The sequence below is a fragment of the Pelobates fuscus genome, chromosome 4, assembly GCF_036172605.1.
Source record: "Pelobates fuscus isolate aPelFus1 chromosome 4, aPelFus1.pri, whole genome shotgun sequence".
Taxonomy (NCBI): Eukaryota; Metazoa; Chordata; class Amphibia; order Anura; family Pelobatidae; genus Pelobates; species Pelobates fuscus.
In genome coordinates this window covers 386,653,104-386,756,374 of record NC_086320.1, presented here as the reverse complement: position 1 = coordinate 386,756,374, position 103,271 = coordinate 386,653,104, and the positions used below count along the sequence as shown (strand labels likewise).

The 103,271-nt window shown below is 44.4% G+C and overlaps 2 protein-coding genes across 2 annotated transcripts; one reads left to right on the top strand and one right to left on the bottom strand.

Moving 5' to 3' along the window:
- Nucleotides 1–24,148: 24,148 nt before the first annotated feature.
- LOC134609260 (oocyte zinc finger protein XlCOF6-like) lies at nucleotides 24,149–61,654 on the top strand. Its single transcript, XM_063452901.1, has 5 exons — nucleotides 24,149–24,349; nucleotides 50,339–50,497; nucleotides 53,878–53,968; nucleotides 57,464–57,574; nucleotides 58,353–61,654. The coding sequence occupies exons 2-5, from the start codon at nucleotides 50,354–50,356 to the stop codon at nucleotides 60,059–60,061; spliced, it is 2,055 nt and encodes a 684-aa protein (XP_063308971.1). The 5' UTR covers nucleotides 24,149–24,349; nucleotides 50,339–50,353; the 3' UTR covers nucleotides 60,062–61,654.
- A 5,195-nt stretch (nucleotides 61,655–66,849) lies between these two features.
- On the bottom strand, nucleotides 66,850–91,035 carry LOC134608202 (thiosulfate sulfurtransferase-like). Its single transcript, XM_063450864.1, has 2 exons — nucleotides 90,315–91,035; nucleotides 66,850–67,379 (listed from the first exon to the last, which is right to left on the bottom strand). The coding sequence occupies exons 1-2, from the start codon at nucleotides 90,904–90,906 to the stop codon at nucleotides 67,081–67,083; spliced, it is 891 nt and encodes a 296-aa protein (XP_063306934.1). The 5' UTR covers nucleotides 90,907–91,035; the 3' UTR covers nucleotides 66,850–67,080.
- Nucleotides 91,036–103,271: the final 12,236 nt, after the last annotated feature.

Below are 103,271 nucleotides of genomic sequence, written 5' to 3'. Positions count from 1 at the left end.
GAACTAGCAGTCTGTCAGAGGAGGAGTTACAGGGGGGGGGCTGGTCTGAGGAGCTGACACTCTATGAGGAGAACTAGCAGTCTGTCAGAGGGGGAGTTACACGGGGGGGGGGGGCTGGTCTGAGGAGCTGACACTCTATGAGGACGACTAGCAGTCTGTCAGAGGAGGAGTAACACAGGGGGGGGCTGGTCTGAGGAGCTGACACTCTATGAGGAGAACTAGCAGTCTGTCAGAGGGGGAGTTACACGGGGGGGGGCTGGTCTGAGGAGCTGACACTCTATGAGGAGGACTAGCAGTCTGTCAGAGGGGGAGTTACACGGGGGGGGGGCTGGTCTGAGGAGCTGACACTCTATGAGGAGGACTAGCAGTCTGTCAGAGGGGGAGTTACACGGGGGGGGGCTGGTCTGAGGAGCTGACACTCTATGAGGACGACTAGCAGTCTGTCAGAGGAGGAGTAACACAGGGGGGGGCTGGTCTGAGGAGCTGACACTCTATGAGGAGAACTAGCAGTCTGTCAGAGGGGGAGTTACACGGGGGGGCTGGTCTGAGGAGCTGACACTCTATGAGGAGGACTAGCAGTCTGTCAGAGGGGGAGTTACGGGGGGGGCTGGTCTGAGGAGCTGACACTCTATGAGGAGAACTAGCAGTCTGTCAGAGGGGGAGTTACACGGGGGGGGCGGGTCTGAGGAGCTGACACTCTATGAGGAGAACTAGCAGTCTGTCAGAGGGGGAGTTACACGGGGGGGGCTGGTCTGAGGAGCTGACACTCTATGAGGAGAACTAGCAGTCTGTCAGAGGGGGAGTTACACGGGGGGGCTGGTCTGAGGAGCTGACACTCTATGAGGAGAACTAGCAGTCTGTCAGAGGGGGAGTTACACGGGGGGGGCTGGTTTGAGGAGCTGACACTCTATGAGGAGGACTAGCAGTCTGTCAGAGGGGGAGTTACACAGGGGGGGGCTGGTCTGAGGAGCTGACACTCTATGAGGAGAACTAGCAGTCTGTCAGAGGGGGAGTAACACGGGGGGGGGCTGGTCTGAGGAGCTGACACTCTATGAGGAGAACTAGCAGTCTGTCAGAGGGGGAGTAACACGGGGGGTGGCTGGTCTGAGGAGCTGACACTCTATGAGGAGAACTAGCAGTCTGTCAGAGGGGGAGTAACACGGGGGGGCTGGTCTGAGGAGCTGACACTCTATGAGGAGATCTAGCAGTCTGTCAGAGGGGGAGTTACAGGGGGGGGCTGGTCTGAGGAGCTGACACTCTTTGAGGAGAACTAGCAGTCTGTCAGAGGGGGAGTTACAGGGGGGGGCTGGTCTGAGGAGCTGACACTCTATGAGGAGAACTAGCAGTCTGTCAGAGGGGGAGTTACAGGGGGGGGCTGGTCTGAGGAGCTGACACTCTATGAGGAGAACTAGCAGTCTGTCAGAGGGGGAGTTACGGGGGGGGCTGGTCTGAGGAGCTGACACTCTATGAGGAGAACTAGCAGTCTGTCAGAGGGGGAGTTACACGGGGGGGGGCTGGTCTGAGGAGCTGACACTCTGAGGAGGACTAGCAGTCTGTCAGAGGGGGAGTTACACGGTGGGGAGGCTGGTCTGAGGAGCTGACACTCTATGAGGTGGTAGCAGTCTGTCAGAGGGGGAGTTACATGGGGGGGCTGGTCTGAGGAGCTGACACTCTATGAGGAGGACTAGCAGTCTGTCAGAGGGGGAGTTACACGGGGGGGGCTGGTCTGAGGAGCTGACACTATGAGGAGAACTAGCAGTCTGTCAGAGGGGGAGTTACACGGGGGGGGGGGGCTGGTCTGAGGAGCTGACAGTCTATGAGGAGAACTAGCAGTCTGTCAGAGGGGGAGTTACACAGGGGGAGGGCTGGTCTGAGGAGCTGACACTCTATGATGAGGACTAGCAGTCTGTCAGAGGGGGAGTTACACGGGGGGGCTGGTCTGAGGAGCTGACACTCTATGAGGAGAACTATCAGTCTGTCAGAGGGGGAGTTACACAGGGGGGGGGGCTGGTCTGAGGAGCTGACACTCTATGAGGAGAACTAGCATACTGTCAGAGGGGGAGTTACACGGGGGGGCTGGTCTGAGGAGCTGACACTCTATGAGGAGAACTGGCAGTCTGTCAGGGGGGGCTGGTCTGAGGAGCGACACTCTATGAGGAGAACTAGCAGTCTGTCAGAGGGGGAGTTACACGGGGGGGGGCTGGTCTGAGGAGCTGACACTCTATGAGGAGAACTAGCTGTCTGTCAGAGGGGGAGTTACACGGGGGGCTGGTCTGAGGAGCTGACACTCTATGAGGAGGACTAGCAGTCTGTCAGAGGGGGATTTACACAGGGGGGGGGCTGGCATGAGGAGCTGACACTCTATGAGGAGAACTAGCAGTCTGTCAGAGGGGGAGTTACACGGGGGGGGGGGCTTGCCTGAGGAGCTGACACTCTATGAGGAGAACTAGCAGTCTTTCAGAGGGGGAGTTACACGGGGGGGGCTGGTCTGAGGAGCTGACACTCTATGATGAGGACTAGCAGTTTGTCAGAGGGGGAGTTACACGGGGGGGCTGGTCTGAGGAGCTGACACTCTATATGGAGAACTGGCAGTCTGTCAGAGGGGGAGTTACACAGGGGGGGCTGGTCTGAGGAGCTGACACTCTATGAGGAGAACTAGCAGTCTGTCAGAGGGGGAGTTACACGGGGGGGGCTGGTCTGAGGAGCTGACACTCTATGAGGATAACTAGCAGTCTGTCAGAGGAGGAGTTACACGGGGGGGGCTGGTCTGAGGAGCTGACACTATGAGGAGAACTAGCAGTCTGTCAGAGGGGGAGTTACACGGGGGGGGCTGGTCTGAGGAGCTGACACTCTATGAGGAGAACTAGCAGTCTGTCAGAGGGGGAGTTACACAGGGGGGGCTGTTCTGAGGAGCTGACACTCTATGAGGAGGACTAGCAGTCTGTCAGGGGGAGTTACACAGGGGGGGCTGGTCTGAGGAGCTGACACTCTATGAGGAGAACTGGCAGTCTGTCACGGGGAGTTACACGGGGGGGCTGGTCTGAGGAGCTGACACTCTATGAGGAGGACTAGCAGTCTGTCAGAGGGGGAGTTACACGGGGGGGCTGGTCTGAAGAGCTGACACTCTATGAGGAGAACTAGCAGTCTGTCAGAGGGGGAGTTACACAGGGGCTGGTCTGAGGAGCTGACACTCTATGAGGAGAACTAGCTGTCTGTCAGAGGGGGACTTGTATCATAAATATATACATAGGTAGTTATTTAACCCCTTAAGGACCAAACTTCTGGAATAAAAGGGAATCATGACATGTCAGGCACGTCATGTGTCCTTAAGGGGTTAATTAAAAAAAATCAAATAATCACATCTTTATTTTAAATATATTAAAAGAAAGGGGGGAAATAAACAACACACATGAAAAAGGCGAAAATGAACCTAGGTCAAATAGTAATGTTGGAGAGGGAAAATATATATATGATAATGGACGTAACAACGTACATACACTGGGTAAGAATTGACTCCAGAGATAAAAATACCATTGAGAGGGGGCGAAAGGCGCGTCAGGGCTCACTCCATCACACTGACCCTTCTTACCAACCTTGACAAACGGAGGTATCATCTCCCTGAGTTTCCAGGACTTAGTACCTGCTGCACCTCGCTTGACAAACATGAAAGTGGTGATCACGGTCATCCCTCGGACCGTTGGTTCTCTTTTGGAGGTAGATAGCTAGTTAGTAATCGATTTACAGATAGGTGCCCTCGGAGGCAGTCAGCCTTAATACCCTCACCGGATACTACAGGGGTTCCTGATTAAGGCAGGCAGCTAGACTTCTTACGCCAGATAGGTGCCCTCGAAGGCATAGTCAGCCTTAATACCCTCACCTGATACCATAGTGGTTCCTGATTAAGGCAGGCAGCTAGACTTCTTACGCCAGATAGGTGCCCTCGAAGGCACAGTCAGCCTTAATACCCTCACCTGATACCATAGTGGTTCCTGATTAAGGCAGGCAGCTAGACTTCTTACGCCAGATAGGTGCCCTCGAAGGCATAGTCAGCCTTAATACCCTCACCTGATACCATAGTGGTTCCTGATTAAGGCAGGCAGCTAGACTTCTTACGCCAGATAGGTGCCCTCGAAGGCATAGTCAGCCTTAATACCCTCACCTGATACCATAGTGGTTCCTGATTAAGGCAGGCAGCTAGACTTCTTACGCCAGATAGGTGCCCTCGAAGGCACAGTTAGACTATTCTCCTCCTCAGAACCTCTTTACATCCGAAATGCCATATCACTAGGCAGTTTATTAGTAAACACCATATCACTATGTTTGTTTACTTAGGATATTTTCCGCTTATCCCTTATATTCCTGTATAATTGATTCTGCCGTTATAATTAACTTCTGGCTTTAATATCTGGCTAAAATGTTACTGGTCCGTAATAGTATTTGATACTAAGCCAAGTTTATATTTTGTTGAGACACATCACAACCAAGTTGTTACTCACCACCTGTGTTCAGGGGCGTATTAGCCGCGAGGCAAACCAGGCATTTGCCTTGGGCGGCATTTTCCAGGGGGCGGCAAAAAAATGCCCAGGGCAAATGTCTTGTTAGCCTAGGGCAGCACAGAACCAGGATACACCACTGCCTGTTGTATCGGTCTGTTCTTATTGTATTGTCTTTTTCCCAATTGTACAGCGCTGCGGAATTTGTTTGTCGCTTTATAAATGCCAGTAATAAATACAGGAAGTTAAATAATGCATATTTAAATAATCTAAATTATGCCAACAGTGATTAAATGATCCGCCACCATATTGAATTTGGGATACATTTAGCGACAATGAGGGAGGAACGTTGGGTGGGCTCTGAGTTAACACTAGAACAAACCATAGATGCTGCTAGATGTCAGCAATTGGCTCAGACACAAAGCCCTTTTCAAACAGCGCAAGCACTCCCAGTGAGAATGCATTGCACCCATTCCCCTGCCATACAGCTACCAAACGTGCACAGAAATACAGTAACCATGCACCCTCCAGTAAGGCAGCTATTGAAAGAATGCATATCGTGGAAACAAGTCTCCTACCGCTCAACGTCTCTGTCCTGCAAAAGGAAGGGAGTGCAGAGTATGTGGCAAGTCAAATCACTGCGTATCAGCCGTGAGTAGAGGGTCCATGCAATGAGTAAGGAAAGCACTTATTGGGGCTTCTCCGCTTGTGCTGCAGCCTGTCCCTATTCCGACGAGGTCCAACTCAGACTGACACGAAGTAAGCTGAATAAGTACTTCGATTTATTAAGCAAAGCTTTATATAAGCTTGCTAACAGAAAGTTCGAGACTTTAAGGGGTGTGCATAATTAATCAATAAGGGGGGTGTACATCATTCAGAAACAGGTTGAGACAGAACACAAAATAATCAGAGAAGAAACACTAGCATAACACCAGACCTTAACCCATTCGCAACGACCCTGGAAGCCTAAACGTCAACTCAAAATGATCAATTAGCAACCGTGCTAACGAACAGTGTGAACACCTTTCCCTTAACGTGTGAATTTCTGTAAGGCGGTCTTGGCAAACATTAAGAAAAACCCATTCATTTTAAGAAACCGACTATTTTCTAAACCTAAATATAATCTGAGTGTGCTGGCTTATCGGTATTGTGAAAGCCATCTTGGCTATTGGTCTGGCACAAGCACAACAAACATAATCACAACCATAGTAAAAATGTAAAAATAAATGAAATGATCCCCAAAATTCAGTTAGTTTTTATTTCAGTGAAGCCCAAAGCCAGTGGAAAAGGTTTTCCATAGAGTCTGGTTTACTGAAATCTCCTGGTTTTTCTTATTTCCAATCTTTTAAAGTGAGGAAGGGTCCAGTGAATAGAAACCTCCTCCTGGATAAAGACAGTCACCTGTCTGTAGGTAAGTAGGGTTGGCCGACCAATTTCCAATGGTAACCAATAATGGTAACACGTGGATCCTTGAAGTTCGTTCTGTACATTTTACAGCTGTGTAAGGGTAGCAGAACAAATACAGCTTAAAGGGACACTACAGTCACCAAAACAACTACAGCTTATTGGGACACTATAGGCACCAGAACAACTACAGCTTAAAGGGTCACTATAGGCACCAGAACTACAGCTTAAAGGGACACTATAGTCACCAGAACTACAGCTTAAAGGGACACTATAGTCACCAGAACAACTACAGCTTAAAGGGACACTATAGTCACCAGAACAACTACAGCTTAAAGGGACACTATAGTCACCAGAACTACAGCTTAAAGGGACACTATAGTCACCAGAACAACTACAGCTTAAATGGACACTACAGTCACCAGAACTACAGCTTAAAGGGACACTACAGTCACCAGAACTACAGCTTAAAGGGACTCTATAGTCACCAAAACAACTACAGCTTATTGGGACACTACAGTCACCAGAACAACTACAGCTTAAAGGGACACTACAGTCACCAGAACAACTACAGCTTAAAGGGACACTATAGTCACCAGAACAACTACAGCTTAATGGGACACTACAGTCACCAGAACTTCAGCTTAAAGGGACACTATAGTCACCAGAACTACAGCTTAAAGGGACACTATAGTCACCAGAACAACTACAGCTTAAATGGACACTACAGTCACCAGAACTACAGCTTAAAGGGACTCTATAGTCACCAAAACAACTACAGCTTATTGGGACACTACAGTCACCAGAACAACTACAGCTTAAAGGGACACTACAGTCACCAGAACAACTACAGCTTAAAGGGACACTATAGTCACCAGAACAACTACAGCTTAAAGGGACACTACAGTCACCAGAACTACAGCTTAAAGGGACACTATAGTCACCAGAACAACTACAGCTTAAAGGGACACTACAGTCACCAGAACTACAACTTAAAGGGACACTATAGTCACCAGAACTACAACTTAAAGGGACACTATAGTCACCAGAACTACAGCTTAAAGGGACACTATAGTCACCAGAACAACTACAGCTTAAATGGACACTACAGTCACCAGAACTACAGCTTAAAGGGACTCTATAGTCACCAAAACAACTACAGCTTATTGGGACACTACAGTCACCAGAACAACTACAGCTTAAAGGGACACTACAGTCACCAGAACAACTACAGCTTAAAGGGACACTATAGTCACCAGAACAACTACAGCTTAATGGGACACTACAGTCACCAGAACTACAACTTAAAGGGACACTATAGTCACCAGAACTTCAGCTTAAAGGGACACTATAGTCACCAGAACTACAGCTTAAAGGGACACTATAGTCACCAGAACAACTACAGCTTAAATGGACACTACAGTCACCAGAACTACAGCTTAAAGGGACTCTATAGTCACCAAAACAACTACAGCTTATTGGGACACTACAGTCACCAGAACAACTACAGCTTAAAGGGACACTACAGTCACCAGAACAACTACAGCTTAAAGGGACACTATAGTCACCAGAACAACTACAGCTTAAAGGGACACTACAGTCACCAGAACTACAGCTTAAAGGGACACTATAGTCACCAGAACAACTACAGCTTAAAGGGACACTATAGTCACCAGAACAACTACAGCTTAAAGGGACACTACAGTCACCAGAACTACAACTTAAAGGGACACTATAGTCACCAGAACTACAGCTTAAAGGGACACTATAGTCACCAGAACTACAGCTTAAAGGGACACTATAGTCACCAGAACAACTACAGCTTAAATGGACACTACAGTCACCAGAACTACAGCTTAAAGGGACTCTATAGTCACCAAAACAACTACAGCTTATTGGGACACTACAGTCACCAGAACAACTACAGCTTAAAGGGACACTACAGTCACCAGAACAACTACAGCTTAAAGGGTCACTCTAGTCACCAAAACAACTACAGCTTAAAGGGACACTATAGTCACCAGAACAACTACAGCTTAAAGGGTCACTCTAGTCACCAGAACAACTACAGCTTAAAGCGACACTACAGTCACCAGAACTACAGCTTAATGGGACACTATAGTCACCAGAACAACTACAGCTTAAAGGGTCACTCTAGTCACCAGAACAACTACAGCTTAAAGGGTCACTCTAGTCACCAGAACAACTACAGCTTAAAGCGACACTACAGTCACCAGAACTACAGCTTAAAGGGACACTATAGTCACCAGAACAACTACAGCTTAAAGGGTCACTCTAGTCACCAGAACAACTACAGCTTAAAGCGACACTACAGTCACCAGAACTACAGCTTAAAGGGACACTCTAGTCACCAGAACAACTACAGCTTAAAGGGTCACTCTAGTCACCAGAACAACTACAGCTTAAAGCGACACTACAGTCACCAGAACTACAGCTTAAAGGGACACTATAGTCACCAGAACTACAGCTTAAAGGGACATTATAGTCACCAGAACAACTACAGCTTAAAGGGACACTATAGTCACCAGAACAACTACAGCTTAAAGGGTCACTCTAGTCACCAGAACAACTACAGCTTAAAGGGTCACTCTAGTCACCAGAACTACAGCTTAAAGCGACACTACAGTCACCAGAACTACAGCTTAATGGGTCACTCTAGTCACCAGAACAACTACAGCTTAAAGGGTCACTCTAGTCACCAGAACAACTACAGCTTAAAGCGACACTACAGTCACCAGAACTACAGCTTAATGGGACACTATAGTCACCAGAACTACAGCTTAAAGGGACACTACAGTCACCAGAACTACAGCTTATTGGAACACTACAGTCACCAAAACAACTACAGCTTAAAGGGACACTACAGTCACCAGAACTACAGCTTATTGGGACACTACAGTCACCAGAACTACAGCTTAAAGGGACACTACAATCACCAGAACTACAGCTTAATGGGACTCTATAGTCACCAGAACTACAGCTTAAAGGGACACTACAGTCACCAGAACAACTACAGCTTATTGGGACACTACAGTCACCAGAACTACAGCTTATTGGGACACTACAGTCACCAGAACTACAGCTTATTGGGACACTACAGTCACCAGAACTACAGCTTAAAGGGACACTACAGTCACCAGAACTACAGCTTAAAGGGACACTACAGTCACCAGAACTACAGCTTAAAGGGACACTATAGTCACCAGAACTACAGCTTAAAGGGACACTACAGTCACCAGAACAACTACAGCTTAAAGGGACACTACAGTCACCAGAACTACAGCTTATTGGGACACTACAGTCACCAGAACTACAGCTTATTGGGACACTACAGTCACCAGAACTACAGCTTATTGGGACACTACAGTCACCAGAACTACAGCTTAAAGGGACACTACAGTCACCAGAACTACAGCTTAATGGGACACTATAGTCACCAGAACAACTACAGCTTAATGGGACACTATAGTCACCAGAACAACTACAGCTTAAAGGGACACTACAGTCACCAGAACAACTACAGCTTAAAGGTACACTACAGTCACCAGAACTACAGCTTATTGGGACACTACAGTCACCAGAACAACTACAGCTTAAAGGGACACTATAGTCACCAGAACAACTACAGCTTAAAGGGACACTACAGTCACCAGAACAACTACAGCTTATTGGGACACTATAGTCACCAGAACAACTACAGCTTATTGGGACACTATTGTCACCAGAACAACTACAGCTTATTGGGACACTATAGTCACCAGAACAACTACAGCTTAAAGGGACACTACAGTCACCAGAACTACAGCTTATTGGGACACTACAGTCACCAGAACTACAGCTTATTGGGACACTACAGTCACCAGAACTACAGCTTAAAGGGACACTACAGTCACCAGAACTACAGCTTAATGGGACACTATAGTCACCAGAACAACTACAGCTTAATGGGACACTATAGTCACCAGAACAACTACAGCTTAATGGGACACTATAGTCACCAGAACAACTACAGCTTAAAGGGACACTACAGTCACCAGAACAACTACAGCTTAAAGGTACACTACAGTCACCAGAACTACAGCTTATTGGGACACTACAGTCACCAGAACAACTACAGCTTAAAGGGACACTATAGTCACCAGAACAACTACAGCTTAAAGGGACACTACAGTCACCAGAACAACTACAGCTTATTGGGACACTATAGTCACCAGAACAACTACAGCTTATTGGGACACTATTGTCACCAGAACAACTACAGCTTATTGGGACACTATAGTCACCAGAACAACTACAGCTTAAAGGGACACTACAGTCACCAGAACAACTACAGCTTAAAGGGAAAAGTGTATTTTTCCTGCCTGTGATAAATTCCATTAACCCATTGTGTTCAGTAATTATATCACAGGCAGAGGGGAGGGATTGTATGTTGGTGCTGGGTGTGTTTTACGGTTCTCCTGTAAATGATTGGTTGTACTGTGTCCCACCCTGTGGGATGTCCCCTTGCATGGGGACTTGCATAAAAGCCAGTGTGTGGCCATTACAGTGGAGTTCCTGCTTAACCCTCAAAGTGAAGTGTTGTCTCATTATTGGGGGAGGATTTATTGTATGCTGTTCCAGTTTGACTGCTAGGAGTGTAAACCTATTCGTATGGTTTGTCCTATTCGGCTGTATAGAGCATTCATATGCTTGAGAGAATTTATAGGTTTCTCCAGTTCGGTAGTTGTGGTGTCTGCTGCAGTGCTTGGAGTCCTCAGGAAGCGCTAGGCGCATCCTTCAAAGGAGGTACCCAGTCGGGGCGCCCATCGATCCGTTACACATAAAAACACAGATATATACCAGCGCATACACACAGATACACACTGACCGATACACACATTGGTACACAGATACACACTGTGTGTCAAGGTGTGTGTATCTGTGTGCCTGTGTGTATCTGCCAGTGTGTGGCACAGTGTATTTATGTGTCAAGTTGTGTATATATGTGCCGGTGTGTATCTGTGTTTGTATGTGCTTGTGTGTGTCTGTATGTCAAGGTGTGTGCCAGTGTTTATTTATCTGTGTGTCAGTGTGTATCTGTGTGTGTTTATGTATGTGACACACACACACACTGGCACACACATACACATACTGACAGATACACCGACACACAGATAAACACAAGCACATACACAGTGATACATACACACAGATACACAAACTGGCACACGCACAGACAGATGCACACACATTGGCAGATACACACACTGTGACAAACACTCCTTCCATTGTACATTTGCCATGGACTCCTGGAGGGATGTAGAAGCCAGCCTCCTGCCCACCGACTATGGTCTAGGTCTGCAACACCGTTTAGGAGTTACTCTGCCCAGCCGCCATTAACAGCTTTTCCTGGGTACATTGGTTGGGCACTTTCCCTTCACGCGAATGGAACGAACGCTGTTTCTCTGGCGGCCATTTGCATGAAGGGAAAGTGCTCCCAAACGATGTCCCAGACCATAGTTGGTGGGCAGGAGGTCGGCTTCTACACCCCTCCAGGAGTCCGTGGCAAACGTACGTGGGAAGGAGCGTTTGTCACTGACACAGGTACACACACACAAACATAAACACATACACATGTTTATATTTGCTGTTCACTTAACTTCTTTCTTTAGTGCTGCTGGCCTAGGATGGTGTGCCAGCTGCTCCCTCTCTCCCCTCTGCCAGCTTTTTCTGTCACTTCCTCCCAGCATCCCATACAACAGGGGTCCGGACCGGAGCGGACCTCTGTTTAGCGATACACATTGGGTGGCCCTAAATGCTCAGGCCACCCGATGGGCAAATTGCCGCGGAACTCCAATTTTGTTCTCTCCGAACACCAATTGGGAAACGCTGGTATAATGCAATACTGTATCAAAATGCTAGCACTGTGAGGCTGGCCAGAGTCAGGGATATGCAACAGTTTAATGCAGGGCTGTCCAACATGCGGCCCCCCAGATGTTGCTGAACTACAACTCCCACGATTCCCTGTGTCTTTTTAATTGAAAGAATCATGGGAGTTGTAGTTCAGCAACATCTGGGGGGCCGCAGGTTGGACAGCCCTGGTTTAATGTATGGACAAAAAAATCTTCCAGTTTAGAAGGGAAAAGAAAAAAACTGATTAAAGCCAGGAGCCTCAATCTTGTTCCTTAAGCATTAGACAGTGCTAAAGGTAACCTTTAGGATGGTGGAAATCATAGAGTTCAAAATATTATAAGAAAAGAACCCCCTTACAAAATAAAGAGGACTACAGGTCAGTGTGATAATTCTCAATGACGAAACTGCTAGTAGTAAAAGGAACACTATTGTCACCAAAACATCTTTACCTTAGTGAAGTAGTTTTGGTGTATAGATTATGCCCTTGCAATCTGACCATTTAGGCGTTAAATCACTTTTGTTTCTGTTTATGCAGCCATAGCCGCACCTCCCCTGGCTGTGACTGACTGACCCAGTCAGCATGAAAACAAAATGGTTTCATTTTCAAACAGGTGTAACTTACTTTAAACATTATTATCTCCTGCTGTGTAAATTGAACTTTAATAACACGTAAGAGGTCCCTGCAGGGTCTAGCAAGCTATAAACAGTGCAGGAGATAAGAAATATTAAATTAACCCCTTAACGCCGTTACGGCGTTCTATGCCGTCTCGGCTTTTTGAAGGGCTTTAAAGCCGTTGCGGTGGCATAGAACGTCGTAACGGCTTTCTGCCCCAGGAGGAGAGATGTACTCACCTCCGCCGCGATCCTCTTCTGGAGGGCTGCCCTCCCCCGGCAAATCAGGCCCCCGGGGGCCATGTGATCGCTCTCAAAGAGCGATCACATGTCCCCCTATAGCTGGCTGTGGATCTGCCAGCAGGGGGACTGTCTCAAATATTATAATATTAGACAGTCCCCCTGCTGGTGGGATCTGTAAAAAAAAAAAAAAAGAAATTAGACAAGTGTAAAATTAAATTAAAAGTATTTTTAGATATATAATATATGTATATTTATTGTATATATACATATTATATATATATGTAATGTCATACAAAGTGTATTTTAATATTAGTATATATATTAATATTAAAATACACTTAGAATGACGTTACATATATATAATATATATATATAATAGATATATACACATATATTATATATATACGTATATTTACAATAATAAAAAAATAAAATATTGAAACAAAATGTAATATAAATTATATATTCATATGTACCGTATATACTCGAGTATAAGCCGAGTTTTTCAGCAATTTTTTTGTGCTGAAAAACCCCAACTCGGCTTATACTCGAGTCAAAGTCTGTATTATGACAATTTACATTGTCATAATACAGACTGGGGGCTGTTGGGGCTGCAGAGAGCGTTACTTACCTCTCCTCCGCGCCGGTCCGTTCAGCACCTCTGTCAGCTCCCAGTGTAAGTCTCGCGAGAGCCGCGGGGTCATAGTGCGGCTCTCACGAGACTTAGTGTAAGCTGACAGAGGAGCTGCACGGACCGGCGCGGTGGAGAAGGCAGCTGACAGGAGCTGCAGGAGAGGTAAGTAAGAGCTCTGCCAGCCCCCTCCTACACAGTGCCCATCCACTGGACCACCAGGGAGTGAGAGCCCCCCTCCCTGCCATTTATCAAGCAGGGAGGGGGGACGAAAAAATTAATAAATAATACAATATTAATAATAAAATATAGTAATAATAACAAAATAAAATTAAAATAATAAAAAAAATTAATAATAATAAAAATGCCCACCCCCCCACCAAGGCTCTGCAACACACACACACACTGCATCACACACACTGCACACATACACACACACTGCACACATACACACACACTGCACACATACACACACACTGCACTCATACACACACACTGCACTCATTATATACACACACTGTAAATAAACAATGAATATAATTTTTTTAGGATCTAATTTTATTTAGAAATTTACTAGTAGCTGCTGCATTTCCCACCCTAGTCTTATACTCGAGTCAATACGTTTTCCCAGTTTTTTGGGGTAAAATTAGGGGCCTCGGCTTATACTCGAGTATATACGGTAATTCCATTCTAACTGTATTTTGTTATTAATATATATATATATTGGTAACAAAATACACTTAGAATGGCATTCTATATATATCTATCTATATATAAAATACAAATAACCGCAAATATATATATATATAGATAAATACATATAATTACATAAAAGATTACATTAGTATACACGTAGAATTTAAATACCTATAAATGCATATATATTAAAATTCTACATGTATATTTAAGTAATCTTTTAACATAATTATGTGATTTGATGAATTAAAATTTGATTGACATGCCTGACAACACAGGGAGAAAGTGCAGAGAATTTAATTTGCAAGCACTATATTTGACCCTGTAACTCTCAAAACACCATAAAACCTGTACATAGGGGGTACTGTTTTACTCGGGAGACTTCGCTGAACTCAAATATTAGTGTTTCAAACTGGTAAATTGTATTACAACGATGATATTTTAAGTAAAAGTGACGTTTATTGAATTTTTTTACAAACGAACAGCACTTTTATGGACTATATTATTGTTGTAATATGTTTTACTGTAATATGTTTTACTGTTTAAAACACTAATATTTGTGTTTAGCGAAGTCTCCCGAGAGTAACAGTACCCCCCATGTACAGGTTTTAAGGTGTTTTGGAAAGTTAGAGAGTCACATATAAGGCTTGCATTTCATTTTTTGGACATTGAAATTTAGCAGATTGGTTATGTCACAAACACTGGCCAAATATTCGTTTTTTGCTTTTTTCACACAAAAACAAATATGAACGCTAACTTTGGCCAGTGTTTGTGACTAAGTGGCTACTAAAAAGACTAAACATACCCCACTTTCAATACCTTGGCTTGTCTACTTTTTCAAATGGTATGCCATTATGGGGGTAATTCTCATTCCTGGGCTACCATACCGTCTCAAAGGTAACATTACTAATGTGGCAAATTTCAATTTGAAAATGGAACGTTCTATATTTGACCCTGTAACTTTCCAAAACACCGTAAAACCTGTTAATGGGGGGTACTGTTGTACTCGTGATACATCGCTGATTACAAATATGTGCATTTTTTTGCAGTAAAAGCTAACAGTATTATGACATTAACAGCTAAAATGTGAGGCGGAACTACACATTTTTAAAAAAAAATGTAAATTTCTCCGTTTTTTTATTTTATTTTATTCATAATAAATTATGTTTCATATATAAATATTTGATATGAAATGAAAGCCCTGTTTCTCCTGAACAAAATGATATGTAATAAGTGTGGGTGCATACAATATGAAAGAGGGGAACTACAGGTGAATAGACATATAGCGCAAATTCCAGTTTTTGTTTACGTTTTGTTTTGATCAGAACGTGCACTATTGACTCCGTCCTGAAGGGGTTAAACAGGCTGTGCAGTAAAAGAAACGTAAACATTAGATGACTTTTTACAGGAAGTGTTTATGGAAGGCTGTGCAAGTCACATGCAGGGAGGTGTGACTAGGGTTCATAAACAAAGGGATTTAACTCCTAAATGGCAGAGAATTAAGTAGTGAGACTGCAGGGACATTATCTATACACCAAAACTGCTTCATTAAGCTACAGTTGTTTTGGTGATTACAGTGTCCCTTTAGGTTTAGGTCATAATGCTTAATTAGAGAATTCAGAAAGATCCTGGTTCTACTGGTAAAAGAAGAAACCAGAATAAGGTGAATCTCTAATTTAACAAAGTGTATCAATATTGTTGCAGGTATATATCTCACATACAAGTAAAAGCAACAGGGAAGCGTCTTGGTGCAACACCCAATGGATACAACCACCAGCGTTCTAATTATATGCTAACGCTAGAAGTTTTATTAATTGTTTCACAGTCTCCTTAAACTCAGTCACACATGCTGCCATGCACATTAGGGAAAGATAGTCTATAAACCGTCTAAGAATCCCAGTGAGGGCATTTATTGACACAGAGGAGGGAGAATATATCTCCCTATTTAGTAAACCTCCACCTTACTGCTTGCTTCAAGGCACTCCCCGAGAAGAATATGTAACTATGCTGCTAAGGCTTCTATCTGGATATCAGTAATAGGTCAAGCTGACCGCTCAATGTGTGTTTCGGTGCTGCAAGACCCTTTCTCAAGAGCCAAGGCCAGCATTGATACTGCATGGATGTTTGATTCTATCCCTCTGACGTTGTGCGGCCAATAAACTGCTGCAACGTCATAGGGTACCTTCAGATGGCGTCGATGTGTGGCACATAACATTAAGCGTGATTCTAAATCAATACAGGATAAACAGTTGTATAAGATAAAAATAATGTAACTGCTGTATGGCTGGGCCACATGCGAGTGTGGTCTCAAAGACGTAGATAACATCCTGTCCCTTCAAGGAATGCATTTATGAGCATGTAAGATCCACCAAAGTACAGTTGAGACACCAATATCTAGGCACCTGATTTCTTACCATTCTGGAAACCCCAAAAATGGGCTGGAACTGGTAAAGAGGTGGGGACTATGATAAATTCCTTGGGCACCGTGAATGCTTTTGGATTTACAAGTTGAAAACACCTTACCCAAGGGGACTAAATGAAGAATTTTCATATTCCCCATTTATTTAGTTATTACTTTGGACACTGGATAACTGGGTTTGATTTTAGTTACATAGGCGGAAAAGAGACTTTCTCACATTTGGTTTTTATTGCTATTGATCCAAAAGAAGGGGAAAAAATCCAGTTTGAAGGGCTTCCAATTTTGCAACAAACTAGGAAAAACAATCCTCCTCGACCCCCAGAATGGCAGTCTGATATCTCCTCGCATCAATAGTCAATGTTTATTTGTTTCTTGTTGTTATTTTTCACTTCCTCCCCCCTGTACCTTGGTAGGTTTATTTTCAGCAACAAGGCATTAATAAGGCTACTTAACGGGACCGTTATGACTTTAGTACTCATCTATTTATACAATAAATAACTTCTTCCTCTTGGATCTGGGCATATAACATATATTTCTGCTGTGTTGTTAGTTTAGGGAGCATTTTTCCGCTAGCCTGTACCCAGAGTAGAGGTAATAAGCATCTTTCCCCCTTTTTAAAACTTTTTTTCTATTTTTTTTTAAAACCTTTTAAAAAAACTTTTTTTACTTTAAAAACTTTTTAACTTTTAACAACTTTTTTTACTATGTTAAAACTTTGTTTTAACTTTTCAAAAGTTTTTTTTTTATTGTTAACCCTTAACTAGCCTAACACTAAATCACCCAATTCTCTCACTAACTTCTACCCAAAGTAGCTAATGTGGCAAACCTAGCCACTTCTGGACTATAATGTAGAAAGGTTGTCTGTAGGCTGTACTGTGTGCTATGTATATTTTGCTGTGGGTACTGTGCTATGGTAATTCGCATGCTGGCAGCCGTAAGCTACCAGCATGCAAGTACTTAGTTCGACGAACAGCGGCTATCCGGGCTGTTCGTCAAACGAATATGGGCTCCCCTGATAGACCACACACTTAGAGTCGTGTGGCGCTTGTTAACCGATTGCAACAATGTTGCAATCGGTAATTAGAGGCTCTCCTAGGTGGCCGTCGTTCGACTACCGACCATGCGGCGATCGGCCATCTTGGATCCTCTATTCTTCAGCGGTGTTTGGTCGTCGAGCGCCTGGAACTGAAAACGGCTACTCGACGACACGAACACCGCTGTACTTCCAGACCGTTCGGGAGCCCGGTGTTCGGTAGGATCGTTCCCCTAAGTACGATCGACAGATTGAGGGGAACTTCAATGTATAACCTTATTTGTTGCGGCGTTCGGTCATTTCAGCTGGGAGCTGAGCGGTATTCTCTCAAAAGATGCACTCAGACCCCAGCTATCTACCGAACGTTCGGTTATGTCAATATACCGAATAAAACTCAAAAACTGTATTTTAATGTGAATTGTCAGTTTTGCTGCACGAGGGGATAATCCACTTAACCGTCCATTTTAGTGGGAGTATCCCTCTCGTGCAGCAATGCCTGTTGGGATAATTATATTGCATGATGGGATAAATCCCCTGAAATCTCTGTAAGGAAACCCCTTGCATGGGGAACTGTATAAATATGCAAGCTTGTGAATAAAGCGAGTTAGTTGACTCCCAAACTGTGTTTTGTCCGGTTATTGGGAGGATTGGGATATTGCCTTACTTTTCAGCGCTGACTGTGGATTTACCTGTTATACCAGCGGATATCGTGGATTTTAATACTGTACTCCACTACAGCTAAATATATAAATATTTTACAAATAGTTAAGTAACTAAATTATCCTATGAGGGTTAAAATAAAAGTTAACCCTCAGGGGTTAAAAAAAAAAATCAGATCATAGTGAAATACTGTGATCTGTATTTTGATCACTGCAGACAGTGAGCAAAGGGCAGGGAAGAAGGGGTTAAATTTTATTATAAAGGGGTGAGGGTGGGTGGGATTTCCTAACACGTTTTTTTTTCACACAGAGAATCAGATCAGCACTGATTTGTCTTCCCTGCACTTCACAACTTACACAAAGGTATGTTGCAATCGGCTAATGGGAGCCACACGACCCTCTGTGTGTGGGCTCCTGTTCGGTACTTTATTCGTTTCACGAACAGGATGTAAAGTCACTGTTCGTGAAACGACCATATGAATGCTAGCGGCTATCAGCCGCTAGCATACAAATGCTCTATAGTACAAAATTACAGGCATACATTTACACACAGAATTCCGGCGGCTTTTACAGACAACCTTTAAATGTACAGCAGTATGATCTACAGTGGCTAGGTTTGCCACAATGCTCCCCCAGAACCAAGCCGGCATACACAGTCTGATCCGAACGGATCGGCTTGGGGATGTCCGGAGGAGTACTCACAGATCACTTTTCAAGTTCAGTTTGTCTGGATAACCCGTCGGCGTTACCATTTTGCTTCCCTGGGCGGTAATGAATGGTAAAGTCAAAAGGCTAGAGCGCCAAACTCCAGCGCAGAAGCCTGGCATTGTCTCCAGCCACACGGTTCAGCCACACCAACGGGTTGTGATCTGTGAGTAAGGAAAATGGTTGTCCATATAAATAAGGCTGTAACTTTTTGAGGGCCCACACCACGGCTAGGCATTCTTTCTCAATGGCGGCGTAGCTTACTTCGCGGGGCAATAACTTTCGGCTTAAATAAGCTACGGGATGTTTTCCGCCATCTGCTCCAACTTGGCTCAGCACTGCTCCCAATCCAAACATTGAAGCGTCTGTGTGGACAATAAATCTTTTAGTTGGATCAGGAGCAGCAAGTACAGGTGCATTGGTTAAATCAGTCTTGAGTTGTTGGAATGCCTGATCACACTCTGGGGCCTAGATGACCTGTCGAGGAAGGTTTTTGCGGGTCAAGTTTGTCAGGGGTTTGGCCAGGGCACTGTAATTGGGTACGAACTTCCGGTAGTACCCTGCGGTACCCAGGAAGGCCAAACTTGGGTTTTTGTCCGGGGGGTAGGCCACTTAGCTACTGCCTCTATTTTAGCTGGTTCTGGTTTTTGCTGTCCACTCCCTACCCGGTGCCCAAGGTACTGCACCTCTGCCATCCCTATGTGACACTTGCTGGGTTTTAGCGTCAACCCTGCCTCTCCAATACGGTCAATGACTGCTCCAATGTGGCGCAGGTGGTCTGACCATGTCTGGCTGTATATGGCGATATCGTCCAGGTATGCACATGCATACTCCTGGAACCCGTCCAGTAGCCGATCTACCATCCGTTGAAAGGTAGCCGGAGCGTTTTTCATCCCGAATGGCATGACTCTAAACTGGTACAAGCCAAACGGGGTGACAAACGCCGACTTGGGGATGGCATTTTCGGCTAGTGGAATCTGCCAGTACCCTTTGCATAAATCTATTGTAGTGAGGTACTGGCCTCGTGCCATCTTATCTAGCAGCTCGTCTATCCGGGGCATCGGGTAGGCATCAGACACTGTTTTGTCATTTAGCCTCCGGTAGTCTACACAGAATCGTGTTGTGCCATCCTTCTTGGGTACCAGCACTACCGGCGATGCCCAGGGGCTATTTGAATGTTCAATAACCCCTAGCTGGATCATCTCCTCAATTTCCTTCCGCATATGTTCCCTGACTGCTTCAGGGATACGGTATGGGGTCTGCCGCATAGTTAGCTGTCCTTGGGTCTCGACTTGGTGAGTGGCTAGCGGAGTGTACCAGGGTAAATTGGAGAAAGTGGCTCCCTTAGCCGCAATTAACTCCTGTACCTGGTCAAGCTCCTGGGGGCTTAGCTGCTCCCCCAGCTGAACACCTGTGGAGGGCTCGGCCTGACCTTCTCGCTCTAATAAATCAGGTAGCGGAAGATTCTCCTGATCCTGAGAGGCTGATGCGCATATCACGGCCACGTCCTCTATCCTCTCATGGTAGGGTTTGAGCATATTTACGTGGAGCATGCGTCTCTTCCCTGTCCCTGAGCAGGGGCCAATTACGTAGGTGGTGTCGCATCTCTGCTCCACCACCTGGTATGGGCCTTGCCAGACGGCCTGCAGCTTGTCATTGCGAACAGGTTATAAAATCAAAACTTTCTGTCCCACTTGAAAGCTGCGGTCCCTGGCTCCCCTATCATACCATCTGCGCTGGCGTTGTTGAGCCGCCTGGAGGTTTACCCGTACGGTCTGGGTTAGTGCCTCCAAGCGGTCCCTAAACTCCAGCACATATGGTACAATGGGTATCCCATCTGCACTGCTCTCTCCTTCCCAATGCTCCCTAATTAAATCTAAGGGCCCTCGCACCCTTTTCCCAAACAGTAGTTCAAAGGGGGAAAACCAGGTAGACTCTTGGGGTACCTCTCTGTAGGCGAACAGCACATGGGGTAGAAGTCCTTATGGGCCTCTCCAAATGTACGGAGCATCTGCTTTAAAGTCCCATTAAACCTTTCACATAACCCATTAGACTGAGGGTGGTACGCCGAATTCAAGATCGGCTTAATGCCACATAGTTTCCATAGTTGGTGGGTTACTTCGGCCGTGAATTGCGTACCCCTATCTGATATGCTCTCCTGTGGGAACCCTACCCGGGAGAAGACTTTCATTAATGCTTCGACCACTGTCTCGGCGTGGATATAGGAGAGGGCTACTGCTTCGGGGTACCGGGTGGCGTAGTCTACCATGGTCAAGATATATCTCTTGCCGGAGGGACTGGGTTTGGGTAAGGGTCCTACTATGTCTACGGCCACTCTAATAAACGGTTCTTCTATGATGGGCAGTGGGCATAATTTGGCCTTGCGGCGGTCACCCCTCTTGCCTAATCGCTGACAGATGTCGCATGTCTGGCAGTACTGTCGCACATCTTTGGATATCCCTGGCCAGAAGAAAGCATGGGTTAGGCGGTATCGGGTTCGAATCATACACAGATGCTCCGACAAGGGAATGTCGTGAGCGATCCTAAGGAGTTCCTGGCGATATTTCTAGGGTACTACTAGCTGTCTAGTAGTCACATTTACAGATCCCCCCCCCCACCACCCGTTCAGCAATATGGTACAATAACCCCTTTTCCCAAGCATACCGCTCCCCCTCTAATCCGGGTCTGAGGTTACCCTATCCCTGTACACTTTCAACGTAGGGTCTATCTTAACCTCTGCCTCAAATTCAGTCGGGGTACCCCAGGGAACACGTGTCGTAGGGGTTACATGGTCTCTTACCTGAGCCTTAGAGTGCGTGGATGGAGCCGTGGTGCGAGCCTGTTGCCTTGTGGTTACTGGGTGTGCCTCTTGGGGTATAAAAGCGGAAGTCATTCTGCCCAGATCGCTCCCCAATACTACATCTGCCGGCAGCTTTTGCATCAGGCCCACCTCAACATACCCTTCACCCACACCACAATTCAAATGTACTTTTGCGGTTGGTAATCTGTATACCGCTCCCCCTGCTACTCGCACGGCTACGGATCCGCCGGTGTGTGCCGAGCCCGGAACCAAATGAGGTGCTACCAGGGTCAGGTCTTGTTCAGTAGTTTCAATTACCCGAACACCGCTTTTCGGCTGTAAGGTTGGATCCCGTCGCTTGCCACCAATTGTAGCGGAGCCGCAAGGTAAAATCCCAAATTCTCCGCTGGTCTTGAAAGTAATCCAAATAAAGTGCTGGAAAGGAAGGCAATATCCCAAATCCCCCAGTAACCGAACGAAACACAGTTCTGGGAGTCAACTGAGGTTTTAATTCACAAGCTCCAGTATTTATGTGGTTCCCCGTGCAAAGGGTTTCCTTAATCACATTACAGGAGTATTACAGTAGAGGACTACATGGGGAACTGAATATACAGAGCATTTCTCCCACCATGCACTGCTGTACGAGAGGGACACTCCCACTAGAATATCCTATTAAGTGGATTATCCCTCCGTACAGCAGAACCGGGTTTTAACATAAAAATCCATAACTTTAGCATTATTCGTGTGATTATAATAAATGACCGTTCGGTAGATAGCTGGGGTCTGAGCGCATACTTCGTGCGAGTACCGCTCAGATCCCAGCATAAATAACCGAACGGCGCACAAAACATAGTTTTATATCACATTCTCCTAAAAGTACCGAACACCGATTGGGGAACACAATACTGAACGACCGGAGCTCCCGAACGGCCTGGAAGTCCAGCGGTGTTCGCGCCGTCGAGTAGCCGATTTTAGTTCCAGGCTCTCGACGACCAAACACCGCTGGGCTTACAAAGGATCCAAGATGGCCGACCACCGCGTGGTCGGTAGCCGAACAACGGCCACCCAGGAAAGCAATTAACCGCCGATTGCTACAATGTTGCAATCGGCTAATGGGAGCCACACGACCCTCTGTGTGTGGGCTCAGGTTCGGTACTTTATTCGTTTCACAAACAGGATGTAAAGTCACTGTTCATGAAACGACCATATGAACGCTCTATAGTACAAAATTACAGGCATACATTTACACACAGAATTCCAGCGGCTTTTACAGACAACCTTTAAATGTACAGCAGTATGATCTACAGTGGCTAGGTTTGCCACAGTCGGGCATATTGTAATTGGGCTTTTTTGTGGCATTGGCGCAGTAAATGCTTCTTTCTTGGAACTCGACCATGCAGCTAACGTTTGTTCAAGTATCGTCGTATTGTGCTTCTTGAAACAACCACAGCGTCTTTTTCCAGAGCTGCCTGTATTTCTCCTGAGGTTACCTGTGGATTTTTCTTTGTATCCTGCACAATTCTTCTGGCAGTTGAGGCTGAAATCTTTCTTGGCCTACCTGACCTTGGCTTGGTATCAATAGATCCCTGCATTTTTCACTTCTTAATAAGTGATTGAACAGTACTGACTGTCATCTTCAAGACTTTAGATATATTTTTATATCATTTTCCATCTTTATAAAGTTCCATTACCTTGTTACACAGGTCTTTTGATAGTTATTTTCTGCTCCCCATGGCTCAGTATCTAGCCTGCTCAGTGCATCCACGTGAGAGCTAACAATCGCATTGACTATTTATACACACACTAATTGCAATTTAAAAAGCCACAGATGTGGGAAATTAACCTTTAATTGCCATTTTAACCTGTATTTGTATCTGTAACAAGGCCAAACATTCAAGGGTATCTAAACTTGTGATCAGGGCCATTTGGGTGATTTTTGTTATCATTATTATATTATTATTATTATTATTATTATTATTGGTATTTAAATAGCTCCAACTAATTCCGCAGCACCTTACAATGTTATTAAAGGGGGGGAATTTACAATACATGAGATTATAAATTTAAAAAGGAGCCAACCAACTATGTGATAATAAATGGCTTCATATGTTCACTATCCTTCAATAAAATTTTTTTTCTTTTTTTTTTTTTTTTTGCACAATCAGTCCTATTTTTAAAATCAATGACAAAATGTCGCTATTTCTCCCAGGGTATGCAGATTTTTGAGCACAACTGTAGAACAATTTATAGATCGCAGTATTTTATATTCATTTGTCTTTTAATCGTCATAAATGGTTTGTTTCTTGTTGAGACCCACATTTCATCCTTAGATAATGTCTTTGCTCATTCCTTGGCCGCGGCAGCTAATCGGTGCGCATAATGTATTGTTTCAGATATTTTTAGCACCAACCTCTGATCTGAGCCAGTCCATGTAGTGGTGTGCGGGGCAGAGATTTCATTGAGTAACGACTGGTAACGATGATATGTATTTATCATGTGAGATCATCTCATGTCGTTTTCTTGGTCTGTTACAGATTTATTGTATTCCGTCGGAAGATGACAGACGATGATAATGATTTGTTAGCAAAAATCCAACAGTAGAGAAATGTTAATATATTATTAAAGAACAAGACCAAGCTCTGCAGACATCTCAACAGAAGCAGCCGGACGTTGTGTCAGTCTGAGCCAATCAGAATCCAGGGTGTCCCGTGGCACGGTGTGAGCGTTCTGACTTTCGTTCAGTAAGTATAAGCATCGCTATTCCTGGTCGGAATAGTATGTGGAATGCATTGTATAAATAAATAGTCAACCGGACACAGAGACAACTTCAACATTTAATAGCTTTTATTCTTGATTACGGACTATCTGCGTTCTGAATAGTTCTTACAATAAATTCATGCCGAATGAAGGATTTAAAGCATTCTGCATATTAACCCTGAGCCCTTTCCCCCCATTCTGGTTCCAACAACATACAGTGCTGACAGAAACCGCATGAAACCACAAGAGGGCACCAGTAATGCAAGACACATACAGACATTTATGTCAGTCTTATCCTCCCACACTGTGCGAATTAAAGGGACACTATAGGCACCCAGATCACTTGAGTGAAGTAATCTGTCTGCAGTGTCTCAGGTCCCTTAACCCAAAGCTAATTATTGCAGCATTTAATAATAATGTGGGTTAACACCCCCTCTAACATAGAAACATAGAATGTGACGGCAGATAAGAACCATTCGGCCCATCTAGTCTGCCCAGTTTTCTAAATACTTTCATTAGTCCCTGGCCTTATCTTATAGTTAGGATAGCCTTATGCCTATCCCACGCATGCTTTAACTCCTTTACTGTGTTAACCTCTACCACTTCAGCTGGGAGGCTATTCCATGCATCCACTACCCTCTCAGTAAAGTAATACTTCCTGATGTTATTTTTAAACCTTTGTCCCTCTAATTTAAGACTATGTCCTCTTGTTGTGGTAGTTTTTCTTCTTTTAAATATAGTCTCCTCCTTTACTGTGTTGATTCCCTTTATGTATTTAAATGTTTCTATCATATCCCCCCTGTCTCGTCTTTCCTCCAAGCTATACATGTTAAGATCCTTTAACCTTTCCTGGTAAGTTTTATCCTGCAATCCATGAACCAGTTTAGTAGCCCTTCTTTGAACTCTCTCTAAGGTATTAATATCCTTCTGAAGATACGGTCTCCAGTACTGCGTACAATACTCCAAGTGAGGTCTCACCAGTGTTCTGTACAATGGCATGAGCACTTCCCTCTTTCTACTGCTAATACCTCTCCCTATAAAACCAAGCATTCTGCTAGCATTTCCTGCAGCTCTATTACATTGTCTGCCTACCTTTAAGTCATCAGAAATAATCACCCCTAAATCCCTTTCCTCAGATGTTGAGGTTAGTAGATTATCACATATCCTATACTCTGCCCTTGGGTTTTTACGTCCAAGATGCATTATCTTTCACTTATCCACATTAAATGTCAGTTGCCACATCTCTGACCATTTTTCTAGTTTACCTAAATCATTAGCCATTTGGCTTATCCCTCCTGGAACATCAACCCTGTTACATAGCTTAGTATCATCAGCAATAAGACATACCTTACCATCAAGACCTTCTGCAATATCACTAATAAAAATATTAAAGAGAATGGGTCCAAGTACAGATCCCTGAGGTACCCCACTGGTGACAAGCCCAAGCTTCGAATATACTCCATTGACTACAACCCTCTGTTGCCTGTCACTCAGCCACTGCCTTACCCATTCAACAATATTGGAATCCAAACTCAAACATTGCAGTTTATTGATAAGCCTTCTATGTGCAACAGTGTCAAAAGCCTTACTGAAATCTAGGTAAGCAATGTCTACTGCACCACCCTGATCTATAATTTTAGTTACCCAATCAAAAAATCAATAAGATTAGTTTGGCATGATCTCCCTGAAGTAAACCCATGTTGTCTCTGATCTTGAAATCCATGTGATTTTAGATGTTCAACAATCCTATCCCTTAACATGGTTTCCATCACTTTCCCCACTACTGAAGTAAGGCTTACTGGCCTATAGTTGCCCGACTCCTCCCTATTACCTTTCTTGTGAATGGGCACAACATTCGCTAACTTCCAATCTTCTGGGACTACTCCTGTTAACAATGATTGGTTAAATAAATCTGTTAATGGTTTTGCTAGTACACCACTAAGCTCTTTTAATAACCTTTTGGGTGTATCCATTAGGCGCTACCAACCGACCACTTTTGTATTTTTGTTGATGGTAATATTTCCTTACCGCCCACCAGTGCCACCGTAACTAATTTTATAGCGCAAGTGTGATTTTTTTTTTTTTTTTTTTTTTTTTTTTTTTTTGAAAGGGGGTTTTTAAAAAAAAAAAAAGTGTTTTTCCTTTTTTTTTCTATTTTACCTTTTTTTTCTGTGTGTGTGTGTGGGGGGAGGGAGGGGAGTGTGTGTGAAGGGTGCTGTGTGTTTGGGGAGAGGAGGGGGGGCAGTGTGTGTGTGTGAGGGTGGCAGTGTGTGAGGTGTGCACTGTGTGTGTGGAGGTGCGGTGTGTGTGTGTGAAGGGTGCAGGGTGTGTGAGGGTTCAGTATAGGGTAGTGTGTGTAAGAGAGTGGTGTGTGTGTGTGTGTGTGAGGGGGGCAGTCTGTGTGTGTGGGGTGTAGTATGTGTTTGTGTGTGAAGGGTACATAGGATCCTTGCTGTGTGAAGATGGGTGAGATTTGAAAAATGTATCTCAATGTCTCCCCCTGCCTTCTTCTAACCTTTTACCAGGGAGGGGGGACATAATGTTGCAAGCCCTGCTGGTCCAGTGGTGGCATGTTCACTTTAGCCTGCACCTCCTCTGGCTGCAGCCTGACTCTTGCGAGCACAGCACTGTATCGGAGCGCTGCCATGGTAATGTTCGGCAATGCTCCAACCAGCCTGCTCACGGGAGAAACACAGAGCCTCCCAGGCCCTTCCCTCCCTCTGTTGGAACTCCGTGCCAATGGCCCGGTGAGGGAGATCTTTGATCTCCTCACCAGCCCGAGAGGGCTTACAGCAAGGCTGGCTCTGCATGTGCCAGCAGGGGAGATGAAAGGATCTCCCCTGCTGGCCTAAACCCCTAAACTTGGGGTATTTAGACTCTTTTCATGCAACCATTTTACCACCAATCTAGGCCAAATTAAAAAAATAAAATAATTGGTGTTTTTTTTTTTACACACATAGTAATTTAAGGATACATGTAATGAGAACTTTAAGGGTTACTGCCAAAGAACACCCCAATATGTGTTCAGCGACATCTCCTGAGTACAGCGATACCCCCCCATGTACAGGTGTGTTGGGTTCTCTGGGGGCTAAAATACCTTATTTGGAGGGAGCGCATTCCAGTTTTCCAACTTGGAATTTTCACATCTGGTCATCATGCACCCATGTCCTATTTTGGCCATTTTTTAAGCCAGCCAATGTAATTTATTTTATTTATGATTTCATTATTTTATTTAAGTCTTCACTGAGTGCCTTGACCCCTCGAGGCACACAGGCACAGCATCGGAAGCCTGCCCGATGGCCTCCGGTGCTCTGGTACTGCCCTTTTTGATTACTTTACTTTTTGTTAGCCCTATTTATTATTGTTTGCATTTAGGACTTATCTGTAACTACTTTCCAAACCCACACATTGGTGTATTTTTGTTTTTTAGATCATACTTATTAAAGGTTATTTTTTAATCATTTGTTTATGGGTTGCTCCATCATATAGGGCAGGCTAGTGAGGTTTGATCTAGTCTCTACCTTCAACCCTCCCTTTGTTCTTGTTTTCATATCTATTACTAGGTGTTACCTCCCAGTTCCATTAGGGAGCTATAGTGCCAGTTCCATTAGGGAGCTATAGTGCCCGTTCCATTAGGGAGCTATAGTGCCCGTTCCATTAGGGAGCTATAGTGCCCGTTCCATTAGGGAGCTATAGTGCCAGTTCCATTAGGGAGCTATAGTGCCAGTTCCATTAGGGAGCTATAGTGCCAGTTCCATTAGGCAGCTATAGTGCCAGTTCCATTAGGCAGCTATAGTGCCAGTTCCATTAGGCAGCTATAGTGCCAGTTCCATTAGGGAGCTATAGTGCCAGTTCCATTAGGGAGCTATAGTGCCAGTTCCATTAGGGAGCTATAGTGCCCGTTCCATTAGGCAGCTATAGTGCCAGTTCCATTAGGCAGCTATAGTGCCAGTTCCATTAGGGAGCTATAGTGCCAGTTCCATTAGGCAGCTATAGTGCCAGTTCCATTAGGGAGCTATAGTGCCCGTTCCATTAGGGAGCTATAGTGCCCGTTCCATTAGGGAGCTATAGTGCCAGTTCCATTAGGGAGCTATAGTGCCAGTTCCATTAGGCAGCTATAGTGCCAGTTCCATTAGGCAGCTATAGTGCCAGTTCCATTAGGCAGCTATAGTGCCCGTTCCATTAGGGAGCTATAGTGCCCGTTCCATTAGGGAGCTATAGTGCCAGTTCCATTAGGGAGCTATAGTGCCAGTTCCATTAGGCAGCTATAGTGCCAGTTCCATTAGGCAGCTATAGTGCCAGTTCCATTAGGGAGCTATAGTGCCCGTTCCATTAGGGAGCTATAGTGCCAGTTCCATTAGGGAGCTATAGTGCCAGTTCCATTAGGCAGCTATAGTGCCAGTTCCATTAGGCAGCTATAGTGCCAGTTCCATTAGGCAGCTATAGTGCCAGTTCCATTAGGCAGCTATAGTGCCAGTTCCATTAGGCAGCTATAGTGCCAGTTCCATTAGGGAGCTATAGTGCCAGTTCCATTAGGGAGCTATAGTGCCAGTTCCATTAGGGAGCTATAGTGCCAGTTCCATTAGGCAGCTATAGTGCCAGTTCCATTAGGCAGCTATAGTGCCAGTTCCATTAGGCAGCTATAGTGCCAGTTCCATTAGGCAGCTATAGTGCCAGTTCCATTAGGGAGCTATAGTGCCAGTTCCATTAGGCAGCTATAGTGCCAGTTCCATTAGGGAGCTATAGTGCCAGTTCCATTAGGGAGCTATAGTGCCAGTTCCATTAGGGAGCTATAGTGCCAGTTCCATTAGGGAGCTATAGTGCCAGTTCCATTAGGCAGCTATAGTGCCAGTTCCATTAGGGAGCTATAGTGCCAGTTCCATTAGGCAGCTATAGTGCCAGTTCCATTAGGCAGCTATAGTGCCAGTTCCATTAGGCAGCTATAGTGCCAGTTCCATTAGGCAGCTATAGTGCCAGTTCCATTAGGCAGCTATAGTGCCAGTTCCATTAGGCAGCTATAGTGCCAGTTCCATTAGGCAGCTATAGTGCCAGTTCCATTAGGCAGCTATAGTGCCAGTTCCATTAGGGAGCTATAGTGCCAGTTCCATTAGGCAGCTATAGTGCCAGTTCCATTAGGGAGCTATAGTGCCAGTTCCATTAGGCAGCTATAGTGCCAGTTCCATTAGGCAGCTATAGTGCCAGTTCCATTAGGGAGCTATAGTGCCAGTTCCATTAGGGAGCTATAGTGCCAGTTCCATTAGGGAGCTATAGTGCCAGTTCCATTAGGGAGCTATAGTGCCAGTTCCATTAGGCAGCTATAGTGCCAGTTCCATTAGGCAGCTATAGTGCCAGTTCCATTAGGCAGCTATAGTGCCAGTTCCATTAGGCAGCTATAGTGCCAGTTCCATTAGGCAGCTATAGTGCCAGTTCCATTAGGCAGCTATAGTGCCAGTTCCATTAGGCAGCTATAGTGCCAGTTCCATTAGGCAGCTATAGTGCCAGTTCCATTAGGGAGCTATAGTGCCAGTTCCATTAGGCAGCTATAGTGCCAGTTCCATTAGGCAGCTATAGTGCCAGTTCCATTAGGCAGCTATAGTGCCAGTTCCATTAGGCAGCTATAGTGCCAGTTCCATTAGGCAGCTATAGTGCCAGTTCCATTAGGCAGCTATAGTGCCAGTTCCATTAGGGAGCTATAGTGCCAGTTCCATTAGGGAGCTATAGTGCCAGTTCCATTAGGGAGCTATAGTGCCAGTTCCATTAGGGAGCTATAGTGCCAGTTCCATTAGGCAGCTATAGTGCCAGTTCCATTAGGGAGCTATAGTGCCAGTTCCATTAGGGAGCTATAGTGCCAGTTCCATTAGGGAGCTATAGTGCCAGTTCCATTAGGGAGCTATAGTGCCAGTTCCATTAGGGAGCTATAGTGCCATGAAACAACTAAATTGCACTGCTCTCACCTATCCTCCTGGTCTGAGGTTTTCTGACGCCTCCGACATTCAGAAGAAGTGTAGGGAAGAGCGATAGGAGAGACGTGTTATACACTTTGGGGTTAAAGTTTGGCTTTGTGATTAAGTTGTTATGGTGCCTAGAGTGGTCTTTAAAAGTGCTATATTATGTTAAGTAAAGTCACAAGTAAAATGCATATACATACATATGGTAACAAGATATTTTCGTAATGTAGTACCAGGTATCTCAAAAAGAGAAGAAAAATACACAATAATAGTGTAACATGTAAAAAAATAAATGATATGTGATGGTATGATAGAAGGATAGAATATTTACATTGCTGCCTATTAACACCTGTAGTGGCAGTCACTCATAAGGCCTCAAGAGGAGTTTCCTGGGTAAGTGCTGCACAATGTGCAGCACCTACATTCAGTGCCTCCATGCTTTGCATTACGGCCCCAGGCGGCGCAGCACTGCTGTATGGAGGGCTGCCGGATTTGAGTGACCGGCAGGAGGGAGGCGCAGAGCGCTTCCTCCTGCCGGTCTCTCAATGTAGCGTGGCCGGGCGGCGCGGAACGCGGGACAGGAACCTCTGTTTCCTGTACCCGGCCGCCGGTGGACTGACAGGAAGTGCTGAGAGAGCGATTTCCTTCAGTCCGCCAGCGGCCGGGTACAGGGAACAGAGGAACAGGGAACAGAGGTTCCTGTTTCCCACGTTCCGCGCCGCTACATAGGCAGGAGGGAAGAGTAGGGTAAGGACCACTGGCGGAGGGGAGGGTGGGAGGGAGTAAGGACCACTGAGAGGGAGGGTGGGGGGGGGAGTAAGGACCACTGAGGGAGGGGAGGAGTAAGGAACACTGGGGGAGGAGGGGTAAGGAACACTGGGGGAGGAGGGGTAAGGAACACTGGGGGAGGAGGGGTAAGGAACACTGGGGGAGGAGGGGTAAGGAACACTGGGGGAGGAGGGGTAAGGAACACTGGGGGAGGAGGGGTAAGGAACACTGGGGGAGGAGGGGTAAGGAACACTGGGGGAGGAGGGGTAAGGAACACTGGGGGAGGAGGGGTAAGGAACACTGGGGGAGGAGGGGTAAGGAACACTGGGGGAGGAGGGGTAAGGAACACTGAGGGAGGTGGGGGGGAAGGTCCACTAAGGGGTTTGGCAGAGGGAGGACCACTAAGGGTGGGGAAGAGGGGGAAGGACCACTAAGGGGGGGAAGGAGGGAGGGCCTATAAATGGATACTATAGTCGCCAGAAGCACTACAGCTTAATGTACACAATGCATCTGGTGTCTATAGCCTGTGCCTGTAGGCTTTTTAATGTAAACACAGTCTTTTCAGATAAAAGACACTTTGTGAAGACTGGCGTTGGCCCATATGGCAGAGCATATGGGGGTGGCATTGTGATGTCACATGGTGGGCAGGGCATATGGGGGTGCAAAAATCCTTGCACCGGCCCTGTTTGGAGATTAAATAGAATAACGACAATGATTTTGTGTAGGGATATCATATTCCCAGATTACCGTATATACTCGAGTATAAGCCGAGTTTTTCAGCCCATTTTTTGGGCTGAAAAACCCCAACTCGGCTTATACTCGAGTCAAGGTCTGTATTATGGCAATTTACATTGCCATAATACAGACTGGGGGGAGAGGGGGGCTGGCAGAGCTGTACTTACCTGTTCTGCAGCTCCTGTCAGCTCTCTCCTCCTCTGCGCCGTCCGGTCAGCACCTCGGTCAGCTCCCAGTGTAAATCTCGCGAGAGCCGCGGCTCTCGCGAGACTTGCAGTGTAAGCTGACAGAAGAGCTGCACGGACGGCGCGGAGGAGGAGAGAGCTGACAGGAGCTGCAGGAAAGGTAAGTAACAGCTCTGCCAGCCCCCTTCTCCCCCCCACTGAACTGCCAATGCTGGATCACCAGGGAAGGAAAGCCCCCCTCCCTGCCATGTATCAAGCAGGGAGGGGGGACGAAAATAAAATAAGAAATAATAATAAAAAAATAATAAGAATAAAAAAAAAAATTAATAATAACAAAAAAAAAGGGGTATAAGGACCACTGTGGGAGGGGGGGGTATAAGGACCACTATGGGAGGGGGGGGGGGGTATAAGGACCACTATGGGAGGGTGGGGGTGGGTTAAGGACCACTATGGGAGGGAGGGGGGTATAAGGACCACTATGGGAGGGAGGGGGGGATAAGGACCACTATGGGAGGGGGGGATAAGGACCACTATGGGAGGGAGGGAGGGAGGGGGGGATAAGGACCACTATGGGAGGGAGGGAGGGGGGGGATAAGGACCACTATGGGAGGGAGGGGGGGGATAAGGACCACTATGGGAGGGAGGGGGGTATAAGGACCACTATGGGAGGGAGGGGGGTATAAGGACCACTATTGGAGGGAGGGGGGGTATAAGGACCACTATGGGAGGGAGGGGGGGTATAAGGACCACTATGGGAGGGAGGGGGGTATATGGACCACTATGGGAGGGATGGGGGGGGGATAAGGACCACTATGAGAGGGAGGGGGTGGGATAAGGACCACTATGGGAGGGGAGGGGGAAGTAAGGACCACTAGGGGAGGGGAGGGTAAGGACCACTAGGGGAGGGGAGGGTAAGGACCACTAGGGGAGGGGAGGGTAAGGACCACTAGGGGAGGGGAGGGTAAGGACCACTAGGGGAGGGGTGAGTCAGGACCACTGGGGGGGGGTGAAGGAACACGGGGGTGGGGAGGTAAGGACCACTGAGGGAGGAGGAGGGGAAGTCAGGACATATGGGGGGGGGAGGGGGCGGCAAAATTTTTTTTGCCTACGGCGGCAAATATCCTTGCACCGGCCCTGCACACACTGCATTCACACACTGCATTCACACACTGCATTCATGCACACACACACTGCATTCATGCACACACACACTGCATTCATGCACACACACACACTGCACTCATACACACACTGCACTCATACACACACTGCACTCATACACACACGCTGCACTCATACACACACACATACGCACACACTGCATTCATTATACACACACTGTAAATAAATATTCAATTAATATATTTTTTTTAGGATCTAATTTTATTTAGAAATTTACCAGTAGCTGCTGCATTTCCCACCCTAGTCTTATACTCGAGTCAATAAGTTTTCCCAGTTTTTTGGGATAAAATTAGGGGCCTCGGCTTATATTCGGGTCGGCTTATACTCGAGTATATACGGTAATTCCAACACACACAGTGCCCATCCCAGCTGATTGGTTTTACAGTCCCTGGCTCTTAAGGGGACTTGATAAGTACCTGTTGTGATTTTTATACACTACAGATTGTGCTGAACCATTCATTAATCTGGTCACAATTTATGTTCTGCGTCACTCCTATATGTATGTGATGATGGATAACGCCTCTAATGGATGACCGCCCTCTGTCCCATTTAATGGTAAGACTGGTTCCATAAAGCGGCCCTCCTTTGGACAGCTCTATATATGTTCCCAGTATGTGTGCCTGGCTCATTGCTTACTTTCAATTGTTTCTCTGGGTTTACAGTGTCACAGTGACCAAGTGCATCATCAAAGGATGTGCGAACACCACCAGCAAGAACAGCGGATTCAAGCTGCATGGTTTCCCCAACTCCCTGACGGCAATAAAATGTTGGCTTCAGCAAATCGGAAACGAGATCGGCGACATTGACGCCCTCGCACAGCGCATTCTGGATTCAAGAAAACGTTGGATTTTTCGCATTTGTTCTGCTCACTTTTCACCCCTGTGTTACATTTGGGATAATAAAAAATTAATTCTGAGAGGAGATGCTGTCCCCACTATATTCCCTGGGAAAAAAATCCAGAGGAGCCGTTCCGGCAACAGGTGACATTAATGCCAGTCATTTACCAGCCAAGAAAATCAAAGTGGATTTTCTTCCAAAACTTCTTTCACCTGCACAGGGACCGGCCAGCATGGACACCGAAAGGGGACAGTGCAGGAAATGCTGCCATCCAGTACACATCATGAAAGATGCATACACGTCAACACACGAGAAAATGGTCGATGCGTCCACGTCTACAGATCCTCCATGTAATCGATGTGACAGAGTGCAGTGGCAGAGTTCGAGTTTAACTTTGATGGTGAGTCGTGGAAGGTGCAACTTGACCACTTCTACCCTAGCACAAGCTCGATCCAAGCAAAGGCCATAAAGAAATGCAAAACATCTGCCCAAAGTCATGAGCATCCTTCTGCATCTGGCACCATAACGTCTGCAAACCACATATATAACCCCCAGCCGTGGTCCGTACTGAGTACTCTCTCCACGGTGCCGTCCAACAAGGCCACCAGGTTTAACTCCAAGAGCCAGCAGTACGGGTCGATGGCTACCTGCACAAATGACTCAGTGGAAAATATTTCAGAAAGCGATCTAGCCAGAGAGGACATTTCTGGTGTTTGAGTCCTGCATGGATGATTTACTTAATACAATGACTTGTCATTATGCTGAGGGTTGTAGGGTTGTACAGCACGCATTAGGAAATTAGAAAAACACGTGAGTGGAACTTTTCTGTCCGTTATAGGCCACTGTCTTAGTGTTCACCGCACCCAACTGTGGCACAGTCAGCCTACAGTGGGAAACATTGCTGACAATGTTCTTTACTGTTCAGTGGCTCCAGCTTCCATAAGTTGAGGGAGATGAGTGAGTTATTGGGTCTCCAGCAGATACATTTATTCACGTACCAACAATATCAACAGAGGTTTATTTTCCCATCGATTAGTCTGCATTGGCAGCAGGAGCGCTCAAGGCTTAGACGCATTAAAAAACTCCCAGTTAACTCTTTGTGGGGACAGACAGAGTAACATTCCGGGGTTCAGTTCAAAGTACTATCTGTATACATTTCTTGAAGTAGCCACTAGCAGAATATTAGATTTTCAGATAGAGCAGAAATCTGAAAGTGTCTCACCAGCTGCTGTGGAGAAGTGTGCTTTCAAAAACTGTCTCAGTAGATTGCTTGAAGAGTTTGAGATAAAAACGATTATTACAGACTGTCACCAGGGCATCAGGAAAACAATGGCCAAAAATTACAGCCACCTCCTCCATGAGTATGATGTGTGGTTCTATGTCAGGGGAGTGAGAAAACGCCTGATGAGAACTAGCAAGAAGAAAGCCTACTTGGAGCTTCGCCAATGGATACCTGCTATTAATGATCACCTCTGGTGGTGTGCCAGTACAAGCGCAGGGAATGAGGAAATGCTGCTGGAATGGTGGCAGTCACTACTTCTCCACGTAACAGGCCAACATGAATAGGATGGTGCAACCTTATACCATGCCTGTGCTCATAAACCACTGACACCAGAGCAGTGCAGTGTCCGACCCTGGTTAAAAAACAGGACTCAGAGTCTGAATGTTCTAAAGGATATTGTGTTAAACCAACAGATCACTAACGACTTGTCCCAACTGTCAGTTTTGTCACACTGGGGAAGTCGCGATTTATCACCGCTTCATGTTGAAATACGGCAGTATGAAGAAACATTTAAAGTTGGATGCCATGGAAGCCAGGACAAAGCTTGCTGTCCTGGCACACAATGCCAACGCGCACAAACGCCTTGCAAAAATAAAATATAGGTGGAAAAGGACAGGTCTGGGTGTAAAAAGAGGGAAAGTTCTGTATCGCAAAAAACGCTGGAATGACAACTGGAATTTAAATGAACACATTTCACCCTTGATGGTCGACGTTTTAAAACTATGTTCAGGACAATGGAGTCAAAGTTGGCAGTCTAGGCCAGATGTGACACTAGAAAACCTCAAAACAAAACCCCAACCTAGCTAACCCATGGACTATGTGCCCTCACCGCAGCAATCTGCTAGCTCAGGTTATACATTACTCATGATGTCAGGGAAGCAGTGGCTTGGAAACCTTAATTCTTTATTTTATAGGGAACATTCACACTGGGAGTCAATTCCTGTGGAAAATAAATAAAATTTCTACGTACTTATTCATTTTATTGAGATTTCCTCGAGGTGTGTTATTACTCAAGTAGGAGGACGGGTGTTGTCACTTGGATGTAGGTTTATAAAACCTGAAGACTTACAGTGTGTGCAGCTACAGAGAATTTCATGGGCTGCTCTGCCCTTCACATTCCTCCATCCATCTTGCCCATCTCTCTCCCCCATCCATCCTGCCCATCTCTCTCCCCCATCCATCCTGCCCATCTCTCTCCCTCCATCCATCCTGCCCATCTCTCTCCCTCCATCCATCCTGCCCATCTCTCCCTCCATCCAACCTGCCCGTTTCTCTCCTCCATCCAACCTGCCCGTCTCTCTCCTCCATCCAACCTGCCCGTCTCTCTCCTCCATCCAACCTGCCCGTCTCTCTCCTCCATCCAACCTGCCCGTCTCTCTCCTCCATCCAACCTTGCCCGTCTCTCTCCTCCATCCAACCTTGCCCGTCTCTCTCCTCCATCCAACCTGCCCGTCTCTCTCCTCCATCCAACCTGCCCGTCTCTCTCCTCCATCCAACCTGCCCGTCTCTCTCCTCCATCCAACCTGCCCGTCTCTCTCCTCCATCCAACCTGCCCGTCTCTCTCCTCCATCCAACCTGCCCGTCTCTCTCCTCCATCCAACCTGCCCGTCTCTCTCCTCCATCCAACCTGCCCGTCTCTCTCCTCCATCCAACCTGCCCGTCTCTCTCCTCCATCCAACCTGCCCGTCTCTCTCCTCCATCCAACCTGCCCGTCTCTCTCCTCCATCCAACCTGCCCGTCTCTCTCCTCCATCCAACCTGCCCGTCTCTCTCCTCCATCCAACCTGCCCGTCTCTCTCCTCCATCCAACCTGCCCGTCTCTCTCCTCCATCCAACCTGCCCGTCTCTCTCCTCCATCCAACCTGCCCGTCTCTCTCCTCCATCCAACCTGGCCGTCTCTCTCCTCCATCCAACCTGGCCGTCTCTCTCCTCCATCCAACCTGGCCGTCTCTCTCCTCCATCCAACCTGGCCGTCTCTCTCCTCCATCCAACCTGGCCGTCTCTCTCCTCCATCCAACCTGGCCGTCTCTCTCCTCCATCCAACCTGGCCGTCTCTCTCCTCCATCCAACCTGGCCGTCTCTCTCCTCCATCCAACCTGGCCGTCTCTCTCCTCCATCCAACCTGGCCGTCTCTCTCCATGTCCTTTTCTCCTTCCAGGGCTAGACAGGAGACGAAGACCAGTCCTTTCCCTGCCCAGCTTTGCAGAGTGCTGGTAGGTTTTATGTCTGGGGCAGGTGTTAGCAGGGGGTCCATTGTGTCTTACCCTAGACCTGCTTTACGTTGTTCCACTGATCCTACTGTGGACAATATACAATAAACAGCGATATTCAATAAAACAAGTGTGAGGATTTACTAATAGAGAGAGGGAGTGGGGTAAATAATAAAAGGATGAGGGGCACAATGAGTTGTGGAGACATCTTATACACAGACATGGTTTGACTAGATTTTAATGAGGACCACCCATTCTTCCACCATTGATGGAGAACTGGGAGTGCTGTGTGCACTTGTTGCACAAATGAATAGATCTCACCTATTCATGCTCGGTATTGATGTCAGAGTTATGTCACATCCTGGCATAAAATACAATTGTCACATCAAAACTATTTTTTTAAATAGTTTTTATATTTCATCAATTCTTGAAAGGAAATACAATTTTTTAAAGGGACACTGTAGTGCCAGGAAAACAAAGCTGCATTCCTGACACTATTGCTCCCCCTGCCTACCCCCTCCCTCGCACCCCCCTACCCTGGTAAATAAAGGGTTCAAAACCCTTTATTTACTTACCTGATCCCAGCAGATCTGCCTCCTTCTACGTCCCGCGACAGGCGGGGGCTAATGCGCATGTGCGGCAAATGCTGCGTGCGCATTAGACCTCCCCGTAAGAAAGCATTGAATCAATGCTTTCCTATGGGGGAAAAACCTGGTGCTGTAAGTCCTCATGCAGAGCGCGAGGATGTCCAGCATCAGACACAGGACCACCCTGAGCCATAAACATACACCCTCAGCCATATGCATACAATCTCAGCCATATACAAACACCCTCAGCCATATACAAACACCCTCAGCCACATACAAACACCCTCAGCCACATACAAACACCCTCAGCCACATACAAACACCCTCAGCCACATACAAACACCCTCAGCCACATACAAACACCCTCAGCCACATACAAACACCCTCAGCCACATACAAACACCCTCAGCCACATACATACACCCTCAGCCACATACATACACCGTCAGCCACATACATACACCGTCAGCCACATACATACACCGTCAGCCACATACATACACCGTCAGCCACATACATACACCGTCAGGCACATACATACACCGTCAGGCACATACATACACCGTCAGCCACATACATACACCCTCAGCCACATACATACACCCTCAGCCACATACATACACCCTCAGCCATATCGATACACCTTCAGTTTGCCACAAGCTCCTCGAGGAGCCTGCTTGCCAGTCTCCTGCCCACAGACTATGGGCCCTGCAGGGAAACCTGTAAAAGACTATTTGACTGGCTTGGTTCGTGTGATTCTCCTCTGCTGTTCAGGAACTGAACAGCTGCACGAACTATGGACCACCCGGGAGCTTGTTAAGCCTTATGGATACATTGTAGCGATCCTAACTGCAGTGTTCTAAGTGTTCGTCTTATTGGCCACATTTCCTATGGACGACCACGAGGTGGCGGCCATCTTGTTCGCACGAACGCAGGCAGTGATGTTTGGTCGTCGAATTCATGGAACTACAATCGGACACTGAAACTCCCAAACACTGCTAGACTTCCATGATCGCCTGCATTTGTTTTTTATATAACTTAGAAGAACACTGTTTGGTGGGATCGTTCGTCTGGATGAAGGGAACAAGCTCCATGGTAGGTCAATGGATTCTGTACAGTAGTTTGTTCGGTTTTGATCTTATGGAACTATTTTGGGCATATGACCATGCATGTGGTCAGTCGAAACTATGACTTCCAGGAAAATCCTGAACCCCTGAACTGATCTGGGTGATTTTGGGATATGTTGGTCACCCAGATTGGGGATAGCAGGAGATGTAACTTTTGTTGGGCTTTTTACATGTTTTAAAGGTATTTTGGAGGTTTTGTGATATTGTATGTTTTTCTGTACCTGAAGATAATTCAGTTTAGTACAGTTCCTGACTCAATTATCTCTCAGACACAGTGGAGGGATTATCTTGTTTTTGTACGGGAGTGTCCTGGACCTGAGAGCCAATGTAATCGTGTGTATATTTTTACTGTGGTCTACTCTCGGGTCCAGTGGGGAGTGGCCCTTGCATGAGGACCTGCATATAAGGCTAGTTGTGGCTGCCAATAAAGGTATTCCAGCTTGTACTCCCAGAACTATGTTTCCTCTGGTTACTGGGAGGGGAAAGGGCTATTCTTTAATCACTGTTCCAGTGTGGAGGATTCAACAGGGAAAGTCATTGTAAGGACTAGAGCTCCCAGGACTGAGTGTCGTCCAGTGCCTGGGGGTGTCTAGAGCAAATTCCCCAATCGGCTCCAGGGGGTAATGGTTCCAGGACCCTAGACAAGCCACGGCGACTGTGGGCAGAAGTGCTGCGGTTTGTCCCCTGTTCCAGCTTGCCACGTGTGCAAACAAACGTCGGCCATCTTGTCTCTCGAATGTGGTCAGCGGTATATAGTTGTCACCGGCCTGGAACTAATTTTCGGTTACTGGACTCCGCGAACACCCAGTAAACTATTACCGCTGCCCATTCAACTTCCCGAACCAATAGGAGAATGGCGTTCAGGAGACCTAAACTACAGACCAAGGGGGAACGTTCGTATGCTAGCAGCCAGGAAGAGCCTTTGTCGGCCTTTGTGCGAGAACAACCCGAGAGAAGACCGGTCAATGCCTAAAATCCTCTGGAACTATTTTGGGGCTTCACCTTGTGGTCGACCGGTCTAAACTTCACTCGAATGGCGTTCCTAATCTACCGAACGGATCTGAGTGATATTTTGACAAAGTGGGTGCTCAGATCCCTGCTATTCGGTGAACTATCACTAACTTTCATGGAGATCTGAGATATTAAAATATGTTTTATGTAGTTTTTACAATATTGTATATTTTCTGTACCTGGGAGATAATGTAATTTTTTTAACATTTTTTTCATGTTTAAATCTTTATTTCACTTTTTCAAATTACAGAAAAAAAACAGACAAAAAAAAGTAAATAAATTAAATAAATAATATACGGAAAGAGAAAAATACCATTCACAATGCAAGATATTCTATTACCATCTTTTACTTTTATACATCTTACAATCTTTTTTATATCTTTACATCACTGAGTTCTTTTTTACATTGGGCATTTCTTTTTTTATCCCTTCTGTGATACTTTCTACATATCCTGATTCTTGTATTAAATTAGGTTTTTATCCCTCCTTCTCTATAAAGAATAACAAAAAAAGATAAAATAAAAATGTACATTTAATTATAGTTATTCTTTCTTTTATGAATCTGCATTTCCAATTTTATTTACGTAATTTATAGAATTTCATATCAAACGTCTATATCAATCTGTTCCTGCTGCTTGAATCTCAAACGCTTTTTTTTCTGTTCTCGTTCACTTTCCCTCGTCTCCCCTCCCTTCCCTCTTCCTTCGTTTGTTTTGTACCACCTACATTTTATTAGCCGTCTGTATTAATGAAGCTATTTTGCTTATTTCTTTCCCCTTATTTTCTCTTAATTTCCTCTCATTTCATTTCCACCTCGCCCAAATGTTATCATAAATATCTTGTTTGCCTTTTAGCCTGTATGCCATTTCCTCGTAGATTTTGGTAGTAGAGATCTCTTCCCTTATTAGAGTAAAAAATGGTTCGCAAGAAAATACTGAGAACGGGCAGCAGCTGAAATAGCCTGCCCTTCGGTTGGTCCCCGCTCAGTTCTTAAGCTGTTTTTTGATATGTTTCAGAGAAGTTCTCTCTGTAATGGCACAAGATGAGCAAAAAACAGCTTGAGAACTGAGCGGGGACCGACCGAAGGGCAGGCTATTTCAGCTGCTGCCCGTTCTCAGTATTCTCTTGCGACCCATTTTTTACTCTCTTTTCCCTTATTATACTTAATGATGGCACCTGTTTGGTTTTCCATAAATTGGCTATAACATTATTTATAGCCATCAAAATATGTATAATGAGCACTTTTTCTTGTGGCAATATTCTCTCTGGCATAATGTGTAGTAGGAATATTTCTGGTTGCAGGGGTATCAATGTGTTTGTAACTTTAAAAATGAATTGTTGAATGTGTTTCCATAGATCAATCATTTTTTTTACACTGCCAAAATATACAGGTCATAGATCCTTCCATTTCCCCACATCTCCAGCATGTCCCCACGTTCTCTGGATATATTTGCGCCAGTTTTCGTGGTGTCATGTACCACCGTAGCCACATTTTGTATGTTGCTTCTATGTGTTGTATATTATGTGTGGCAGCCTTAGTTGATCTCATAGCCCTATACCATTGAAAGGGCTCCCACTCGTTCTCCTAATTTAACATAAAAGGCAGTTTCTCTGGTTTTGCTAGATTTAATATCCCTCTGTAGCTTATTGATAGAGGCTTATCTTGGGGTCGTCTCCCCAAACATAGCCTCCCGAAATCATTCACCCTGGAATGCTCCACCTCCTTCACTTGAAGTTTCATTAAAATATGTTTCACTCTGAGATATGTATAGAGTTCCCTGTTATGAAGATCGTATTTAATTTGTATATCTGGGAATTGATGTATAGCTGAGCCTGCTATTAGATGTCGCGTTTTTGTTAATCCTTTCTTTCTCCATGTTGTTATGTTTAAATATTTTGTATAATAAGTTAAACTTTGCAGAGTTCCATAGTAAAAATAATTGCCTTTCCCCAGAAGTTTCGGGGCCCAGTAACTCCACAACCTCAGAGCTATTTGTGTTGTGGATAGGAAATTAAAGTTTCTAAGATGAGCGCGATGTGTTGTCCAAGTGAGATCCACTATCTCATGTTGTGGGACAATGGATTGTTCTGATATATGCCATAGGGGTATACTAGATGTATCTATTAGTGCTGCTGTTTGTGCCAGTATGGAAGCTAGATAATATTTTTGAATATGCGGTACTCCCATTCCACCCTCTGTCATTTTGCAGCTCATTGTATTCAGTGATATTCTTGGGGGTTTGCGTTTCCAAATCTGAGCATTTATTGTTTTCTGAAAATTAGTTATAATTGATTTGGGGATCATTATTGGTATGGATCTAAAAGAAATAAAATCTGTGGTACTATGCACATTTTAACAGAATTGATCCGTCCCGCCCATGATCTGGTGCTCGTCCCAGTGTTGGTGTATCTTGTACTTCTCTTAGTAATTTGCTATGGTTACTTTTTATAATTTCCGGTTTTGAAACTGAAAGATGAATCCCAAGATATTTTATAGCTTTATTTCTCCATTCGAATGGGTATTCAGCTTTCGAATAATTGGCATATTAATAGGTAAGGCTTGGGTTTTAATAATATTATTTTTATAATACGACACTGTGCCGTATTCCTTCAATAATTCCATCAGCGGCATTATTGTTTTGTCTGGATTTGTTAGTATTATCAGGACATCGTCCGCAAGTAAGGCCACTTTTTGAGGTCCCATGTGAGTATTTAGCGTTATTTGAACTTCTTTATTTATCTTATATACTAGGGGTTCAAGGGTCATAATAAAAATCAATGGAGAGAGGGGACAGCCCTAATAATGTAATTAAAGAGTTGTTGTTGCTCAATTATCTCCCAGACACAGACGAGGAGTCTGTGAAATGTTGATTTGTCCCCATCAAGGTCCACAAGGGGAAAACCCCTGGAATGTAATTTAAGAAACCCCTGTAAGGAAACCTGGTATATCCTATACCCATTCAGTAGCTCCCTCCCGAACGGCCAGAGTAGGAGTGATTATAACTCGCCTTTCGTTAAATAAAGTAAGCGAATTCCCATACGAATTATCAGCTTCCCAAGAAGATTCTCCCAGTAAAGCAGACAGGTACCCAAACATCAGCCGAAGTCTGGATAAAGGGTGTAACAGAACTGAAGTTTAATGATGCCACACTGGCTTTTATGCAAGTCCCCGTGCAAGGGGACCTCCCACAGGAACATAAATTATACAGCCAATCATAAACCGGGAAATTCTTAAAAAACACTCCCAGTACAAACATATAATTCCCTCCTCTCGGCCTGGAGATAATTAAGGCTGATAAAGTAATAACTTAATTATCTCCAGGCAGAAAAATCACAATTTACCCCAAACTTTAAAACGTACCCTAAAACATAAGATATCCCCACAAAAGTCATATCCCCTGATAGCCCTGATCTGGGTGACCAACCTATCCAAAAATCACCCAGATCAGTTCAGGGGTTTTCGAATTCCATGAAAGTCTTAGGTGACCGGCTAACCACGAGGCTCCTGCCCAAAACAGTTCCACAAGTTTTGGTGGTTTTGCCGGTCCATTTAAAAAAAACTCTCAAAAAGCGAATAAATCCACGAACGGTTCCCCCGGCTCCTAGCAGCGATTGTTCCCCTCATACGAATGAACAAAAGTACCGAACAGCGCTCTCCTAGTTGTTCGGGAAATGAAGAAGCAAGCGTTCATACGTTGGGACCGGTGTTCGGGAAGTCGAGTGTCCGATTTTAGTTCCAGACACTTGACGACCAAGTCCCGCTGCCTTTGTTCGCGCAAACAAGATGGCCACACAGGGAGAGGGCTTAAATGATGGTTCGCTTTGAAGTTAATGAGCCAGAGGGGGTGGTCTCTGTTCGGTAGTTTCAGCTACCGAATGAAATAAAGTAAAATACCGTATATACTCAAGTATAAGCCGACCCGAATATAAGCCGAGGCCCCTAAATTTACCCCAAAAAACTGGGAAAATGTATTGACTCGAGTATAAGGCTAGGGTGGGAAATGCAGCAGCTACTGGTAAATTTCTAAATAAAATTAGATCCTAAAAAAATTATATTAATTGAATATTTATTTACAGTGTGTGTATATAATGAATGCAGTGTGTGTGTGTGTGTGTATGAGAGTGCAGTGTGCTTGTGTGATGCAGTGTGTGTTTGTGTATGTGTTGCAGAGCCTTGGTGGGGGGTGGGCATTTTTATTATTATTTTTATTTTATTATTATTATTATTTTTTATATTTTATTTTATTATTATTTTTTATTTTTGCTTGATACATGGCAGGGAGGGGGGCTCTCACTCCCTGGTGGTCCAGTGGCATTGGCAGTTCAGTGGAGGGGGCTGGCAGGAAGCTCTTACCTCTCCTGCAGCTCCTGTCAGCTCCCTTCTCCTCCGCGCTAGTCCGGTCAGCTCCCCTGTCAGCTCCCAGTGTAAGTCTCGCGAGAGCAGCGGGGTCATAGCGCGGCCGTGAGATTTACACTGGGAGCTGACCGGACTGGCAGGAGAAGGGAGCTGACAGGAGCTGCAGGAGAGGTAAGTAAGAGCTTCCTGCCAGCCCCCCCTACACAGCCCCTGTCTGTATTATGGCAATGTAAATGTAAATTGCCATAATACAGACATTGACTCGAGTATAAGTCGAGTTGTGGTTTTTCAGCACAACAAATTTGCTAAAAAAAACTCGACTTATACTCGAGTATATAAGGTAGATTAAGTCACTTTGTGATTTCTTCACAACCCTTGCATGGGGAGTTGCATAAAAGCCAGCTGTGGCTGAATAAAAATCAGTTGACTCCCAGAACTGTGTGTCGTCCAGTTACTGGAGGGATTGTGCCTTGGATATCGTATTGCTTCCTCCGCTACAAGGAGTCTACAGTGAGATATTGATGCTGAAGTGGTCTTTGACTGAGGTACCCAGCCAGGGATACATGGAGCTCCATTACATTGGTTGGCAGCGGTGGGATGGCTTCCTAGCTGTGGGAAAACCAGCACTACTTCAGAGGAAGGATTGGCAAGGAACTCGGGAGAATGGGGCGAGCTAGCCCCTGGGCAGCGCTTACATCCAAGGTGGAGAGTGACCCAGAATGGAGGGATGTACCCCGGAAAGAACTATTGTACGATGCCCTGGAAGAAGCTCCGTTTTAGTGGAAGAAGAGCCTTCCTGGTGTAGTGCACCGCTTGCAGGAACAAGTGGCCTGGCGGATGGTGCTTCTGGGGGAACAACCCGTGACGGAGCGCGTAAGGCACCTTGAGTCCCTAGTAGAGGGGAAACTGATCCTGGATGACTCATACCGGGCACTGTGGTGGTGCACAGTCCCACCAGAGACTTGGATGGCAGAGGGCGTTCAGCCGGAGGGGGAGAACTACAGTGGCCCTGGCCTGTTGTGGAAGGCCTTTCAGGAGGACGACGACTTAGGCAGTCTGGCAGAGTCGCGGTTCTGGGCTATCTATTATTACCGGGAAGCGATGCTACAGGGCCCAGGAGCTATTATGCTGGGACAAGACCTCATCCATCTAGTTGCCATGGAGCGGGAACTGGAAACAGACTATGTAGAAATGCTAGACTCTGTTCAGCCACAGGACGTTTACGCAGAGCAGGGAAGCTGGGTGGCTGTCCCAAACCTGCCACACTCCAGGTGGGGAGACCTGGCTACTGCACCCCCTATTTCACTACCAGCTCCAGAAACAGGGGACCTTACAGACTGGTCCTGGGAAGATCCCCAGTTGGCAGGTGGAGATAGGACCGAGGTCTCTCCACCGGCCCTGCAGGGATGCTGGAAAGCCTGTCTAGATCCCCACATGCAGTGTACGCTACAGAGGGAAGAGACAACTGGTCTCTCTCCGCAGCCCCAGCTGGAGACGGTCGGTTCCACTCTGCTGTGCTGGTCAACCGGGGACCTCCTACCCTGGTCCTGGGAGGACATCCAATTGGCCGGGCAGATGGTACCGACGTCTCTGCCCCAGGTCTACAGGGATGCTGGGAAGCCTGCCCAGATCCCCAACCACAGATGGAGATGTTGGAAGAAGAGATGGTCGGCCTCTTTCCCCAGCGGCAGACAGAGAGAAGTGGGAGGGGAAAGGGCTATTCTTTAAGCACTGTTCCAGTGTGGAGGATTTAGCTGGGAAAGTCCTTGTAATGACTAGAGCTCCCAGGACTGAGCGTTGTCCAGTGCCAATTTCCCATTCGGCTCCAGGACCCCAGTCAAGCCACTGTGGGCAAAAGTGCTGCGGTTTGTCCCCTGTTCCAGCTTGGTAGAGGTACCCAGCCAGGGGAACAGGTAGCTCCGTTACACATACACCTTGGATAAGACTGTTAGTCTCTATGGTCTTCCCTGATTCTGTGCAGAGAGTGAAGCTGGGAAGACCATAGAGACGGACTGTCTGTTTACAAACCATGTCTGACACAAGGCGCATGTATATGGCTAAGAATCTACAGTTTTTCTAATTTATTAACACATACGTGATTAAATATAATCGATTTGCTTTCAATACTTGATGAAAGGATTATTATACATAATATAGTTTAGAGATGACCTATCTATAACATGTTCAGAGCCCTCAACAAGAGGACATAGTCTTAAATTAGAGGGACAAAGGTTTAAAAATAATATAGGTTTAAAAATAATAAGGCTATCCTAACTATAAGATAAGGCCAGGGACTAATGAAAGTATTTAGAAAATTGGGCAGACTAGATGGGCCGAATGGTTCTTATCTGCCATCACATTCTATGTTTCTATGTTTCTCAACCTGCTAACGCTGCGCCCAGCGTGCGTCCGGTAAAGAGAGGTAACCAAACACATGTTGATTCCTGTAACAAGTATGTATTCATACTCCCCCCTTAACAATAATCACACAAACTAAATTTAGAGTATTGTATACAGACACTCACATTTATTGGAGCCAATAACCCAGTCTGTCCCAGTAACAAGGCTCCCATTAACCCATTCAATACTGGTAACGAGGCTCCCGATTAACCCATTCCATACCAGTAACGAGGGTCCCATTAACCCATTCCATACAGGTAACGAGGCTCCCAATGACCCATTCCATACCAGTAACCAGGCCCCTATTAACCCATTCCATACCGGTAACGAGGCTCCCATTAACCCATTCCATACCGGTAATGAGGCCCCTATTAACCCATTCCATACCAGTAACGAGGGTCCCATTAACCCATTCCATACCGGTAACCAGGCCCCTATTAACCCATTCCATACCGGTAACGAGGCTCCCATTAACCCATTCCATACCAGTAACGAGGCTCCCATTAACCCATTCCATACCGGTAACGAGGCTCCCAATTACCCATTCCATACCAGTAACCAGGCCCCCATTAACCCATTCCATACCAGTAACGAGGCTCCCATTAACCCATTCCATACCGGTAACGAGGCTCCCAATTACCCATTCCATACCAGTAACCAGGCCCCTATTAACCCATTCCATACCGGTAACGAGGCTCCCATTAACCCATTCCATACCAGTAACCAGGCCCCTATTAACCCATTCCATACCAGTAACGAGGGTCCCATTAACCCATTCCATACCGGTAACCAGGCCCCTATTAACCCATTCCATACCGGTAACGAGGTTCCCATTAACTCATTCCATACCGGTAACGAGGCTCCCATTAACCCATTCCATACGGGTAACGAGGCTCCCATTAACCCATTCCATACCGGTAACGAGGCTCCCATTAACCCATTCCATACCGGTAACGAGGCTCCCATTAACCCATTCCATACCGGTAACGAGGCTCCCATTAACCCATTCCATACCAGTAACGAGGCTCCCATTAACCCATTCCATACCGGTAACGAGGCTCCCATTAACCCATTCCATACCGGTAGCGAGGCTCCCATTAACCCATTCCATACCGGTAACCAGGCCCCTATTAACCCATTCCATACCGGTAGCGAGGCTCCCATTAACCCATTCCAAACCGGTAACGAGGCTCCCATTAACCCATTCCATACCGGTAACGAGGCTCCCATTAACCCATTCCATACCGGTAACGAGGCTCCCATTAACCCATTCCATACCGGTAACGAGGCTCCCATTAACCCATTCCATACCGGTAACGAGGCTCCCAATTACCCATTCCATACCGGTAACGAGGGTCCCATTAACCCATTCCATACCGGTAACGAGGCTCCCATTAACCCATTCCATACCAGTAACGAGGGTCCCATTAACCCATTGTATGCCAGGTTTTTAGACTGTGGCTGCTAGACAGGGTGTGAGGGTCATGTGTCCCCAGTGACAGTTGATGATTATTTATATTATTCTCCAATTCCAATCTGAATGACATCTGCCGGCCGGCTCTGGTATTACATTCATTATAACACAGCGCCATCTGCCGGCTGGCTCTGGTATTACATTCATTATAACACAGCGCCATCTGCCGGCCGGGTCTGGTATTACATTCATTATAACACAGCGCCATCTGCCGGCTGGCTCTGGTATTACATTCATTATAACACAGCGCCATCTGCCGGCCGGGTCTGGTATTACATTCATTATAACACAGCGCCATCTGCCGGCCGGGTCTGGTATTACATTCATTATAACACAGCGCCATCTGCCGGCTGGCTCTGGTATTACATTCATTATAACACAGCGCCATCTGCCGGCCGGGTCTGGTATTACATTCATTATAACACAGCGCCATCTGCCGGCTGGCTCTGGTATTACATTCATTATAACACAGCGCCATCTGCCGGCCGGGTCTGGTATTACATTCATTATAACACAGCGCCATCTGCCGGCTGGCTCTGGTATTACATTCATTATAACACAGCGCCATCTGCCGGCCGGGTCCGGTATTACATTCATTATAACACAGCGCCATCTGCCGGCCGGCTCTGGTATTGCATTCATTATAACACAGCGCCATCTGCCGGCCGGCTCTGGTATTGCATTCATTATAACACAGAGCAATCGGGCTGGTGGGCGGAGAGTGGCTCCATGTTGGGCCCCAGGAGGTGACTTAAACCCGGGTAAGGGGCCCCCAGGAGCCTCTATATTAGCTATAATACACTACATGTATCACACTCACACACACACTCTGTATCACACACACACACTGTATCACACACACACTGTGTATCACACACACACTGTGTATCACACACACACTGTGTATCACACACACACTGTGTATCACACACACACTGTGTATCACACACACACTCTGTATCACACACACACTGTGTATCACACACACTGTATCACACACACACTCTGTATCACACACACACACTCTGTATCACACACACTCTGTATCACACACACTCTGTATCACACACACACACTGTATCACACACACTCTGTATCACACACACTCTGTATCACACACACACACACTGTATCACACACACACACACACACACACTCTGTATCACACACACACACTCTGTATCACACACACACTGTGTATCACACACACACTGTGTATCACACACACACTGTGTATCACACACACACTGTGTATCACACACACACTGTGTATCACACACACTGTATCACACACACACACACTGTATCACACACACACTCTGTATCACACACACACACTCTGTATCACACACACTCTGTATCACACACACTCTGTATCACACACACACACTCTATCACACACACTCTGTATCGCTCACACACTCTGTATCGCGCACACTCTGTATCGCATTGTTCATTATTACACGCTGCTCTCTGTATTGCGCACTCAGCTCGGTATTACACGCTGCTCTCTGTATTGCGCACTCAGCTCGGTATTACACGCTGCTCTCTGTATTGCGCACTCAGCTCGGTATTACACGCTGCTCTCTGTATTGCGCACTCAGCTCGGTATTACACGCTGCTCTCTGTACTGCGCACTCAGCTCGGTATTACACGCTGCTCTCTGTACTGCGCACTCAGCTCGGTATTACACGCTGCTCTCTGTATTGCGCACTCAGCTCGGTATTACACGCTGCTCTCTGTATTGCGCACTCAGCTCGATATTACACGCTGCTCTCTGTATTGCGCACTCAGCTCGGTATTACACGCTGTGGCACTTGCTGGGTTTGGGGTTATTTATTGTGATATATATTAATCACTTTTCTCCCCAGGAGTGAGCAGTGCCAATGAGCAGAGAAATCCAGAAATACGTGAAATGCCAGAAGCTCTTGGTGAAACAGAATGTGATCTTTATTGCGGAATCGGACGCTCGGCTTCGGGCGGAGCGCGTTCACTGTGAGCGTCATGCCCTAGAACCAGCACCGGAGCAGGTACGTCTAATTCACGTACTTTTATATAGCGCCACCATATTCTGCAGCGCTGTACAATATTAATGTTAAATTGTAACGGCGAATATGAGACAAAATCCTGGAAATGTTACCGGGAGCGAGACTGATGCCGGCACTGCTCAAACAAGCTTACAATCTTATTTCTCAATAAATAAAGATTGCTGGAAGGGCATGGAGCACAGCACAGCCATTCTATGTGGAATTCCCTTCCTCTATCTGTATGGCGCTCGGTGTATGGAGCCTGCTCCTTGTCTGTATGGCGCTCGGTGTATGGAACCTGCTTTCTGTCTGTATGGCGCTCGGTGTATGGAGCCTGCTCTCTGTCTGTATGGCGCTTGGTGTATGGAGCCTGCTCTCTGTCTGTATGGCGCTCGGTGTATGGAACCTGCTCTCTGTCTGTATGGCGCTCGGTGTATGGAGCCTGCTCTCTGTCTGTATGGCGCTCGGTGTATGGAGTCTGCTCCCTGTCTGTATGGTGCTCGGTGTATGGAGCCTTCTCCCTGTCTGTATGGCGCTCGGTGTATGGAGCCTGCTCCCTGTCTGTATGGCGCTCGGTGTATGGAGCCTGCTCCCTGTCTGTATGGCGCTCGGTGTATGGAGCCTGCTCCCTGTCTGTATGGCGCTCGGTGTATGGAGCCTGCTCCCTGTCTGTATGGCGCTCGGTGTATGGAGCCTGCTCCCTGTCTGTATGGCGCTCGGTGTATGGAGCCTGCTTTCTGTCTGTATGGTGCTCGGTGTATGGAGCCTGCTCTCTGTCTGTATGGTGCTCGGTGTATGGAGCCTGCTCTCTGTCTGTATGGCGCTTGGTGTATGGAGCCTGCTCTCTGTCTGTATGGCGCTTAGTGTATGGAGCCTGCTCTCTGGCTGTATGGAGCCTGCTCTCTGTCTGTATGGCACTCGGTGTATGGAGCCTGCTCTCTGTCTGTATGGCGCTCGGTGTATGGAACCTGCTCTCTGTATGTATGGCGCTCGGTGTATGGAGCCTGCTCTCTGGCTGTATGGCGCTCGGTGTATGGAGCCTGCTCTCTGGCTGTATGGCGCTCGGTGTATGGAGCCTGATCTCTGGCTGTATGGCGCTCGGTGTATGGAGCCTGCTCTCTGGCTGTATGGCGCTTGGTGTATGGAGCCTGCTCTCTGTCTGTATGGCGCTTGGTGTATGGAGCCTGCTCTCTGTCTGTATGGCACTTAGTGTATGGAGCCTGCTCTCTGTCTGTATGGAGCCTGCTCTCTGTCTGTATGGCGCTCGGTGTATGGAGCCTGCTCTCTGTCTGTATGGCACTTGGTGTATGAAGCCTGCTCCCTGTCTGTATGGCGCTCGGTGTATGAAGCCTGCTCTCTGTCTCTATGGCGCTCGGTGTATGGAGCCTGCTCTCTGTCTGTATGGTGCTCGGTGTATGGAGCCTGCTCTCTGTCTGTATGGCGCTCGGTGTATGGAGCCTGCTCCCTGTCTGTATGGCGCTTAGTGTATGGAGCCTGCTCTCTGGCTGTATGGAGCCTGCTCTCTGGCTGTATGGCGCTTGGTGTATGGAGCCTGCTCTCTGTCTGTATGGCACTTGGTGTATGGAGCCTGCTCTCTGTCTGTATGGCACTTGGTGTATGGAGCCTGCTCTCTGTCTGTATGGCGCTCGGTGTATGGAGCCTGCTCCCTGTCTGTATGGCTCTCTGTCTGTATGGTGCTCGGTGTATGGAGCCTGCTCTCTGTCTGTATGGCGCTTAGTGTATGGAGCCTGCTCTCTGGCTGTATGGAGCCTGCTCTCTGTCTGTATGGCACTCGGTGTATGGAGCCTGCTCTCTGTCTGTATGGCGCTCGGTGTATGGAACCTGCTCTCTGTATGTATGGCGCTCGGTGTATGGAGCCTGCTCTCTGTATGTATGGCGCTCGGTGTATGGAGCCTGCTCTCTGGCTGTATGGCGCTCGGTGTATGGAGCCTGCTCTCTGTCTGTATGGCGCTCGGTGTATGGAGCCTGATCTTTCTGTATGGTGCTCGGTGTATGGAGCCTGCTCTCTGGCTGTATGGCGCTTAGTGTATGGAGCCTGCTCTCTGGCTGTATGGAGCCGGCTCTCTGTCTGTATGGCGCTCGGTGTATGGAGCCTGCTCTCTGGCTGTATGGCGCTCGGTGAATGGAGCCTGCTCTCTGGCTGTATGGCGCTTGGTGTATGGAGCCTGCTCTCTGGCTGTATGGCGCTCGGTGTATGGAGCCTGCTCTCTGGCTGTATGGCGCTCGGTGTATGGAGCCTGCACCCTGTCTGTATGGCTCTCTGTCTGTATGGCGCTCGGTGTATGGAGCCTGCTCTCTGACTGTATGGAGCCTGCTCTCTGACTGTATGGAGCCTGCTCTCTGGCTGTATGGAGCCTGCTTTCTGGCTGTATGGAGCCTGCTCTCTGTCTGTATGGCGCTCGGTGTATGGAACCTGCTCTCTGTCTGTATGGCGCTCGGTGTATGGAGCCTGCTCCCTGTCTGTATGGCGCTCGGTGTATGGAGCCTGCTCTGTCTGTATGGCGCTCGGTGTATGGAGCCTGCTCTCTGTCTGTATGGCGCTCGGTGTATGAAGCCTGCTCTCTGTCTGTATGGCGCTCGGTGTATGGAGCCTGCTCTCTCTCTGTATGGCGCTCAGTGTATGGAGCCTGCTCTCTGTCTGTATGGCGCTCGGTGTATGAAGCCTGCTCTCTGTCTGTATGGCGCTCGGTGTATGGAGCCTGCTCTCTGTCTGTATGGTGCTCGGTGTATGGAGCCTGCTCTCTGTATGGCGCTCGGTGTATGAAGCCTGCTCTCTGTCTGTATGGCGCTCGGTGTATGGAGCCTGCTCTCTGTCTGTATGGTGCTCGGTGTATGGAGCCTGCTCTCTGTCTGTATGGCGCTCGGTGTATGGAGCCTGCTCTCTGGCTGTATGGTGCTCAGTGTATGGAGCCTGCTCTCTGGCTGTATGGCGCTCGGTTTATGGAGCCTGCTCTCTGTCTGTATGGCGCTCGGTGTATGGAGCCTGCTCTCTGTCTGTATGGTGCTCGGTGTATGGAGCCTGCTCTCTGTCTGTATGGCGCTTAGTGTATGGAGCCTGCTCTCTGGCTGTATGGAGCCTGCTCTCTGGCTGTATGGAGCCTGCTCTCTGGCTGTATGGCGTTCGGTGTATGGAGCCTGCTCTCTGTCTGTATGGCGCTCGGTGTATGGAGCCTGCTCTCTGTCTGTATGGCGCTCGGTGTATGGAGCCTGCTCTCTGTCTGTATGCAGTCTGCTCTCTGTCTGTATGGGGCCTGCTCTGTGTGTGTGTGTGTGTGTATGTGTGTGTATGGCGCTTGCTGTATACCATTGGTATTTGTTCTCAATGCTCAGTCTCTCCCCTATTTTTGTTCCATATTGTGAAGAAGGCACTGGACACGGAGTCTGACCCCATCTTAGATCGAGGTATTGTACAAGGTGCGTCAGAGCAGAAGATCCAGGATCCACGCTTGCTCAGTGAGTAACTGAATGAATGTGTCGTCAGATCTCGTCTTAACAAACGAGACAATCGTCAGTGAGACTTTGAAATCTAAATTAGAGCTTTAGATATTATAGACAAACTGTAAACTTGGAACTTATCTCCTTAAGGGCCGAGTCAAATGTTCTGATCAAAACAAAACCTAGAATTTGCGCTAGAAGTCTGTAGAAGCATAATTCACTCTTTCATATTAAGTGCACCCCACCACTTATTAGATTACATTTTGTTCATGAGAAACAGGGCTTTCCTTTCACATCAAGTATTTGTATATCAAATATAATTAATATGAACTCTATTAAGGTGTGAGAAATTAAGAAATGTCTTTTTCAAGTTCTATGTGACATTTTAGCTGTGACTTCCATCATCGCCGTGAAATCATTCGTCTGGATGAGGGGAACAAGCTCCAGGATAAGACTACTGACTCTGTCCGGTAGTTTGTTCATTTTTAAACTACCGAACCAGACAGTCCACAAGCCCTGATTGTCTGGAACTGTTTTAGGCATAGGACCATGCCTGCGGTCGGTCAAATAAATGACTTCCATAGAATTTCGGAACCCCTGAACTGATCTGGGTGATTTTTGGATATGTTGGTCACCCAGATCAGGGCTATCAGGTGATATGACGTGTTTTCGGGTATTTTGGGGACTTTTTGGAAATGTGTGTTTTTTTCTGCCTGGAGATAATTGGGTTAATGCAGTATCTGATCCAATTATCTCCCAGGCAGAGGGGAAGGATTGTTTGCCTTGTGTGGGAGACCCTTACATTGTAAATGTGTTGTTATTGGTTTGGAAGTTTGTGTCCCTGTCCCCAACAAGGTCCATGTGGGCCTACCCCTTGCTTGGGGACTTGCATAAAAAGTGTGGCACCATTAAAATCTATTCCACCTTACACTCCAAAACTGTGTGCCGTCCTGTTATTGGAGGGAAAGAAGATTTACTTTGGTGTCTGCTGTTTGAGCTTGCAGAGGATTTAACGGGGAAAGTCCTTGTAAGGACCAGGGAGTAGCGATTCCAGGGCCCCAGTCAAGCCACGGCGACTGAGGGCAAGAGTGCTGAGGTTTATCCCCTATTCGAGCTAGGAAGCGGTCCTTGGCAGAGGTAAGCCTGTTTGCCTTAATTCCCAGGATTTCCTGTCCGTATGCCCCTGTTCGTGTTTCTCCAAATACCGATTGAAACTACTGAACGGACGGCCACCCAGGAGAGGAGTGTGCTGCTGGTTAACCTATTGGCCCCAATTAGAACGTTGCGGTTAACCGCAGACACCTCTCCATTCCATCCGTACGGGTGGTCGTCGTTCGTATGACGACCACGAGGCGGCGGCCATTTTTGGACACAAGGAGAATCAGCGGTGTTCGGTGCAAATCCTATGGAACTAAAAACGGACACTTTATCTGCCGAACACCGCTGGAAGTCGCCGCTCGCCTTCTATTTTGTCGAGGCGTACGAACACCGGTCAGTTCAGGAGTTTCTAACATTCGTATGGACTTTACCCAGATAGCCGTCCCATGGAGTCATTCGTATACCGAAGGACTTGTGAAAGACTGACTCCATGGCGATTGAACTAGGTACATCGGATCTGAGCGCTATTCGGTAGAAATATGCACTCAGATCCAGGCTATCTGGGGATACGTTACACTAACCATATGCATTCGGTATTTCTTAAGTTATGTATTTTATTATATTTTTCCTATTGTATTTTATAATGGCGATTGTCTCTATCCTGGGAGATAATTAGGTTTCTTCCAAATTATCTCCGGGATAGAGAAGAAGGATTTATGGGTAAGATGGGAAGGGCTTATATTGAAGCCACTGCGATTGGCTACTGTCCAATATGTTTTACAGTCTTCCACAAGGTCCCCTAGGGGAGTGTCCACCTTGTGGAGAGCCGCATAAATACCGGGCAGGTAGCCCCCATTAAACTCATTCCTGTTTGACCCTCAAGACGGAGCTTGGTCTCGTTTGTGGAGGGATTTATTATTGGGACAGTACTTTCGTTATTTCTAGCTGATCGGGAGTTGCCGCGTTCGTATGCTCCGTTCGGGAGTTTGACGATCGGCTGGATTAAAACTGCATTTCTGGAGAAACGGGATTATTCACTAAACGGCGATTTTATCTACCTGGCGGTGAGTGTCGTAACACTCACGTATATGCTAGTGTAGATATGTTTGTGCTAACGCTTACCTCCTGGACCGACTTTTTTCTAATTATCATTGTTTTATTCTTTATATAGCGCCCTCAGATTCCGTAGTGCTGTAAAATGGGTGGACTAACAGACATGTAATTGTAACCAGACAACTGGACGTACAGGACCAGAGAGAGATATCAGCCCGTCCTTATGAGCTTGTTGTCTTGGTGTTACCTTTGAAGCATCGAGAAGCATTACACAAGATGCTACTAAAGAGCTTGTCCATGCGCTAGTAATCTCTCGCATGGACTATTGTAACTCTCTCCTAATTGGTCTTCCCAATAGCCGTATTGCCCCGCTACAGTCTGTAATGGCGGATTGAATGAATCTCAAATGATGAGAGAGAGAGGGAAGGGGGTGTGGGTAGAGGTTGGAAGGAGCAGTGAGGTGAGAGCAGAAACCCTACGCCACCACCTTTATATTCAGAGTTTCTTGGGTAGTGGGAAAATTGAAGACCACCAAAGGATAAAGAGGCAGGGGTAGCAGTGTCAGAGGGAGAGAGCCATGTTTCAGTTAATGCTAGTAATTGTAGGGAACGAGAGATGAAAGTATCATGCACACCTGTGGATTTAGTAACACTGCAAACAGAGCGTGCCTTCCAGAGGGCAGTGTGGAAGGAGGATAATACCTGAAATACAGTTTCTGTTCAGTGTAGACCGGTTAACCTAACTGGTTTAACTTTATCTTTACTTCTATTCTGTAACTCACAAAAATGAGTTATCTTTATCCAATGTATATTTCTGCCTCATTGAATTAATTCACTGTACTCTTGCATTTACCACAATAAAAAACAGATTGAAAAAAACCCACAATTCCTTTTAAAAACATTTTTTTACATAGTAAGTCAGTGATCTCTTTGCCTCTCCATCATATCAAGGTAAGGGGCAGAGAGAATGTGTCAGATCATGTTACAAATCATTGGCTGACACGTTGGAATAGTGATCGCACTGATATCACATGCTGCAGGTGGCCGCAGGGAGACTGCCTGAGTTGCCAGGCAGGTCCCCCCACCAAGATCTGCAGCAGGTGAATGGCGGCAAACCCTGGCGTTTAGGACTAGCTCTTTAAAGATGTCATAGCATGCCCACTGTCCTTAAGGGGTTAAAGGAAGATAAATAAAATATTGCAATTGTGCACACACATGTCTTTTTTTATTTTTTTAGGTATCCCTGAAATTCAGAGAGTTTAATAAGTAATAGGATGTGGGGATATGGTGGAGTATTTACCATGATGCTGTGGGTTTGATAAAACGAGGCACTCCTCGAGCGATTAAATACTTTGTTTTGCAGGTCGTCCAGTGGTTATACTGCAGAGGTTAAAGATCAGTCCAAGGGATCACAATCACAAGACGTCACCCAGCGAGAAGATCAAAAAATCCCAAATTATCCGGCTTCAGATCAGTGAGTGCTTGATCATTTATCAGAGGATGTTTGCAGGCTTTATTTATTAGCGTTATGTAAAGGGACTTTATCTCATTGAAGTGGTTATAGTGTCTGGTGTTCCTTGTTAAATCATTTCTGGTTTAACGCTAAATTAATGTCTCCTGTAACCTCATCCCTATAAGCAGTGTCATTTATCCATTCCTCGAATGTTTATAATGCTATGTTTAATATTTTGAATATTGGCGCAGTCCATATCACCAGTGGTCTGTGCTGTGCGTATCGTAATTGGGATTGACTAGTATATCAACGAGAGACTTACACTTAAACCAGCAACAGGGGCAGCGAGTCTAGAACGAACCACACACGCCCAATCCTACTTAATCTTTCATTGAAAGTAATTCACATTTCTGTCTACCAGGAAAAAATATAAATATTAAATGTGGAGTTTAACCCCTAATCCCTTGGCAGCATTACAGTATCAACAATTAGCCATATGCGCTTCTAATCTGTGATATTCAGAGAGAAACCTTTATTTTAGGAGCGGTTCTTGTTAAATTGTGGATGAAAAAAGCACCGTGGGAATCCAAAGCCGTCATCTTTGCAAGGTGACTAGTTCAGGCCCAGTTCTCCGAGAACACATGAAATCTGAGTTAAATTGTGTTGTTTTTCTATATATTGGGATCTTGTGGGTATGTCTCTAGTAGGTTTCTGCATTTTACTTACATTGTTTGGAAACAAATTGTCTGTCCAGCTTCGTGGAATTAATGTCTAATTTTTTTTACTTTTGTTTTTTTAGACACGGGATCTGAGAGCTTTGTCTGCACGGGATATAGTCTAGTTCCTTATGGATCGGCTATAAAGACAAGAAATAAAACCATAAAAGGTGTTTTTAATCCAAGTTGTGAGGGGGAATGTGGACGGAGATTATACCAGGAAGCCCAGCTTGGATCTCACTGGAAATCTGATTTGGACAAACGAACTTCAGCTCTCCCTGATCTCCGTAAAAGCCCCACCCCAAAGGGGACATTAAACGCCAGTTCAAGAACACAACGGATACCCAGACTGCTTGAATGTGCTGAATGCGGAAGAAAGTTTGTTTTCAGATACAATTTAAAGTATCATATGAGATCTCATACTGGGGAAACAAACCATGTAACGTATACAAAATCCACTCAGCCCAGGAAATGTGTAAAGAGTACGACAAGGAAAACCCTCCACAGAACTGTTAAACCATTTGTATGTACAAAGTGCGAGAGACGATTCCACCGCATGGTGACCCTTCGAACGCACCAGCGAATCCACGCAGGGAGAATCTTTACCTGTACTAAATGTGCAAAATGTTTCTCACACAGGGCGATTCTTTTGGCTCATCAATGGCTTCACACCGGTAAAAAGCCTTTTTACTGCACTCGGTGCAATAAAAGCTTCTTACACAGGAGTTTTCTCCAGAAACATCAAAAAGTCCACGCAAGGAAGAAGCCTTTCATCTGCTCAGAATGTGGGAAACAGTTTAGTAGGAAAACTCGATACACTGAACACATGTCGTGTCACACTGGGAAGAAGACTTATTCCTGTACAGAGTGTGGGAAGTCCTTCAACAATGAGAAAGCACTTTTCATCCACCTACGGTTTCACTCTAAGGGGACACCATATCTCTGTACTATGTGTGGGAAACACTTTACCCAGTTTGGAAATTACATTTTACACTGCTCACAGCACTCCACACAGAAACCATTCTCCTGCTCGAAGTGTGAGGAGGAATTTGCCACCAAACTTGAACTTACAAGACACTGTTCTGTCCACACCAGGGAGAAACCATTTGTGTGCACTGAGTGTGGCCAACAGTTTGCACTCCACGAGAATCTTTTATCTCATGAGCTACTTCACACAAAAGAGAAATCCTTTACCTGCACAGATTGTGGGAAATGCTTCCGAAAGAAAGTCGATCTTCAATCCCACCAGCTGAATCACACCGAGATTAAGTATTTTGAGTGCACTGAGTGTGGGAGAAGGTTTAATTCGACAAACAGCCTTCTTCGACACCAGTTAATTCACACCGGTGAAAGGCCCTATATCTGTACCGAATGTGGGGAACGTTTCATACGGAAGAGGAGTCTGGATGCTCACATTCAGATTCACACGGAACTTCCCCGAAAGAAAAATGTTCTTCTCAACCTTCAGCAGGTCAACGCTGACCTTAGCACTACCTTTCAGACAAACAAAGTTGAGTCCTTTACTTGTACTCAGTGTGGGAGAAGCTTCAGTCGCAGACCCCTCCTCCGTCTCCACCAGTTAATACACACCAGGACGAGGCGCTATGTTTGTAAGGAATGTGGTAAGAGGTACAGACAGAAGAAGAGCCTTGATGCTCACATACAGATTCACACAAGAAAAGCACAGTTTTCACGTGGAAAGTGTGATAAAAAGATCTTGCCAATCAGGGATCTACACAGCCTACAAAATGTTCAAACATGGGTAAAGCCTTTGGCCTGGAACAATTGTTAAATAGGCATCTTGCAGAATCAAAATCTCAAACCATCATGGGACTCTTTCTGGGAAAAACCATGTGGATACGAAGGGTGCCAGGAAAGGGACTTATTGACGAGTTTCATCTTCAGCTTAATTTAATGTTGGAACTTCTGTTTAATGTCAGGGATTCTTGCCGACTTGGAATGACTAGGAAGATATTAAAATGAATCTGATACTGTCTATGTGATAAGAATTCCTTATGGAATCCGAGAAAGTTACCCGTCAGATCAGTGCCACCCTTTTGCTGAGCCATCTTCTATTAATGCTCTATATGTAAAGCACCCTGTGCCCGGGTCTGGATGCTGAAATCCGATTTATTCTGCGTTTAGTGATATTTATAACTCGGACTTCCAGTGATCTAATTCCCCTCTGTGCGCACTTTGCGGAGCCTCCCGTGTGAGCTGGGACATGTCCTAGACTGCCGTATTTTGAGTCCCCAAGCAATGTCCTGGCACATTGTGTAAACCCCTCCCCCCCCCCCTTCTGCCATTCCCATAATGCCCTCCGGACTCCCAATAATGTGTGAACTAAATGCATGTTGTTATTATTATTATTATTATTAATATTATTTCTATTTGTTCATCTTGTTTTTTGGTACAGACATTTTGGATTCTCAGGTGGCTGTTTTTTTCTGTCCGATGACCATTATTGCTATGTATGCAGATACCCAAGCAGTAATAGGCCGTGCAGTCATTATTGCTATGTATGCAGATACCCAAGCAGTAATAGGCCGTGCAGTCATTATTGCTATGTATGCAGATATCCAAGCAGTAATAGGCCGTGCAGTCATTATTGCTATGTATACAGATACCCAAGCAGTAATAGGCCGTGCAGTCATTATTGCTATGTATACAGATACCCAAGCAGTAATAGGCCGTGCAGTCATTATTGCTATGTATGCAGATACCCAAGCAGTAATAGGCCGTGCAGTCATTATTGCTATGTATGCAGATATCCAAGCAGTAATAGGCCGTGCAGTCATTATTGCTATGTATACAGATACCCAAGCAGTAATAGGCCGTGCAGTCATTATTGCTATGTATGCAGATACCCAAGCAGTAATAGGCCGTGCAGTCATTATTGCTATGTATACAGATACCCAAGCAGTAATAGGCCGTGCAGTCATTATTGCTATGTATGCAGATACCCAAGCAGTAATAGGCTGTGCAGTAATAGCCCGTGTGGTCATTATTAATCTTTATTTGCCAACTGACCGGTTTTAGTCCTGTGTTTGCACTCCTCATCCTCACTCTGATACTGTTTTATTCTCCCTCTGGTTTGGCAGAATAGCGATACTTCTAACTAAGCCTATGCAATTCTCTTTTAATTCTAATGAAATAAATGGAATTATTTCTGATATTGTGTAATGCGGGCTCCTTTATATTTTCCTAGGTTCGTGGACTGGCATGTGAGATATTTATTGTTTGCAAACCAAAGTGATTTTCTAGGTCCCAATTGGAGACAAGTTCGATTTAACAATCCTGCTCAGCTGTTGGCAATCGTGCCTTTTTCTAGATAATGTGATATTCAGCGTGTATTGAGCTCATGTAATAAAGATTTATTCTGATATCGCACGTGTCTCTCTAAAGCTCTGTAAGAACCTTCTTACGTCTAGAAAGCTGCTTTTGCCATTTTGTGAAATTTGAAGCCAGAGATAGAGTAATGTTGGTGGATCCTATTCCAGGAATATCCCCGGGGAGCAGGTCACAATCCAGTCACCGTATATTTATATCTACACTCACCCCAAAACCGGAATCTGGTACCCAGAAATAACTCCAGTTCTGACAGCTGCCTCCCCCAAAACCCACGGCCCCATGGCTACCAACACGAGGGATTAATTCTCCTATATTATGTATGTTGGATATTCATACTGGGTGAATTGTTAGGAATTCGAAACCAATTTAAGGGACACTATAGTCACCAGAACAACTACAGCTTAATGTATTTGTTCTGGTGAGTAGAATCATTACCTTCAGGTTTTTGTGATGTAAACACTGTTAGTTTCAGAGAAAATGCAGTGTTTACATTACGGCCTAGGGATAACTCCACTGGCCACTCCTCAAATGGCTGCTAGAGGTGCTTCTTGGGGCAGTGCTGCACAGTGTGACTGACATTCAGTGTCTCCAGCCTCTGCATGGAGACACCGAACTTTCCTCATAGAGAGACATTGATTCCATTAATCTCTAAGAGGAGATGCAGATTGTCCAGGGCTGTGTTTTAATTGTGTTGGCTCTGCCTCCGATCTGCCTTCTTGACAGTCTCAGCCAATACTATGGGGAAACATTGTGATTGGATCTTGCCACCACTTCTGATGATGTCAACAGACATAGGCAAGTCAGGGTCAGAGCCAGCAGCTGCAGACTTGAATACAAGTAAGATTTTACTATATTTAGGGAGGCAAGAGAGGGCCAGGAAGCTAAATGGTGGTTTTAACACAATAGGGTCAGGAATACAAGTTTGTGTTAGATTTAAGTGAACAAGTAGTATAGTTACAAACATATACCAGTGAGGGTGCCAGTCACAAACGTGCATGTATAGTTACCATACAAATTGTAGGATTAAACTTGTAATAGAAACAAAATAGAACATATACATAGTGCAGTATTTAATAAAAGAAAAAACAAGGAATAAAAACAATAGATACACTCATAAAAAAGAGAATTACTAATAATTGTGCTAGAGAGCGTGTCAGTCACTGCAGGGTTAAGTCCCCATATGGTGAATATCAGCCTTGGTACCTCAGGATGGTAATCACTCGTTCGTTCAAACAATCTTCAGATGAAGTGTAAATATGATAATGATGGTCAGATAGATCCAGCAGGTATGGGCTGTACACTTTAAGTCTTTGGGTATACCTCAAGCTGTTTCGTCTAGTGACTTTTTTGAGAGTTTTTATGAGTGTATCTATTGTTTTTATTCCTTGTTTTTTCTGTTATTAAATACTGCACTATGTATATATTATTTTTTTGTTTCTATTACAAATTTAATCCTACAATTCGTATGGTAACTATACATGCACATTTATGACTGTGGCGCCCTCACTGGTATATGCTTGTAACTATACTACTTGTTCACTTGTGTCTGTTGGGATTTGGAAGTGATCCCTTAGTTGAGTGGCTAGCCTGCACTATTTGTATCGCACTTTTTCACACTTACCGCCCCTTTGCTTTTGTGTTTGATTTAACCCCTTAAGGACAGAGCTTCAGAAGCTTGTCTTTCACTTAATGACGGCATTTTTTGCTATTTGCGTTCAACTGCAATTTGCATTTTACTAATTTATTGCACCGACACATATTATATACCGTTTTTTAAAGGACAGAAAGGGCTTTAATTTGATGTAACACATATATATAGAAATGCTTATTTATTATAAAAAAATACAGAAATATGCAAAAAAATGAATTTTTGTGTGTTTTTTTTTTTTTACAGTTTTTGCAATAATAATGTGTACATAATTAGTGCAGGTTAAGGAAAGTAATTAAAATAAATTCATTTAGTTGTTCTGATTTACAGAATATATAATGTGTCTGGGATTTTCAGTTTTTTTTGGTAGTTACAGGTCACAAAGCACAAGGAGTAAAATAAACTTTTTATGTGGAGCGATTTTAGAATTTGGTATGTTTGTCTTGTAAGCCTAATAGCCATAAAATAAAACAAAATTGCCACACAAAAGTATATATTTATATAAAGTAGACACCACAGGCTATTTACCTAAGGTTGTTTTGACACTTTCTACGTAGCCATTTTACCGCCAACCTCTGCTAAATATTGTGTTTTTTGGGGGGTTTTCGCACACAAACTTATAACAAAGAACTTCTCATGTGTATTTTGTAAAGTTGGTGTGTGCTATTCCTGTACAAAATTTTATTATGTGTTCAGTTACTTCTGCTGAGTACAACGGTACCCCCATTGTATGTCTTTGGCACTATTTCGTGAAGCTACAGTGCCATATAGGAGACCTGTCCTTTTCAGTATTCACAGTAGAATTTTGAGAGACGGATTTAATGAGCCTATGCTTCCATTTGGGGTATTATAGTAGTTTGACTGTTCAAAAAAACCCCACATGGGCCTACCATTTGTAAAAGTAGACACTCCAGGGTATCTCATAAGGTGCATATTGTGCCTTAACATGCCCCCATTTTTTTACCATTACATGCCAAAGTATGTGGTAAAAAATAATTTTGTGCATATTTTACATACGGATTGCATTTTTGCTGGGCATTTTGTATATTTCATGTGTGCCACTAAGTTCAAACCCCCCAAATTATGCTCAGCTAAGTCTTCTGAGTAAAAGGACACCCCCATTGTATGTCTATGGCACTATTTCGTGAAGCTACAGTGCCATACAGGAGACCTGTCCTTTTCAGTAATCACAGTAGAATTTTGAGAGACGGATTTAATGAGCCTATGCTTCCATTTGGGGTATTATAACAGTTTGACTGTTCAAAAACAGGCCTACCATTTGTAAAAGAAGACACTCCAGGGTATCTCATAAGGTGCATATTGTGCCTTAACATGCCCCCATTTTTTTACCATTACATGCCAAAGTATGTGGTAAAAAATAATTGTGTGCATTTTTTACATACGGATTGCATTTTTGCTGGGCATTTTGTATATTTCAAGGGTGCCACTAAGTTCAACCCCCCCAAATTATGCTCAGCTAAGTCATCTGAGTAAAAGGACACCCCCATTGTATGTCTATGGCACTATTTTGTGAAGCTACAGTGCCATATAGGAGACCAAGCCATATCAGTTTTGACCGAACTTTGAATTTTGACGCCGGGCCTATGTGCAATTTCCAAGCATCTTTGCAGGTTTTAAATTCAAACTACCCCACAAAGGCCTACCATTTATTAAAGTAGACACCCCAGGGTATTTCAAAAGGCATATTTTGAACCTTAGCGTGGGATCATTTTTCCGCTAGCGTGTACCAGGTGTAGTGGTAATAAGCGTTTTTTCTGCCTTTTTGACACACAAAGTGAGTTTGCACAGTATATTTTGCAAACCATATGTGTACTACCACTGTATAATACTTCATATTTTGCTCAGCTATGTCTGCTGAGTACAAAAATACCCCCGTATGTACCTTTGCCAGGTATATGTGGACATCGGAGGGGCACATTTGGGACACAGCCATTCCATTTTTTTTCAAATTTTGAATTTTTACGCTGTGCCCATGTCCCATTTTAGAGTATTTTACCAGGCTATATAATCCAAATACCCCATAAAGCCATACCATTTCTTAAAAAAGACATCCCAGGGAGTTTCAAAAGGCATATTTTGAACCTTAGCGTGGGATCATTTTTCCGCTAGCTTGTACCAGGTGTAGTGGTAATGAGCGTTATTAAATGTATTTTTTTACTTTTTAAAACTTTTTTTACTTTTTTGATTATTCATTTTTTTAAAGTTTCCTAAACTTTCGTAAAACTTTTTTTTACAGATTTAACATTTTTCTAAGCTTTTTTTTTTTTACGTTAACCCCTAACTAGCAGTAAGCAGCACTAACAGTAAATTCACCATTTTCCCATAACTCCCACCCACCCCAGCTAGCAAAATATTTAATTATACAATATTTAAATTAGTTAATTAAATAAATTTAACCCCTGAGGGTTAAAAAATAAATAAAAGTTAATCGTCAGGGGTTAAAAAAAAAAAATTAGAACAGTATAATACTGTGATCTGTATTTTGATCACTGTAGGCAGTGATCGACTGGCAGGGAAGGGGTTAATTTTTATTTGGACTGGGTAAAGGGTTTATTTTTTTAATTTTTTACTTAAATGTTATTAAAACTTTTTTTTTAACTTAATTTTTTAACTTTTTAAAGCTTATTTTTAAACTTTTTTAACGTTAACCCCTAGTTAGCGTAATACTAAATCCCCCAATTCCCCACTAACTTCCACCCTCCCCAGCTAGCTAAATTTATAATTTTTAAAATATTTAAATTAATTAATAAAATAAATTGAACCCCTGAGGGTTAAAAAAAAAAAAAAGAATTAACCCTCAGGGGTTAAAAAAAAAAAATCAGATCTTAGTAAAATGTAATCCCTGCCAATTGATCACTGTAGTCAGTGATCAATTGGCAGGGAATGGGGTTAATTTTTTATTAAAATGGGTAAAGGGGGGTGGGATTTTAATTTTACTATTTTTTTTTTCCACCAGGGGGCAGGATCACTGAAGATCAGTCTCCCTGCACTTCACACAGAACCAGGAAGTGCAGGGAGGCGGAGGTGAGTATAGAGAGCACATGTGCCCGCTCAGACATGCTGTCAGAGCGGGCACATGTACTGGGGCAGCCGGATCCGGTGCTCCCGGTCTGCCTCTAATGCAGAGGCAGACCGGAGCACCATTAACCCCACGATTGCCGCGATTGCGGCGATCTGGGGTTAATTTTAACGGGTGACGGACGAGGTCCGTCACTCGTCATTAACGCATTCCCCTGAGTGACGGACCTCGTCCGTCACTAGTCGTTAAGGGGTTAAAGTTTGTGTTCCTTTAAATTAAAATTTTATGTCCGAGTATCCACGATCTCAGTTTGGCTGCAGTTTGAGTTCTGTTATTGTGGCCTATCGTTTGCAATTCACTTTGAATTCCTGACTCCTTGGTGAATAGCCCTGAATTAACCCTGCGTGAGCTACAGTTGCTGAAAACACAGCTTATCTATATATAAAGTGATAAAGACTCCGGCTCTGCCATATTTCTAAAACATTACTTCTTATTTGTTTAATTCAGCACAACTCCGACTCTAGTAAAGAAACCAGTTAGGTTCTAGGACAGAAAATTTATTGCCAGAAATGTAATCACTTCCTCATCTAGAAGAAAACCCCAAATATTCCCCTTGAAAGCAGAGTCTATATGTAAATATGAGCTACTATTGGTTAATTTGCTTTGCAATCCTGGGTGCAGTTTGATGCCTCCCTTAATCAGGTGACCTAGGCCTCCATGGTTTCGTGTGCCTCTGCAGCCATTTTGTCTAGTTTCCATTGTCTAATGTTTGCTATGCTTTTGTGCCTTTTTTCTCATAAACTTTGTGCTCTGGACCGGCTCGGTGAAACCATTCGGACCACGAACCATCGTAAACAGCCACATCCTGTTTCCCAGTAACGAAGGCGGCCAGTGCCAGGTGACAAGCAGTGACTCCGCGGTGGCACGTGGCTGTCAGCGGCTTGGTCAGGTCCACCCCCTTCTCCTGGAACAGCTTGCGGATCTCATCGACTGGTTTCTCACATCCGTCCTTTGTCAATAAGCTGGAAAAGGGAAGGTTGAGGGAGCCAGGTATATGCCCAGGTCCAATCCCTGAAACATGAGAAACAGAGAGAAATAAATATTAAAAGATAATGGTGTGTTCGAAAGGATGGCTACATTTGTTCTAGTTGTGGGCACCAGTGAACATGTTGGGATCAGGAGAAGATGTGACGGCCCACACCATGAAGGGTTTGGAGCAAACTGCCACAAATTAATAGAATGAATTACTCCGGATCCCTAACAATCTCCATATTTATCAAGTTTTCTCATAGGAAAGAATTGTAGTTTTCTTTGGGCCTTTTGTAATGGACAGGTTTTACTCGGTATGACCGCCACTAGTGTAGTATTTCAGTCTGTAATGTAAACCTTGCTGTTCTAAAAGAAAAGACCCAGCTCCAATTTTTTCAGGGTTAACATGACCGGACCACCACTCCCAGACCACTTGAGATAATCTGGGTTGCTTTAGTGTCCCTTTAGTGTCTGGGTACAGAGTCCCTATTGCACTTAGTGCTGCAAAGTGAAACATTGTAGTTCCAGAGAAAATGCAATGTCTACATCGCAGCTCTAAGTCTGCCCCTAGTGCCTGCTTTCCTGGATCCTAATGGACCTTTGCTCCGGTAACGACATCCAGCGTCAGATTTTTCTTCATAGGAAAACATTGATTCAGTGCTTTCCTATGGGGAGGTCTAATGCGTGTGCTGCATTTGCCGCGTACACGCATTAGCTCCCGCACATCACGAGACATCAGAGTAGGCGGAGCCACAACCAGCCGCAAATATGTTTTTTTGTTTTTTTTTACTCTTTATTCACGTTGGTGGGGGGCACGAGGGAGGGGGAACAATAGTGCCAGGAATACAGCTTTTTATTCCTGGCATTTATAGTATCCCTTTTAAAGTGGTAGAATTATTTTTAATGACCTGTTTTTGCTATAAACTAAATTTGATAATACATGTGTTTATACCCCCCAAGAAAACAAGAGTTTTTAAGACAAAATTCAGGCAGATTTGGAGAGATTATCTGGGTCCTGCTAATCTTAACTTGGCTCCTATAGCCTGAATGTTTTAATACAGTTTTCACTTTCTAATTTAGTGCATTTACCCCATAGCCTTCCCAACACAATAACTCGTGAATGTACCCCACAAACAACAATCCAATAACTAGTGAATGTACCCGATAAACAACAATCCAATAACTAGTGAATGTACCCCGCAAACAACAACACAATAACTAGTGAATGTACCCCATAAACAACAACACACTAACTAGTGAATGTACCTGATAAACAACAACACAATAACTAGTGAATGTATCCCACAAACAACAACACAATAATTAGTGAGTGTACCCCATAAACAACAACACAATAACTAGTGAATGTACCCCATAAACAACAACACAATAACTAGTGAATGTACCCGATAAACAACAATCCAATAACTAGTGAATGTACCCCGCAAACAACAACACAATAACTAGTGAATGTACCCCACAAACAACAACACACTAACTAGTGAATGTACCTGATAAACAACAACACAATAACTAGTGAATGTACCCCATAAACAACAACACAATAACTAGTGAATGTACCCCATAAACAACAACACAATAACTAGTGAATGTATCCCACAAACAACAACACAATAATTAGTGAGTGTACCCCATAAACAACAACACAATAACTAGTGAATGTACCCGATAAACAACAACCCAATAACTAGTGAATGTACCCCATAAACAACAACACAATAACTAGTGAACGTACCCGATAAACAACAACACAATAACTAGTGAGTGGACCCCACGAACAACAACACAATAACTAGTGAATGTACCCCATAAACAACAACACAATAACTAGTGAATGTACCCCATAAACAACACAATAACTAGTGAATGTACCCGATAAACAACAACCCAATAACTAGTGAATGTACCCCACAAACAACAACACAATAACTAGTGAGTGTACCCCATAAACAACAACACAATAACTAGTGAATGTACCCCATAAACAACAACACAATAACTAGTGAATGTACCCGATAAACAACAACACAATAACTAGTGAGTGGACCCCACGAACAACAACACAATAACTAGTGAATGTACCCCATAAACAACAACACAATAACTAGTGAATGTACCCCATAAACAACACAATAACTAGTGAATGTACCCCATAAACAACAACACAATAACTAGTGAGTGTACCCCATAAACAACAACACAATAACTAGTGAATGTACCCCATAAACAACAACACAATAACTAGTGAATGTACCCCATAAACAACAATCCAATAACTAGTGAATGTACCCGATAAACAACAACACAATAACTAGTGAATGTACCCGATAAACAACAACACAATAACTAGTGAATGTACCCCATAAACAACAACCCAATAACTAGTGAGTGTACCCCATAAACAACAACCCAATAACTAGTGAATGTACCCCACAAACAACAACACAATAACTAGTGAGTGTACCCCATAAACAACAACACAATAACTAGTGAATGTACCCCATAAACAACAACACAATAACTAGTGAATGTACCCGATAAACAACAACACAATAACTAGTGAGTGGACCCCACGAACAACAACACAATAACTAGTGAATGTACCCCATAAACAACAACACAATAACTAATGAATGTACCCCATAAACAACACAATAACTAGTGAATGTACCCCATAAACAACAACACAATAACTAGTGAGTGTACCCGATAAACAACAACACAATAACTAGTGAATGTACCCCATAAACAACAACACAATAACTAGTGAATGTACCCCATAAACAACAACCCAATAACTAGTGAATGTACCCGATAAACAACAACACAATAACTAGTGAATTTACCCGATAAACAACAACACAATAACTAGTGAATGTACCCCATAAACAACAACCCAATAACTAGTGAGTGTACCCCATAAACAACAACACAATAACTAGTGAATGTACCCGATAAACAACAACACAATAACTAGTGAATGTACCCCATAAACAACAACACAATAACTAGTGAATGTACCCGATAAACAACAACACAATAACTAGTGAATGTACCCCATAAACAACAACACAATAACTAGTGAATGTACCCCATAAACAACAACACAATAACTAGTGAATGTACCCCACAAACAACAACACAATAACTCGTGAATGTACCCGATAAACAACAACACAATAACTAGTGAGTGTACCCCATAAACGACAACACAATAACTAGTGAATGTACGCGATAAACAACACAATGACTAGTGAATGTACCTGATATGCAACAACACAATGACTAGTGAGTGTAGCCAATAAAGAACAACACAATAACTAGTGAATGTACCCCATAAACAACAACCGAATAACTAGTGAGTGTACCCGATAAACAACAACACAATAACTAGTGAATGTACCCCACAAACAACAACACAATAACTAGTGAATTTACCCGATAAACAACAACACAATAACTAGTGAGTGTACCCCATAAACGACAACACAATAACTAGTGAGTGTACCCCATAAACGACAACACAATAACTAGTGAATGTACGCGATAAACAACACAATGACTAGTGAATGTACCCCACAAAACAACAACACAATAACACACAATAGTGAATGTACCCGATAAACAACAATACAATAACTAGTGAATGTACCCCATAAACAACAACACAATTACTAGTGAATGTACCCTATAAACAATACAATAACTAGTAAATTTATCCCATAAACAACAATACAACACAATTACTAGTGAATGTACCTGATATGCAACAACACAATGACTAGTGAGTGTAGCCGATAAAGAACAATACAATAACTCGTGAATGTACCCCACAAACAACAACACAATAACTAGTGAATGTACCCCATAAACGACAACACAATAACTAGTGAATGTACCCCATAAACAACAACACAATAACTAGTGAGTGTACCCGATAAACAACAACACAATAACTAGTGAATGTACCCCATAAACAACAACACAATAACTAGTGAATGTACCCCATAAACAACAACCCAATAACTAGTGAATGTACCCGATAAACAACAACACAATAACTAGTGAATTTACCCGATAAACAACAACACAATAACTAGTGAATGTACCCCATAAACAACAACCCAATAACTAGTGAGTGTACCCCATAAACAACAACACAATAACTAGTGAATGTACCCGATAAACAACAACACAATAACTAGTGAATGTACCCCATAAACAACAACACAATAACTAGTGAATGTACCCGATAAACAACAACACAATAACTAGTGAATGTACCCCATAAACAACAACACAATAACTAGTGAATGTACCCCATAAACAACAACACAATAACTAGTGAATGTACCCCACAAACAACAACACAATAACTCGTGAATGTACCCGATAAACAACAACACAATAACTAGTGAGTGTACCCCATAAACGACAACACAATAACTAGTGAATGTACGCGATAAACAACACAATGACTAGTGAATGTACCTGATATGCAACAACACAATGACTAGTGAGTGTAGCCAATAAAGAACAACACAATAACTAGTGAATGTACCCCATAAACAACAACCGAATAACTAGTGAGTGTACCCGATAAACAACAACACAATAACTAGTGAATGTACCCCACAAACAACAACACAATAACTAGTGAATTTACCCGATAAACAACAACACAATAACTAGTGAGTGTACCCCATAAACGACAACACAATAACTAGTGAGTGTACCCCATAAACGACAACACAATAACTAGTGAATGTACGCGATAAACAACACAATGACTAGTGAATGTACCCCACAAAACAACAACACAATAACACACAATAGTGAATGTACCCGATAAACAACAATACAATAACTAGTGAATGTACCCCATAAACAACAACACAATTACTAGTGAATGTACCCTATAAACAATACAATAACTAGTAAATTTATCCCATAAACAACAATACAACACAATTACTAGTGAATGTACCTGATATGCAACAACACAATGACTAGTGAGTGTAGCCGATAAAGAACAATACAATAACTCGTGAATGTACCCCACAAACAACAACACAATAACTAGTGAATGTACCCCATAAACGACAACACAATAACTAGTGAATGTACCCCATAAACAACAACACAATAACTAGTGAATGTACCCGATAAACAACAACACAATAACTAGTGAGTGTACCCGATAAACAATACAATAACTAGTGAATTTATCCCATAAACAACAATACAACACAATAACTAGTGAGTTTACCCCATGTAGCGGACCCCTGGTAACCCGACTGGTTAACTCCGCTAATTCCCTTCCTTCAGCCAGCCCATTTTCATCCCTCCCAGTAATTGGACGACACACAGTCCTGGGGGTACAACACAATTTTATTGGCCACACACGGCTTTTATGCATAACCCCGTGCAAGGGGTTGACCACACAAACATACAATAACTTATCCCAAGATCCTCCCCCTTCTTGGGGTCCCAGCACATGAAGGGTCTCCATCCCATTTGTTCCCAAAGCCTGCCACTAAATCCTCAGGGATCTCCACACCAATCAGGGGTCTTCTTCCCAGCAGTCTCTGTGCCTGGGAGTCTAGGGAAATAGGCACAGAAAAGCCCGCCAGCGGGAAAAGAGCTGGTCACTTTGTCCCTCAGGCTCATGAGCGCCTGCCAAACTCGCCAGTGCCATAAAAGTGCCCACACCAATCTCAGGGACCCTCGCCTTGATCCCTCGGTACACTAGTCTCCGTTTGCGAGGTCCTAGTGTGAAACCCAGACAAGTGAAGCGTCTCCTTTCGGGGTACAAATGCTCTCCCTGGATGGCAATCTTCTATATGAATGGCGGCCACCCAGGGAAGCACTGATTAATTACACCTATGTTGCGAGTGCAAATTATTTGATTAATTGGTGTGAACGTTTTAATGGGGCACCGGGTAGGTCCTCGTTTGGGAAATGACCGAGTCGGTGGCGTTCGCCCGGACGAATGGCGGCCACCCAGGGAAGCACTCATTAATGGTTTCCCTTGCGGTTTTGATATGATAAGATAAGACGCACCAAACTCTATTAGCTATTACTATACAAAGACTGATCGCTACAGCCAGTCATTGAACCCTGAAACTACATGGTCTCAATGGACTGAATACTGAACCCTGCAGCCCTCCATAGACCGAGCACTGAACCCTGCAGCCCTCCACAGACTGAGCACTGAACCCTGCAGCTCCCTACAGACTGAATACTGAATCCTGCAGGTCTCCATAGACTGAGCACTGAACCCTGCAGCCCTCCATAGACTGAGCACTGAACCCTGCAGCTCTCCATAGACTGAGCACTGAACCCTGCAGCTCCCTACAGACTGAATACTGAATCCTGCAGGTCTCCATAGACTGAGCACTGAACCCTGCAGCCCTCCATAGACTGAGCACTGAACCCTGCAGCTCTCTACAGACTGAATACTGAATCCTGCAGCTCTCCACAGAATGAATACTGAACCCTGCGGCTCTCCATAGACTGAATACTGAACACTGCAGCTCTCCATAGACTGAGCACTGAACCCTGCAGCTCTTCATAGACTGAGCACTGAACCCTGCAGCTCTCCATAGACTGAGATCTGAACCCTGCAGCTCTCCATAGACTGAATACTGAATCCTGCAGGTCTCCATAGACTGAATACTGAATCCTGCAGGTCTCCATAGACTGAGCACTGAACCCTGCAGCTCTCCATTGACTGAATACTGAACCCTGCAGCTCTCCATAGACTGAGCACTGAACCCTGCAGCTCTCCATAGACTGAGCACTGAACCCTGCAGCTCTCCATAGACTGAGCACTGAACCCTGCAGCTCTCCATAGACTGAGCACTGAACCCTGCAGCTCTCCATAGACTGAATACTGAACCCTGCAGCTCTCCATAGACTGAATACTGAACCCTGCAGCTCTCCATAGACTGATCCCTGCAGCTCTCCATAGACTGAGCACGGAACCCTGCAGCTCTCCATAGACTGAATACTGAGCCCTGCAGCTCTCCATAGACTGAGCACTGAACCCAGCAGCTCTCCATAGACTGAATACTGAACCCTGCAGCTCTCCATAGACTGAGCACTGAACCCTGCAGCTCTCCATAAACTGAACGCTAAACTCTGCAGCTCTCCATAGACTGAACACTGAACCCCGCAGCTCTCCATAGACTGAGCACTGAACCCTGCAGCTCTCCATAGACTGAGCACTGAACCCTGCAGCTCTCCACAGACTGTATACTGAACCCTGCAGCTCTCCACGGACTGGATACTGAACACTGCAGCTCTCCATGGACTGAGCACTGAACCCTGCAGCTCTCCACAGACTGTATACGGAACCCTGCAGCTCTCCACGGACTGGATACTGAACACTGCAGCTCTCCATGGACTGAGCACTGAACCCTGCAGCTCTCCACAGACTGTATACGGAACCCTGCAGCTCTCCACGGACTGGATACTGAACACTGCAGCTCTCCATGGACTGAGCACTGAACCCTGCAGCTCTCCATAGACTGAGCACTGAACCCTGCAGCTATCCATAGACTGAATACTGAACCCTGCAGCTCTCCATAGACTGAATACTGAACCCTGCAGCTCTCCATAGACTGAGCACTGAACCCCGCAGCTCTCCATAGACTGAGCACTGAACCCTGCAGCTCTCCACAGACTGAATACTGAATCCTGCAGGTCTCCATAGACTGAGCACTGAACCCTGCAGCTCTCCATAGACTGAATACTGAACCCTGCAGCTCTCCATAGACTGAATACTGAACCCTGCAGCTCTCCATAGACTGATCCCTGCAGCTCTCCATAGACTGAACACGGAACCCTGCAGCTCTCCATAGACTGAATACTGAGCCCTGCAGCTCTCCATAGACTGAGCACTGAACCCAGCAGCTCTCCATAGACTGAATACTGAACCCTGCAGCTCTCCATAGACTGAGCACTGAACCCTGCAGCTCTCCATAAACTGAACGCTAAACTCTGCAGCTCTCCATAGATTGAACACTGAACCCCGCAGCTCTCCATAGACTGAGCACTGAACCCTGCAGCTCTCCATAGACTGAGCACTGAACCCTGCAGCTCTCCACAGACTGTATACTGAACCCTGCAGCTCTCCACGGACTGGATACTGAACACTGCAGCTCTCCATGGACTGAGCACTGAACCCTGCAGCTCTCCACAGACTGTATACGGAACCCTGCAGCTCTCCACGGACTGGATACTGAACACTGCAGCTCTCCATGGACTGAGCACTGAACCCTGCAGCTCTCCATAGACTGAGCACTGAACCCTGCAGCTATCCATAGACTGAATACTGAACCCTGCAGCTCTCCATAGACTGAATACTGAACCCTGCAGCTCTCCATAGACTGAGCACTGAACCCTGCAGCTCTCCATAGACTGAGCACTGAACCCTGCAGCTCTCCACAGACTGAATACTGAATCCTGCAGGTCTCCATAGACTGAGCACTGAACCCTGCAGCTCTCCATAGACTGAATACTGAACCCTGCAGCTCTCCACAGACCGAGCACGGAACCCTGCAGCTCTCCATAGACTGAATACTGAACCCTGCAGCTCTCCATAGACTGAGCACTGAACCCTGAAGCTCTCTATTGAGAACCCAGCAGCTCTCCATAGAGCTTCTGCACTGAACCCTGCAACTCCCATAGACTGAACACGGAACCCTGCAGCTCTCCATAGACTGAATACTAAACCCTGCAGCTCTCCATAGACTGAGCACTGAACCCTACAGCTCTCCATAGACTGATCCCTGCAGCTCTCCATTGACCGAACACTGAACCCTGCAGCTCTACATAGACTGAACACCAAACCCTGCAGCTCTCCATAGACTGAACATTGAACCCTGCAGCTTTTCGTACACAGAGCACTAAAACCTGTGGCTCTCCATACACTGAACCCTGCAGCTCTCCTAATACTCAATAGACTGAGCACTGAACCCTGCAGCAGTCCATAGACTGAACACTGAACCCTGCAGCTCTCCATAGACTGAGCACTGAACCCTGCAGCTCTCCATAGACTGAGCACTGAACCCTGCAGCTCTCCATAGACTGAACACTGAACCCTGCAGCTCTCCATAGACTGAACACTGAACCCTGCAGCTCTCTATAGACTGAATACTGAACCCTGCAGTGCTCCATAGACTGAACACTGAACCCTGCCGCTCTCCATAGACTGAGCACTGAACCCTGCAGCTCTCCATAGACTGAATACTGAACCCTGCAACTCCCCATAGACTGAACACTGAACCCTGCAGCTCTCCATAGACTGAACACTGAACCCTGCAGCTCTCCATAGACTGAGCACTGAACCCTGCAGCTCTCCATAGACTGAATACTGATCCCTGCAGCTCTCCATTGACTGAACACTGAACCCTGCAGCTCTACATATACTGAACACCGAACCCTGCAGCTCTCCATAGACTGAACATTGAACCCTGCAGCTCTTCGTACACAGAGCACTAAAAGTTGTGGCTCTCCATACACTGAACCCTGCAGCTCTCCTAATACTGAACCCTGCAGCTCTACATAGACTGAATACGGAACCCTGCAGCTCTCCATAGACTGAACACTGAACCTTGCAGCTCTCCATAGACTGAGCACTGAACCCTGCAGCTCTCCATAGATTGAATACTGAACCCTGCAGCTTTCCATAGACTGAACACTGAACCCTGCAGCTCTCCATAGACTGAGCACTGAACCCTGCAGCTTTCCATAGACTGAGCACTGAACCCTGCAGCTCTCCATAGACTTAGCACTGAACCCTGCAGCTCTCCATAGACTGAGCACTGAACCCTGCAGCTCTCCATAGACTGAATACTGAACCCTGCAGCTCTTGATAGACTGAACGCTAAACTCTGCAGCTCTCCATAGACTGAACACTGAACCCTGCAGCTCTACATTGACTGAATACTGAACCCTGCAGCTCTCCATAGACTGAACCCAGCAGCTCTCCATAGACTGAGCACGGAACCCTGCAGCTCTCCATAGACTGAGCACTGAACCCTGCAGCTTTCCATAGACTGAGCACTGAACTCTGCAGCTCTCCATAGACTGAATACTGAACCCAGCAGCTCTCCACAGACTGAGCACGGAACCCTGCAGCTCTCCATAGACTGAACACTGAACCCAGCAGCTCTCCACAGACTGAATACTGAACCCTGCAGCTCTCCATAGACCGAGCACGGAACCCTGCAGCTCTTTATAGACTGAATACTGAACTCTGCAGCTCTCCATAGACTGAACCCTTCAGCTCTTCATAAACTGAGCCCATAACCCTGTACCTCTCCATAGACTGAACCCTGCAGCTCTTCATAAACTGAGCCCATAACCCTGTAGCTCTCCATAGACTGAGCATTAACCCTTGCAGCTCCCCATTCACTGAGTATAGAATCTCTATATACAGTCTGTACACTCTCTCTCGATATCTCTGTATAGTGTGTCAGTAGTTGATTCTTTACATTGTATCTCTGTATAGTGTGTCAGTAGTTGGCTCTTTACATTGTATCTGTGTATAGTGTGTCAGTAGTTGGCTCTTTACATTGTATCTCTGTATAGTGTGTCAGTAGTTGGCTCTTTACATTGTATCTCTGTATAGTGTGTCAGTAGTTGGCTCTTTACATTGTATCTCTGTATAGTGTGTCAGTAGTTGGCTCTTTACATTGTATCTCTGTATAGTGTGTCAGTAGTTGGCTCTTTACATTGTATCTCTGTATAGTGTGTCAGTAGTTGGCTCTTTACATTGTATCTCTGTATAGTGTGTCAGTAGTTGGCTCTTTACATTGTATCTCTGTATAGTGTGTCAGTAGTTGGCTCTTTACATTGTATCTCTGTATAGTGTGTCAGTAGTTGACTCTTTACATTGTATCTCTGTATAGTGTGTCAGTAGTTGGCTCTTTACATTGTATCTCTGTATAGTGTGTCAGTAGTTGGCTCTTTACTTTGTAGCTCTGTATAGTGTGTCAGTAGTTGGCTCTGTATAGTGTGTCAGTAGTCGGCTCTTTACATTGTATCTCTGTATAGTGTGTCAGTAGTTGATTCTTTACATTGTATCTCTGTATAGTGTGTCAGTAGTTGGCTCTTTACATTGTATCTCTGTATAGTGTGTCAGTAGTTGGCTCTTTACATTGTATCTCTGTATAGTGTGTCAGTAGTTGGCTCTTTACATTGTATCTCTGTATAGTGTGTCAGTAGTTGGCTCTTTACATTGTATCTCTGTATAGTGTGTCAGTAGTTGGCTCTTTACATTGTATCTCTGTATAGTGTGTCAGTAGTTGGCTCTTTACATTGTATCTCTGTATAGTGTGTCAGTAGTTGGCTCTTTACATTGTATCTCTGTATAGTGTGTCAGTAGTTGGCTCTTTACATTGTATCTCTGTATAGTGTGTCAGTAGTTGGCTCTTTACTTTGTAGCTCTGTATAGTGTGTCAGTAGTTGGCTCTTTACGTTGTATCTCTGTATAGTGTGTCAGTAGTTGGCTCTTTACATTGTATCTCTGTATAGTGTGTCAGTAGTTGGCTCTTTACATTGTATCTCTGTATAGTGTGTCAGTAGTTGGCTCTTTACTTTGTATCTCTGTATAGTGTGTCAGTAGTTGGCTCTTTACCTTGTATCTCTGTATAGTGTGTCAGTAGTAGGCTCTTTACATTGTATCTCTGTATAGTGTGTCAGTAGTTGGCTCTTTACATTGTATCTCTGTATAGTGTGTCAGTAGTTGGCTCTTTACATTGTATCTGTGTATAGTGTGTCAGTAGTTGGCTCTTTACATTGTATCTCTGTATAGTGTGTCAGTAGTTGGCTCTTTACATTGTATCTCTGTATAGTGTGTCAGTAGTTGGCTCTTTACATTGTATCTCTGTATAGTGTGTCAGTAGTTGGCTCTTTACATTGTATCTCTGTATAGTGTGTCAGTAGTTGGCTCTTTACATTGTATCTCTGTATAGTGTGTCAGTAGTTGGCTCTTTACATTGTATCTCTGTATAGTGTGTCAGTAGTTGGCTCTTTACATTGTATCTCTGTATAGTGTGTCAGTAGTTGGCTCTTTACATTGTATCTCTGTATAGTGTGTCAGTAGTTGGCTCTTTACCTTGTATCTCTGTATAGTGTGTCAGTAGTTGGCTCTTTACATTGTATCTCTGTATAGCGTGTCAGTAGTTGGCTCTTTCATTGTATCTCTGTATAGTGTGTCAGTAGTTGGCTCTTTACATTGTATCTCTGTATAGTGTGTCAGTAGTTGGCTCTTTACATTGTATCTCTGTATAGTGTGTCAGTAGTTGGCTCTTTACATTGTATCTCTGTATAGTGTGTCAGTAGTTGGCTCTTTACATTGTATCTCTGTATAGTGTGTCAGTAGTTGGCTCTTTACATTGTATCTCTGTATAGTGTGTCAGTAGTTGGCTCTTTACCTTGTATCTCTGTATAGTGTGTCAGTAGTTGGCTCTTTACATTGTATCTCTGTATAGTGTGTCAGTAGTTGGCTCTTTCATTGTATCTCTGTATAGTGTGTCAGTAGTTGGCTCTTTACATTGTATCTCTGTATAGTGTGTCAGTAGTTGGCTCTTTACATTGTATCTCTGTATAGTGTGTCAGTAGTTGGCTCTTCACATCGTATCTCTGTATAGTGTGTCAGTAGTTGGCTCTTTACATTGTATCTCTGTATAGTGTGTCAGTAGTTGGCTCTTTACATTGTATCTCTGTATAGTGTGTCAGTAGTTGGCTCTTTACGTTGTATCTCTGTATAGTGTGTCAGTAGTTGGCTCTTTACATTGTATCTCTGTATAGTGTGTCAGTAGTTGGCTCTTCACATCGTATCTCTGTATAGTGTGTCAGTAGTTGGCTCTTTACATTGTATCTCTGTATAGTGTGTCAGTAGTTGGCTCTTTCATTGTATCTCTGTATAGTGTGTCAGTAGTTGGCTCTTTACATTGTATCTCTGTATAGTGTGTCAGTAGTTGGCTCTTTACATCGTATCTCTGTATAGTGTGTCAGTAGTTGGCTCTTTACATCGTATCTCTGTATAGTGTGTCAGTAGTTGGCTCTTTACATTGTATCTCTGTATAGTGTGTCAGTAGTTGGCTCTTTACATCGTATCTCTGTATAGTGTGTCAGTAGTTGGCTCTTTACATTGTATCTCTGTATAGTGTGTCAGTAGTTGGCTCTTTACATTGTATCTCTGTATAGTGTGTTAGTAGTTGGCTCTTTACATTGTATCTCTGTATAGTGTGTCAGTAGTAGGCTCTTTACATTGTATCTCTGTATAGTGTGTCAGTAGTTGGCTCTTTACATTGTATCTCTGTATAGTGTGTTAGTAGTTGGCTCTTTACATTGTATCTCTGTATAGTGTGTCAGTAGTTGGCTCTTTACATTGTATCTCTGTATAGTGTGTCAGTAGTCGGCTCTTTACATTGTATCTCTGTATAGTGTGTCAGTAGTTGGCTCTTTACATTGTATCTCTGTATAGTGTGTCAGTAGTTGGCTCTTTACATTGTATCTCTGTATAGTGTGTCAGTAGTTGGCTCTTTACATTGTATCTCTGTATAGTGTGTCAGTAGTTGACTCTTTACATCGTATCTCTGTATAGTGTGTCAGTAGTTGGCTCTTTACATTGTATCTCTGTATAGTGTGTCAGTAGTTGACTCTTTACATTGTATCTCTGTATAGTGTGTCAGTAGTTGGCTCTTTCATTGTATCTCTGTATAGTGTGTCAGTAGTTGGCTCTTTACATTGTATCTCTGTATAGTGTGTCAGTAGTTGGCTCTTTACATCGTATCTCTGTATAGTGTGTCAGTAGTTGGCTCTTTACATTGTATCTCTGTATAGTGTGTCAGTAGTTGGCTCTTTACATTGTATCTCTGTATAGTGTGTCAGTAGTTGGCTCTTTACATTGTATCTCTGTATAGTGTGTCAGTAGTTGGCTCTTTCATTGTATCTCTGTATAGCGTGTCAGTAGTTGGCTCTTTACATTGTATCTGTGTATAGTGTGTCAGTAGTTGGCTCTTTACATTGTATCTGTGTATAGTGTGTCAGTAGTTGGCTCTTTACATTGTATCTCTGTATAGTGTGTCAGTAGTTGGCTCTTTACTTTGTATCTCTGTATAGTGTGTCAGTAGTTGGCTCTTTACATTGTATCTCTGTATAGTGTGTCAGTAGTTAGCTCTTTACATTGTATCTCTGTATAGTGTGTCAGTAGTTGGCTCTTTACATTGTATCTCTGTATAGTGTGTCAGTAGTTGGCTCTTTACATTGTATCTGTGTATAGTGTGTCAGTAGTTGGCTCTTTACATTGTATCTCTGTATAGTGTGTCAGTAGTTGGCTCTTTACATTGTATCTCTGTATAGTGTGTCAGTAGTTGGCTCTTTACATTGTATCTCTGTATAGTGTGTCAGTAGTTGGCTCTTTACATTGTATCTCTGTATAGTGTGTCAGTAGTTGGCTCTTTACTTTGTATCTCTGTATAGTGTGTCAGTAGTTGGCTCTTTACATTGTATCTCTGTATAGTGTGTCAGTAGTTGGCTCTTTACATCGTATCTCTGTATAGTGTGTCAGTAGTTGGCTCTTTACATTGTATCTCTGTATAGTGTGTCAGTAGTTGGCTCTTTACATTGTATCTCTGTATAGTGTGTCAGTAGTTGGCTCTTTACATTGTATCTCTGTATAGTGTGTCAGTAGTTGGCTCTTTACATCGTATCTCTGTATAGTGTGTCAGTAGTTGGCTCTTTACATTGTATCTCTGTATAGTGTGTCGGTAGTTGGCTCTTTACATTGTATCTCTGTATAGTGTGTCAGTAGTTGGCTCTTTACGTTGTATCTCTGTATAGTGTGCCAGTAGTTGGCTCTTTACATTGTATCTGTGTATAGTGTGTCAGTAGTTGGCTCTTTACATTGTATCTCTGTATAGTGTGTCAGTAGTTGGCTCTTTACATTGTATCTCGGTATAGTGTGTCAGTAGTTGGCTCTTTACATTGTATCTCTGTATAGTGTGTCTGTAGTTGGCTCTTTACATTGTATCTCTGTATAGTGTGTCAGTAGTTGGCTCTTTACATTGTATCTCTGTATAGTGTGTCAGTAGTTGACTCTTTACATTGTATCTCTGTATAGTGTGTCAGTAGTTGGCTCTTTACATTGTATCTCTGTATAGTGTGTCAGTAGTTGGCTCTTTACATTGTATCTCTGTATAGTGTGTCAGTAGTTGGCTCTTTACATTGTATCTCTGTATAGTGTGTCAGTAGTTGACTCTTTACATTGTATCTCTGTATAGTGTGTTAGTAGTTGGCTCTTTACTTTGTATCTCTGTATAGTGTGTCAGTAGTTGGCTCTTTACATTGTATCTCTGTATAGTGTGTCAGTAGTTGGCTCTTTACATTGTATCTCGGTATAGTGTGTCAGTAGTAGCTTCTTTACTTTGTATCTCTGTATAGTGTGTCAGTAGTTGGCTCTTTACATTGTATCTCTGTATAGTGTGTCAGTAGTTGGCTCTTTACATTGTATCTCTGTATAGTGTGTCAGTAGTTGGCTCTTTACATTGTATCTCTGTATAGTGTGTCAGTAGTTGGCTCTTTACATTGTATCTCTGTATAGTGTGTCAGTAGTTGGCTCTTTACATTGTATCTCTGTATAGTGTGTCAGTAGTTGGCTCTTTACATTGTATCTCTGTATAGTGTGTCAGTAGTTGGCTCTTTACATTGTATCTCGGTATAGTGTGTCAGTAGTAGCTTCTTTACATTGTATCTCTGTATAGTGTGTCAGTAGTTGGCTCTTTACATTGTATCTCTGTATAGTGTGTCAGTAGTTGGCTCTTTACATTGTATCTCTGTATAGTGTGTCAGTAGTTGGCTCTTTACATTGTATCTCTGTATAGTGTGTCAGTAGTTGGCTCTTTACATTGTATCTCTGTATAGTGTGTCAGTAGTAGGCTCTTTACATTGTATCTCTGTATAGTGTGTCAGTAGTTGGCTATTTACATTGTATCTCTGTATAGTGTGTCAGTAGTTGGCTCTTTACATTGTATCTCTGTATAGTATGTCAGTAGTTGATTCTTTACATTGTATCTCTGTATAGTGTGTCAGTAGTTGGCTCTTTACATTGTATCTCTGTATAGTGTGTCAGTAGTTGACTCTTTACATTGTATCTCTGTATAGTGTGTCAGTAGTTGGCTCTTTACATTGTATCTCTGTATAGCGTGTCAGTAGTTGGCTCTTTACATTGTATCTCTGTATAGCGTGTCAGTAGTTGGCTCTTTACATTGTATCTCTGTATAGTGTGTCAGTAGTTGGCTCTTTACATTGTATCTCTGTATAGTGTGTCAGTAGTTGGCTCTTTACATTGTATCTCTGTATAGTGTGTCAGTAGTTGGCTCTTTACATTGTATCTCTGTATAGTGTGTCAGTAGTTGACTCTTTACATTGTATCTGTGTATAGTGTGTCAGTAGTTGGCTCTTTACATTGTATCTCTGTATAGTGTGTCAGTAGTTGGCTCTTTACATTGTATCTCTGTATAGTGTGTCAGTAGTTGGCTCTTTACATTGTATCTCTGTATAGTGTGTCAGTAGTTGGCTCTTTACATTGTATCTCTGTATAGTGTGTCAGTAGTTGGCTCTTTACTTTGTATCTCTGTATAGTGTGTCAGTAGTTGGCTCTTTACTTTGTATCTCTGTATAGTGTGTCAGTAGTTGGCTCTTTACATTGTATCTCTGTATAGTGTGTCAGTAGTTGACTCTTTACATTGTATCTCTGTATAGTGTGTCAGTAGTTGGCTCTTTACATTGTATCTCTGTATAGTGTGTCAGTAGTTGGCTCTTTACTTTGTATCTCTGTATAGTGTGTCAGTAGTTGGCTCTTTACTTTGTATCTCTGTATAGTGTGTCAGTAGTTGGCTCTTTACATTGTATCTCTGTATAGTGTGTCAGTAGTTGGCTCTTTACATTGTATCTCTGTATAGTGTGTCAGTAGTTGACTCTTTACATTGTATCTCTGTATAGTGTGTCAGTAGTTGGCTCTTTACATTGTATCTCTGTATAGTGTGTCGGTAGTTGGCTCTTTACATTGTATCTCTGTATAGTGTGTCAGTAGTTGGCTCTTTACATTGTATCTCTGTATAGTGTGTCAGTAGTTGACTCTTTACATTGTATCTCTGTATAGTGTGTCAGTAGTTGGCTCTTTACATTGTATCTCTGTATAGTGTGTCAGTAGTTGGCTCTTTACATTGTATCTCTGTATAGTGTGTCAGTAGTTGGCTCTTTACATTGTATCTCTGTATAGTGTGTCAGTAGTTGACTCTTTACATTGTATCTCTGTATAGTGTGTCAGTAGTTGGCTCTTTACATTGTATCTCTGTATAGTGTGTCAGTAGTTGGCTCTTTACATTGTATCTCTGTATAGTGTGTCAGTAGTTGGCTCTTTACATTGTATCTCTGTATAGTGTGTCAGTAGTTGACTCTTTACATCGTATCTCTGTATAGTGTGTCAGTAGTTGGCTCTTTACGTTGTATCTCTGTATAGTGTGTCAGTAGTTGGCTCTTTACGTTGTATCTCTGTATAGTGTGTCAGTAGTTGGCTCTTTACATCGTATCTCTGTATAGTGTGTCAGTAGTTGGCTCTTTACATTGTATCTCTGTATAGTGTGTCAGTAGTTGGCTCTTTACATTGTATCTCTGTATAGTGTGTCAGTAGTTGGCTCTTTACATTGTATCTCTGTATAGTGTGTCAGTAGTTGGCTCTTTACATTGTATCTCTGTATAGTGTGTCAGTAGTTGGCTCTTTACATTGTATCTCTGTATAGTGTGTCAGTAGTTGGCTCTTTACATTGTATCTCTGTATAGTGTGTCAGTAGTTGGCTCTTTACATTGTATCTCTGTATAGTGTGTCAGTAGTTGGCTCTTTACATTGTATCTCTGTATAGTGTGTCAGTAGTTGCTCTTTACATTGTATCTCTGTATAGTGTCAGTAGTTGGCTCTTTACCTTGTATCTCTGTATAGTGTGTCAGTAGTTGGCTCTTTACGTTGTATCTCTGTATAGTGTGTCAGTAGTTGGCTCTTTACATTGCATCTCTGTATAGTGTGTCAGTAGTTGGCTCTTTACGTTGTAGCTCTGTATAGTGTGTCAGTAGTTGACTCTTTACATTGTATCTCTGTATAGTGTGTCAGTAGTTGGCTCTTTACATTGTATCTCTGTATAGTGTGTCAGTAGTTGGCTCTTTACATTGTATCTCTGTATAGTGTGTCAGTAGTTGGCTCTTTACATTGTATCTCTGTATAGTGTGTCAGTAGTTGGCTCTTTACATTGTATCTCTGTATAGTGTGTCAGTAGTTGGCTCTTTACATTGTATCTCTGTATAGTGTGTTAGTAGTTGGCTCTTTACATTGTATCTCTGTATAGTGTGTCAGTAGTTGGCTCTTTACATTGTATCTCTGTATAGTGTGTCAGTAGTTGGCTCTTTACATTGTATCTCTGTATAGCGTGTCAGTAGTTGGCTCTTTGCGTTGTATCTCTGTATAGTGTGTCAGTAGTTGGCTCTTTACATTGTATCTCTGTATAGTGTGTCAGTAGTTGGCTCTTTACATTGTATCTCTGTATAGTGTGTCAGTAGTTGACTCTTTACATTGTATCTCTGTATAGTGTGTCAGTAGTTGGCTCTTTACATTGTATCTCTGTATAGTGTGTCAGTAGTTGGCTCTTTACATTGTATCTCTGTATAGTGTGTCAGTAGTTGGCTCTTTACATTGTATCTCTGTATAGCGTGTCAGTAGTTGGCTCTTTACATTGTATCTCTGTATAGTGTGTCAGTAGTTGGCTCTTTACATTGTATCTCTGTATAGTGTGTCAGTAGTAGGCTCTTTACATTGTATCTCTGTATAGTGTGTCAGTAGTTGGCTCTTTACATTGTATCTCTGTATAGTGTGTCAGTAGTTGGCTCTTTACATTGTATCTCTGTATAGTGTGTCAGTAGTTGGCTCTTTACATTGTATCTCTGTATAGTGTGTCAGTAGTTGGCTCTTTACATTGTATCTCTGTATAGTGTGTCAGTAGTTGGCTCTTTACATTGTATCTCTGTATAGTGTGTCAGTAGTTGGCTCTTTACTTTGTAGCTCTGTATAGTGTGTCAGTAGTTGGCTCTTTACATTGTATCTCTGTATAGTGTGTCAGTAGTTGGCTCTTTACATTGTATCTCTGTATAGTGTGTCAGTAGTTGGCTCTTTACTTTGTATCTCTGTATAGTGTGTCAGTAGTTGGCTCTTTACATTGTATCTCTGTATAGTGTGTCAGTAGTTGGCTCTTTACATTGTATCTCTGTATAGTGTGTCAGTAGTGTGCTCTTTACATTGTATCTGTGTATAGTGTGTCAGTAGTTGGCTCTTTACATTGTATCTCTGTATAGTGTGTCAGTAGTTGGCTCTTTACATTGTATCTCTGTATAGTGTGTCAGTAGTTGGCTCTTTACATTGTATCTGTGTATAGTGTGTCAGTAGTTGGCTCTTTACATTGTATCTCTGTATAGTGTGTCAGTAGTTGGCTCTTTACATTGTATCTCTGTATAGTGTGTCAGTAGTTGGCTCTTTACTTTGTAGCTCTGTATAGTGTGTCAGTAGTTGGCTCTTTACTTTGTAGCTCTGTATAGTGTGTCAGTAGTTGGCTCTTTACATTGTATCTCTGTATAGTGTGTCAGTAGTTGGCTCTTTACATTGTATCTCTGTATAGTGTGTCAGTAGTTGGCTCTTTACATTGTATCTCTGTATAGTGTGTCAGTAGTTGGCTCTTTACATTGTATCTCTGTATAGTGTGTCAGTAGTTGGCTCTTTACATTGTATCTCTGTATAGTGTGTCAGTAGTTGGCTCTTTACATTGTATCTCTGTATAGTGTGTCAGTAGTTGGCTCTGTATAGTGTGTCAGTAGTTGGCTCTGTATAGTGGATATATTGTTGTCTACATGCAGTCTGTGTGTTCAGCCATTATATATATATTGTATCTCTGTATAGTGTGTCAGTAGTTGGCTCTTTACTTTGTAGCTCTGTATAGTGTGTCAGTAGTTGGCTCTTTACATTGTATCTCTGTATAGTGTGTCAGTAGTTGGCTCTTTACATTGTATCTCTGTATAGTGTGTCAGTAGTTGGCTCTTTACTTTGTAGCTCTGTATAGTGTGTCAGTAGTTGGCTCTTTACATTGTATCTCTGTATAGTGTGTCAGTAGTTGACTCTTTACATTGTATCTCTGTATAGTGTGTCAGTAGTTGGCTCTTTACTTTGTAGCTCTGTATAGTGTGTCAGTAGTAGGCTCTTTACGTTGTATCTCTGTATAGTGTGTCAGTAGTTGGCTCTTTACTTTGTAGCTCTGTATAGTGTGTCAGTAGTTGGCTCTGTATAGTGTGTCAGTAGTTGGCTCTTTACATTGTATCTCTGTATAGTGTGTCAGTAGTTGGCTCTTTACTTTGTAGCTCTGTATAGTGTGTCAGTAGTAGGCTCTTTACGTTGTATCTCTGTATAGTGTGTCAGTAGTTGGCTCTTTACCTTGTATCTCTGTATAGTGTGTCAGTAGTTGGCTCTTTACCTTGTATCTCTGTATAGTGTGTCAGTAGTTGGCTCTTTACATTGTATCTCTGTATAGTGTGTTAGTAGTTGGCTCTTTACATTGTATCTCTGTATAGTGTGTCAGTAGTTGGCTCTTTACATTGTATCTCTGTATAGTGTGTCAGTAGTTGGCTCTTTACATTGTATCTCTGTATAGTGTGTCAGTAGTTGGCTCTTTACGTTGTATCTCTGTATAGTGTGTCAGTAGTTGGCTCTTTACATTGTATCTCTGTATAGGGTGTCAGTAGTTGGCTCTTTACATTGTATCTCTGTATAGTGTGTCAGTAGTTGGCTCTTTACGTTGTATCTCTGTATAGTGTGTCAGTAGTTGGCTCTTTACATCGTATCTCTGTATAGTGTGTCAGTAGTTGGCTCTTTACATTGTATCTCTGTATAGTGTGTCAGTAGTTGGCTCTTTACGTTGTATCTCTGTATAGTGTGTCAGTAGTTGGCTCTTTACATTGTATCTCTGTATAGTGTGTCAGTAGTTGGCTCTTTACATTGTATCTCTGTATAGGGTGTCAGTAGTTGGCTCTTTACATTGTATCTCTGTATAGTGTGTCAGTAGTTGGCTCTTTACATTGTATCTCTGTATAGTGTGTCAGTAGTAGGCTCTTTACATTGTATCTCTGTATAGTGTGTCAGTAGTTGGCTCTTTACATTGTATCTCTGTATAGTGTGTCAGTAGTTGGCTCTTTACATTGTATCTCTGTATAGTGTGTCAGTAGTAGGCTCTTTACATTGTATCTCTGTATAGTGTGTCAGTAGTTGGCTCTTTACATTGTATCTCTGTATAGTGTGTCAGTAGTTGGCTCTTTACATTGTATCTCTGTATAGTGTGTCAGTAGTTGGCTCTTTACATTGTATCTCTGTATAGTGTGTCAGTAGTTGGCTCTTTACATTGTATCTCTGTATAGTGTGTCAGTAGTTGGCTCTTTACATTGTATCTCTGTATAGTGTGTTAGTAGTTGGCTCTTTACATTGTATCTCTGTATAGTGTGTCAGTAGTTGGCTCTTTACATTGTATCTCTGTATAGTGTGTCAGTAGTTGGCTCTTTACGTTGTATCTCTGTATAGTGTGTCAGTAGTTGGCTCTTTACGTTGTATCTCTGTATAGTGTGTCAGTAGTTGACTCTTTACATTGTATCTCTGTATAGTGTGTCAGTAGTTGGCTCTTTACATTGTATCTCTGTATAGTGTGTCAGTAGTTGGCTCTTTACATTGTATCTCTGTATAGTGTGTCAGTAGTTGGCTCTTTACATTGTATCTCTGTATAGTGTGTCAGTAGTTGGCTCTTTACATTGTATCTCTGTATAGTGTGTCAGTAGTTGGCTCTTTACATTGTATCTCTGTATAGTGTGTCAGTAGTTGACTCTTTACATTGTATCTCTGTATAGTGTGTCAGTAGTTGGCTCTTTACATTGTATCTCTGTATAGTGTGTCAGTAGTTGGCTCTTTACATTGTATCTCTGTATAGTGTGTCAGTAGTTGGCTCTTTACATTGTATCTCTGTATAGGGTGTCAGTAGTTGGCTCTTTACATTGTATCTCTGTATAGTGTGTCAGTAGTGTGCTCTTTACGTTGTATCTCTGTATAGTGTGTCAGTAGTTGGCTCTTTACATTGTATCTCTGTATAGTGTGTCAGTAGTTGGCTCTTTACATTGTATCTCTGTATAGTGTGTCAGTAGTTGGCTCTTTACATTGTATCTCTGTATAGTGTGTCAGTAGTTGACTCTTTACATTGTATCTCTGTATAGTGTGTCAGTAGTTGGCTCTTTACATTGTATCTCTGTATAGTGTGTCAGTAGTTGGCTCTTTACATTGTATCTCTGTATAGTGTGTCAGTAGTTGGCTCTTTACATTGTATCTCTGTATAGTGTGTCAGTAGTTGGCTCTTTACATTGTATCTCTGCATAGTGTGTCAGTAGTTGGCTCTTTACATTGTATCTCTGTATAGTGTGTCAGTAGTAGGCTCTTTACTTTGTAGCTCTGTATAGTGTGTCAGTAGTTGGCTCTTTACGTTGTATCTCTGTATAGTGTGTCAGTAGTTGGCTCTTTACATTGTATCTCTGTATAGTGTGTCAGTAGTTGGCTCTGTATAGTGTGTCAGTAGTTTGCTCTGTATAGTGGATATATTGTTGTCTACATGCAGTCTGTGTGTTCAGCCATTATATATATATTGTATCTCTCTGAGTGTCCTTCATTCTCTCCTTCTCGCTCTCATTCTGCAATTGTTTGCTCTGGAAGCTCCCTCTGGCTAATTACTGAGCTTTGTTACACATCCTGCTCCTTGTCGTGGATTGCTGATTTCCATATGTTAAGATGCTGCATTCAGTCTTTTTACAAACCCTTACCTTCTCCGGGCTTGGGCTCGGGGCCCCTAAATCGTGCCTCTCCTCGAGCATCCACCAGTTGGAATTTCGTGCTACTTAAGTTCTCTTGAATGTCCTCGAAGGTCTTCAGCAGACAGCGATTTAGTTTTGTCTGGAAAGTTTGAGGTTTAAACTCTGTGACCTCGGCCGTCACCGGCAACCCTTGCTTTAGCCAGTTCTTTAACCCCCCGTCCAGCACTGACACTTTATTATGACCGAATAGTCTAAACATCCACCAGACCCGAGGAGCGTACATCATGCCTGCACTGTCACAATCATAGACCACTACGTGGCTCTGGTTGTTGATGCCAAGACTACCCACATACTTGGCAAACTGGGACTCGCTTGGCAGCATCATTTCGTAGGGTGAAGATTTTTCTGAGCATTGGTCCATATCAAAGAACGATGCCCCCTGAATATGTTTCTCTGCAAAATCCTTACGAGCATCCTTTCCCCCTGGAGCATACCAGGTAGAGTCAACCACCCTCAGAGCTGCTCCGAGTGGTCTGGTCTTTATGGCCCCTGAGAGCCAACTCGCAGAGACCAACGCCCGGCAGAAGATTTGCTGGACCATATTGGCTGCTGCAGGGAGCAGGCTTTGCTACGATGATTTTCTGGAGTGAAATGAGGATAGGCGGAGAGAGAGGTGTTAACTAGTGTCATGTATTGTGTGTGTGTTAGACTCTTGGATCTTATCCAGAGTTTTTTGTCAATTATTTTCTATTGGCACATTGAGTTCTAGATAACTGCACTGAAACCTCATACACTATAAATCTCTATAAATCTAATACAGGGACTTAGCTATTGCCAGACCCTCCCGTGCCAGCTGCTGGGAGTAGACGGTCCGGTTTGACGAGAGTCCATAAGTTCCCGCGGTGATTTAATGAAAACATAACCTTTTCTACTTAACCTTTCATCATGAGAAGGACAAGAACTGATGTTTTTTGTAATCGCTGAGTGTGTATATAGTGTATATAATGTATAGTTTTATAAAGTGTGCCAAGATTATTGCCATCTTTTGGTAACAGTTGCTCTCCTAACCTGGATCATTCTGGTGGGCTGGTTGTGCAATAATACTGAATAGTAATAAAGTATATCATTTTCCCTGATAAAGCGCACACGTTCTGCTATGTTGTATGTTACCATATTAAATATGGCACAGCAATCATATCCATTTTGTCCATTAAAAATGTAAAACATTGAGTTGCAATAATAGTGGTTTTGTTGGTTGATAAAATGCATTAAATTTGATAACATTAGTGACAACACTTTGATTCACTCGATTGACTCACACAGTCTGCACTCACTGTGGGGTGCAGACCAAAGCTCCCTGGCTGCTGGCATTGCACTGTGCTAGCCGGTGAGAGATCTCTGATTTTCCCACCAATTGAAGAGCCCCCAGTTTGTGCCGACGCCAGGGAGTAACAGGTCTGTAGGGGCCGGCTGGGGAGATCTGTGGCCTTGGCCATTGCGGCCCACCTGGGTTGCCAAGTTTGTCTTTTGGCCAGTCTGGGCCTGATTCTCCTGGCTGTAAGAGATGGGGTGGTTTTGGTGCATTGCTTAGTGAGTTTTTTCTTCGCGAGTTATTACCTAAACTGAGAACTGGTGACAAGAATTACAGAGAATTACAAATTGGAAGAACTCCCCCACTCTGCCATTACTCCAGCTCACAGAGTTTGGTGTATAATTTGCAATTCTCTTGCCAGTTTTCTGCAATTTCCAGTTTAGTGAATTAAGCCCAAGAATTTACACAGTGTCTTCAGGTGAAATCTTTGTGTGAATCAGGTCACGTGACTGCCCTGTTTCTAACACACTGCACAATTTGTATCATTGGAGGAGAAAATACCAAAATGGCTGCGTTCTGCGGAGTTAGTTATGGCAATTCTTCTTAACAGAGACGTCTGTGCTGACACGTTCGTTTTCTTACAATTTGGGGAGAAATTGCATTTACCATAGCTGGATGAATCCATTCCTGTTACCGGGGGTGTTACTAGGTTTCAGAAGGACCAGCGACTTCATATAAAGGAAAACTCGATGACCCCTACTCGAAGATCGAGGTGGGATGTCATGGTCTATTCCCCCTCACCCATGAACAGCCTGCGGCTGCATCTCTCCAGGATGTCAAAGAAAGCACCTGCTTCCCAGCCATTCAATGTGATCCAGCCACGCTGTCTAACAAATAAATTGTCACCTGGGGGCCGCCTGCAGGAGCTCTATACTACTGATCTTTTATAATCGGTGGCTGCTCTGAGAAACGTCTGTAAAATGAAAAAAAAACACATGTCCTCCTACCCCCTCCACCAACTGCAGCGATTCGGGGTTTCAGTCCCCAAAGTCCATCCAACGCCTCTGTCTGTAGTGCACACATTCTGCACGACTATCAGGCTTTGTGTGTTTGATGATAACAAAATACAATAAACCATCCCTTGATATGGGAAATCAATGCAGTTTTGCTAATTAGTAAATGATTAAACTGAAATGCTTCTTCTAATAAATATAAATTGTATCTTAAACAGATTGTACTTTGCTCATTACGTGAAGAAGACGAGAGGATTTTGATAACATTTTTCTATTAACTATTTCTAATGTTCCCTCATCTCAGATTGACCAGAGAAATCCTGTGTTTTACCGTCCGGCCAATCTTTTCCTGAAACGCTGTGTGTGGAATGACAAGAGCCAGCGCCAGACTGGGTACCCTGTACAGATAGAAAGTTACTGTCATTTCTGTAACTATTGCTGGACTGGCCGTTAGGCAATGTCTAACGTAAGAGAAGTGGAACAGTCCCGCTTTTTCCCCGTACACTGCGACGGAGCCAGGCTGCTCCGGGCACTGCAGCGCGGTGGGCGCAGGCAGTCCTGATTGGTTGACTTTCTGTCCAAAGCACATCACCGTAGCACAGATTGCATCAATAAGGGTTACATATAAAAAGGGACACTTTCAAAGTTTATGCTGGTTTTCTGGCTTATTTCCTACTTGCGCCGTTTTATTACCTTACTTAATTCCTTACTCTGCCATCATTTTATTTTCCTGACACTTTTTTACTCTTTTATTTGGTTCACAAATTTGTCGCTGACAAAGTTTAAAAAGAGGAGCAAAACCGCACCCTTTCTTTTCTTAGCCTTTCTCAGCCGCTCTCAGATTATTGCGTTTTCTGTGACCAATAACACAAAGCAAATTACGAAAACAGCCCTTTTCTCCCCTGATAATATTAGTATAGTGTGAATGTAATCAATGGTAACATTGTCAGAAAGAGCAAATCGAAAAGAGAAGTGTCTGAAAGACAGATTTTACTGGCACATTACACAAAAAAGGCACCATTTTATAAAGTACACGTTTTATAGAGAAAATGGCGCATGCACGCTAAACACGCCAAACATGAAAGTGACTGTGACGCTGTGACGGTAGTCAGCATCACTGGGAGCATAACGTCTGACACTTTATGGAGGTCCCAGGATGACTCATGTTTAAGTCACCCTGTGCCCATTATAAGTACAGGTTGTGTATCATAATGATATTCGGGGAATGTTTCACAAAAATATAATATACAAACTATATATATACACATACACACCTATATAAATGTAATACATAACAGGTGATAAATATATCCAACCATGACAGGTGCATTCTGTGCTGAGGTATGTTGCCATAGTATTTTAGATTGAATGACGATCTGACTGTGTCCCTGAGGTTATTCCATGATTGCGGTGCTCTGTATGAGAAGGAGGATCGAAACACTTTATTTTTGTATTGCGGTATCCTAAATATCGTGCTGGTACTGGATCGGAGGTTATAGGAGGTGGGAACAGCTGGGGAGAGCATTCTACAGAAATGCTCTTATGTTCAAGGCTGGAAAGATGAAGAGTGCGTCAGGATTCCAGCGACAGCCAGTTTAGCTCTTTTAACATGTCACAGTGGTGGGTAAAGTATTAACATTATAGTACAGAGCGGCAGAATTAATTATAACGGATTGAGTTTATTGGTTAATTTGGGTGGATCTCACTAATTGCTGGGTTTATTAGTTAATTTGGGTGGATCTCACTGATTGCTGGGTTTATTAGTTAATTTGGGGATCTCACTAATTGCCGGGTTTATTAGTTAATTTGGGGGATCTCACTAATTGTTGGGTTTATTGGTTAATTTGGGTGGATCTCACTAATTGCTGGGTTTATTAGTTAATTTGGGTGGATCTCACTAATTGCTGGGTTTATTAGTTAATTTGGGGGATCTCACTAATTGCTTGGTTTATTAGTTAATTTGGGTGGATCTCACTAATTGCTGGGTTTAGGGTGAGGGTGATGGGGGCTGAGGGTGATGGGGGTAATGGTGAGGGTGGTGGGAGGTGAGGCTGAGGGTGGTGGGGGGTAATGGTGAGTGTGGTGAGGCTGAGGGTGAAGGGGTGATGGTGATGGTGGTGGTGGGTGAGGCTGAGGGTGGTGGGGGGTGATGGTGGTGGTGGGGAGGGGTGATGGTGGTGGGGGGTGAAGCTGGGGGTGAGGCTGAGTGTGGTTGGGGGTGATGGGGAGGGAGAGCCTACCTTTCCCTGGTGGTCCAGTGGGCTCCCTGGTGGTCCGGTGGCCACTGCTTCCGGTCTGCAGCTCCGCAGAGCTGCAGACCGTGTAATCTCGCGAGATGTCAGAGCGTTGCCGTGGTAACCCGCGGCAACGCTCTGATTGGCCAATTCTCGCGAGTCACATGGTCTGCAGCTCTGCACACTGCGGAGCTGCAGACCAGTGTCTGCGATGGTGGCCGGGCAGCCAGGAGGGACTCGCACCCGGCGGCATACCGGGCAAGCCGCCGGGCCCCCTCCTGGTGTCAGGTCCTCGGTCACTGACCGAGGACCTGACACAGTCTGCCCACAGGCGGTTTAGGCGGCCGCGAGGCCCCAGCCAGCGCGAGGCCTTAGGCGGCCGCCTAAACCGCCTAATTAGAGAGCCGCCTCTGAGATATGGCGTGGTCATGGGAGGAGGAGGATGACTTTCACCTCTTCCCCTGTTAGATTCCCGTTGTGCTGTGACTTCACCCTTATACGCTGTGTAAAGCATACTATTTAATTTGATCAGCATGGCCACTTGAGTTTTTATAGTTTTCACGCTGCTTGTAGTTTATATATGGTTCCCAAAAATCAAACAAACGATAAAGTAAACATGTAAGGATTCAGAATTTTCTTTCAAACCCTTACACATTGTGTGTACGTATTTTTTGTCTTAAGTTTGTGGCTTTAAAGAGGTTCACGTTGTTTCTATGATGTGCATAACATGTTCTTGTAAATGTTTGTTAAATTTTTCCTGGAATTGTAATTTTTGAATCTGAATAAAGATAGTCAAATCCCTGATACACACTGACACAGAGCAGAATAGGGACTGTTCCCCCTACATAGGGTCACTTGGCAGATATGGATTGACACCTATCCTAAGGATCCCTGATACACACTGACACAGAGCAGAATAGAGACTGTTCCCCCTACATAGGGTCACTATGTGCCTTTTTTTTTGTTTGGTTTTTGAAGCCACAGTGCAGCACCAGAGGGCCGAAAAATTAGGCATGTACACATGCCTGAAAAATTAGGTATTGTTGCAGCCGCTGCTGTAGCAGCGGCCAGAAAAATTAATGTTTGTTTCACAGGCAGAAAATGCCCTAAAACATTGCGGCTTGAACCCTAGTTGGTGGCGGATAAGTCATGCAAGTCAACCGGCATTCAGAGCTAAAATACAGCAGCGTGTGGACCATTTTTAGCCCAAGGCAACTCATCTCATCAGGCCTTTTTTAGTCGAATGTATCCCCCAGTGTCAGTCCCTTTGGGATCCATCCCTCATTCATCTTAATAAAGGTGAGGTAATCTAGACTTTTTTGACCTACGTGACTTCTCTTCTCAGTGACAATACCTCCTGCTGCACTGAAGGTCCTTTCTGACAGGACACTTGAAGCGGGGCAGGCCAGAAGTCCTATTGCAAATTGGGATAGATCAGGCCACAGGTCAAGCCTGCACACCCAGTAGTCAAGGGGTTCATCGCTCCTCAGAGTGTCGATATCTGCAGTTAAGGCGAGGTAGTCTGCTACCTGTCGGTCGAGTCGCTCTCTGAGGGTGGATCCCGAAGGGCTGTGGCAATGCGTAGGACTTAAAAAGCTCCGCATGTCCTCCATCAACAACACGTCTTTAAAGCGTCCTGTCCTTGCCGGCGTGGTCGTGGGAGGAGGAGGAGGATGACTTCCACCTCTTCCCCTGTTAGATTCCCGTTGTGCTGTGACATCACCCTTATACGCTGTGTAAAGCATACTTTTTCATTTATTTTGCAAATGCTGCATCCTTTCCGACTTGTTGTAATTCGGTAACATTTCCGCCACTTTCTGCTTATACCGGGGGTCTAGTAGCGTGGACACCCAGTACAGGTCGTTCTCCTTCAGCCTTTTTATACGAGGGTCCCTCAACAGACACGACAGCATGAAAGACCCCATTTGCACAAGGTTGGATGCTGAGCTACTCATTTCCCGTTCCTCCTCCTCAGTGATGTCAATGAAGGTATGTTCTTCCCCCCAGCCACGTACAACACCACGGGTACCAGATAGGTGACAACGAGCACCCTGGGATGCCTGTTGTGGTTGGTCTTCCTCCTCCTCCTCAAAGCCACATTCCTCCTCTGACTCCTCTTCCTCACAATCCTCTTCCAGCGTTGCCGCAGGTCCAGCAAGTGATGCTGATAAGGCTGTTTCTGGTGGTGATGGTGACCACAACTCTTCCTCTTCACTCTCATCTACGGCCTGATCCAGCACTCTTCGAAGGGCACGCTCCAGGAAGAAAACAAATGGTATGATATCGCTGATGGTGCCTTCAGTGCGACTGACTAGGTTTGTCACCTCTTCAAAAGGACGCATGAGCCTGCAGGCATTGCGCATGAGCGTCCAGTAACGTGGCAAAAAAATTCCCAGCTCCCCAGAGGCTGTCCTAGCACCTCGGTCATACAAATATTCATTAACGGCTTTTTCTTGTTGGAGCAGGCGGTTGAACATTAGGAGTGTTGAATTCCAACGTGTCGGGCTGTCGCAAATCAAGGGCCTCACTGGCATGTTGTTTCGCCACTGGATATCGGCAAAGTGCGCCATGGCCGTGTAGGAACGCCTGAAATGGCCACACACCTTCCTGGCCTGCTTCAGGACGTCCTGTAAGCCTGTGTACTTATGCACAAAGCGTTGTACGATCAGATTACACACATGTGCCATGCACGGCACATGTGTCAACTTGCCCAACTTCAATGCCGCTAACAAATTTTTTCCGTTGTCACAAACCACTTTGCCGATATCCAGTTGCTGCGGAGTCAGCCACTTTTCCACCTGTGCGTTCAGGGCGGACAGGAGTGCTTGTCCGGTGTGACTCTCTGCTTTCAAGCAAGTCAAACCCAAGACAGCGTGACACTGCCGTATCTGGGATGTGGAATAGTACCTGGGGAGCTGGGGGGGTGCCGTTGATTTGGAGCAAGACGCAGCAGCAGAAGAGGACTCAGCCAAGGAGGTTATGGAAGAGGATGGAGTAGGAGGAGTAGAGGAGATGGCAGCAGGCCTGCCTGCAAGTCGTGGCGGTATCACCAACTCCTCTGCAGAGCCATGCATTCCATGCTTGGCAGCAGTCAGCATGTTTACCCAATGCGCAGTGTAGGTGATATACCTGCCCTGACCATGCTTTGCAGACCAGGTATCAGTGGTCAGATGGACCCTTGCCCCAACACTGTGTGCCAGACATGCCATTACTTCCTTTTGCACTATCGAGTACAGGTTGGGGATTGCCTTTTGTGAAAAGAAATTTTGGCCGGGTACCTTCCACTGCGGTGTCCCAATAGCTACAAATTTTTTGAACGCCTCAGACTCCACCAGCTTGTATGGTAAAAGCTGGCGGGCTAATAGTTCGGACAAGCCAGCTGTCAGACGCTGTGCGAGGGGGTGACTTTCTGACATTGGCTTCTTACGCTCAAACATGTCCTTGACAGACACATGACTGTGGGCAGATGAGCAGGAACTGCTCAAGGCAAGAGACGGAGTGGCGGATGGTTGAGAGGGGGCAAGGAGGACAGCAGTGGTTGACGTGGCTGAAGATGCTGAACCAGGAGGAGGATGGCGGCTTAGAGTTTGCGTGCTGCTTGTACTCATGTGTTGATCCCATAGGCGTTTGTGATGTGCGATCATGTGCCTACGCAAAGCAGTTGTACCTAGGTGGGTGTTGGACTTCCCACGACTCAGTTTCTTTTGGCACAGGTTGCAAATGGCATCGCTGTTGTCAGAGGCAGACACACAAAAAAAATGCCACACTGCTGAGCTCTGCAATGACGGCATTCTGGTGGTGGACACAGCATGCGTTGATTGGCGTGCTGTCGGGCTGACCCCGGGTGTCGATGCATGCTGTCTGACTGTGCCACTAGCTCCTTGCAACGACCTCCCCCTGCTTCCAAATCGTCTCCTCCTCCTCTCTGTCTCCTCATCTGAACTTTCGCCCTGTTCTTCTTCTTGCCGAGCGGGCACCCACGTGACATCCATGAACGCATCGTCATCATCAACCGCTTCACTTGTATCTGACAACACAGCAAAGGAAGCAGCAGGGGGTACAACATCATCATCATCACACCGTACGTCCATGTGTGTAATGCTGCCTGCCTGAGACATATCCCTGTTATCTACATCCTCTGGCAATAATGGTTGCGCATCACTCATTTCTTCAAACGGATGTGTGAATAACTCCTCTGACATACCAAGTAAAGCGGCTGTGGTGCTAGTTTTGGTGGTGGCGGCAGGCGGGTGAGTGGAATCTTGAGAGGTGCCTGAAGCTAAGCTGGAGGAGGATGGTGCGTCAAGGTTCCGAGCAGAAGCTGTAGAAGATTGGGTGTCCTGTGTTAGCCAGTCAACTATGTCCTCAGAACTTTTCAAGTTCAGGGTACTTGGCCTCTGAAAACTGGGCATTATTCTAGGGCCAAAGGGAATCACAGCACCACGACCACGATGGCCCCTGTGGGGTGGCCTGCCTCTGCCTGTAATTTTTTTTGGGATTAGTGGTACTATGCATGCAAGCTACTGTGACACCAGATATGAGTGGCAATGTGCAATGGCACATTGGTCTGCAGAGTACACGCTGTAGGCCTGACACACCCGCTTGAAGACAACTAACTGCTATTCAATCTATAACAGTGAAAAAAGTTTTTTGGTTTTAAATGCACGCTATTGTGACACCAGATATGAGTGGCAAAGTACACTTGCTGAGGTTGGCAGAGCACACGCTGAAGGCCTGACACCCGCTTTAAGGACACTGACTGCTATTAGCACGCTATACAGACACCAGATATGAGTGGCAAATTACACTTGCTGAGGTTGGCAGAGCACACGCTGAAGGCCTGACACCCAGACGCTTGCAGACAACTAACTGCTATTAGCTTACAGTGAAACACTTTTTTTGTTTATAAAGGCACGCTATAGTCACACCAGATATGAGTGGTGGCACTGGGCAAATGGGCACAGTATCCACTGAGCCTGACACAGAAGCTGGCAGACAACTAACTGCTCTTCAATCTATTACAGTGAAAAAAAATGTTTTCTTTTTAAATGTCAAGCTTAAGCTATTGTGACACCATATATGAGTGGTGGCACTGGGCAAATGGGCACAGTATCCACTGAGCCTGACACAGAAGCTGGAAGACAACTAACTGCTCTTCACTCTATTACAGTGAAAACATTTTTTTTCTTTTTAAATGTCAAGCTTAAGCTATTGTGACACCAGATATGAGTGGTGGCACTGGGCAAATGGGCACAGTATCCACTGAGCCTGACACAGAAGCTGGCAGACAACTAACTGCTCTTCAATCTATTAAATTTTTCTTTTTAAATGTCAAGCTTAAGCTATTGTGACACCAGATATGAGTGGTGGCACTGGGCAAATGGGCACAGTATCCACTGAGCCTGACACAGAAGCTGGCAGACAACTAACTGCTCTTCAATCTATTACAGTGAAACAAAATTTTCTTTTTAAATGTCAAGCTTAAGCTATTGTGACACCAGATATGAGTGGTGGCACTGGGCAAATGGGCACAGTATCCACTGAGCCTGACACAGAAGCTGGCAGACAACTAACTGCTCTTCAATCTATTAAATTTTTCTTTTTAAATGTCAAGCTTAAGCTATTGTGACACCAGATATGAGTGGTGGCACTGGGCAAATGGGCACAGTATCCACTGAGCCTGACACAGAAGCTGGCAGACAACTAACTGCTCTTCAATCTATTAAATTTTTCTTTTTAAATGTCAAGCTTAAGCTATTGTGACACCAGATATGAGTGGTGGCACTGGGCAAATGGGCACAGTATCCACTGAGCCTGACACAGAAGCTGGCAGACAACTAACTGCTCTTCAATCTATTACAGTGAAACAAAATTTTCTTTTTAAATGTCAAGCTTAAGCTATTGTGACACCAGATATGAGTGGTGGCACTGGGCAAATGGGCACAGTATCCACTGAGCCTGACACAGAAGCTGGCAGACAACTAACTGCTCTTCAATCTATTACAGTGAAAACAGTTTTTTTCTTTTTAAATGTCAAGCTTAAGCTATTGTGACACCAGATATGAGTGGTGACACTGGGCAAATGGGCACAGTATCCATTGAGCTTGACACAGAAGCTGGCAGACAACTAACTGCTCTTCAATCTATTACAGTGAAAAAATTGTTTTTCTTTTTAAATGTCAAGCTTAAGCTATTGTGACACCAGATATGAGTGGTGGCACTGGGCAAATTGGCACAGTATCCACTGAGCCTGACACAGAAGCTGGCAGACAACTAACTGCTCTTCAATCTATTACAGTGAAAAAAGTTTTTTTCTTTTTAAATGTCAAGCTTAAGCTATTGTGACACTAGATATGAGTGGTGGCACTCGGCAAATGGGCACAGTATCCACTGAGCCTGACACAGAAGCTGGCAGACAACTAACTGCTCTTCAATCTATTACAGTGAAAAAAAAATATTTTTAAATGTCAAGCTTAAGCTATTGTGACACCAGATATGAGTGGTGGCACTGGGCAAATGGGCACAGTATCCACTGAGCCTGACACAGAAGCTGGCAGACAACTAACTGCTCTTCAATCTATTACAGTGAAAAAAAAACATTTTTAAATGTCAAGCTTAAGCTATTGTGACACCAGATATGAGTGGTGGCACTGGGCAAATGGGCACAGTATCCACTGAGCCTGACACAGAAGCTGGCAGACAACTAACTGCTCTTCAATCTATTACAGTGAAAAAAAAATGTATTTTTAAATGTCAAGCTTAAGCTATTGTGACACCGGATATGAGTGGTGGCACTGGGCAAATGGGCACAGTATGCACTGTGAGCCTGACACAGAAGCTAGCAGGCAGGCAACTGCAATTACATTACTCAGAAAAAAAAAAAGCAGACTGATGTTCTAGCCCTAAAAAGAGCTTTTTGGGGTGCTGTTCTTACAGCAGAGATCAGATGAGTCCTTCAGGACTGTAGTGGACACTGAATACCCTAGCCTAGCTATCAATTTCCCTATCTAATGAACAGCAGCTACACTTTCCCTCCTCTCACTAAGCATGCAGCTTCAGAATGAATCTAAAATGGATGCTGGGAGGGAGGTGGGAGGGTGTGGAAGGGAGGGTCTGCTGCTAATTTGCTGGAATGTGTCTGCTGACCGTGAGGCACAGGGTCAAAGTTTGCTCAATGATGACGAATAGGGGGCGGATCGAACCGCCCATGTGTTCGCCCGCGGCGGCGAACGCGAACACGCTATGTTCGCCAGGAACTATTCGCCAGCGAACAGTTCGGTACATCACTAATCGCCGGTTTTATTAGTTAATTTGGGGGATCTCACTAATTGCTGGGTTTATTAGTTAATTTGGGGGATCTCACTAATTGCTGGGTTTATTAGTTAATTTGGGTGGATCTCACTAATTGCCGGTTTTATTAGTTAATTTGGGGGATCTCACTAATTGCTGGGTTTATTAGTTAATTTGAGTGGATCTCACTAATTTCTGGGTTTATTAGTTAATTTGGGGGATCTCACTAATTGCTGGGTTTATTAGTTAATTTGAGTGGATCTCACTAATTGCTGGGTTTATTAGTTAATTTGGGTGGATCTCACTAATCGACGGTTTTATTAGTTAATTTGGGGGATCTCACTAATTGCTGGGTTTATTAGTTAATTTGGGTGGATCTCACTAATTGCTGGGTTTATTAGTTAATTTGAGTGGATCTCACTAATTGCCGGGTTTATTAGTTAATTTGGGTGGATCTCACTAATTGCTGGGTTTATTAGTTAATTTGGGGGACCTCACTAATTGCTGGGTTTATTAGTTAATTTGGGTGGATCTCACTAATTGCTGGGTTTATTAGTTAATTTGAGTGGATCTCACTAATTGCCGGTTTTATTAGTTAATTTGGGGGATCTCACTAATTGCTGGGTTTATTAGTTAATTTGAGTGGATCTCACTAATTTCTGGGTTTATTAGTTAATTTGGGGGATCTCACTAATTGCTGGGTTTATTAGTTAATTTGAGTGGATCTCACTAATTGCTGGGTTTATTAGTTAATTTGGGTGGATCTCACTAATCGCCGGTTTTATTAGTTAATTTGGGGGATCTCACTAATTGCTGGGTTTATTAGTTAATTTGGGTGGATCTCACTAATTGCTGGGTTTATTAGTTAATTTGAGTGGATCTCACTAATTGCCGGGTTTATTAGTTAATTTGGGTGGATCTCACTAATTTCTGGGTTTATTAGTTAATTTGAGTGGATCTCACTAATTGCTGGGTTTATTAGTTAATTTGGGTGGATCTCACTAATTGTCAGGTTTATTAGTTAATTTGGGGGATCTCACTAATTGCTGGGTTTATTAGTTAATTTGAGTGGATCTCACTAATTGCTGGGTTTATTAGTTAATTTGAGTGGATCTCA

Coding starts and splice junctions, on each gene's coding strand:
- LOC134609260 (XM_063452901.1), top strand. CDS start 50,354: ATGAGCAGAGAAATCCAGAAATACGTGAAATGCCAGAAGCTCTTGGTG. Junction 50,498..53,877: donor TAGAACCAGCACCGGAGCAG/GTACGTCTAATT, acceptor CATATTGTGAAG/AAGGCACTGGACACGGAGTC. Junction 53,969..57,463: donor CCAGGATCCACGCTTGCTCA/GTGAGTAACTGA, acceptor TTTGTTTTGCAG/GTCGTCCAGTGGTTATACTG.
- LOC134608202 (XM_063450864.1), bottom strand. CDS start 90,906: ATGGTCCAGCAAATCTTCTGCCGGGCGTTGGTCTCTGCGAGTTGGCTC. Junction 67,380..90,314: donor CGAGCCCAAGCCCGGAGAAG/GTAAGGGTTTGT, acceptor CTCATGTTTCAG/GGATTGGACCTGGGCATATA.